The following is a 135,217-nucleotide window of genomic DNA, read 5'->3' as shown; positions in this document are numbered from 1 at the left end:
TCTCTGCTAGTCTAATGATTATCTATGTTAGTGCTCAAATATTAAGTAATGTAACTCTAGTTTTCCCCCAAGCCTGGAATATGGGTGGGAGTAGAAATTCTCCATTCTAGAATGCATAGTCAACTCTAGAGCACCATGTGGAAAACTCCAGATCCTTATATTAAATCCTCCACTTTCCATTAACTATGGATAATTACTCCCTATGCTGTTGTCCACAAGTTGAAAAAGAGATGGTTTTATACATGCAGTTGAATAAACGCAAATCCACTCCACTTATAAAATTGGGAACATTCAATTTTTTTCTCCTTTAAGATAGTAGTGCCTGATTTATTATAAGCTGCCCTTCCTTGTTTTCCTTTCTTCTTTTCATTAAGGTGATTCTTTGAAACACTTTATTGTTAGTTTTCTTAAGAGTACTCCCGTAAGTTAGTTGTTCTGTTCATACTCTCAGTTGAATTCAAGGAATCCTTTTCACTAAGAAAATTCAAAGTTAACTGATCAATGCCTGACTCTATTCAGTTCTGACTTCTAGTATTCAGGTAAAATGTACTTTTTTCCTCACATGTAAAACTTCAGCCCATCAGTGAGCAATAAAGCAGAGGTATGATAGATTGAGGAATGAAAACAATTTAGCTGGGCTACAAACACATCTGGCTAATCTCTAATACTAATATCCCTGGTGCTTTGCTGGAGGTTATAGCAGAAAGATTATTGATGAAGGAAAATTCTCCTCTGTGGCTCTCAAAATCAGAGCTTTAGAAGGCAAAGTGATTTACTAGAGCAAAGTATATATATATATATATATATATATATATATATAGAGAGAGAGAGAGAGAGAGAGAGAGAGAGAGAGAAAGGAAGAGAGAGATGTGTATATATGCACACTATATATATGTATATATATATATATAAACAAATATACTTCTACATTTTCTTCAGTATTTTCAAATTTTAATTTTTTAAATGTTATTTTACCATTTGCAAAATGAATACTCAAGTTTAAAAAGACTCGAATTGTGTTCTTTAGAGCAGATCAACATAAATCAGATGCATAGCCCAGTCAGCTAGCATTTAATATGGAGTGTAAACACAAGTGGAAAGACAGGGTTACTCATATTTGATCTAAAATAAATTAGTGTATAACATCTAATCAACATTTTTATGTTTAATCCTTAATTGATGTTATGGTTTGGATGTGAAGTATTCCCCGAAGTTCATGTGTGAGACAATGCAAGAAGATTTAAAGGAGAAATTATTGGGTTAGAGACTTAATCCAATCAGTGAATTGACTCCCCCTGATAGAATTAACTGAGGGGTAACTGAAGGCTGGTAGGGTGGGGTTGGAGGAGGTGGGTCATTGGGGATGTGCCTTTGGGGTATATATTTTGTATTTGGAGAGTGGAGTTTCTCTCTGCTTTCAGATCATCATGTGAGCTGCTTCCCTCTGCCATGATGTTCTGCATCACCTTGATCCCAAAGGAATGTAGCCAGCTGTCTATGAACTGAGACCTCTGAAACTGTAAACCCCCAAATAAACCTTTCCTCCTCTACAGTTGTTCTTGTAGGATCTATTAGTCACAGCAGTAAAAAACCTGACTAAAACCACTGATATCAGTCATTCCTGCATGGATTTAAACTCTTTCCAAGTCTTGTTATAATTTCATTGTATTACCTCTTAAATTGTTTCAATAATCTAATCCCTGGAATATAAAGATGTATTACACTTATTTATCCCAAAATTTATCTTTTTAAACTTGAAATTATAGTAATGATTAGTTCTTAAATAAGTCTGTCTCTCCTATTCTCCTGAAGTACATAAGGATTTTGTTTAGTTTCTGGGAACAAAGATTCAACCACAACAGCTTAAATACATAAAGTTTTCTTTCTCTGACAAAGGGCAGCCTAGAGTTAAGCATCTCAAGACTGACAGATGGGCTCCCAGTGTCTCTAACTTCCTTCAAAAACTCCTAGATAGACACATCCTAACCTGATGAGTCACTTGTGACTCATTTGTCAACCTAATACAGCACATGTTACTTTCAGGGGTATGACTAAGTTGTTTCCACCTAAAGACAACTTTGGACACTCTGTACCTGCATATATTGCAGAAAGATTTTTATCAGCACAATGCTTCCACCATGAATAATTAGAATAGCTAATGCAATTTCAAAAACATCAATGTGAAAACATCAATGAGGATGTGAAAAACCAAGATCCCAAAGAGAAACCAAGTGCAGAAATGAGCCCAGCATTTGACCCAGTTTTCAGTACAGGGGCATTTGTTGACTTATAAGCAATGGCCCAAAGGTCTCCCCAACATCAGTTCAAGAGGAGTGGAAGCCAGGAGAAGAGCAGCACCAAGCATCTGAGAGGCTCGGCAGACTTTTCAAGTCAGGTTGGGGAAAAGGCAAACTGGAATTCATGACTTGCCAAGGAAGGGAGCCCAGTCACCTTTGCTAAAGACTAATCATTCAAATCCTCTCTACCTTGCAAAAGATTAAGATTTATCCATACCATTAAAGTAGGGAAAGGGATAAGAGGAAAGAAGAAGAGAGTAAGGAGAGGTACTGAGGAATGCGATCAACTGAATTATGCTATGTTCACGTACAAATGTACCACAATGATCCGAACTTTAGTGTGTGTGTATGGCATTTTTTTGTTTGTTTGTTTGTTTTGCTCTTTTTGCATTTCTGGAGATTGAACCCAGGGGTGCTCTATCACCAAGCTACAACCCTTTTTATTTTTCATTTGAGAGAGTTTTGCTAAGTTGCTGAGACTGGCTTGAATTTGTGGTCCTCCTGCCTCAGCCTAGGATTATAGGTGGCACCCCCATGCCCATTTTTTACACATAATTGTAAGAACAAACTTCAAGAAAGAAAAACAAAAAGAAGACCAGCAAAGTAGAGGAAAGGGACAAGGAGGAGGTAAGAAGAAAGGAAAAGCAGAGGGTAGAGGGTACTGGGGAATGGAGATTGGTCAAATTATGTTATGTATATGTGGGAATATGTCAAAATGAATCCCATTAATGTATAATACACCAATAAAAAGAATTTAAAAAGTTTACCTCTACCTTAAGTACTTTTCAGAAGGGAAGTATACCCTCTTAAGAAAATTGTTTTTATCACTTGCTTGGGATTCCAATATAATCTTGATCTCCAAACTGAAATGGGTACTTTACAAAAACAAAAGAAAAAGAAGAAAGAAAAAAAAAAGAGGAAAATTATAGGCCAACTTTTTCATGAGTAAAAAATGCAAAACTCCTAAATAAAAATTCAAAACAAAATATCACCAAGAATCTGTCCTGGTTAAAAATGTTAACATTGATGTGGCTGCATTACTGTAGTATGCTGATTTTAAGTCCTTTGGGTATAAACCAAGGAGTGGGATAGCTGGGTCAAAAAGTGAGTCCATTCCAAGTTTTCTGAGGAATCTCCATACTGCTTTCCAGAGTGACTACACCAACTTGCAGATTGTTGAACCAAACTAGATGCCCTTCGACAGATTAATGGATAAAGGAACTATGGTACATATACACAATAGAATATTACTCAGCTATAAAGCAGAATAACATTATGGCATTTGCAGATAAATGGATGGAATTAGAGAATATCATGCTAAGCAAAATAAGCCAATCCCCAAAAACCAGAGGTCAAATGTTTTCCCTGATAAGTGGATGATAATATATAATGGGGTTGGGGTGGTTGGGGGGTGGTGAGAGAAGAATGGAGGAACTTTAGACTACATAGAGGGAAATGAGAGGGAAGTGGGGGTGGAATGAGACAGACATCATTACCTATGTACATGTATGATAACATGAATGGTATGAATCTGCATCATGCACAACCATAGAAATGAAAATTTGTCCCCCATTTGTGTACAGTGAATCAAAATGCAGTTTGTAAAAATAAAAAATAAATAAACAAATAAAAATAAATGAAATATACAGCTGAATTGGGTTTATTCAGGTTTTCATGTTTGATACAATGTTAAAAAACCAATCAAGGTCAATTACTACATGCACAGAATAAAGAAGGAAGATACATTATCGCAATTGGTGAAGAAAAGGCTTTTGATAGAATTCAATTAAAGATCATGTTTTTTTTAAAGTGTCTTTGCAAATGAAGCTATAAAATTGAACTTGTGGCTAAAAACATACTCAGAAAAAAACAAAAAAAAAAAAAAAAAAAAAAAAAACTCAAGGCCCAGATGACTGTACTGATGAAATTTATTAGATTTTTGAGGAATAAATAATGATACTATTATATGAATTTTTTCATAAAAGCAGGGAAGCAATCAATATTCCCCAGTTCATTTGATGAGGTTGACAGTTGTGTGATAACAACATGAGAAAAAGTGATACTATAAAATAAAGCCACAGATGCTAACAAAAATATATACAAAATAAATTTGTTACTTTGTAGATCAGGATTGGGCATTGACTGGGTTGTTCATTCATCTATTCAACAAGGAAACATCAGACACCTATTTTGTGCCCAACATGGATCCAGAGCCTAGACAGGCAAGCTGCAGTGTAGATACTGGTGCTTCTTTTACAAAGCGTGGAATTTTGCAAGAGGACAAGAGAAAAAAAGACACAATGTGTGTAGGCAGTAGACCACTGTGGTAAGAGAGCAAACTGGAATTATCAAATTTGAATTTGATACTGGAGTGGTTCAATTTTTTGAACTGTGTCATAATGGATGCCATAGTTTGACTGTGCTTCCCCACCCCCACCCCAAGCTGGAAGTTTGATTCCCTGCTTGGGTGTTGTTAAGGGATGGTGAGACCTTTCGGAGGTGGGGCTTAGTAGAAGGTTGTGAGACTGACTCTTGGCAATCCCACATCCTGCCTGAGGTGTGATCCCTTCTTGACACACTCCTGCCCTTGCGATGCCATCCACCATGAGGTGATGTGGTTGGGGGTGGGGGGTCTTGTTAGGACCAGAGCCATGCTACTTGTACTTCCAGTCTCCCAAACTGGGAACAAAATATGTCTCTTTTCTTTATATTTACCTAGCCTCAAGTATTTCATTATAGTAACAGAAAAGGAAGTAATACAGTGAGATTCATAACCTTATCAAATCTTAATTTCTTCATTTGCAAACATAGAATAAATTTAGTTATCCTGAGAATCTGATGTACCTCAGTTACATACCATAACTGTTTTCTTTGACTTCTTCTTGTCTTCCTGCTCCAGGAAGACATCTTAAATTTTTCAATTAATATTATTCACGGAAATGATTCAATCAACTCAAAATGTAACTGCCTTTCAAGTCAGTTTTTTTTTTTTTTTTTTCTGCAAAGGTGTTCTATTCTACCTTTCATTTTTAAGATGTATCCAAGTAACTATGCAGGTGTTAGGGAGGGGACATGGATCTGCAGACTCATTTAACACCGTGCTGGCTGCCTTGTGATGTGCTTTGTTCTACCTAGTTACTAAATATCTGAAACCAGTATTCATCTTAAACCAGTCTTGCCATCTGGTCCTTTAAGGTTTTATAGTAACACTCACTGTGAAACCTGTGTTCCCTGTCATAACATCTAGTCACAGCCTCTTCTGTTTTATCAGTTTTCTCAGCATTTTCTTGTCACCCCATCTGGTCACACAGAGCTTGTGGATACCATAAATAATTTTTTGTGTACTTAGGAAAACCACCCCAGATCCATCCACTTCCTCCAACATTACTGTTTTATGCTGCTTATAATTCCATTCTGAATTCAGGGTTTCCCTGCAAAGTCCATAATTTCATCAGTCTAAGGAATTGAGAGTTTAAGGTCCACTACTTTGGGACTCCTTCAAATTTATTTGTATGTGTTTTGTTTTCTCCCAGGAGTTAAACTCAGAGAGAGAGAATTCAAGATCCAGTGTTGTGCCCTAACCAGCTAATACTAGCTCGTAGAAGTAACCTGTTAAATTTTTAGGGATTTTGTCAACCTTTCTGTTAAACATACTCATTATTTTAAGATAACAATATGAACTTCTGTTTGAATTAATAATATTTTTTAAAACAAAGATAATCAAATACACTAATTTACCATATTCTAACAATTTTAATACATTCTCACCAAATTTGTTGGTACTTTAATAATAAAATAGATCTAACTATAATCTACATTGTTCAGGTGATTGAGTACACTATTTTTCCAGGTCCCCAGTCAATGGCATCAAATTGGTAGCTTGAAATTATCTGTGGTGTGGGAATTAACACTAAAAAACTATCAAGTGCTGTGATTGCTAAACATTTATCAGCACATCAATGCTCAAGTCTCACCTCTTACCCATTATTTCTTTGAATCCCTTGTCTCTTCTCCTTGTACACTTTCCAGTGGTCTTAGGGTTTTATTACTTCTACTTCACATGTGAAAACACCTTCCCCTGTATCCTCTTTCTCTGGGTCAACAAAGGGAGTAATAGAATTTATTACTTATCAATAAAGATAGACAGCAGAGGACCTAGAGTTTAAAAATTATTATCCTCATTGCTAGAAGACTGAATTGCTTTCCAAACTTCATCTTCATAATCAATAGAAGGACAATTCAATTCTCAGCCAACACTCCAAATCCATCCCAAATTTCAATTTAATAAATCCATTAGTGAGGATTTATTATAGCAACAAGTAGCAATAAATTGTCTATCTTGAGTTCTGAATAATTCACAGTTGCAAATGTGCCTCCATATGTTACTACCTTGGCATTCTTGGTTTCTCATAACTTTCTTAGTTTCCCATGATAATAAAGCTGATTTGATTTAATTAGTAATTAGTGAACATGAGTAATTGTGTTCCCTTAGCGTCTTTAGCAGCTGGAATCACCTTAGTATAGCAATTTCAAGACAGAGGATTTTCTGTTTTTCTCTTTCCGCAAATGGTACAGAGGAGGTAGGTGATTGCTTAATTAGTCACTAATAATCATTTATATAATTGGAGAAACCAAAAACTAATGAGTGATTCCACTTCTTCCAGCTCCTACACTCAGTCTTACTCCAATTAAGCTCTAGAAGAGATCTCTATTTTCTCACTCTGTTGATTCAATGGCCACTTTTCCAGATAAAATTTAAGAGGACAAACATGTGGGCAGTATATTTATTGTAAATTCTCTGACAAAATGATATCAGTTCAATTTTCTTCAAGCAAAAGAAACAGCGTAACAAAGTTTTCTTCCCTGGCCACTATAGGAGAGTAGAAATTCTATTGTTAAAACGAGGACTCTAGCACATCACAGAGTTGTAGTGATTTCTTGAAGTCACATCATACTTTCTAACTTCCTTCTTCAAAAGAAAAATGTGAAGCTCATTAGAAAAAAAAAAAAAGACTTCTGTAGGAAAACATTCTGTAGATAATGCTGTGCAACTAGTTTTGCAAATTCTGGCTGCCAAAGCCTTGACTGTAATGGTTAACAGAAATCCAACCATACCAGGTGTCCTGTAGAGCAATGTTTGAAGATTATAATTACAATCTCAGGAATTTATTGTGGAAACAGAAATATTGGTGGCAATTCTTGAAGAATATTTCAACTTGATAATGCTACCATATACTTATTATAACAGAAATAATAAAATAATTTAATATGTATGCACAAATGAATCTCTTATCACCTGACAAAGAATCCAGCACCAGAAAATAATAATAATTATCCAGGGCCCCCAAAACTGATCAGGTCTCATCTGAGTTTTTCTGTTTATCTCATAGTGCTTTCTTTTCAAATCTTCTAAGACAGGATAGCTTTTCCCCTACTTAGCCTTTATTAATAAATACAATTATTTTTTCTCATGCATTTACTTAGAAGCAATTATTTATTACATTTTTGCAGCTGTGTTTACCTTCTTTCAAAGTGTTTTAGAAAAGCCAGTTGAATACTTTGCTGTAATTAAATAGCTGCCTCTTGTTTTAACTCTGTATTGCATTTTCCTCCATCTATAGTGGGAAAGTAAACAGTTATACCTTCTTTAGAAATCTGAGGTAAACATGGATTTCACAACACATAACACGATTACACTTTTTGTTGACCATCCATGAAGCACCAATAGGAGCAACAGTTACAGGTATCATTAGCCTTTTGGAGTCCAATAACTCCATACCATAAATTATTTGTAGATCTGGGATCTCATTTACTTTTTAAAAATGATCCGAGCGAGTAGCTTAGGAGTTGTGCTTTCCTTACTTTACAGCTGAAGAAACTGTTGAAAAATGTTAATTGACATTTTCAAGGTCAAAAAATTGGTGGCTGAGCTAGTATATAAAGCAAAATTTCATACAGAAAAATGTCTGTATGTTTATAAAATGTTTATGTTTATAAATTTTAAACTATGGAAACAACAAAATTGCACATAAAATTATACATATAATAGAACTTTAATTGAAAATATATACATATAAATAATTGTGTTTGTTAATAAAGGCTAAAGAAAGAGTGTTAGTAAAACTCATTTTATGAAGTCACACATATACTATGCCCTAGACTGCAATAGATATTAGGTTGACAGAGATGAGCAGACATGATCCTTGTCATAGTGGATCTAATAATTTAATGAAAGAGAAAATTGCTTATCAAATGAAGGCAAAAATATATAGCAACACATTGTGAAAACGATTAACAAAAATGTTTCTTCATATGTTCTGACTCTGTAAATTTCCACAAAACATGTTACTTTGATAGTCAGAAATAAGGCATAGGAGTTATTTTGAACAACAACTATGTTTGACTTCAAATTCTGTCAGAGTACTTCCTATCAGACCAACCCTCTCAGCACAAGCAACTCGAAAAGCTAAGATTTAAAAAAAACCCAAGGAAAAAATACTTTAGGAACTAAGGAACTGAAAGAAGAAAATCCATTAAGATAAGACAAATTCTCTGCCATTTTTTTCTCTTTAAAGAATTTTCTAATCTATAAGTGAAATGGCCCAGAAGACTACAAACCAGCAGATGAAAGTTTTCCATGGTCTCTAGTAGGGAAATAAAAGCCAGGGAGGATTATTGAGATAATCAGAACTAGAGAAATAAGTACTAAAAAAGAAAACAAAGACATTATCCCATATTCGGTTCAACTTTTTCTCTTCAAGCTTTTTCTTCAACAAAATGTTCACAAACACTTAGGAGAAATCAAGTACAACACAGTACATATATCAAAAAGCTAGGAAGAATTTTTGAAAATTTCATAGTTTGGGGATAAAACAAGAACAATGAATTAATATTCCAACCAACAAAAGAGACTTTCAACTGAAACTCATAAAAGGGTTAAACCCTAGGAGAATAGGAAGCCCAATGTAGGCCATAGCCACAGACACTAAAATTCCACTCAAATCATTTCACTTAGTGGAGCATAGTGATCTTATAATACTGTAACTGTATGCCAGAAGAAAAGCATTTTCTGGAGGAAAAGTATTTCCCTTGGAATAATTTATCATGTACCTTATTCATCATTTGATTTTTAAAAATACTAGACAAGACAGGATGCAGAAACAAATGTCAAACAAGAGGGGGAAAGTTGAAATGGTCATTAGTGGTTCACATATTGTAATTATCAAACAAATGAGTCTTACGTGCCTAAAAAAGTAAATAGGCCTGTAATTCCAGTGACTTGAGAGGTACAGTCAAGAGGATCATATATTTGACACCAGCCTCAGTAACTTAGCAAAATCCTGTCTCAAAAGAAAAGAAAATGTAAATTTTTAAAATTTAAAAAAGAAAAAAAAAAAAAAGAGAGAAAGGGTGGGAGATATAACTCAGTGGTAAAGCACCCTTGAATTTGATCCCTAGTATAGCAAATAAATTAATAATAATAATAACAATAATAAATACAAATTTTAAATGACAGGGTTAGACTGGGATTCCATTCCTAGAACCACATTTAAAGAAACAAAATAAAATGTTAAGATAAAGTATTTTGACAAAACATCAGAATTTATTTAAATAAATACTCAAACTGAATAAAAATAGGGGTAGGAAAGGGGACATACTGGGGAATGAAATAGAGCAAATTTTCGTATAGGCTTGTAAGAATATGTTACAATGAAACCCACTATTAAGTATTATATGTAACTATGATGCACAAAAACATTAAGAACTGAGAAAATAGCACCACACTTAGAAGAACTAAAGAATAAAATAAAATGCAGGGGAAGATCTAGTGAAGTGGTTTTTAAATATGGCTGCACTTAAGCTGTTTTCAGTCCCAAATAGACTGATATAACCATAAACTGTTTTCTTCGAGTTTCATGGAAACCAGGAATCAAAACCTATAGTAGATACACAAAAGACAAAGAGTACTGGGTATGGGTCACATCTATAATCCCAGCTACTTTGGAGGCTGAGCCAGGAAGGTTGAAAGTCTAAGGCCATCCTGGGCACTTACTGCGACCCTATCTCAAAATAAAATAAAAATGGTTGAAAATGTAGCTCAGTAACAGAAACCTTGCCTAGAGAACATTTGACCCTGGGTTCAATTCTCACTACCACAAAATAAATAAATTAATAAGTGAAGAGAAAGGAATCAAAGCACACTTTCAAAAATCTCAAAGGAAGAAAGAAAGAATAAAACAATCTACAATCAGAAAATCGTGAAATATCAATAAAAACCCTTTTCTTTCAAAAATTAAATATGAATGGTTTAAACATTTTTATTAAAAACTATGGAGTGAGTGAATAGTTTAAAAAATAAGATTGCCCTGTGTGTCTACAAGAGCCTCATGTTAACTTTAAGGACACACAGAGATTGAAGGTGAAGAAACAAACAAAACATTCCACGCACATAGTATTGGAAAGAGTGACAAAATAGACTTTAAAACAGAATATGAAAAGAAAAAGGGAGGTCAATATACTATGATGTGGATCAATTCATCAAGAAGAACAGTAGTAAATGTACAAGACCACAACATTGAGACATTTAAATATATATAGGAAATATACCTCTACTTCATGTATAAACATAGAAACAAGATGTATCCCATTTGTTTACAATAAAAATAAATAAATAAATATATAGGAAATATAAATAGCTGAAGGGAGGGTAGAAAACAATACAATAATGAGAGGACTTTAGTATTCCACTTTCAATAATGGGGAGATCATTCAGATCAGAGAGAGAGTAAAAAGGAAACAGGGACTTTGAATACTGTAGGTGAAATGGAACTAACAGACATATACAGAATATGTAATAGTAACAGTATTATAACCATATATAACTATAACAAATTACGCATCCTTCTTAGGGGCACACATTTTTTTCTCCAGGATTGTTTAGTCACAAAACAAGTCTTAACAAATTCAAAAAGACTGGATCATATCAAGTATATTTTCAAGCATGACAGCATGAAACTAGAAATAAAATAGCAGAAGGAAAATTAGAAAATTCACATACACCATAACAATATGGTCCTGAACAATCAATGGGTCAAAGAAGAAGTCAAAAAGGAAATTAAAAAACAAAAATCTTGTGTATGACAAATGAAAATGAAAACACATGTCAAAACAGAATGCAGCAAAAACAGTTCCACGAGAGAGATTCAGAGTGATAAACACCTACATTAAGAAAAAATGAGAGTCCTCAAATATATAGCTTAAGCTTATCCCTAAGGAACTAGAAAAAGAAACCCAAAGTTAGCAGAAGGGAGGATATAACAAAGAACATAGCAGAAATAAATAAAACTGTAACTAGAAAAATAGTTTTAACAGAAAAAGAAAAAAATAAAGTTTGTTTTGTGAAAAGTTAACCAAAATTGGCAAATATTAAGCTACACGAAGAAGAAAGAGAGAAAACACAAAAAAATCGGAAATGAAAGGGGACATTTTAACAGATGCCACAGGAGTATAGAATTGTTAAGAGACTACTATGGACAATTGTATGCCAACAAATGGGATAACCTAGAAGAAATGGATAAATTCCTAGAAATATGCAATTTATCAAACTGGATCAAGAGGAAATACAAACTGCCAGTGATCTATAACTAGTAAGGTGGTTGAATCAGTAACCAGAAATTTTCCAGCAAAGAAAATCCCGGGACAGCCACTGCTACCGTCACCCGGAGCTCTTCTCTCTGGGTTTGACTGCTGCCTACACTGCTGCCCGGTACCTACCGTCACCTGGAGCTCTTCTCTTTGGATGCATGTACCACTGGTGCTGCCACCAACTGGTTCTCTGGGTGCCGTTGCCAATGACCCACTGCTTGCTGCTGCTGACCTGCTGCTGCTGCCACCCAGAGGCCCACTGCCAGAGTGCCTAGGGGTTTGGTTAACATGGTCACCTCCATCTTAGGGCACTGACCAGGGCCTGCGGAGCCTGGGTGACAGCTGGTTTGCCACCACAGTCATCTCAGGGTACAGCTGCCCCTGTTTGGGGACATTGGCCTACACTTAGAGATCCAGTGTAGGCGTGCCACAGGTTTAACTGTGCCTGAGTCCCCCTGTTGGGAGTGCTGGTGACTGCTATCTCGCAGCATTTTTTCAGGGTCGCTCCTTTATGTGGGTGCAAACCTGGCGATCCCTCTGCTAGTGGGAACAGCACTGAGATCTTGGGACTGCACTGTGTCCAAGCCTGGCGTATCTGAAACTCAGACCAGTGGGACAGTGAATGGGTCTGCATGGGACGGACTGGGCCTGGCAATTCCACAAAGAATCAGAGACAAGACTGAGAAAACTTTGAACTCTGAAGCAAACAGTTGTTCAGTTTTTCATGGAGTTTTATTGTTGTTGTTGATGTTTGTTTTAGTGTTGGTTTTGGTTTTAATTTTTTTTTTCTTCTTTAGCATCTCTATTATTTTCAGCCCTGGGTTTGTTTTATGCATCAGTTTGTTGCATAAAACATATGCAACATATGCATATGCATCATATACCAAGACTCTAGTATATGGATGGTATTTTGAAGTTTTGTTCTGTGTTCTTATATTTTTTATTGCATATATTTTCCCCTTTGCTTGTCTGTTTTCCTGGATTCTCTATCTTTTCTACTATTAATGGTCAGTTTCTGTCAATTCCTCTTCCATTCTTACTATAAATATTTACTTCTAGCTTCTCTCCTCCCTCATGAACATCATGTCCTCCACCACTTCTCTTTTCTCTTTGTCCAACATTTGGATTTATGAACCCTTGATATAAATATCAAATTTGTGTAGACAGTAATTGAACTTGTCATTTCTGTTTGTTGAGAGAAAACTGGAAGTTTTGATAGGATCTAGTGGTAGAGGCTGTATATTGTTGGCATGGGATGCTATTGATGTTGGTTTTCCCACCTTGAAGGTGAGGTGATGGAAAACTTCAGGGACATGTAGGTCTGCAGGGTAGAATTTGTGTTGCCTTACATCCATACCCCTTGTTGGGAAACAGAAGCAACATGAAAAAAAACAAGGGAATAAGGCACCAAAGACACACCAAGATGCTGCATCAACAGAATCCACTGACAACACAGTAGAAGAAATGTCAGCGAAGGAGTTTAGAATGAACCTAGTTCAGCTGATCTGTGAAATAAAGGATAGTATAAGAACTGAAATCAAAGAAAAAACATAGGAAGTGAAAGATCACTTTAATAAAGAGTTAGAGATTGTGGGAAAAAAACAGGCAGAAATTCTTGAAATGAAGTAATCAATAAATCAAAATAACAATTCAAAGATAAATATATTCAATGAATTATATTCAATGCATTTAAAATACCACTGTAATTGATGAGTGAATGTATAGATTCAAAACCTTGTGTAAGAGGCTTTTTCAAATGAAACATTTATTTTATTTCTAGAAAATTAAAAAAAAAATCAATGGAAAGCATGATCAACCGACTAGACCACATGGAAAATAGAACCTCAGGCAATGAAGACAAAATATATAATCTTGAAAATAAAGTTGAACATACAGAGAAGATGGTTAAAAAAAAAAACATGAATAGAACATCCAATAATATGGGATAACATGAAAAGACCAAATTTAAGAGCTATTAGGATAGACGAAGGAGCCGAGATACAAACCAATGGAATGCACAATCTTTTCAATGGTATAATATCAAAAAATTTCCCACACCTAAAGTATGAAATGGAAAATCAAATACAAGAGGCTAACAGAACACCAAATGTTCAAAATGACAGCAGACCCACACCAAGACACATTATAATGAGAATGACTAACACAGAGAATAAAGATAAATTTTTAAGGGTCTCGAGAGAAAATAATCAAATTAAATATAGGGGAAAGCAATCTGATCTCAAATGATTTCTCAACCCAGACGCTCAAATCTAGGAGATTCTGGAATAATATATTTTAAGCACTGACAGAAAGTGGATGCCAAACAAGAAATTTATATTGAGACAAATTAAGTTTCAGATTTGAAGATGAAATTAAAACCTTCCATGATAAACAAAAATTAAAAAAAAAATTAACAACTAGAAAACTTGAAATACAGAACATTCTGAACAAAATATTCCATGAGGATGAAATGAGAAAAAAAGTGAAAACCAGCAAAGAAAGAAACAATGCTAAAGGAATAGTCAAAGAAAAAACTAAGTCAAATTAAAAATGAGAAATAAATCAAATGACCAGGAACACAAATCATATCTCAATAATAACCTTGAATGTTAATGAACTAAACTCATCAATCAAAAGACACAGACTGGATTAAAAAACAAGACCCAACAATATGCTGTCTCCAAGAGACTCACCTCATAGGCAAAAGACACGAACAGACTGTAGGGGAAAGGATAGGAAAAACATATCACTCATATGGAGCCAAAGCTAATCAAAAGGGACAAAGAAACACATTTTATACTGCTTAAGGGAATTATACATCAACAAGACATAAAAATCATAAATATTTATGAACTGAACAATGGAGCATCTATGTACATCAAACAAACGTTTTTCAACTTCAAGAATCTAACAGACTACAACACAATAATGCTGGATGACTTTAACACACCTTTCACTACTGGATAGATCTTCCAAACAAAAATTAAATAAAGAAACTCTAAATCTAAGTAATGTAATCAATAATTTACACTTAACAGACATATGTAGAATATTTTATTCATCAATGAGTGAATATACTTTCTTCTCAGCTGCACATGGATCCCTCTCTAAATAGACCATATCTTATGCCAGAAAGATACCCTTAGCAAATACAAAAAACAGAGATAAAACCATGCATTCTATCAAATCATAATGGAATGAAATTAGAAATCAATGATAGAATAAAAATAGAAGCTACTGTAACACCTGGAGACTAAATAATACTCTATTGAATGATGAATGACTAACAGAAGAAATAAGAGATGAAATTTTTTAAAAAATGCTTACAGGTAAATGAGAATAGTGATAGAACATATCAAAATCTCTGGGACACCATGAAAGCAGCGCTAAGAGGAAAATTCATTGCAATGAGCTCATTCATTAAAAGAATAAAAAGTGAAAAAATATTACAACTCAAAGCCATAGAAAAAGAACAAATAAACACCAAAAACAGTAGAAGACAGGAAATAATTAAAATCAGAGTTGAAATCAATGAAATTGAAACAAAAGAAACAATTGAAAAAATTGACAAAACAAAAAGTTGATTCTTTGAAAAAATTGATAAAATTGATAAACCCCAAGCCATATTAATGAAGGGAAAAAGAGAGAAAACCCAAAATACTAAAATACATGAAGACAAAGGAATTATCATAATGGACAACACTGAAATACAGAAGATAATTAGAGACTATTTTGAAAATTTGTGCTCCAATAAAATAGAAAACCTGAAGATATCAGCAAATTTCTAGAGGCCCAGGAGGGCCTCAGGAGGGTATACATGAGTTAAACAGATCAATTATAAGTAATGAAATAGAAAATGCCATCAAAAGCCTAACCAATCAAGTAAAGCCCAGGACCAGATGGATTCTCAGCCGAGTTCTACAAGACCTTTAAAGAAGAATTAACACAAATACTCCTCAAAGTATTCCATGAGATAGAAGAGGAGGGAACCCTTCCAAACTCATTCTATGAGGTTAACTTCACCCTAATACCAAAATCAGACAAAGAACATCAAGGAAAGAAAACTTCAGACCAATATCCCTGATAAAAAATAGATGCAAAAAGTCTCAATAAAATTCTGGCAAATTGAAGAAAAATTATTTAAATGATAGTGCACCACAATCAAGTGGGGTTCATCCCAGGGATGCAAGGTTGGTTCAACATACAGAAATCAATAAATATAATTCATCACATCAGTAGACTTAAAAACAAGAATCACATGATTATCTCATTAGATGCAGAAGAAGCATTTCACAAAATACACCACCTCTTCATGTTCAAAACACTAGAAAAACTAGAGATAGTATGAACATACCTCAGCATTATAAAAGCTATATATGCTAAACCCAAGGCCAATATCATTCTAAATTGAGAAAAATTGAAAGCATTCCCTCTAAAAACTGGAACAAAAAAGGGATGCCTCTTTCACCATGTCCATTCAACATCATCCTTGAAACTCAGTCAGAGCAATCAGACAGACAAAAGAAACTAAAGGGATACAAATAGGAAAAGAAGAACTCAAACTATCACTATTTGCTGAAGACATGATTCTATATTTAGAAGAACCAGAAAATTCCACCAGAAAACTTTTAGAACTAATAAATGAATTCAGCAAAGTAGAAGGATATAAAATCAATACCCATAAATCAAATGAGTTTCTATACATAAGTGACAAATCCACTGCAAGAGAAAACTACCCCATTCATAGAACCTCACAAAAAATAAAATAATTGGGAATCAATCTAACAAAAGAGGTGAAAGATTTCTACAATGAAAACTATACAACACCAAAGAAAGAAATTGAAGAAGACCTTAGAAGATGGAAAGACCTCCATGCTCATGGATAGGCAGAATTAATACTGTTAAAATGGCCATCCTACCAAAGGTGTTATACCGATTTAGTGCAATACCTATTAAAATTCCAATGACATTCTTCATAGAAATAGAAAAAGCAATCATGAAATTCATTTGGAAAAACGAGACCCAGAATAGCCAAAGCAATCCTTAGCAAGAAAACTGAAGCAGGAAGCATCACAATATCAGACTTAAACTATACTACAGACCAGTAGTAACAAAAATGACATGATATTGGCACCAAAACAGACACAGAGACCAATGGTACAGAATAGAAGACACAGAGGCAAACCCACATAAACTCAGTTATCTCATACTAGACAAAGGCACCAAGAACATACATTGGAGAAAAGATAGCCTCTTCAACAAATGGTGCTGGAAAAGCTGGGAATCCATATATTGCAAAATGAAATTAAATCTCTCAAAAAGTCAACTCAAAGTGGATCAAGGACCCAAACAATAAAACAGAGACCCTGCACCTAATAGAAGAAAAATTAGGCCCAAACATTCATCATCTGGGCTTAGAATCTGACTTCCTTAATAAGACTCCTAAAGCACAAGAAGTAAAGTTATGAATCAATAAATGGGATGGATTCAAACTAAAATGTTTCTTCTCAGCAAAAGAACAATCAATAATGTGATGAGAAAGAGTCTACAGATTGGGAGAAAATCTTTACCACATGCACCTCAGATAAAATATCGATCTCCAGAATATACAAAATTCTCAAAAAACTTAACACCAAAAAAAAAAGAAAAGAAAAAAAAAACCAACAACAACAACAACAAAAAACCAACCAATAAATGGGCTAAAGATCTGAGCAGGTACTTCACAGAAAAAATACAATCGATTAACAAATATATGAAAAAATGTTCAACATCTCTAGCAATAAGAGAAATGCAAATCAAAATGACACTGAGATTTTATCTCACTCCAATCAGAATGATAATCATCAAGAATACAAGCAATAATTAAGGTTGGTGAGGACTCATTCCTTACTGGTGGGACTGCAAATTAGTATCACCACTCTGGAAAGTAGTATGGAGATTCCTCAGACAACTTGGAATGGAACCACTATTTGACCCAGTTATCCCACTTCTTGCTTTATACCCAAAGGACTTAAAATACATATATTGCTACAGTTATGCAGTCACATCAATGTGTATAGCAGCTCAATTTACAATAGGTAAACTATGGAACCAATCTAGTTGTCCTTTAAAGATGAATGGATAAAAAAATGTGAGATATGTATATATGTATATATATACATGTATACATATATATATATAATATATATATATATATATATATATATATGATGGAATATAACTCAGCCTTAAAGAAGAATTAACTTATGACATTTGCTGGTAAATGAATGGAGTTGGAGTATATCATGCTAAAGGAAATAAGCCAATGCCAAAAAACGAAAAGCCAAATGTTTTCTCACAATGGGGTCAGCTAGTGAAGACTAGAGTGACTTTAGATTAGGTAGAGAGAGTGAAGTGAAGGGAGGGCGTATGGGAATAGGAAAGATAGTAGAATTAATTAGACGTTATTACCATATATATATTTTTATATATATTTATATATATAGTTATATATATATATTTGTATATATATAGATATATCTATCTATATATATATCTATATATATATAAAACTATAGGACCAGTGGGATTCTATATCCTGTATAACCAGAAGAATGAGAAATTATACATCATTACATATGCTATATCAAAGTACATTCTACTGTCATATATAAATAATTAAAAAAAATAAAAAAGAATAAAAAGTGCCAGGACAATATGGCTTTATGGTGAATTCTACCAAAAAAAAAAAATTAAAGAATTATCTATCCTCAAACTCTTTCAAATAATTAAAGAAGAGGGAAGTTTTCTGTATTCATTCTATAAAACCAAAATGACCCCAGTGACAAAACCAGACCAGGAAGTTCCAAGGAAATAAAACTGTAGGTCAATACAGATACCTAATGAATAGAGATGCAAAAAAATCAACAAAATACAAGAAATTCAAATTCAACAATACATTAGAAAGGTCATATATCGTAATCAAATGATATTTATTCCAGAGAAGCAAGTAAGTTTAATATTTGCAAATTAATAAAAGAAGTACATTATTATCAGAATGAACAAAAACTACATGATCATACAATTCATGCAGAGAAAACATATGACAACATTCAACATCCTTTCACAACAGAAATATTGTAACAAATTTCACACAGAAGTGATGTACCTCACCACAATAAAAGCCACAAATGACAAGCCAACATTATGCCCTAAAGTGGGAAAATTGGAAAGTTTTCCTAGAATATCAAAACAAGAATGCTCACTCTTAGTATTTCTGTTCCACATAATACCAGAAATCTTAGTAAGAGCAATTAGGCATGAAGAAGAAATAAAAAAACATCCAAATTGTAAAGGAAGAAGTTAAATAGTTTGCGTATAACATGATCTTGTATATTAAAAAAATCCCTAAATATTTCACAAAAGCTATTATAATAAACTCAGTAAAGTTGCCAAACATAGAATCAACTTAGAAAAATCACTTGTATTTCTATATGCTAACAAAGAACTTTCAGAAAAAGAAACTAAGGAAACAATCTCATTTATAATAACATCAAAAAGAATAATTAGGAATAAATTTGACAGGAGGTGAAAGAGCTGTACACTAAAATTTTAAAACATTGATGAAAGCCATCGAAAGACAAAAGTAAATGGAAGATACCCAATGTTCATGAATTGGAGAAGTTAATAGTGTTAAAATATCCCTATTACCCAACGTGATCTAAATTTCAGGTAATTTCTATCAAAATTCCAATAATACTTTTAACTAAAATAGAAGAAACCCTGAAGTGTTACTTGTTCAATAGCCAAATCCATCTTGTGAAGGAAGAACAAAACTAAGACATCCCAAGATTTGATCTCTAAATATATTTCTAGAACACATAGAATTTAATAACTTCTAAGTACATTTACTACTAATTAATTAATACATATTATATTAAGTAAGCCTGGAGGGAATGTTGTGATTTCTGGGGTAACCATTAAAAGAATATCATATGATGAACCACAAAAAAGCTAACAGAGGGCAAACAATAAAATCATTCGATTTTTCAAAAGAAGTTGAAAAGTAGAAAATGGGGAAGAATAGATGGTACAAGCAGCAAAGAGTGAAATAGCAGATTTAAACCTGAATAATGTAAGTGGTTTATAATAGATTTAAATTAGATGTAAAGGTCAATTAAAATATAAGAACTGTCCAACTGAATAAGAAATGGACAACTTCATGCCTGTTTCAAGAGACACAACTTAAACATAAGATCTCATAAAGACATAAAGTAAATGGATGGAGACAGATGATGGATAAAGAAAGTGTTGTGTATATACACAGTAGAGTTTCACTCAGACATAAAGAATGGAATTATGGTACTGCTGGCAAATGGATGGAACTGGAGAATATCATGCTCAGTGAAATAAGCCAGACTCAGAAGGCCAAAGGTCCAATGTTTTCTCTTATGCATAGAAGCTAAAGGAAAATGAGGAGAAAAGTAGGGGGAGATATCATGAAAATAGAAGGGAGATCAGCAGAGTAGAGGGATGGAGGGGATCACGAGGAGGTACAGAAAAAGGGGGAAACTGTAGAATGAAATTGACCAAATTATACTATGTACATACATGAATATGCCACAGTGAATTTCAGTTTTATATCTATAAAGCCCCAATTTTTAAAAAATAAGAAATAAGTAGAAGGAAGACAAGTAAAGTAGTGGAAAGGGAACAGGTGGAGGGAAGAAGGGAGAGAAAGAAATACTGGGGACTGAAATGGAGCAAATTATATTCCATGCATGTATGATTATATTAAGATCAACCCCACTATTATGTATAACCAAAACACGCTAATAAATTCAGTCTGTAAAAAATTAAAAGCTAAATAAAAAAATAATAATAATGAAACTTTTTAAAAATAGATCTATGTGTAGATGATTTATTCTACAGAATATTTTATCAGCAAAAAAATGTGATTTATATAAGTAAAGTTTTTCTTTTTTGAAAAACAAAACAACAAAAAGATATTCTATAAAGGAGTTAAGGAATGATCAAGGAAACATTAAGATTTGCCATTTTATCATGATAAAAAAAGTTAATTAATCTAGAAGATATGCTTATTCTAACACAGCACCATCATAGGCTCTACATATGTCAAAGTAGTATGACCTCCCCAAATGACAAAAGATAAAGGAAAAAGACGAAATCCTCAATTATGTTGGAAGATTTTAATGCTCTTCTCACAGTAATTCATAGAGCCACCAATCAAAAATCAATAGAACGTATAAGATTTGAAGACTATTATGCCCAAATTTGACCTAATTGAAATACATAAGAAACTACAGTCAAAACGTTTATACACACACACACACACACACACACACACACACACATATATATATATATATATATTTTTTTTTTTTTTAGTTGTAGGTGGACACAATAAGTTTATTTTACTTTTATGTGGTTCTGAGGATCAAACCCAGGGCCTCGCTTGTGCTAGGCAAGCATGCTAGCAATGAACCACAACCCCAGCCTGCCACAACATTTTAATAAACACTTTTTCAAGTGCACATGAAACGTTTAACATATAGTAGTAAATAATCATTTTTTGGGTCATAATGTCAGTCTTAACAAATCAGAGATAGACATACATGTATTTTCAAACAACAGTGAACTTCTGCTGTATATGTGCATTCCAAAATACTTGGAAACTGAGTGATGTACTTCTAAATTATCTATGGAACAAAGAAGAAAATGGGAAATTAAAAATTTTTAGCTTGAGAAAGAAATGTGACATATCATATCTTAAAATGCAACTAAATCAAAGTTAAAACCTAAAATACATGCATTAGGGATAAAAGAGGTAAAAACAAATGATCCAAGTATATAGTATTATAAAAAATTATTGGTTAAATAAAAAGAAAATAAAAATAAGAGCAGAAATTAATAAAACAGAAAAAAATATGCTAAAGAGAAAAATCAAGAAAAACAAAAACTGGAGCTTAAAAAAAGGACTAATTAAATTGAGAAACTTTAAGACTAAAAAAGAATAATTATTAATAATATCAATTTTTAAGATCAAAAAATAGTCATAGAAACATAATTCGAACAACTTTGGTTCACAAAATGGGTGGGAGGGGTAAAAAATTATCAGGAAAACATTTCGTTTAAAAGCACTCCATCAAAGACGACACAGGAAAATAGATGATCTATATAGTCCTGTTTCTATTAAATGAAATCTACATTTCATTAAGTCTTACACTTTCCACCTTCTGAAAGATGAAGAAACACTTCCAACTTGAAAAACATAATCTTAATATTAAATGTTGATGAACTTTCTTCAAGAATGGAAAATTACAGGCTAATCTCTCATAAACATAGTCACGAAAACACTAAACATATTAGCAATTTAAACACAGATATTCCCAAACTGCATTTATTCTCCAAAGGTAATGGTTATTTGAAGAATATTCTAAAAATACCTGACCTTTCTACTTTAAAATTGTCAGTGCCTTGAATGACAATGAAAATTTAGAAAATTCCTTTCTATATTAAAAAGAGAGAAAGCAACATTATAACTAAATGAAAAATGTGATCCTGAGCTGATCCTGACTGGAGAAAAAAATCAATAAAGATATGATAAAACAACTAACTATTGAAATATGAATAATATCGACTGTATAGTAAATGAAATCACTATCAATTGTTAAAATTTCTGTAATGATAACTGTATTGGGATCCAGAATAGACTATGTATAAAATGTGAAATCTCTGCTATGTGATATTTGTTGTCTTGCATGTATCTATTAAAAGAAAAAATTGTTACAGATTTAGTTATAGATCTAGTTGGCTTTTATTTGTGATTCATGGAGAGTGTCAGCCTCCGTTCCATAAAATAGAAAGAGGATTCCTACTGTGCAATAAGCAGAATGACGGGTTTTTCAATAAGAAAACAGAACAATGGGGGGCGGGAAATGGTTAACATCAGGTTATTTGCTTAATCCTTTTTGTAAAGGATCAAGCAAAAGGGACTTTCTTATTATGCTGACTAAAGTAAACTAAATCTCACAGTTTTTAGGAAAAAAAACTTGTCTGTTTTGCTACCTGCTTACTTTAAGCTTCAGTTGGATTATGTGGTATTTAGCACATTTTGGTTTGGTCTGGTCTTTTGGGGCCCTTTGCTGGAGCTCAGTCCAAAACAATAACCTTCATAATTTTTGCTAAGCTAAGAGAACATTGTTTTTATAAATAAACTACTTTTATAAATAAACTACTTTCCATTCTACCTTCAACTTACCAATTGGAAAAACTGAAGAAGATATCCAGGTGATTAATAAATATTTGAAAAAGTGTTAACATCTCTAGTAATTAGAGAAATGAAAATTAAAACAACTCTAAGATTTCATCTTATTCCAATTAGAATGACTATTATCAGGAACACAAGCAATAATAGATGTTGGTATGGATGTAGGGAAAAAAGACACACTTTTACATTGCTGGTGGAGTTGCAGATTGGTGCAGCCACTCTGGAAAGCAGTGTGGAGAACCCTCAGAAACTTGGAATGGACCCATCATTTGACCCAGTTATTCCACTCCTCGGTTTATACCCAGAGGACTTAAAATCAGCTTACTATAGAGATGCAGCCACATCGGTGTTATAGCAGCTCAATTCACAATAGCTAGATTGTGGAATCAGCCTAGATGCCCTTCAACAGATGAGTGGATAAAGAAACTGTGGTATATATACACAATGGAATAATATTGAGCCATAATAAAGAATAATATTATGAACTTTGCAGATAAATGGAAGGAAATAGAGAGTGTCATGTTGAGTGAAATAAGCCAAGCCCAGAGAACCAAAGGCGGAATGTTTTCTCTGATAAGCAGATGACGATACATAATGTGGGTGGGGGGTGGATAAGAGAAGAATGGAGGAACTTTAGATTACATATATGGAAATGAGAGGGAGAAGGAGGCGGGGATATGAAAGATGGTGGAATGAGACAGACCTCATGACCCTATGTACATGTATGATTACACGAATGGTATGACTCTATAGAGTGCACAACAATAGAAACGAAAAGCTGTACCCCATTTGTGTACAATGAATCAAAATGCAGTCTGTAAAAATAAAGCACAAAAAAATAAATTTAAAAAAGGAAAAGAAAATTTGGAGACTGTAAGATCGCAGAAGACCAATTAGGCACATCTCATGACACCAAGGAAAGGCTTGTGAGACCCCCTTTCCCGTGCGACAGCATATGAAGGTGTCCCATTCAAGCCATCAATAGAGTTTTGCATGGTGAGCTGGCACAAGGCCTTTCACACCCACCCATTCTGCTGTATAATTGTTGTTCCTGTTGGTTTTCTTATGAATTACCCTGGAGAGAAAAACAGAAAAGGCATTTTTATTCAGGCATAGTTTCACTCAACCATCTAATCTTTGAAGAATAATAAAATCACAGTTTTGTGACTCAAATTCTCTGGTATTTTGCTGTTGTTGTTGTTGTTGTTTTACTGAGTTCTCTGACATATATATCTCTGGTCCCCAGGGACTAGAAGTAACAATACCCACTAATCCCTAAATGTCAGCTATAGGAGAAGCCATAGAAACCAAGCATTAATTTATTATATTAGTGCTTGAGGCAAGTTCAATTTCAGTCCGAATGCAAATCTTTTTCTCACAGTAACATAAATTGTATTCTTTACATCTGGGATCCAAACAAATTAGAAGGCTTACTTTACAATAGAAATTCAAAAGAATTTGAGCACGTTTAAAGTTTCTTAAGATGGCAGAGGAATATAGGGAAAGTATCTGGTTAAATACACATAGTTAAGGGATCAAATTTATTTCCATTGAAAAGGTTACATGAATTTCTAGTGAACATAATAATTGGGCATATGGCCTTATTTCATCCATCTCTCATTACAACAGTGCAGAATAAAACATTATGAGCCCAAGGTAAGCAGTGAAGAGATCTCAATAGATAGAACATTTCAACAATTTTGGGGAAATAGCGGCAGGAGAAATGGTACCTGACTTACAACAGCAGAGGAAGCTAAATGCTGAAAGGCACTCGGCAGCAAGTACTAAAAAGAGGAATTTTCACCTACAGAATCCTGTAGAGGCCAAGAACTTGGAGGACTAGGTGACTTCAACTCAGTTACATCCCCATCTTCCTCCAGTGGGAAACAGCCAGGATCATCAAAATCCTTCTCAAAGAATAAAGAGCATCAGAAATGGAAAATAGGGAGATAGTCATAGAAATTATTCCCCTTCATTTATTTTTTCTCCTCTTCATTTCTTGAAAATACATATGATAGTTTAAATTGTATTCTCAACCTTTAAGATTATGCCCAAGGAGACTTTTTTAAAATTTTATTTCTTTTCCACATTTGTATTGATGCACTATAATTGTACATAATGATAAGTTTTGTTATGTATTCATACGTGCATACAATAGAGCAATTTAAATTGGCCAGTATCACTCCCCGGCATGTCCCCCACCCCTCTCTCCCAGTCCTTTGTCCCTTCTCTCTACTGATCTCCCATTCCCTAGTAGACTTCTTAGATACTCTTTCCTCCTAACCACTCCACCTTCTCATGAAATTTATTACCTAAAAAATATTGTGCATTTGTCTACATGTTGTCTGTATATCTGTGCTTTATACATATAAATAAAAAAGGTATAGAGTTTACTTTTTTTTTTTTTTTTTTTGTACCAGGCAGGAGTTAGAATAACTTTTTCAAAGTCAAAAGTTAAATTTGAAAAACTAAAAAACTCTTATAACTTAATTTTGTAATGTAATTTTGTAACTTCACAATTATTTCTGAGCAAATTTTAATGTAACTTATTTACATACATATAGTAATGTATAAAATCAATATGTAAAGTGGTAACAAAAATACAGTGATAGCTTCTAAAACAATTTTTATAAAAGTATTATAATATAAAAATTAAATGTCTCAAGAACTATTTTTAGGGAACTTAATATTTGACTCTTGTTTCATAAGAGAGAATAACGTTTAACTTTATGAGCTGCTAGATACCCATTTGGTTATTGTTGACATTTTTATTTTAGAATTTGACATATTGATGAACCAAATAACTTCTATAGACTAATAACTATTCTAAATAACTGTGGGATAACTCCCAATAAAATTATTTTTGTTTGATTCTCTAAACTTAAGTCATACACAAAACACTAAGGATCAAACACAAATATCTCCAACAAATTCAGTGTCGACCAATAGACAGAAGTAGGTGAACTCTTGCAATATGCCTTCAAGATTAAAAAAAAAACAAAAAACAAAAAAAGCAATATGTTCACCATAGTTTTACAACATTGATCTCATATACATTTTGTGTATTTTCCAGGGACTCATGTCCCTTACGTAATATCTAAGAAACCTCAACAGGACAAATTAAATTTTCCAAAATGATATTATATAAGGTAGGGTTGAGTTTCACAGGGCCACAAACATTGTAATACCTAAGAATTTTTCAACACCACTGACAACAACGAATTTCTGTCCTTTTTAAAAAAAAAAAAATTTGTTTAGTTGTTGACGTACCTTTATTTTATTCATTTATTTATACGTAGTGCTGAGAATTGAACCCAATGCCTTACACATGTGAGGTAAGTGCTCTACCACTGAGCCACAACCCTAGCCCCCCAGTGTCTGTCCTCTTGAGGGAAATACCATTCTTAACAAATGCATAGCTTGAACCCCGAATATTGTGGAGTTTTTATGACATCTGTAGCATAAATATCTGAGAGCGAGATAAAAGCAAGTAGCAAGCACTAAGAAATGTGAAGATTTTTTAAAGAGAAAGAAAACCAGCTGTAATGTAAAACCAACTGGTAGGAAAGACTGAAATAGTAGCTTTGGTTTGTTGCTTTGAACCTTCTGTTCCTATTTTTTAAAACCTTCATAACAGATTAGCTTAATAAAATAAATATTGTAATAAAATGTTAAATTAAACTACAGAAGATGCATATTAGATTCCTGCATTTCTTTAATCTAGTTTATACAAAGGCTATATTTCTGATTTTACATAAAATTTTATCAGTCTATTGAAGAAAAACAAGCATACCAGGATGTCTTGAGGTGGCCTGTGGATACCAAAAGACAATAAAAAAGCAAAGTAAGCAAGTTCTGCCAAAAGTAGAAGACCTCTAATTCCTTTTCTACCAATTATTTATTGTATTACCTTAGTTAATAGCTTAAATGCCCGTGGCCTTAAATTCTATTTTATGAATAATACGTTACTTGCATAAAAATGGGGCCTAAACACTGAAGCTTTCAATGTCCTTTCTAGCTGAAAGAAAATAATTCTACAACTCTCAGTCTTATCTGTCTCCCACTACTTACTAACACCTTTTGATTCAACAGATCTCAGATCAAATGTTTGTCTTCCACCCTTTCCTAACCTCCAATTCTAATTCCACCCTTCACACTTTCTCATATCACCCTATTATTTTTATGGCACACATCTGGTTTATAATGTACTTTTTTGGTGTGTTTAATAAAAATCAGGTTTGCCTAGTATAGTGTAAGCATGCTCTTGAGATCAAGAATAACATTTATTTTATTCACAATTATATTCAGATTTTAAAATGCACCTAAAAAACAGACTTTTTAAATACTTCCAGTGTGAGGGTGTTTGGGAAATAGCTTGAGTTCACTTTCTAATTTAAGATCAAATTTTCAAAGATAGATAAGAGAACAGGGCTTTTATCAGGACATAAAAGAAATACTAAACACAGCTAAAAGACCAGTTCCATTTTTTAAAGCGTTGGAAAAACATATCATCTCATGTGAGACTAGAAAAACAACTTCTTTTAAAGAAAAAACTTTTAAAAGATGACATGAAAGTGGAAGAGAAACTACTAGGGAAGGAGAATAGAACCAGGGAAAGGAGAGTGTTAGAGGGGAGAGCGAGCACATTATATACAAATATGGAAATGTCACAATTAAACCCATTCAATTGTACAATTAAGATTCACAAATAATTATATTGAAGAAATCAGGAAACCTGATTCAACAGAAGTTGAATTTTTGTTACAAGATTGTTTCTTTCAGTATTTATAAAAAGTACAACTCTTCAGCGTTTAGTTATTTAAAAAACTGTCCTTCCCAAACACTTTAATGTGTTCCTTTTCTTTCGTTTTCCCCTCTTCTTTGGCCACAGTTCTCGTATTTGCAGAAGTATGATTTGTAAGAACTGCTGTCTTTCACTGCTGGATTAGATGTGCTAAACACAAGCTGTTAATGGGATTGTCAGACTTCCAAGCGTTTGACTGAGACAATCTTCCTCCTTGAAAAACTAGAAAAGAAAAATGCTATTTCTTTGTGTAATCCGCACCTCAAAGCAGTTTTTTCTCTCACTGACTTTCACCCTTAGGCTACTGCTAAAACTTGAAGTGGTTCTCATGCCCCAACACACACTTTCTCCTTGGCCTTGAAGCCACAAGCCTAGACAGGACTCCAGTAATCTCTGACCTGGGCTAATGTCTTCCTTCTTTCCATGCTTCAGGTATTGCCCTCTGCCTAGAAGATCACATTACTTGCTATCATCAGCTTTCAGTAGTTTTCCACAGCCTCAGAATTCAGAATAAAATTTTTCCCTCAAAGCACTTTGTCAGAGCTATTTCGAGGACTCTGCATCTCCCTTCAATTGCTTTTATTGCTTCATTTATTAGCTACTCACAACCCGGAGAATATACTGTTCAATACAGTTCTCTCCAAGCTCTCTCAGCAGTCAGACCTAAACTTAGAATGGCCTTTCTTTCTCAACCTCCTCTTGTTGGTAGATCCTAGTGTTCCTACACGAAGGAAGCTGACCTTCTTTGGAAGCATGATTTCTAGCTTCCTCTTTCCATACCACTCTAGGTAGGAGTTAAAACACTTTTAATGGATATTAATTTATTATGTTAACTTTTGCAATTGCTGGTGACAGCATGAAGCTCATAGAAAGGTCATGGGCACCCTTGATATAATTGTCTGCTGGGCTCAAGATGAACATCAGCCCAGATAAGTGGTCTAGATGAACTGAACAGTACCCTATCCTATTGAACAGTGCTATCATACAGTTTGTGAAAGTGTTGGAATGTGTTTCCCTCCCAAGATTTGCTTGCAAGGCAAGCACTCTATCAGCTGAGCAATCTCCCCAGCCCGATTTTCTTTTTTTTTTTAATTTTTTACTTTTACAGACTGCATTTTGATTCATTTGTAAACAAATAGGGTACAACTTTTAGTTTCTGTGGTTGTACACGATATAGAATCACACCATTCGTGTAATCATACATGTACATAGGGTAATGACATCTGTCTCATTCCACATCTTTCCTACCCCTGCTCCTCCCTCCCCCCACTTCCCTCTACACAATCCAAAGTTCCTCCATTCTTTTCTTACTCCCCTACCCCCATTATGTATCATCATCCACTTGTCAGAGAAAACATTCGGTCTTTGGTTTTTGGGGATTGGCTTATTTCACTTACTATGATATTCTCCAATTTCAGCCATTTACCTGCAAATGCCATAATTTTATTCTTCTCTGTGGCTGAATAATATTCTATTGTGTGTATATGCCACAGTTTCTTTATCCATTCATTTGTTGAAGGGCATCTAGGTTGGTTCCAATTATTTTTTGTTTTTTTAATCACAAAACTTATAGATTACTTGTTCGTAAAGTAGCACAAATATAATAAAAATATCATAAGCAAAAAAGATAATTTAACTCATGGAATTATGAGATACAAGGGAAATAACTGCAGGGCCTCAGGAGAAACATCTGCATTCTCTGGGGCCGCAGGGTCTCACATCCATACATCTTCAAGTTCCATCTCATTTTTCCCTGGGGAATGGGATTCTGCTTCTCTTTGTAGGTAGCTCAGTCAAGTTTTATGTTATGCTTATCTAGAGTCTGTGAGTCCCACTCATGAAATACAGTCCACTCACCCAGTCCAAACTTATCATCCTTGTCCAAAGGATGGACTCACGAGATCTGAAGCCAACTAAGCAGGTCCTGTAGGAACAGTTTTTCTTCAAGAAAGCATAGGGACAAGACAAACTAGAGGCAGAGAGAATAACCTAGATTTTTCAAGGTTATATATAAATACTAAAGAAATACTATAAATATTAAAGAAATACTTCTGAAACATAATTGGCTTTTTGTTTGTTTGTTTTCTGTCTTCTCATTCCAACAGATTGTAAATTTCATAAAAACAGGATTTCTTTTCCTACAGTATTGTTTACTCCCTCAGTACCTATAACAGTGCCTTGTAGTAAATTTTTGTGTAATGAGTGAATAACAACCTCTGAATGGTAGTAATTGTAATGAATATCACCTAAAAACAAGGGAATGAGTGACCAATTGTACAAGGTTGGTTTTAATTCTGTGATAGATTTTCTATCATTGTCAGAATCTCTTGCTTTATTTTTCTATTGAACTATCATTTTCAAATGAAGTTCTTGAAAAAACTGACCAACATTATTAACTCTGAATATTTAATGCTAGCATAAAGCATAGCACTTAATGGGTGAATGTTATGAAATGACTAAAATAGATGAATCAAGATACTCTTGCCCCTATGGCATTTCTAAAGCCACAAATTACTACCCAGATATTAGACTGTTCTTGTTGTCCTAGTGGAACTTTAGGAAAATTATCTTGGTAACAATATTCAAGATGCATAAGACAATAGGAGGTCAAGAGTAAAGTAGGAAGCTGACCCTTGAGTTTAGATAAGCCTCATCTGACCTCTGTAGGCTTTTTTCCTTGTTTCTACCCAAAGGTTCTATGTAAGAATTTCATCCAAGTTTCTCAGTAAGTCCTAGAGGGGGTAAAACTTGCACAAGTTTGTCTTGTTTTGATTCTCAAACTAGATTTGAATTACTGCCTATGCTATACTAGTTTTGAAATAGGAAACTACTATTGATTGGATCTTGCATGTCCCCTAAAGGCCTGTGGTTAAGATCATGTTCCCCAAGATAGCATTATTGGGAAATGATGGAGTGCTTAGAGGAGGGGTCCTTGGGAACTACTGGATCAGAAGGGTTATGCCCTTGAAGTTTATGCCTTTTCCTATTCTGCCTCCCCAACTTGTGATGTGATTGGTTTGCTTCACTACATGTTCTTTCCATGATATACTGCTTCACCACAGGACCAAGACAATGAAACTAATTGATCATGAACTAGGACATCCAAATCTCTCAGTCAAAATAAATCTCTCATTATAATTTACCTCAGGTATTTTATTATAGTAACAGAAAGCAGACTAACACAGAGCCTGCATAGCAGTTTATTTTCTTTTCAATCCAATGAATTATCAAAGGATTTATTACATCTAATATTATCATTTTGTTCAAAATTCAACAGATATACAAATAAAAATAATTCTTAAAATACTTTGTTGCCAAAAAGATTGTTGTCTTTTATGACAAATCTACAAGAACCACCATAGTAAAAGTTGGCTAAGGATACATATGTATAGACATACTATAAAATTCAGAAATTTTCCTACAAGTCATTATGTGTAGAAAAGTCAATTCAATAAATATTTGTATAATTTTATGTTAATCAAATATGAAAATTAATATTATTCTGGCCCTGTCTTTAAGGATCTTTGAATCTATTAGGTGGAGTAAATGATAATAGGAAATAATGAAGCATTATCTTCATACCTGCCAATATTAGATGAGTTCCTAAAAAGAACTATATAAGTTTCAAGAATGGAAAAATTGGGCTGGGGTTGTAGCTCAGTGGTAGAGTGTGTGCCTCACATGTGTGAGGCACTGGGTTTGATCCATCCTCAGAACCACATAAATGAATAAAATAAATAAAATAGTTATTTGTTCATCTACAACTAAATTAAAAAAAATAGAAGCATTTAGAATGGAACATGAAGAAGAGATATACAATACACTAATATTTCAAAAATTGGAATAAGGAAATAAAAAGATTTAAGGAAGAAATATAATGGCAGGAAAAACTGTAGCCAATTTTGAGGAACAACATGTTGTCTAATTTGCCCAGATAGTAGAGTATGCAAAAGAAAGGAGAAAAGTAAGTCTAAAGGAATTAACATAGGACCAGATTTCTAAGAGTTTCAAATAATTGATATTGAAATGTTGTTACTAATTTGGTATCTTCCTTAAAAGGACAATATTGAGATTTTATGTAGGGTTTAATAACTTAAAGGTGAGCTAAAAAGTGAATAAACTGGAAGAGTAGTTTAGGAAGGACTGTAGGAGTCTGAAGGCTCGGAGGGCAGTTAAAGTCTCTGGTATAACCTTCAAGGTGTGAGTTCATAGGACTGGAATGGAGCCACAGACATTATGGAAAGGTGGAAGAGATGGGGAATGCATAAACAAGAGATAACGCAGAAACAAACAAGACTTAACATCTGAAAGGAGGGGAGAAGTAGGGGAAGGATGATGATATAGTTTGAATATTATTAAATAAACATTACAAAACTGAGACCAGTGAACTAAGAAGCAATCCACCCAAAGGTGATTCATAAACCCATGGAAGTAGATGAAATCACTAACTAAAGAAAAGAGGCTAGAGTTAGAATCTCAGGTGGGTGTAAGGAAAGAATCAGGTGGAAGCCAAAGAGGAGTTTTCTCAGTGTCCAGAGAAATGCAGGTCTTGTATAGTGTCTAGGAAACCAGTAGTGGATTGAGAAGAGGTGGTTCCATTAAACCATTAGGGAGTCAGTGGTGATCATTCAAAGAATGATCATGTAGGTTGCTTGTATTTTTAGCTCAGATTGAGAAGAGTAAAGTGAATGAGGAGAAGATAGCAAGACATCAAATGCAGTTTACTTATTTTATTTAGAAAATATTTCTAACAATTTTAATAATAAAGAAAAAAGAGCATGTTAGCCTGAGGTCCAAAGAAGCTTCTATTTCCTCCATATTTGACAGTGTGCATCCATGATACCCCAAGTGAAATAGTTCAATTTCCCATTGCACTTTATCTATTCACATATTGTCTGACAAAGCACACTCTTTGGGTTTATGAAATAAATGGGGTCATTAGCCTTGGTTCTAATGAGAAATGATATTATTTTTTGCTGTAACAATCGGTTGATATACGTATACTTAGCATGTGAAAAGGCTTTCAGATAGTCAGAAGTTTCCACTGTTCATTATCTTATATTTAGTGTTATTTTCTTGGTAGAAAATATCATTTGGCTGTGAATCTATCATCATTAGAAGAGGAATAATGGTTTGTAACAGAGTACATATTCTCCTTCTGGAAAAATGATAATTGCTCCATCTTAACTTTCCATGTCCTGGCCCTAATATCCTTCTGCACTCTTCTATTCCTTTACAATTATAGCCTTTCTCTACTTGTTGGTCCCTAGCAACTTTCCATGTTATGAAAATACAGGGCATTTTTTGTGAAAAGTATTCCATGTCACCAGCCAACACTATAGAAGCCCTGCGGTTGCTGAAACAGCTCAGCTGGAAAACTTCAGAGCACGCTTGTTTCTCAGCAGCACATATCCAAACGTTGTTTAGAGAGCATCTATATTCTTTGCACACCCAGAGGCAGAATTCAGCACAGTTGCATACAAATATTTGATTCCTAGCCCTGAAGCCCACTCCTTAGTCCCAAATAAAACTACTCCTACTTCCCAAAGCCAACTGGACACTGGTTGTATTTATCAGGCCAGAAATCTCCCCCTCTGGAGTGCAACATTTTCTGTAACGGACCTGCTAGTAAATATTTTAGGCCTTGCAGGCTATATATAGTGTCTGTTGCAACTCTTTCACTCTGTTGTGGTACAAAAGCAGCCACAGGCTATTACTAATTGTGAGACTTAAATCCAATAAAAAAACATTATTTATGAAAACCAGCAGCAGGCTAGCTTTGCCTCACTGATTTGTAGTTTGCAAATCTGTGCTCCAGGAAAGGCCTCATGAGTGGGATATATCATTTAACTATTCTTGTGGACCCAAGATGGGGAAACCAACTACATCATTGAAAAGATGCTATATTCACAGTTGATTCATGGTCAGTTCTGGTATTTGGATCAGACGTTTGCATTCCATGTCAAGGACTTCCCCGTACTACCTTTCATTCTTTCTGCCTGTGCTTTTTCTGTGCAGTGCAAACCACCATCTCATTCTTAGTCCTTCCCATGGCTCATGTTAATCCATTCTACAGGCTTCTGATTTTATATCTCTCTAGGTGATGTCTTCTGGAATTTGCACTCAACGCCAAACACCTCAAACTCAGGAGAAAAGTATTTGATCTTAGGACTTCCAAGATCAACCAAACAAGTATACCTGCTTACATAAGATACTTTTTCTTTCCCTTTTATCTAATATTTCTTCTTTATATCCATTCTCTCAGGCACTTAAGGATGATGCTGGGACACCAGCCCTAAGCTGTCTTCAACTCTGGTGTACAGCAGTGCACTACTTTGCTTTTGTCCTTAGTCTCAAATTACAATCTTTAAAGTCCTAATACCTTAGAGGCGAAAGAAGACAGACCATTTGCTGATGATCTATATTTTGTCTCTGACTTACTTTCGCCTTGTAAAAGTTACTACCAAGCATGTTAATGTGCCTTTGAGTGGTAGTTTTCCGTTTGTGCATCAAAGAATCTTTACACCAGCTAAGATCATTATTTCTCACCACATGGTGGAAATTTAAGTAGTTTGAGAAATATTTGTTTTAGCTGTTTTCCATATTGGTGATATAATGAAAAGTTTGACAGTTCAGAGATCACATGGTTAATTAGCACAGGATCAACATAATATAAATCTCCACATTCTCAGTCTCTTCCCTATTTCTATTGCACTATTTTGTTCTGCTTTACCTTAATATAACAGCCATATTAGCCAATATCAAACTGTATTGTGACTGTTTCATAGAAGTATACTCATCATCAGTCATAAAGATCCCAATAGACCATTGTTAATTCAAATCTCTGCAAATTAAATTTTCTATTTGATTTTGCAGGTATATAGAAACATTTTTTTTCTAATGAACTTGTATCCAGTAACCTAAGTAAATTTATCTATTAAATCTAAGGCTTGTCTTTCAGTTCTTGTGAATTTTCTTCATAAACAATCATGTTGTTTGCAAATAATATATTTTAAATTTCCATAAGTATGCTATAATAAAAAAAATCAATACATGTGTTAATTAAATGGACACAGGTCTAAGGAGGAAAAATGAAAAGCAATTATTCTATAAGGTTTATAAATAGATTCAAACATTTATTTTATCTGTGATAGCAACAGTCTTTGCAATAACCTTGAATGTGAAAATTCAGGATCCTGTATGACATATCATGCTTAGTGTTTCAGGGTCACTGCTGATTGGAATACTCACTTGCAAAGTTCAAATTTCCACATAATGTTTATTTTGGCAATGCTCTGGTTCATTGTCAGGTCTCTGGGATACACAGTGCTACTTTGTGTTAGCTAGCAATGGGGAAAGAAGCCTTGCTTGGATTATCATAGACCCTCTTCAATGTGAATACCTATTGCTTTCTCAGTCATTTGTAGATTAAGACCCTGGACACCACAAAGTCTATTTAAAGGTGAGTGACCTAGTTATTTCACTTTTAATCTCAATATTTCAAAATTATAGATCATGATTCTAATGAACTCTTTTATGCATGAAAGTACATCACTCAAACTGTAACCTTTTTGTTGTCTTTCTTTCAAACCAAGAAATTACTTTGTGTAAATCTAAAACAAAAGAAAAAAAAAAAAAACACCAAAGTTTCATGTTTTTTAAAAAAAATGTCCTTTCAGAGGACATTTGAGATCAAGTTTCTCTGTGAGTTAAAACTACAGCTAAAACTGAAGCAAACACACTCTTTAACCAAGGTCAGTCATGTGCCTGGACTCCCCAGCTTATTCTACCAATGGTAAATATAATTTTTTGAGTCTCTGGGGCATGTACAAAAATAAGAAATAAGAGATTCAAAAAGTTTACACAGGAAGAACCTACAATTGGGACTAAACCAAAGCATCCTCTGAAATCTGTCTGGTCCACTGTGCTGAACTCCCTGTGGATATATGGTTCCTGAGAGTCACGTACACCAGAAGCTAACAGGCTAGAGTAAGGTGGACTTTCTTCTGAAGTACAATTCTCTACTGGTCACAAAGTCATTCTCAAATGGTTGATCACTGATTTTCAGAGAGTTCAAGAGGAGGGAGCAAACATGAGAAAATCGTAAAATTGTTGCTCTGAAGTGGAAGATCTTTCCTATGTCCCTCCAGTCACTTAACATTATTTGATTCCTGTTGTATGAAAATTGTACAGTAGTGGGTAAAATGCCTCATGTAACATTACCTCCAAAATACCTAGAGGTATTAGAAGCTAATAAATAAGGAAACGTGGTGAACTGTTTAAACAAAAAAAAATTTTTAATTGCTTTTATATTTGAATAAAATTTTTCCTTTTCATATAAAACCATTTTTATTCATAACCATAAGATATTTTAAAATGAGAATATCAGTTAGCTCTTCTTTTTGACCTCATCAAATAAGGTTTTTTTTTTGTTTGTTTTGTTTTGTTTTCTTACCTTTATCTTACTTATTTACATACGTGGTGCTGAGGAGCAGACCCAGTGCCTCACATGTGCTAGGCAAGTGGCTTACCACTGAGCTAGAGTCACTGCCCTACTCAAATAAGTTTTAATGTTACCATCTTCATTTACATTGTTTTCCAAATTACCTCAGAATGTTTATAGTTAAAGAAGAAATCAAAATATAAGAGTTCTATTCTTGTAGCTTTTGATTATAATTGGGATAAAATCCACCTATACCTTCAAGCTTTTGTAAATTAAAACAGATGGTACCTGCTAAGAACTGAGAACTGACAATATCTTACAATTCCACTCCTGCCACCACACATAAGCAACAGCAACAACAAACCTGAGTTTAGGTTTTCTTTCTTTGTTTTTTAATATAATCTTTTTTTTTATAATTGTTTAATTTGTTCTATTTAGTTATACAGGTCAGTAGAATGTGTTTTGATAAAGCATACATATATAAAGTATAATTTCTCATTCTTCTGGTTGTACATGATGTTAAGAGTTCCACAGGTCATGTAATCGCATATGCACATAGGGTAATAATGCCCTATTCATCCTACTATCCTTCCCCAAAAGGACTTAAAATCTACACACTACAGTGATGCAGCCACATCAATTTTTATAGCAGCACAATTCACAATAGCTAAATTATGACACCAACCTAGGTGCCCTTCAATAGATGAACGAATAAAGAAACTGTGGTATAAAAAATGGAATATTTTTTGAGTAATGGAATATTACTCAACCTTAAAAAAGAATGAAATGGTATTTGCCAGTAAGTGGATGGAGCTAGAGAATATCATGCTAAGCAAAATTAGCCAATATTAAAGAACTAAAATTGAATGTTTTCGCTGATATACAGATGCTAATCAACAATAAGCGGGGAAGCTAGGGAACAATAGCGGTACTTTGGATTAGAAAGAGCTCAATGCAATGAACTTTCCTCTTAGCACTACCTTCACAGTGTCCCAGAGATTTTGATATGCTGTATTGCTATTCTTATTTACCTCTAAGTACTTTTTTATTTCATCCCTGATTTATTCTATCCATTTGTCATTCAATGGCATATTACTTAGTCCTCAGATGTTAAAGTAGCTTCTATTTTTTATTTTTTCATTGATTTATAATTTTATTCCATTATGAGCTGATAGAATGCACATTATCTCTATTTTTTTTTTGTATTTGCTAGGAGTTGCTTTGTGACATAAGATATGGTCTATTTTAGAGAAGGATCTGTGTGCTACTGAGAAAAAAGTATATTCTCTCATTGATAGATGAAAAATTTTATATATGTTTATTAAGCCTAAATTATTGATTGTATTATTTAGTTCTTTAGTTTCTTTGTTTAATTTTTTTGCTTGGAGGATCTATCTGGTAGTGAGAAGGGTGTGTTAAAGTCACCAAATATTATTGTGTTGTGGTCTATTTGATTCTTGAAATTGAGAAGGGTTTGTTGGATGTACATAATTGCTCCATTTTGGGGGGCATAAATATTCATGTTTGTTATGGTCTTGTCATTGTATAGTTCCCTTAAGCAGTATGAAAGGTCCTTCTTTGTCCCTTCTGATTAAATTTGGCTTGAAGTCAACTTTATCTGATAAGAGGATAGAAACCCCTGCTTGTTTACATGATCCATGTGAGTGATATGTTTATTTGATCCTTTCACTTTCAGTCTGTGGATGTCTTTGCCCATGAGATGAGTCTCCTGGAGACAGGATATTTTTGGATCTTGTTTTAATCCAATCTGCCAGTCTATGTCTTTTGATTGATGAGCCTAGGCCATTAATATTTGAGGTTATTTTTGAGATAAGATTTGTATTCCCCGTCATTTTGGTTTATTTCTGATTTTTAATTTGAATTAGTTTCTCTTTTGGTTGATTATTCCTTTAGTGTCATTCCTCCTTTTGCTGGTTTTCTCTCTTTTTTTTCTTCATTTCATCTTCATGGAATATTTTATCGAGAGTATTCTGTAGTACAGTCTTTCTAGTTGTGAATTCTTTTAACTTTTGTTTGTCATGGAAGGTGTTTATTTCACCTTTCAAATCTGAAGCTTAATTTTGCTGGGTATATTATTTTTGGCTGGCATTCATTTTCTTTCAGAGTTTTGTATTTATTATTCCATGATCTCCTAGCTTTGAGGGTCTGGGTTGAGAGATCTGCTGACATCTAGATTGGTTTACCTCTAAATATTATATGTCATTTTTCTCTGGCAGTCTTTAAAATTCTATACTTAATCTGCATGTTAGGTAATTTCATTATAATGTTCCCTGGTGTAGGTCTGTTGTACTTTTGTACATTTGGGGTCTTGTAAGCCTCTTGTATTTGATTTTCCATATAATTCTTTAGGTCTGGGAAATTTTCTGATATTATTTCTTTGAAAACATTGTGCATTTCTTTGTTTTTTAGCTCTGTGCCTCCATCTATTTAAAAAAAAATTTAAATTTGACCTTTTCATATTGTCCCATACTTCTTGGAAATTCTGTTCATGGTTTCATAACATCTTCTCTGCGTGGTCAAATTTATTTTCAAGATTATATATTTTTTCTACATTGCCTGAGGTTCCATTTTTCAATTGGTTTTAGTCTGTTTGTGATGCTTTCCACTGAATTTTTAATTTTGTTTATTGATTCCTTCATTTCTAGTATTTCTGCTTGATTTCTTTTCAGAATCTCTATCTCTTCATTGAAGTGATCTTTTACCTCCTGAATTTTATATCTGGTTTCACTCCTTACATCATCCTTTACCTTATGGATCAGTTTAACTATGTATATTCTAAACTCCTTCTCTGACATTTCTTCCACTGTGGTGTCATTGGATTCTATTTTTGTACATCTTGGTTTGTTTGTGACAATTTGTTCCCCTGTTTTCTTCATGCTGTTTGTGTGGCTACTCATCTTGCAGTGTGGATCTGAGGCAGTACAGTTTCTACCCTGTAGACTTATAGTATCCCTGAAGTTTTCCAATACCTCATGTTTAAGGGGGAGACAAATAGCAACAGCAACCAATGCAAATAATATATAGCCTTAAACCACATAACCCCTAATAAGATATCTATAGTTTTGTCACAATAAACAGAAATGATGAGTTCAATTATTGTTTTTATACAATAAAAACAGTAAGTTTGCTAAAGAACTTACAATTTAAGATTGTGGACAAAGAGAGAACAGGGGTGTCATATGATGGGATTTTAAAGTTAAAAATTATAGGAAGAGTGAAAGAGAGAATAATTGAGGTTGATTGTTAGCTGGAGAAAAGAGAGTTTCAAGGGAAATAGATATGTGAGAGAAAAATAATATATATAAAATTTAAAAAGTTTAAAGTTTAAAAATAGAAAAAGGTATAAATAAAAGAATGCCAAACAAAACTGAAATATACAATTCAGACATCACAGTCCTCAATAAACTGAGGCATGAAAAATCGTTGCTTTCAAAAATGGTAGAAATGTGAGCAAAAAGAAAAGAGAGAAAAAAAAATCTCAGTGAAAAACAACTGTTTTCACTAGGGTTCAAAAGTTTCTCAGCTTCCCTTCCCAGCATTTAGGTGGAGTTGTCATCTGTTCTGCACAGGGCGGATCAAGGCTAGGCACTGTGACCTGTGGGCCATCCATGAAGGTGTGAGCTATGGGCCAGGTGGGAGGCCAGAGAGGAAGTGGGAGACTGGGAGCTGGGGAGCTGTCAGTTCCTATTGGGTGACAGATCTGGCAGGACTTGGGGACAGGTAGATGCCATATTGGGGAGGAAGGGAGTGAGTAGGGAACTGGCTGTTGCTGGGAATCAGCAAGTGCTGGCCCAGGGTGGGCCCTGGGAAACTGATAGGTCCTGGACTGGCTGGCTGGGTGAACTGAGGGCAAAATACCCTGATACTCTCTTGGAACATTCCAACTTTGACCCACTGTAACCAGTGCCAACAGTTCTCACGAACCTCTGGGCTCATGGAGCTGGGGAGAGCTAGCTGTCTCCTGCCTCTCTAACCTGTGTTTCCATGGCTAAATGCAAAATCATGGATCTGGGTTTCCAAATTCCTTAGGCTCCCCCAAGCTGCAGTTCCAAGATGGATTCTGGAATGCAGACTGGTGGAGACTTTTTTTTTTCTTTTATATATATATCCAATTAATGAGTTCAAATGGTCTCTGGTTAATCTAGGGCAGACTTCCCCTCCAGAATCAACAATTTCACTCAGACCTTGGGGAGACATTTCATTTCCACTGTTTGAGTTCTCAGTAACTGAGAAGCACTGCCTCACGTTAATCCACCATCTTGAGAACCCTGCACTCTCATTTGAGTTTAGATTTTCTTGCTGAAGTTTTTCCTGTATGAGAAGAAATTAATTTCAATAATGGGGAGTGATGAAGGGTTGATATCTCTAATGAGTCTAGTGGTTGACAGAGAAGCTGCACATTGTTTAGGAGCCTCAGTTCCCAAAGTCCCTGAGTGAAGCCAGTGAGAAAAAGAAAAGAAAAAAAAAAAAAAAAAAAAAAAACTCCATCTGGAACTCAGTTGCCATATTTAAGACTCACACCATTAAATCTGATCACAATCTAGAGTCTCTCTGGCTATTCTTGACCCAGAGGTTCTGGGATGCTGAGAAAAACCAGGAAATGTGAATTGTCTACTAGGAAACTACAATCAGCCGGTGAGCAGAGTGATCTTTGAAGGAGATTCTCATTTTTATTATTGGAAAGGCCTAAGAGTATAGCAGTTTATGAATTGGATGGAAAAGCTTGGGTAAAAAGCATGCATGGTATCTTCAAGTTCCCTCTACCTCCCCAGACAGTGATAATGGGTTCTATTTCTTTGTACTACACTCAATACCCAGCAGCACAGAATTGACACTTAAATATGTATTGATTCCATTTTAAATTGAAGGATATATTCAGTCATATGTCAACAGATTTGGTTACTTTTATTCCAGCGTTTTCTCTGAGCTTGTGGAAGAGTTCAAAAAGTACACTGATGTATTAATAAGAAATGCTCTCATTTCTGAGCATATTGGCAAAACACTTCTTATTTGCCCTTGATCTCTTGTTTTAAACAAAGATTTATGAAATGATTAACCCCATTTTATTTTTACTGAAGTATCCTTTCATCACAACTCAGAAACATAAACTAACCCCATTAAAATGCATTCAGAAGCTCAGCCTCTAAGACACTTAAGGGAGCTATATTTCAGTAGGGCAATTTGACAATATTAACAATTTTAAATTTATAATTCATTTGACTAAACCATTCTATTGCTAAGAATATACTTGCTGGTTCCATGAATATACAACAAAAATATGCCACGATATAATTACCAAGATACTGTAACAAGTGTACTGAATGTCCACAGAAAGGATAATGATTAAATTCAATATAGTTTATCCATGTGGTATAAAATTATGTAGCCATTAAACAAATGAGCAAATATGCATCTATTGATATGGAAAGATCTTCAAAGTTATTATGACTTGAGAAAAACTAAGTGCATAGAATTAAACTATCCTATTTTCTCCTTTGGTATATATATTTAATGAATATGCATATATATATTTTATATATATATAAAATACCTATAAAAAAGTGGAAACGGTGATTATATGTGGGCAGAACTGGTGCCTGGTGACAGGTACACAAGAACCCAGGTTTTATTTCCACAAGTACACATTTTCTCTCTCTCCTCTCTCTCTCTCTCTCTCTCTCTCTCTCTCTCTCACTCACACACACACACACACACACACACACTTTATTCTGTTTATAATTTTCAAATCTAGACATTGGTTTCTAGTTGGTTGCATTACAAGTTGTGTCAATTTTCTTCATATATTTCTATATTTTTTCAAACACAATAAGCAATACCAAACAAAAGTAGAATAAATAATGACTTTAAAAATAAATCTGAATCTTAAGAAACCTAATTTTTCATTTTAATCCACAATTACTATAAACTAGTGATGAACCAGTCTTTATGCACACTGTCACTCTTGCAGAAGCAACAGGTGATGACAGACAGACAAGTCCAACCCTAAGGATTATGAAATCTGTACAGTCTTCCAGAAATTCTAAGACCAGTATTACACTGAAGAGACAAGAAGAATGAATCCAAATTGCATAATTCAAACCTGTTTCTAAAATGTATCCTGGACTTACTGGATTCAGCAAATATTTTTATTCAATATATGCTATGTTTGCTCTCATTCTTCTCAATGCTGAAATGAACAAAACAGAGAAGACAGACCATCGTGGTGTTTACATTCTAGTGAGGAAAGATAAAAGGAAGAGGAGACATATCTTTAAACTTAACTAATGATGTATTAAATATAAATAATATTAAATATAGATAATGCATTATATTAGAAGTAGATGTATAATAGAAAAATGAAGCAGAGAAGGTTCATAGGAAACACTAGTAAAAGTCACTGTTTCAAATACCATGGTCAGAAATCGAATTTTATTTGTAAGAAGCAAAATAACTAAAATTGTGTTTCTAAATATTTTGCACATTAATAGCCTTATTTAATATCAAACCATATTTTCAATCTTTGCTTGCTGTAATTTGGGAAATCCTAATTTAAAAATGGATGATTTAACAGTTGCTATTAAATGTGTAATACTTTTTTTTTAAATAAATAACTTTCTATACTTTTTCTGTTATTTCACAAATTATATAGAATTGGTATGTACAGTTATATGCCACCTATTGTTTTGGTCACAAATTGCCTGTGTCCTAAAGTTGTACTGAAGGTGGTTCAGTAAGAATTTATCACCATTTGTGCTACAACTGATACCACTTGGTAGGCAGCTATATAATACAGTATCACTTAGTTTGGAGACTCACAAGGAATATCATCTGAAATTTTTTTATTTATAAATTAATGCATATTACCACACTGATAATGTTACCCTGTCCATACTTTGAGCATATATGCAAAGAATGAAAATTAATTTTCATGAGCAGAACATAATAGTGACACTGAATCTGTTGCAAATAATCACAATTTTTCAAAAAAAATAAAATTGACTTTAAAATCATCCCAACAGAACCCCCATAATTACAGAAGCTAAATATACATGCTCATGAATTTAATTGTATACGTTGCTCTTTTTGTTTGTTCCATATTTTATTGATGCAACATAATTATAAATAATAGTGGATTTGCTGTTGCATATTCATACATGCACAAAATATAATATAATTTGGTCCCTGTCACTTCCCAGTATTTCTGTATTCCCTCCCTGCCTCCCTATTCCTGGTCCCCTTCTTCTACTCTACTGATCTTTCTCCTATCTTCATTAGCTCTCCCCCCACACACACACCTTGATTTTCCTTTTTCCTCTCTAGCTTCCTCATGTGAGCGAAAACATATGACCCTTGACTTTCTGAGTTTGGTTTATTGCACTTAACATGATGCCTTCAAGGTCCTTCCATTTTCCTGAAAATTGCATAATGTTATTCTTCTTTATAGCCAAGTAAAATTCCATTGTGTATATACATACCACAATTTCTTTATTCTTCTGTGGATGGTGGTTCCATTCTTAGTATTATGAGGAAACTCCATACTGATTGCCATAGTTGTACTAATTTACAATCCCACCAACAGTGTAAAATTGTTTCTTTTACTTGGCATCCCCTCCAGCATAATTACTGTTTGTATTCTTTTTTCCATATTTTTATTCGTACCTTAGTTGTACACAATGGTGGGATTCATTGTTACATATTTATAATGCTCACAACATAACAATATAACTTGACCAATATCATTCCTCAGTATTTCCCCTTTCCTTCCTCTACTCCCATCCTCTGATCCCTTTCCTCTACTCTGTTTATTTTTCTTCAGTTTTCATGGGACACCTGCTCCAACACACACAGACTTTTATTTTCCTTTTCTTTCTCTAGCTTCCACATAAGACAGAAAAACATATGACCCTTGACATTCTGATTCTGGCTATTTCACTTAACCTAATAGTCTCAAATTCCAACCATTTTCTTATTTTTTTATTGTAAACAAATGGGGTACAACTTGTTTCTCTGTTTGTACATGAAGTAGAGGCATATCATTTGTGTAATCATACATTTACATAGGGCAATGATGTTTGACTCATTCCATTATTTTTCCTTCCCCCCATCCCTCCCACCCCTCTTTTTCCTCTATACAATCCATCCTTCCTCCATTCTTGCCTCCCTCCCACCCCCCATTATGTATCATCATCCACTTATCAGAGAGATCATTTGGCCTTTGGGTTTTGGATTGGCTTATCTCACTTAGCATGATATTCTCCAATTTTATCCATTTGCCTGCAAATGCCATAATTTTATTCTTCTTTATGGCTGAGTAATAGTCCATTCTGTATATATACCACAGTTTCTTTATCCATTCATCTCTTGAAGGGTATCTAGGTTGATTCCACAATCTGACTATTGTGAATTGAGCAACTATGAAAATTGATGTGGCTGCATCACTGTAGTATGCTGATTTTAAGTCCTTTGGGTATAGGTCAAGGACTGGGATAGCTGGGTCAAATGGTGGTTCCATTCCAAGTTTTCTAAGGAATCTCCACACTCCACTAATTTGCAGTCCCACCAGCAATGTATGAGTGTTCCTTTTTCCCCACATCCTCACCAACACCTATTGTTGTTAGTATTCTTGATAATCGCCATTCTAATTGGGGTGAGATGGAATCTTAGGGTGGTTTTGATTTGCATTTCTCTTATTACTAGAGATGTTGAACATTTTTTCATATGTCTGTTGATTGCTTGTAGATTTTCTCCTGTGAAGTGTCCTTTCATTTCCTTAGCCCATTTGTTGATTGGGTTATTTGTATTCTTGGTGTAGAGTTTTTTGAGTTCTTTATAGAGTCTGGAGATTAATGTTCTATCTGAGTATGCATGGCAAAGATTTTCTCCCACTCTGTAGGTTCTCTCTTCACATTGCTGATAGTTTCCTTTGCTGAGAAAAAAGCTTTTTAGTTTGAATCTATCCCAATTATTGATTCCTGCTTTTAACAGGAAAAGTGAAGCAGGGAGTACAGCAATACCAGAACTGCAACTATACTACAAAGCAATAGTAACAAAAACGGCATGGTATTGGCACCAAATTAGACAGGTAGATCAATGGTACAGAATAGAGGACATGGACACAAACCCAAATAAATACAATTTTCTCATACTAGACAAAGGGACCAAAAACATACAATGGAGAAAAGAGTCTGTTCAACAAATGGTGCTGGGAAAACTGGAAAACTGTATGCAACAGAATGAAATTAAATCCCTATCTCTCACCCTGCACAAAACTCAACTCAAAATGGATCAAGGACCTCAGAATCAGATCAGAGACCCTGCATCTTATAGAAGAAAAAGTTGGTGCAAATCTTCATCATGTGGGCCTAGGATCAGACTTCCTTAACATGATTCCCAACCATTCTCTTACAAGTGACATAATTTCATTTTTTTGTCTCTTTTTTTTTTCAATGAACATAAAATGACTTCCTTGTATTAATACTTGAATATAGCAACTGTAAAACAGTGAAGTTGTCACATACAAGGTCACATTAACCTTTACATGAAGTAGAAAATATTGCAATATATCATTAAAATAATACAAAACAAAAACTAGGTAAGATTTTATCTACTGTGATGAGTGCGTTTCTCTGTTCAAAAGCTCATTCCAATCAGGAGCACAGAAGATAACACAATCCACATGCCTGCTGCACCATTCAGCCCATTTCTTCTCTTTGATTTTAACTGGGTTAAAGTGAAAACCCCAGTTCACACTAACTAGTTCTTGTGAATGGTAGTAATAGCAGGATACTCCTTCTAGTTAGCAAATGAAAGTCTTCCAAAATGCTAATAAACTTAGGATCTCATAATCATCCTTCAATGTATATGAAGAACTAAGTTGTAGTAATTCATTCTCTTCTCCAGACACTAATTTTAAACCAATAATTGCTTCAGGGTTTTGAAAAGCAAATACATTTTTTACCCAACTATTTTCCCTCAGTGTCTCAAATTTCTGTACTGGAAAGAAATGGTTAAAAGTTTGAGATAAAGAGGTGAGAAACAATATCTGTCATTTCATTTCTTTCAAATTTCTTTCCTTAATATTCTCTTCAATATGTTGTAAAAACTTGGGAATGTATAGTAGCCTTTCATGCTATAACAACCTCTTTCAGAATGCTTGGATATGTTCAGCATGTTGGAATACATCACAGTTTTTCCCCCTGTAATTTTAAACTCAGCTCACTAAAAATGTCAAAAATATCATTTAAATATGTCAATTTTATTACCTAAATATCATCTTCAAACATATTTGCTAAATGAGATTTTTTTTGTGGGGGGCTACCAGGAATTGAGCCCAGGGGCACTTAACCACTGAGCCACATCCCTTTTTACATTTTATTTTGAAACAGGATCTCTGTAAGTTGCTGAGGGTGTGGTTAAATTGCTGAGGCCGCCATCCTCCTGTCTCAGCCTCCCAAGTTGCTGGGATTACAGGCAGTTCTGTATTCCATTCCTGGGTTCATAAACCCTTGGTTTCCCTTGAGAAAACCAACAAACTTTGGTATGATACAGTACATAGGTATGATTAGTTACAATTTCTGAACAAAATGTTTCAAGAAGCTGGCTATTCAGTGAGCTTCCTTTAATAACATTAACAACATTTACTGCATTTTTCCAATACTTGCATAAGACTCTGTGGAATTTATCTGGATGCTAAAGCCTCATGATGTATAAAACAAGGATTCCACACAGCATCATCATCAGTAACTCCCAGCAACTTTTTAATTATTCTGCTATGTTTTCCAGTTATACTTGCTGTTCTATCACTTGTAATAACTTTACAACTTTTCCAGTTGAATTTATATTGACCCCCAATGCGCTTTCCTAATTCTATAAAAGTATCTAATTCACTTGGATGTGAGCTTAAATTTAAAAGGCACAAAATCATCCTCCATAACATCTAACATAATCTAGAAGAGCTATGCGGCTTCCAATATCAGTGCTTTCATCCAACTGGATTGCAAAATTTATACCAGATTGTAACTGAGTAATAAGTGCTATTTCTAAATGTTCTGCAATTTCAAGGGGATATTCTGCAATTTCAAAGGGATATTGTGTTATCACTAAGCATAGATTGTTTTCATTTCCTGTACTTCCCCTTGCCTTCCCCTCCTCCATCCCCCTATTCCCTTTACTCCATTGATCGTTCTGCTATTTACTGACAGTTTTTTTTAAAATTAGCGTGTTATGGATATACATAATGGTGAGGTTCACTGTGGCATATTCATATGTGTACATAGGAAAGTTAGATCAGATTCATTCCCCTGTCATCCCCCTTCCTATTCCCCTTCCCTACCCTTGAATCCCCTCCCTCTACTCTACTGATCTTTCTTCTGTTTTGATGAAATCCCCCATCCCCACTTATTTTCTCTTTTTTTCCTTTAGACCATCTTCCCCCAAGGCAAAGTTTTTAATTTATCAGTTGAATTATCATCAAAAATTGAATATACCATACCCAAACATTCTGGAAGGATAATTTTTCCAGCAGCTGTGCGAACTTTTTCTTTGCCAACAAAATATGATGACAATAAGACTTTCTCACCAGTAGCAGTAGGTCAATGAAGAAATAGTGTTGATAACTTTGACTTTTTTCTTTCTTTTAAAATATTCAAGAGGTTTATCAATATGCTCAGAATGCTGAGTTTCAAAGTATCTTTTTAATTTTGAAGGCTTTAACCTTTCATTTGCAAGAACATTATTACAATATCATGCTAAGCTAAATAAGCCAAACCCAAAATACCAAAAGCATATGCATATGCTAATTCACCATAAGGGGGGTGACTAGAGAAGAAGAGAGTTACTTTATATTAGGTAGAGGGGAGTGAAGGAAGGGGAAGGGGTGTGGGGGTAGGAAGGATAGTAGAGTGAAACAGACATTATTACCTCATGTACATATATGACTGCATGACTGATATGATCCTACAATATGTACAATCAGAAAAATGAGAAATTATACTCCTTTTATGTATGACATATCAGAATGTATAAATGCATTCTACTGTCATGTACAACTAAGTAGAATAAATTTTTAAAATTAATTAAAAAGAATATGATTACTAAAACACCCTAAGGTCTATCACTTTCAAGAGGTCTTTCACATTTGATAAAATCATATTTTAAGTAACTTTTATTATAACATCTTATACTTTTTGTAGTGTGGTTCAAATGAAGTTGAAGTTGGAAGATTGCAGTCAATACTTTGCTCAGTATTGTCAATATTCACAATTCCAGATCCAGAACACATTTCTGTATATTTCATTTTATTATCCTCTTTCTTTTAATAAAGAAATGATCCATTTTAACAGTAATTTATTCTATTTTGAACAAAGTGTAATAATTGCTACTAACTCAAGAAAAGAAAAAAATATACATAACATCTTTCCAAAAAATGAACGCAAAGTTTGCAAATGAACCCTGTTGAATATCACAGATTTCACATCCAGCTGAGAGTCATGCACAATAGTATTCTTGCCATGAACACCAAGTGATAGCCCCAAGCAAAGAGGGCAAACCATTCCTTTGTCAATATATATTCTTCTCATCATATCCCATCCAACAAATACTTTTCTCATATATTGAAAAGGACCTCACTATTCCTTGCAATGTACACAAATTAGGCCAAGGGTCTACACAAAGTTTTCTGATATTTTATATTTTATTTTGCTTAAAAAATTGTTCACTGTGGCTCACAGAATTGATTTCATGACTCATTAATGAGCCACACATATGCTGCAGTACTATGCAGAATTTATTACAATAATTCTGTAGTACAATTTGAAACTGGGTATTGTGATGTATCCAGCATTGATCCCTGCCCGCTGCCCGCTTAGAATTGCTTTGGTTATTCTGGGTCTTTTATCCTTCCAAATGAATTTTAAGACTGTTTATTCTTTTCTAGTTCTGTAAAGAATTAATTCCATTGACATTTTCATGAAGAAGGCATTAAATCTGTATATTGCTTCTGGTAGTGTGGTCATTTTAACAATATTAATTCTACCTATTCATGAACATAAGAGGTGTTTTTCCATACTCTTGTGTATTTTTCAATTTCATTCTTCAGTATTCTATAATTTTCATTGTAGAGGTCTTTCACCTCTTTGGTTAAATAGATTCCTAGGTATTTTATTTTGTGGGTAGAAGGGTACTATTTTGAATGGGTTGCTTCCCTGATTTGATTTCAGAAAATTTATTATAGGTGTATAAGAAAGCTGCCGATATTTTTGTATGTTCATTTTGTATCCTGTATGTCTGTAATACTCCTAAAAGTCATTTCTTCTTTTTTTAATTTGTTCTAGTTAGTTATACATGACAGCAGAATGCATTTTAACACGTTGTACATAAATAGAGCACAAGTTCTCATTCCTGTGGCTGTACACAATGCAGAGTCACACCAGTTGTACGATCATACATATACATAGGGTAATAATGTCCATCTCATTCCACTATCCTTCCCACCACCAATCCCCTCCCCTCCCTTCACTCCCCTCTGCCTAATCCAAAGTTCCTCCATTCTTCCCTAGCCATGACCCCAATTATGGATCAGCATATGAATATCAGAGAGAACATCTGACCTTTGGTTTTTATTGGATTTCTAATTTGACAAGCTCGTACTGAGTGAAGAACCTATGCTAAGAATTGTTTTAAGCATTTTACAGGAACTCTCCTACTGAATCCTAACAAAAGCCTTATAAGGGAAGTAAAAGTACTGTTACAGGTAATGAAACTGAGAGAAAAATGTTAGGTGAATGGTATTATATTTTTTGAAGTATAAGTTACCATATTTATCACAGCAACATTGTGCACATGTGTATGTATAAACTTTTATATGTATATCTGCATATATACAATCCTCTTGCATTCTGTTAGAGATATGAAGATCAAATTGGTAATATTTGGGGGCAGACATGATTTTGCAAATAACTGACAAGTGCTCATGGCTCAAGAGCACAGAGCAGGGAACCACCAGTAAGAGATTTTCATTGGCATGTACGGATAAGATCCTCTTGTGGCCTGGATGGTGAAGTTCCAGGCCCCTTGATGCTCCAGTAATACAATAATTAGTGTTGCTAGAAATTCAGTGAAAGGATGCACCTCATCCAAGAACCAGGAGTCTTGAAGTCTTACTTGTCATTCTGTCTCAATCCTTTTCCTCCTCCTTGCACCTCATTTTCATCTCCATAATGTAAAGGGGTTTTACCTAGAGGTTTTGAAGATCCATTTCTGCGATATTTTCTATGACTCCATGCATCTTGGAGACAGTGAACTCTCTCTTTAGCAAGTTTTAAGGATGTCAAGGAAAAGGTTTATACAAAGTAGCCCAAGCTCCTTTTCCAGTCCCCAAAAAAGTATAAAACTGAAATGTAATTATTAGTACTGCCCACATAAAATGAGCGGTCACTTTGAGAAACATAAGATTACGTAAATGTCTAACATTTTATAGACTGAAATGACTTACAATACATACTACATACTTTGTTTTGTTTTCTATCTCTGTATTTCAAAGAACATTACTATAGTGCATTAGGTGTTATAGCCATGGTAATCTCCATCCCCCAAATCTTTAAAAATTGGACTCATAAGCATTTGAATTTGTTTGTTCACTTGCCTTAAGGAAGGTAGAAAATGCAAATGCTTCCTAAGATCACATTTGGGTCTGTGACTTAGAATGACTTGTAAAATGTTATCCCCAACAAATATTGGATATGTATTACATCATTCCTCCACAGGGCCTGGAGGTTCTCAAGGTATGGCCAGACACTTCATCTTCTATTTTATCCTGCTGACTGCTCTGATGGACAGAGGCCAATCCTGCTTCTGTGATCACTACCCATGGACTCAATGGTCCAGTTGCTCAAAAACCTGCAATACTGGAACGCAGAGCAGACAGAGGTAGGTGTGAGCTATGTAGCCTTCCTTTATGTCCTGGGTGACCTTGAGAATAGAGAGAAAAATATCAGAAGTTCCATTCTAAGATATAGAGAAAAATATATCTCAAGTGCTTATGAATTTGAATGAAATTTGAAATCTTTTGTACATGAAATTAAAGTGAAGTATACTTTTTTCTCTATATAAAAACACAATACCTCAAAGAATTTAATTAAGAATCTGTGCTATATCTTCAGTTGACTAACTTACTCAGAATTGCTACTCAAGCATTTTTGTCAATTGACATATAACTCTGCTTGCCTACAGTGAGTAAGTTAATTATAAAGAATTTTCCACTCATTAAACTGAGTTTAACAGGACCCTCAGTTGAGCAGCACCATAAGCCATCTTAGCTTGATTGTTGGCATACACAAGATGGCAAGAAAACTGTTTACTTGATAGGATTTAATAATTTAGTCTTTTCACCAATTTAGATTACCTAGCCCCCACAATTTCTATAAATCTGTTAAAAGTTTTTGTACCATGGAGATGCTCACATGACTTGAGAGAGAAGGGCATATGGCTATTCGCTATTAACTATTATAGCACATTTTACAGACTTTTTTAAAGAAAGCTATCTTTACATATGTAGTGAAAATTTCATTAAAAGTACCAATTGACTTCCAATAAACCATTAGCTAAGTGTGTGAAAACAGATTTGCTTATAAAACTCTTCTACTCAAGAGTCCTTCAGGAGCTCTCTTCCTACCAAATGAAGTACAATATATGTCAATTATACACTCCTTCCTGGAAGGTCACACAAGCGTCTCCGTGGATGGCTCACTCTCTCTTCTAGTTCTAATTTTGTCATTCCCTCTGAACACCTTATCTCTTCTATCTGGGGAATTCACATACATTTTTCAAGATGTCTCTCTCCTGTCACCTTGTGTTTAAATCTTCAGTCTCACATTACCCTGACCTAATCTGAATTATGGTACTTAACACATTCTATTTTCACCTTTTAAGCAACTTACAGGAATTTTCTTTCCTGTTTTCTTTCTTTTCTTTTCCTTCCAATCCTTTCCAGGAGACCTATTGGGCCAGCTTCATGAATGTGACCAGTACAGTCACAGGGACCAACAAGCTTAGAATGGCTCTATTTTTGGTTTCATGATTTGCAATCACTATCTTGAAATTCCTCACTTTGGAACAAGAGATCCCTCACTTTCATTTTGTACTGGGCCCCACAAATTCTAGAGCTGATCCTGAGTTCCAAGTATGTAAACCATAAATATTCCAACCTGCTTGAATTCCCATGAAAACTTGATCTCCTTTTATTCTCTGTAATGTTCAATGACATTTTTCTTAAAGAGAGCCAAAGCAAATAATTCGTTTTAAGCAATTTTTTTTCCTTATTGTTGCAGACAAATAGTAGTAGATAATTACTATTGGGATAACTCATGTGACCAGCTTTGCACTAAGCAGGAGACCAGGCAATGTAACTGGCAAACATGTCCTATCAACTGCCTCTTGGGAGATTATGGGCCATGGTCAGACTGTGACCCATGTGTTCAAAAACAGGTAAGTAGCATGTGGACACACCCAGGAAATGTAAATCACAACCCAGCAGTTCTCTGAAATCTGACAGGTTCAACAACATAGAAATGCTAAATTGCTTCAATTTCTGAAAATAAACTATTCTACTATCACTGGAAGAATTTTTCCTTTAGCAGTTTATTTTTGGAGGGGTTGGAGGAAGAGATTCACTTTATATGCCTTACTGTCATATGAATGCCAAAAGGAAATTCTACCTCCAGGATTGCTATTATCTTTATGCATATCTGAATTCCACTGCCTGTGCCTTCTGAGAATTTTGAAAGAGAAATCAGACTCCAGTCAAGTCCTTCAAACTAACCAGAAGTGAGAGGAATAAATCAAAAACCTGACTCTTTGCCCTGCCTCTAAATTACCTCCCCCCATGGGAAAGTCCCCCAGTATGTTTATTGTTCCCAGCTGCAATATTTACCCATGTCATGCTCATTTCTGTAAGGGTACTGACCCATGTGAACCCAATTAGAATCATGTGTGCTGACCATGCACACCTTAGAGAAGAAAAGGAAACTCATGTATGGAGCACCCATTCTCTGAGAAAAACTATTCTGGATCCCTTACATGTACCACTTTATTCAAACTTTACATCACATGGTATTTTTCTACCCATTTTATAGAAGAGTAAGTTATAGCTCATTAGGGGTTAAATAATTTGCCCAAGAATATACCACTAATTAGTGAAGTAGCTGCAGTTTGAACTTGAACTTTTCCTTTGTCAAAGTGAATACTTATAAGTCTTGTCATATTTCTATCCTTCCCTGACTCTCCATTTTACTACTCACCATTTAAAATCCTTTTAAAGTGTGGAGATTGTGACAACCTTAGTTTCCATGGTGACCTCCTTATGCAAAAGAACCTCAAAATCCTTTCACATTTATCACTTAACACAGCCTTTGAGATATGGAGGGACTATTGTTATTGCTGGGAAGAATTTAATGTACTCAGGAGACACTCAGTAAACAGTTATACATTTTGTGTTGATGCAATTTAGAACTACATGATTTCAGAGTTAGAGGAAGCCTTAGAAATTGTTCTGCTCCACTTCCACATTTTAGAGGTTGGGAAACTGAGGTCCAGGAAGGTAGTGGTTTCCCTAAATACGCCCAATAATGAAACAGAAGGAATTGTTAATAAAATTTAGGAAACATCACCACTGTGATTAGAAAGTCCAGTTTTCTTAGGTGCATTTTGACCTTCACCCAGCTTTGGAGTTACTCACATTTTTCTCCTTTCCTTTCAGACTAAGGTTAGATCTGTCTTGCGCCCTAGTCAATTTGAGGGACAACCATGTACCGAGCCCCTGGTGACCTTCCAACCATGCATTCCATCTAAGCTCTGCCAAATTGAAGAGACTGACTGCAAGAATAAATTCCGCTGTGACAGTGGTAATGTACTTTTGTAAAATGTTCAGCCTCCATGAAAAATGACTTGACTAAATCAAAGCTAGTACAACTGACTATTTTTTTTTTTCAAGTAGTGGTGATAAGGTCCCTGCAGAGAGGAGGAGGAGAAAAAAGTAAAGGCACACTTTTTAAAAATTGGTTATTAATAAGCACCATTATATATAAGGATAATTGAAAAGTAGTAACATATTAAAGTATTTTCAATATAGTTCATTAAGACAATCATATTGAGATATTATGTTGGGGGATGACTTAAAGTGATGTCGCAAATTTTCTAGATTGGCTCAAAAAAAATTCCAGAAGACAAGACAAAAACGATTTAAATGATGGCAACATGACCTTCAAGTCCAACACTTTTCCACATGCATGAAATCTGATATTTAAGTCTCGTATTATAATCAAATCTGGACTATTAATCTGACGTATTCTTTTGTTAATTAACAGCCCTTTAATGCTTACCATTTGAATATTCTACATCAGATTTCTGCAAACTTTTCAGTAAAGGTCCAGATGATAAATATTTTAGCTTTCGAAGGCCATATGATCTATCTGGCTACCACTCTACTCTGGCATTGTAATACCAAAGCTGTCCTTGACAGTATATAAACAAATGAGCATGGCTGTGTTCCATGACAATTTTATACAGAAACAGGTCAGTTTTAGCACATGAGCCCTTGTTCACTGACCTCTTATCTAAATAATCAATGTGAAATTACAACAAAATTATATTTCAGATGAATAAACTCTACATCATTTCTGTGTACCGTGGGAGCTACTGAAAATTAAAGTATTTATAAAAAGGTAGCAAATTTCAAATTCCTTAGAAAATTAACCCAAGACCTTGGAACTAAATTTCCCCCCTCTTTATACCGCCTGCCTCTTGTCTTCGGCTTTGCCAACATCTCTGGATGTCAAGCAGAAATTCTGGTGTCATGTTTTCCCTCTATGCTGCTCCAATCCTGGGAAATGAGAGTAGGTTTTGGGTAGGGAAATATACATCATATCTACATGAATAAGGTCATGTCACAAACTGACTTAAAGAAGAACATCAAACAAAATCTTAATGACAATGGCTGAGGGTGATACAGACTAGAGGATTACATCCAGAATATTAACCAGGTTTTCAAATTTGTAACTATATCAGTGAAATTGGCACAGTTGGATTAAAATAGGGTAGAAATCATAATCTGGTTTCTATATATATTATTAAATTAAATTATAGTTGTACTATGGTTATACAATAATTACAATATATCATATGCCATATTGATGTTCCCAGACCATCCCACATTTGGGATGATGGGACAAAAATGTGTTAAAATCAAGATTTAGAACTGAAGTGCAACTATTTGAAGATTGAAAGATGGCTTTTGTAACAAATAACAAGAAAAGTCTCCTTTATTCAGTACATGTTATGAAATCATTAGAAAGGAGTTTTGAATAGGCCAAATATATTCACAAGCTTGAGAAGGCTTTTGATTTATCCATGGATTACCAGTATATAATGAATGATTTGAGAAAAGTTAGCAAAGTACAACTAGTTTCCAATTTACCAGCAATAAGTCTGTAGCCATTGATGGGAAAAAAAAAACAAAAAACAAAAAAAAACCCTGCATTATCACATGTCTGTAGTGTTTGGTAAACATATACTACCCAGAGGTCCCTACTGCTCAGACCCATTTACTCAGGCCTTTGTAATGTCCCCATTGTCCAGTCACTGACTGGTAAGCTCCCAGCACAGGTATGGCTGACATCCATCTTTATTGGGGGATTCCAAGGCCTTTTGTTTTTAAACTATTCCATCAAAGGTGATATGCTATTACACAGTCCTTTTAAAACACCCACTAATCCCCCTGGGAATGAAAATGAGAATTTGGATGGATAATTGTTTGCCTGACTTATGATGATATTTGGCCCTCACTCAATAAAAATTAATTAAAACTAATAGTTTATCCTAAACAGACTCACCTTGTTTTATTTCCTCCCTCATAATTTTTATTCAGAGTATCCCAAGAGTCCCCAAAACTAAATATATTATTTTAATGTATAATGGATTTTTTAGAATTTGCCATAAGGCTAACTCCCATGCACTGTGACCACTTCTCTCTCAAAGTCCTAATGTTAAACATAAAAGACTAGAGAATTTACAACTGATTAAAAAAAAAAAACAGCAGTGCAAATATAGCTGTTTTCAATTCACCATGTCAACATGTCCATATTGATAAAACAGAACAAAATAAAACAACCCGGTATTTCAGTAACACCAATCAGTTCAAGTAGACAGGAAAAACCTGTGTGACATCTAAATGACTGTATGTTTCCAAGGGTCAATATATACAGTAATCTCCCCTCATCCACAGTTTCACTTTCCTGGGTTCAGTCGACCACAGTCCAAAAATATTAAATGAAAAATTAAAGAAATAAACAATTTATAAGTTTTGAATTGCATAATTACATGTCATTCTGAATAAAGTGATGAAATCTTGTGCCATTACATTTTGTCCTGCCCAGGACATGAATCTTTCCTCTGTCTAGTGTATTCACACTATATACACTACCCACCCATTAGTCTCAGTTATCAGATCAACTACCAACCTGTGGCAATGCTTGTGTTCGTTAAACCCTTAATAATGTACCCCAAAGCCCTAGAGTAGTGGAGGTAGAAATTCAGATATGCCAAAGAGAAGCCATAAAATACTTGCTTTAAGTGAAAAGGTAAAAGTTCTTGACTTAAAGAAATTTTTAAAATAGGATGCTGAGGTTGCTAAGATCTGGAATAAGAATGAATCTTCTATCCATGAAATTATGAAGCACAAAAAAGAAATTTTTGCTAATTTTGCCATCAGACCTCAAATTGCCAAAGTTATGGTCACAGTGTATGATAGGTGCTTAGTTAAGACGTAATAATCACTTAAAGTTAGAATATAGGGTTTGGCATTATCAGAAATTTCAGGCATTAACTGGGGGTCTTGAAACCTGATCCTCACAGATTCAGAAGGTGTGTGCATGTATGTGCATGTGCTAGCTAAAGCATACTGACTCTATGAATCCTGCAATATTCAAACTTCCCTTTGTCTTTCCCTTTCCCTTTGTCTCTCCCTGCCTTATAGGATGTATTTGAGACTTAGGATATTGCTTCCTTTTGTTTGGTAGTCTCCCGAATTTCTACAGCCTGTAACCATTCTCAGTTTTGTTCCACTAGGACTGTATTACTGCTGTCACATATTCCTAAATGTCACTCAAGAGGTATCCTCTTTCTTTCATCCCTACATTTGCTGATTGGCCCCTTTCAAAGTCTCAGGAGTATCAAATGAGTAGATCTGCTTGTGTTCTCATGTATCCCCATGCACTATGCACAAGGCTGGGCTAATAAAAACCATAACCTGCATGAGTATCCTCACTTCTTCTGAATGAAATATGATGCTCTTGTGAAGTGAAACTATGCCAAAAAATAGATTCTTCTCAAATTTGTAAGTGCCAGGTTCAAAAAATTTTTACATGTAATGTAGGTTCATTTTTCAAATGGAATCCTATTTCAAATTAAATCATCCATTCCATTCATTTCTGTAAAGCAAATTAAAGATACATTGTCTTTCTTTTAAAGAAGCTCTCTTCCAGGTTATATTTTAAGATTGACAGAAATTAAATTCCAGTACATTTTCATTTTTGTGTGATTATGGTTCCCACAGGTATAATTATAATAATTGTCTGGACACAATGTAAGATCTTGAATAATCAAAGGAAGATGATTATTTTCATTATGCTCTACTTTCTATGTGAAGATTATTAACCAAAAGACTTGCAACTAAGTGCTTTTGGGGGAACCCCAGCTATCCCACTCCTTAGTATTTACCCAAAATAACTAAAACCAGAATACTCTAGGGTATAGACATATCGGTGTTTATAGAAGCTCAGTTCACAATAGACAAGTTATGGAAGCAGCCCAGGTACCCATCAACAGATAAATGGATAAAGAAAATGTGGTATGTATTTGAAATGCAGATTTATTCAGCCATAAAGAATGAAATTATGGCATTTGCTTATAAATTGATAGAACTGGAGAATATCATGAGAAGTGAAGCAATCCAGACACCAAAAGCCAAGGGTCCAAATATTTTTCTCTCATATGTGGAAGCTAGACCAAAATAAGGGGAAAAAAGGGGGGAATCCCATTAAAATAGAAGAGAGATCAGAGGAGTAGAGGAAGAGGATTAAGGGGGAGGGAGGAACAGTGGGAAAAGGGAGGAACTGCAGAATGAAATTGAATAAATTATGCTCTGTACATATATGAATATAACAGTTAATTCCACCTTTATGTGTATCTATAAAGCACCAATTAAAAACACATAAATAGGAGACCAGTGGAGTAGAGGATGGGGAATAGGAAGCAGGAAGAAGGGAGGGAAAAGAAGAGGCGCTGGGAACTGAAATGAAACAAATTACATTCCATGCATATGTGATTACACCAGAATGAACCCCACTATCACGTAGAACTATACTCACTATAAAAATGTTTTTTAAAGAGACAGGAACATGTCCCAATTCAAAACACTCTGCCAAACAGAAGCATCTGCCAATTTTCTGTTCCAAGAAAATTGCAGAACAATATCTCTCTTGAAAGCAGATAAAAGAAATTCTCAACATAATACTAGAAAACTAGATCTAACAACATAGAAATAATTTATACCACAATAAAGTTTCAAAAACAATTACTGCAATATACTATACTAGTAAAACAAAGGAAAAACTTTCAAAACTTTGATTCAACAGAATACCCAATTTCCTTAAGCATTTTAGTCAAAAGAGTAATGCATAGCTATAGTGAGATTCCAATCACAATTTAAACTAGCCAACAAGATAATCATGAGTAAGACATTTAATTTTTGCCAGTGAGACCAGCATCCCTGAATACAAAAAAAGAGACCGAAGGACAGGAGCGGGTGGGTGTATCTGTTATTGGAGCCAAGGCATTCTAATTTCTGCATTGTATAGTTACTCACTGATTTCAGGAATCCTTATGAAATTTAACAAGAAAAAAGGGAAGGAAATTATCTGAGTTCATGGAGTTTATATTATTTGCCAAATTCCCTCAGTTAAGTTGCTGCCTCAGTACTTAAGTTTGTTACCATGGCCCTTAAATTGTCCAAAAATAGAATTTGAGATAATAAGTTATATGTAATAAAACAATTATATACAGTAATTATATCTAGGAAAATATATAGCAAGTCTATTTCACCAAATAAATACCAATTATTTACATAAAATACACAGATCCTAGGTGTGCCATTTGATTTTAACAAATGTATACAACTATATAAAGAAGACCCAATGAAGATTTTGAAAATTTCTATATACTCAAAAAATTTCCCTCTTCTTTCTAGTCAATGCCATGCCTTTTTCTTGTTCTTGAAAATCATAAAGGAATTATACAGCTTGACTCTTATCTGTCTGCCTTCTTTTTCTCAACATAAATCTTCAGAGATCCAGTCATGTTATTATTTTTTTTTTTAGCTTTTATTTTTTTTTTATTTTTTTTTTTATTATAAAATTGTAAACAAATGGGATACATGTTGTTTCTCTGTCTGTACATGGCGTAAAGGCATACCATTTGTGTAATCATAAATCTACATAGGGTAATGTTGTTTGATTCATTCTGCCATTTTTTCCCTTCGCCCCCTCCCCTCCCACCCTTCCCCTCCATCTATACAGTCCTTCCTTCCTCCATTCCTGCCCCCCTCCCTAAACCCAACTCCAACCCCAACACTAACCCTTCCCACCCCCCATTATGTGTCATCATCCACTTATTAGCGATATCATTCTTCCTTTGGTTTTTTGAGATTGGCTTATCTCACTTAGCATGATATTCTCCAGTTTCATCCATTTGCCTGCAAATGCCATAATTTTATCATTCTTTATGGCTGAGTAATATTCCATTGTATATATATACCACATTTTCTTTATCCATTCATCAATTGAAGGACATCTAGGTTGGTTCCACAATCTGGCTATTGTGAACTGAGCAGTTATGAACATTGATGTGGCTGTATCTCTGTAATATGCTGATTTTAAGTCCTTTGGGTATAGGCCAAGGAGTGGGATAGCTGGGTCAAATGGTGTTTCCATTCCAAGTTTTCTAAGGAATCTCCACACTGCTTTCCAGAGTGGCTGCACTAATTTGCAGCCCCACCATCAATGTAAGAGTGTACCTTTCTCCCCACATCCTCGCCAACACCTGTTGTTGCTTGTATTCTTGATAATTGCCATTCTAATTGGGGTGAGATGGAATCTTAGGGTGGTTTTGATTTGCATTTCTCTTATTACTAGAGATGTTGAACATTTTTCCATATGTTTGTTGATTGCTTGTATATCTTCTTCTGTGAAGTGTCTATTCATTTCGTTAGCCCATTTGTCGATTGGATTATTTACATTCTTGGTGTAGAGTTTTTTGAGTTCTTTATAGATTCTGGAGATTAGCGCTCTATCTGAAGTATGATTGGCAAAGATTTTCTCCCACTCTGTAGGCTCTTTCTTTGCATTGCTGATAGTTTCCTTTGCTGAGAGAAAGCTTTTTAGTTTGAATCTATCCCAGTTATTAATTCTTGCTTTTATTTCTTGTGCTATGGGAGTCCTGTTGAGGAAGTCTGGTCCTAAGCCGACATGTTGAAGCTCTGGACCTACTTTTTCTTCTATAAGATGCACTGTCTCGCGTCTGATTCCGAGATCCTTAATCCATTTTGAGTTTAGTTTCGTGCATGGTGAGAGATATGGGTTTAGTTTCATTCTGTTGCATATGGATTTCCAATTCTCCCAGCACCATTTGTTGAAGAGGCTATCTTTTCTCCATTGCATATTGTTGGAACCTTTGTCTAGTATGAGAAAATTGTATTTATTTGGGTTTGTGTCCGTGTCCTCTATTCTGTACCATTGATCCACCTTTCTATTTTGGTACCAATACCATGCCGTTTTTGTTACTATTGCTTTGTAGTAGAGTTGAAGATCTGGTATTGCGATACCCCCTGCTTCACTCTTTCTGCCAAGGATTGCTTTAGCTATTCTGGGTTTTTTATTCTTCCAGATGAATTTCATAATTGCTTGCTCTATTTCTGTAAGGTACATCATTGGGATTTTCATTGGAATTGCATTGAATCTGTATAGCACTTTTGGTAGTATGGCCATTTTGACAATATTAATTCTTCCTATCCAAGAACATGGGAGATCTTTCCATCTTCTAAGGTTTTCTTGAATTTCTTTCTTTAGTGTTCTGTAGTTCTCATTGTAGAGGTCTTTCACCTCTTTTGTGAGATTGATTCCCAAATACTTTATTTTTTTCGAAGCTATTGTGAATGGGGTAGTTTTCCTAATTTCTCTTTCTGAAGATTCATCGCTTATATATAAAAATGCCTTCGATTTATGTGCATTGATCTTATATCCCGCTACTTTACTGAATTCACTTATGAGATCTAAAAGTTTTCTGGTGGAATTTCCTGGTTCCTCTAAGTATACCATCATATCATCAGCAAATAGGGATAGTTTGAGTTCTTCTTTTCCTATTCGTATCCCTTTAATTTCTTTGGTCTGTCTAATTGCTCTGGCTAGAGTTTCAAGGACGATATTGAATAGAAGTGGTGAAAGAGGGCATCCCTGCCTTGTTCCAGTTTTTAGAGGGAATGCTTTCAGTTTTTCACCATTTAGAATGATATTAGCAATGGGTTTAGCGTAGATGGCCTTTACAATGTTAAGGAATGTTCCCACTATCCCTATTTTTTCTAGTGTTTTGAGCATGAAGGGGTGCTGTATTTTATCAAATGCTTTTTCTGCATCTATCGAAATAATCATGTGATTCTTGACTTTAAGTCTATTGATATGGTGAATTACATTTATTGATTTTCTGATGTTGAACCAACCTTGCATCCCTGGGATGAAACCCACTTGATCATGGTGCACTATCTTTTTAATATGTTTTTGTATGCGATTTGCTAAAATTTTGTTTAGAATTTTTGCGTCGATGTTCATTAGGGATATTGGTCTGAAATTTTCTTTCCTCGATGTGTCTCTGTCTGGTTTAGGAATCAGGGTAATATTGGCTTCATAGAATGAGTTTGGGAGAGTTCCCTCCTCTTCTATTTTCTGGAATACTTTGAGAAGTATTGGAATGAGTTCTTCTTTAAAAGTTTTGTAGAACTCAGCTGAGAACCCATCTGGTCCTGGACTTTTCTTTGTTGGTAGGCTTTTGATGACTTCTTCTATTTCATTACTTGAAATTGGTCTATTTAAATTGTGTATGTCCTCCTCGTTCAGTTTAGGCAATTCATATGTCTCTAGAAACCTGTTGATGTCTTCGAAATTTTCTATTTTGTTGGAGTATAGGTTTTCAAAATAGCTTCTAATTATGTTTTGTATTTCGGTCGTGTCTGTTGTGATATTTCCTTGTTCATTCCGAATTTTAGTGATTTGGGTTTTCTCTCGTCTTCTCTTTGTTAGTGTGGCTAAAGGTTTATCAATTTTGTTTATTTTGTCGAAGAACCAACTATTTATTTTGTCAATTTTTTGTATTGTTTCTTTCGTTTCAATTTCGTTGATTTCAGCTCTCAGTTTAACTATTTCCTGTCTTCTACTACTTTTGGTGTTGGTCTGTTCTTCTTTTTCTAGGGCTTTGAGCTGTAGTGTTAGGTCATTTATTTTTTGAGTTTTACTTCTTTTATCAAATGCGCTCCATGAAATAAATCTTCCTCTAAGTACCGCTTTCATAGTGTCCCAGAGATTTTGATATGTTGTTTCTTTGTTCTCGTTTACCTCTAAGAATTTTTTAATTTCCTTCCTAATATCTTCTGTTATCCATTCATCATATAGTAGCATATTGTTTAATCTCCAGGTGTTGGAGTAGTTTCTGTTTTTTACTCTTTCATTAATTTGTAACTTCAATCCATTATGATCTGATAGAATACAAGGTAGTGTCTCTATCTTCTTGTATTTGCTGACATTAGCTTTGTGGCATAATATATGGTCTATTTTAGAGAAGGATCCATGTGCTGCTGAGAAGAAAGTGTATTCGCTCTTGGTTGGATGGTATATTCTATAAATGTCTGTTAAGTCTAAATTATTGATTGTGTTATTGAGATCTATGGTTTCTTTGTTCAATTTTTGTTTGGAAGATCTGTCCAGTGGTGAAAGAGGCGTGTTAAAATCACCTAGTATTATTGTGTTATGGTCTATTTGGTTTCTAAAATTGAGAAGGATTTGTTTAACATACATGGATGAGCCACTGTTTGGGGCATAGATGTTTATGATTGTTATATCTTGCTGATTTATGGTTCCCTTAAGCAGTATGAAATGTCCTTCTTTATCCCTTCTAACTAACATTGGCTTGAAGTCCACATTATCTGAAATGAGGATGGATACTCCAGCTTTTTTGCTTAGTCCATGTGCATGGTATGTTTTTCCCCATCCTTTCACCTTTAGTCTATGGGTATCTCTTTCTATGAGGTGAGTCTCTTGCAGGCAACATATTGTTGGATCTTTCTTTTTAATCCAATCTGCCAGTCTATGTCTTTTGATTGATGAATTCAGGCCATTAACATTCAGGGTTATTATTGAGATATGATTTGTATTCCCAGTCATTTGGTTCATATTTAAAATTTTTGACACATCTTGGTTCCTCCTTTATTTGACAGTTCCTTTAGGATAATTCCTCCCTTTGCTGATTTGCTTCTTTGTTTTTTATCTCTTCCTCATGAAATATTTTGCTGAGAATGTTCTGTAATGCTGGCTTTCTTTTTGTAAATTCTTTTAGCTTTTGTTTATCGTGGAATGATCTTATTTCATCGTCAAATTTGAAGGTAAGTTTTGCTGGGTATAAGATTCTTGGTTGGCATCCATTTTCTTTCAGAGCTTGAAAAATGTTGTTCCAGGCCCTTCTAGCTTTTAGGGTCTGGATTGAAAAATCTGCTGATATCCGTATTGGCTTCCCCCTGAATGTAATTTGGTTCTTTTCTCTCACAGCCTTTAAAATTCTGTCTTTATTTTGTATGTTAGGTATTTTCATAATAATGTGCCTTGGTGTGGGTCTGTTGTAGTTTTGTGCATTTGGAGTCCTATAAGCCTCTTGGACTTGATTTTCCATTTCATTCTTCAGATTTGGGAAATTTTCTGATATTATTTCTTCAAATAGATTGTTCATTCCTTTGGTTTGTTTCTCTAAGCCTTCCTCAATCCCAATAATTCTCAAATTTGGCCTTTTCATGATATCCCATAGTTCTTGGAGATTCTGTTCATGATTTCTCACCATCTTCTCTGTTTGTTCAACTTTGTTTTCGAGGTTAAATATTTTGTCTTCAATATCTGAAGTTCTGTCTTCCAGCTGTTCTATCCTATTGGTTATGCTTTCTATGGAGTTCTTAATTTGGTTTATTGTTTCCTTCATTTCAAGAATTTCTGTTTGGTTTTTTTTCAATATCTCTAACTCTTTATTGAAATGATCTTTTGCTTCCTGAATTTGCTCTGTTAACTGTCGATTGGTGCGATCGTTCAATGCCTGCATTTGCTCTTTCATCTCATCGTTTGCTTCCCTAATCATTTTAATTATGTACATTCTGAACTCCCTTTCTGTCATTTCTTCTGCCATGCTGTCGTTGGATTTTATTGATGTAACATCTAGATTTGTTTGGGGCATTTTCTTCCCTTGTTTTCTCATATTGTTCAGGGATCAGTGGGTCATTAAGATATTGCAGATTTCCTCTATCAACTTATAATGTCCCTGAAGATTGTTAGTATATCCCCTCTTATCCTTCAGTAGCCTGAAGTCTTGGAGGAGGTTGATAATGCAGAGCTCCACGAAGAAGCTGCCTCTCTAGGTGTGGTAACCCTCAGGTGGCGTATATTCCCTGCTAGTGGGCGGAGGTGCCTCCACTTGTTGACCAATGGTCATCCAATGGGGAAGTAGACTGTGGGCTGAGGCAAGGCCTGTTTGTGCCTATGTCTCTGGCTTTACCGTCCCTGTGGGAAAACCTCCCCCGGCCGGGAAGAGTCACTCGGTGGGGACGTCTCGCTAGTCAGTTGCCCTCCTAGAGGTTCCCCTCAATCTACAACTACCTCCTGGGCTGGGCTGTCTTCTTCTGCAACGATCCCAGGGGCCCGGACCTACGTCCTGGGCCTGGGAGTCTCACCCTTCGCAGGCGAGTCTCCTTAGGCTGCCTCTCCCAGAGAATCTGCCCGCAGCCCTGGAAACTTCGCTCCGCCCCTAGGCGTGTCTCTGTGCGGCTCTTCCAGCAAGAAGCCACCTAGCTCCTGGGACCCTGCTCTGCACCAATCGCCTGGCTATGCAGCCCCTTCCCTGAGCCACCACCTGGAGCCCCGTACAATAGCTCCGAGACACAGAGACCCGCCACACACCTCCTCCTCCGGACAGCCGCCCGGTTTCCGACGCAGTCACTAGGAGTCCAAACAACTCACTTCGGGTCTCCTCCTCCCGCCAACCACCCGTAGCCCTAGGCAGTCACTCCAAGTCCAAGTGACCCGCCCTGTTCCTCCTCCTCCTCCTTGGGGTAGCCCCCCAGGTGTTCAGGAACGGTGGCTCCGAGACCAGGTGACTCACCACGCTCCTCCTCCAGGCAGGCCACCGGTGTTCAGGAGCGGTTGCTTTTAGTCCAATCAGCTCACCTCTCGCCTCCTCCTCTGGCAACCGCCTGTGGTTCTGATGCAGTCACTCCCAGGCTAAGCGTCCCACCGCTCTCCTCCTCCAGGCAGGCCACCAGTGTTCTGGAGCAGCTGCTCCGAGTTCAAACAGCTCGTCACGCAGCTCCTCCTTTGGCAACCGCCTGCAGCTCTGATGCAGCCACTCCCAGGTCAAGCAACACGCCGCGCTCCTCCTCCTCCTCCGGGCAACCTCCCGGCACTCAGGAGCGCTCGCTCTGGGTTCAAACAGTTTACCACGCAGCTCCTCTTCTGGCAACCGCCTGTGGTTCTGATGCAGTCACTCCCAGACCAAGCGTCCCGCCGCGCTCCTCCTCTTCCTCTGGGCAGTCCCCCGGCGCTCAGGAGCGCCCACTCTGAGTTCAAACAGCTCACCACGCAGCTCCTCCTCTGGCAACCGCCCGTGGCTCTGATGCAGTCACTCCTAGACCCAAGCGACCCGCCGGGCCTCTCCTCCTCCTCCGGGCAACCCCCCGGTGTTCGGAAGCGGTCACTCTGGGTCCAAACAGCTCGCCACGCAGCTCCTCCCCAGGCAGCCACCCGGAGCCCCAGCGGCTGCTCGAGTCCAAGCGCTATGCTGAGCCGCCTCCTCTATGATGATCCCAGTTGTCCGTGTTTACCGCTCCAGCGGGGGGAGGGGCGTCTCGCCGAGCAACTCCACTTCACAAATTCCCTGCGTTCCGGGGCTACCGCCCCATCCGGGATGCCTCCCCAACAGGAGAGACTCACCCGGCAGCTTTGAGTTGGTCCCAAGTCTCTCACTATCTCCTCTTTTGAATCTTGCATCCTGGAGCAACGTGAAATGCAGCTGCCCTCTAGTCCGCCATCTTGGCCCCCCCCATGTTATTATTGGTACCTGTAGAGTGAGTGAATAAGTGTGTGTCTGTGTGTGTAACATAATTCTTTCCAATAAAAGGGGACTCAAGTCCGGTGTGGAGGTGCACACCTGTAATTTCAGCAATTTGGGAGACTGAGGCAGGAAGATGGCAAGTTAGAGGCCAGCCTTGGAAAATTAGCAAGGCCCTAAGCAACTTGGTGAGACCCTTCTTAAAATTTAAAAAAAGGGCTGAGGATGTGACTCAGTGGTAAATTGTCCCTGGATAGCAAAACAAAACAAAAAGCCCAGGGACCCAGACCTTGCCATTTGAATGAAAAGAAAATTCTGAACCTACTGTAAATTCTTTTTCTATGGAATATGATCTGAGCAGCAAATCCATCGTGATGGGATTGCAAAATTACTCTTTAAAAACAATGAGCCCTGATGGCAACTAAACCGTTCTATGGTGACTCTCACAGTCTTAAAAACAAAGGTAAAAAAATCAGTTGCTCACTCCCTTTCCATATATACTAAACCTTTCTGCAAAGTGATGAAAACTTCTCTCACCCTTCCCTTGAAATGTAAAACGCTTGTGTTTTAACTTAATAAACACTTTCTTAAATGCGAATGTGTTGCCACACTGATGCGTGCTTTCCTTGACCAGGGCGCTGCATTGCCAGCAAGTTAGAATGCAATGGAGAAAATGACTGTGGAGACAACTCAGATGAAAGGGACTGTGGAATAACAAAGGCAGTGTGTCCGCGCAAGTATAATCCCATCCCCAGTGTACAGCTGATGGGCACTGGGTACGTGACATCTTTTTATCCTTTTGGGGAAAGGTATCTCAGAACTAGGGAGTTAGAGGCAGCAGTGCAGTGAGTCACACCATTGTCCACCTTCCTCATTAACTTCTTACCACTTCCACCTGTCCTGGTTAATACTGTGTCGTTCTGTTCAGGCAGCATGTGGCCATGATCCTCACTGCTAGGGAATACAAGGATTTAGTATGCTCATATTTAGTTTGTGCCAGGAAATGTATGGGTCCTTCATAAACATTTCTTGTTCTAATTCTCATACATTCCTCTGAAAGTCCTATTATGGATCAGGGCAGATTAGTTGAAGGTAAACCAATCTGGGAGTCACCAGTATGGAGTCCTGGGACTAGGTCTTGAATAAATAAGTAACCACCCAGAAACACCAGGAGCAAATTGAAACAGAGGATATCGTAAAAGTGTATGGGTGTGCTAAGGTCAAAACACTAGAGAAGTATAATCAGTCTTTTGGTATAAGAAGCAAGCCCAAGAGTCAATAATGGGAGACAAAGCCAGAAAAGACAGGAGTTGGGAAAACACAAAATGTGGAATAAAGAAAAAAGTAAGAGAGTAAAAGTTTCATGAATAAGGTTAAGGACCATGTGATGCCTGGATAGGCCAATATAGTCTAAAGGTAGAAGTTGAGACCATACAGTAATGGTCCAAATCTACCAAGTAGTGAATGCTGGAAACAGGATTCAAATCCACTTTGCAAAATTCAGGTTATTTCTATCATTTCATACTGATTCAGGAAAACATCTGGTAAAGATAGAAAAATACTGGGAAAATCCTCAAGAGACTATGCAGCCCTGTGTTTGAACAGAGCTGAGAAATTCTAATGTTGCTGTTTCACTAATATTCAGTTATGAGGGCACTGGGAGTTCAGCAAGGGTTTCTAAATTCACTAGGCTAAGCCAATATCTTGGGATAGTTTAGGAGATATAAGAGAAGTCAAGGGAAACAGAAGAATTGAACTTTAGTTTGAAGCATTAAAACAAAACCAGGGAGGCCAGTCTCAGTGCCCTCCATTCCCCTTTTCCATTTGGGTTGGAGGGCAGGCAGGCTGCTCTCAGCATCGATTGCTTCATATTGGACTTTAAAAATTCAAGTCTTCACTTATGTTGCCAGAGTTACACAATATGATATCTTGAGGCCTGAAAGACAAACAGCCACAATTGCAAAGACGACCTCATTTGATTTAGGATAAAAGCCAAAAGCCATTGATCAAACACAGAGGCACCAGTAAAACAGAAAAGACAATAGTCTGGAAGTAAGAGGAGCCAGGTTCTAGACCTGGTTCTCCGGTAATTCACTTCATCACAGCCAAGTTATTTAACATCTCTGGGCCTCAGTTTTCTCATCTGTATTCTGGAAGGCTACAAACTGATTTAAGACTCTGTTCTAAGTGTTTCTAGTTACTGCTGATTTCAATGAGAGTACTTCGACGTTCTTTTTCCTCTTTTTTAAAAACTCAATGTATAGAAATGGTTTCTTTCTTTTCCTTTCTCTGGAAGAAATCCTCAGCCAAAAACTCCCACTAATATCACATTTTCTAATGTTCTGATTGATGAAAGGCAACATTACAAACTCACCTCTTGTTCTGTGGGTCTAGACTCTACAGTTACAGATGGGGAGGACCACATGCAATGTGTACTTTGGCAGGAGGACTGTGTGGCCTTCTGCCAACCTGAGAAGTTGTCCCAAGGATTCTCAGAAATGAGCAAAAACTGCTGGCTCAGGGACAGCCAGTCCTCTCCTTGCTCTGCAGGGACTGAGAATTAAGAGTTGTTTACTGTAATTTCTAATCTGCTAGCCTTAGAATCCCTGCCTCCTCTCCCACCCTGCCCCCAGCACATTTATACCCACAAAAGAGAGTTTCCTAGGTAGCTGTTCCTTTCACAAAATGACAACACTCTAAGAAAAATTTTAACAAGATACACCAAAATCCTTACATTGCCAACCTCAGTTACCAGGTCCTATATCTGAATCAAGAATCAGCAATAATAGCATGCTGTTTGTTTTTTTTACCAGGCTCAGTCAAGGTGCAAATATAAATGCACACACATTCATGTTTGTATGTGTATAAATATGCATATTTATATATGTATAATTTTTAGTTTATATATTTTTAATTAGTGGTAGATGCCTTACCTAACATTTGCAAGGTCCTGCATTCAATCCTCGGCTCAGACAAAAATGAAAATTTAAAAAGTTACAAAGTATAACAGGCCAAGAGAATGAAATAATCGCACTTGAGAAAAGAAAGGTATTCCATGTCACTATGTATTTGAAACATGAAAATAGTTAAGGTCAATGTAAACATCTCAGAGGGGAGGGCAAAGATTGAGGCTAAAAACTGTTCCATAGTTAGCTTAGCTCTTGAAGGATTGCTGGGGCATGCCCTGATGGAGCCTCCTTTAGAAGAATCCTATCTTCAGACTCTCTGCAGGTGGCTGCTAGCTTCATAGATTCCTCCCCACCTGGGAAAGTGGTTTCCTCACATAACAAACAAAAGTACATAGCATAAGGCCTTACGAGACCAAGAGTTCTTTTTTCCACATCAATTCCTCTTAACTCAGAAAGTGCAAATAAATGAGTCTCAAGCACACTTGAGTCTGTCATGTGAATATAAGCAGTTTGGAAAGTTCTTCCCAGACCAGCTTCTCATACTTCCTCCTTTGAACACCCAGTGATACAAATTCAAATATGAATGAAAGCACATCTTACATTGGGTTTGCAGTTAGTTCCTGAAGTAGGATGTGCTCCTTGGGAAACACACAAGAATCATTCCTTTTTTAAAAACAACTTAATTGAGATATAATGCACATATTATACAATTCAGCCATTTAAAGTATACAATTCAATAGTGTTTAGTATAATCACAGACATGTAACTATCACCACAATATTATTTTAGAATATTTTCATCCCCTATTCCTCTAATCCCCCCCCCCAAAAAAAACCCCTCTGCACCCTTTTTCCAAAGAGGTTGAATCATTTTACTTTCACAGTAGATAAGTTTGATTGAAAATCTATTTCTCCACATCTTCGCCACCATTTGTTTTTATCCATCTTTTTGATTATGGCCATCTAGTAATCAAATGCTAGGTGTGAAATCTTATCTCACATTGTGGTTTTGATTTGTATTTCTCGAATAACTAATGACATTGAGCATCTTTTCATGTGCTGTTTGGCAATTTGCATGTCTTCTTTAAAGAAATACTTATTCAGTTTTCTGATCCCTTGCCCAATTTTTAACTGAATAATTTGATTTTTTTAATCATTGGTTTCTGAGTTCTTCATATATTCTGAATGTAAGATTCCCAGCAGATATCTGATTTAAAAATTCTTTCTCATTGTGAATTGTCTTTTCACTTTCTTAAAGGTGTCCTTGAAACACAAAAATGTTTAATCCTGATAAAGTTCAATATATTAATTTCTTCTTTTGTAGCATGCGCTTTTGGTGTCTTCTTCAACCTAAGATCACAAAGATTTAGTCCTGTGTTTTCTTCTAAGAATTCTGTAGTTTTAACTCTGAAATTCAAGTTTCTGATCTACTTTGAATGAATTTTCCATTATCAATGAGAAAGGGTGGCTAACCTCATTTATGACTTGATGTGACTATCAAGTTGTCCCACCGTTCTCTGTTAAAATTTCTTCTGCTCATTGAATTTTCTTGGCACCTTTGTTGAAATCAATTGACTAAAGGCATGCGAATTTATTTTTGGACTCCTAATTATGCCTCATTGATTAATATGTCTGTCCTATACCTAGTACCATACTCTCATGATTACTCTGGCTTTAAAGTAAGCGTTCTATCAGGAAGTGTGTTTCCTCCAAATGAGTCCTTCTTTCTCAAGATCGTTTTGGCTATTCTGGGTGTCCTATATTTCCAGATGAATTTGAGGATTAGACTGCCAACTTTTAGAAAATAAAGGCAACTTGGATTTTGATAGGTAATATTTTGAATCTGTAGGTCAATTTGGGAAGTACTTCCATTTTAACTATATAAAATCTTTTAATCCATAAAAATGGAATGTCTTTCTATTTATTGAAATCCTCTTTAATATCTTTCAACTGTACTGCATTTTAAAAATACATCCCTAGGATTTTATTTCTTTTAGATACTATCATAAATAGAATTTTCTCTTAATTTTTTTATTGGAATGTTCATCACTATTACATAGAAATATATTTGTTTTTTTAAATATTCAATATTTTGAATAGTAATTCTGTTTATTTATGTATATATTGTGGAATTTCAGTACACATACACACTGTGTGTCTATTAGATCAGAGTAATTGGCCTATCATCTCAGACATATAACATTTCTTTGGGTTGGGAACACTTGAAAACCTCTGTACTATTTTGAAATATTTAAATAATTATTGCCAACCATAGTTACACTACTGTGCTATAGAACATTAGAAGTTATTTCTTCTATACCACCAACTATACTCCTGGGCCCATTAACCATCCTCTCTCCATCCCTCTGTCCTCCACACCTTTCCTAGGCTCTGGTGACAGCTGTTCTAGACTCTACTTTGACATCAACTTTAGCATCCACATACAAATGAGAACATATGACATTTGCCTTTCTATGCCTGCTTATTTCACTTAACATAATATCCTCCAGTTCCACCCATGTTTCTGCAAATGACAGAATTTTACTTTTGTGACTGGATAATATTCCCTTGTGCATATGTACCATATTTTCTTTGTTCGTTCATCTGTCAGTAGACACATGAGTTGTCTATAACATCTTTGTTATTATGAATAGGACTCCAATAAACATGTGACTGCAGATATTTCTTTGGCACACTATTTCAATTCCTTTAAATATGTACTCCATTATGGGATTGCTTTTTTATGTGATAGTTCTATTTCTAGTTTTTTCAGGAACCACCCTACTGTTTTTTATAATAACTGTGCTAATGTACATTCACACCAACAATGTATATGAGTTCTCTTTTCTCTACAACCTTGCCAGCATTTGCTATTTTTGTCTTTTTTTTTATAATAGCCATTAGTACTGGGTTAAGATGCTATCTCACTGTGGTTTTTATTTTAGAAACTTAAAAACCCTTTGTGTGTGTTTGTATCAATATATTTATATTGGTAGAGAATTCACAAGCACTTTTATTAGTCAATAATTTATTTCTAACATTATTTTACAACTTTAAAAATTATCCCTGCATTTTTGGAGTAGAATGGTGCTGTTAGTTGGTTAGATTGAATAAGTATCTGAAAAATTGAATTTTGTACTTCAGCTCCAAATGCTTAATAAAAAATCACAAAAGTCTCACCTAGTGACATACTTCTTGATGTCCTCCCAATCAGTTGAGTCTGTCTTTTCTCACCTCTGTAAGGTAGTTATGGAAGGTAACATTGCAACCTCTGAAAGGGGTGAAATCCATTAGGTTCATTTCGTCTTTTGAGTTAATTCAACAGATGTACAAAAGAAATAGACATGTAGGTGGTAGGTGACCTTCTTGAAGATGCTTAGAGTCTTCTCAAGTGCCCCACCACCATCAGAACAGATAGGGGTACCTATGGATCATGAAGGAGGTGGACCAGAAACGCTATTCCTCTGCCACATAGAATTTCCCAAAGATATTCTCAGAACTGTGTTATATAATCTATGGAATACAAGGTGATCTGGTCAAATGTATTTGAAAACAGAAAATTAATATTTTTAAAGACTCTGGTATGGCCTATACAAGATCTATTTATCAACTACATAGTATAGCATTACTAAACTTTTTGATAAAAACTATTTATTTTACAGAATGCATATTACAATCTCTATGAATCTGAAAAAGTAGTAGCATATTGAAAGTTTTCATCTATAAAAATAACTTCTTAAATGCATGATTTCTGCTAATTAAACTCTTCATGCCTCAATTCTTCATTTGTAAAATGGTTATAATAATTGTATGTATATGTATATGTATATCATATGGTTACAAAAAATATTGAATGAGATATTTGCAAAGCACTTACCATAAGCATTTGTTAAATAATACATATTAAATATTATAATGAGCAATTAATAAGAATGATTTATTATAATTTTATTAACATATTGCTATTACTATTTCATTATTAGTTCTCTATAAGAATTTTTTTTACTGTATTATACTGGAGGGAGTGGACCCAGAAAGATATTTATCATTTTATAATCCTATCCCAAAGTTTGCACTGGATTTTTAAGGCATAAAAATTATAAATCCAATTCTTATTTCATGTTGAAAACCCAGAACAATTGAGTAAATGGAAATAGAGAATTTTATTGAGCCATGGGGCAGAGTTTGGGCTTTTATCCACCTTTCCATGCCTCACCATGAACTAGAAAAAAAATGGATTTTCCTTCAAGTCATTTGTCATGAGTCAGAATTGTCCAGGAAAAGAAATTTCTTTCATATAAGTAAGGTAAATTTTAAAGATTGCTTTACATCTATTGAATTTTTGAAAATTACTTTGTTTCTAGGTTTCATTTTCTGGCAGGAGAGCCCAGAGGAGAAGTCCTTGATAACTCTTTCACTGGAGGAATATGTAAAACTGTCAAAAGCAGTAGAGCCAGTAATCCATACCGTGTTCCAGCCAATCTGGAAAATGTCAACTTTGAGGTATAATAGTCTATCGTGTTGGCAGCTCCAATACCAGTGGTGATTATAAGCTAAAATTATAATGAAAAATTAGTGATAAATGAACAGAATGAAAAGGTAGTGAATGATTTTAAATTGCCTATTATGTGTTTGTATTTATCCTTCCATAATCCAAAGAGGTTAATGTTATGTAAATTTGCAGATGAAAAAAATATAAGATAACTAATTTTCCAGAAGTCAAAAAACTAGAAAGTTGTGGATTAGAGAGCCAAGTCCAGGTTTTCCTGATTAAAGTTCATCTTTTCTCCAGTAAACATACACTTCTAGCAAATTCCCACACAGATAAAGTGCTCGATTTATTCAGAATTTTCTCAAACCATAGCTAGTTTTCTTATATAATTATAAAATTTAGACATAAAAAAGTGTTGAGAACCCCAAAAAACCCAGGAGGAACCTAAGTATGATGAAGTAATTCTGTTTACCTTCCCTTCTATTGTGTTAGTTGGTTTGGTTGTTTTGGCTTGTTTTCCTAAGTAGGAATGAGTTACTGCCTGTAACTACTGCCTGTTCTCAGACTCTACCCCAGTGTCTCACATGTAAGTGCTCCATACTCATTATGCTAAGGTGAGCAAACTATTTATTTTAATTTGTGTTAAGAGAAACAGAAAATACACTGTCTTAATAGTGAAATCCATGCATATAAATGTGATACTGGAGAAAGTTCCAAAAGGTCCAAGTATAGTTTTTGAGAACCACTTTGTGAATAGTATGTGTCCACCTAGTAGTCATTCAACCCTTCCTTTAAAGAGACCTTCCTATATATGTAAATGCAGGCATTTTCAAATTTGATATGCTCAATTTAAAACCATCTAATATACACAAATGAGTTTTGGGAATGTCTTTGGGGCTCAATAGTCATATTTAAATACCTCTGGGAAGACTAATGATACCATTCAGATGCATTGTATTCAACAGGGTTTACAGACAAAGCTAAAATATAAGTATTTATGTATAATCTTACTCTATTGGAGGATGCCTTCTAGTTCCTAAATAACCAACTAATAAGTTTACTTTCAAAATACGATATATTTTTAAATGCACCTACCTGTCATTTCTTGCACCTCCTTTCAAAAGTTGCCCTGAATTTCTCTGTTCCCTTTACAGAGTAGTACTCCCATCATCTGCATTGTCTATTCCTTCTTCTCTTCCCCATATTTATTTGGTCAATAACTTCTATTGATTTTCTTCCTAAGTATCTTTGCAAGACATGAATATGATAGGCACTCTGAATATTTCATTCTTTTATTCATATTTATAAGAACTTATACAAATTTTTGCCTTTAGAATAAAATCAAATACTTCAGGAGGGCGTACAAAATCTGGCCCCAATTTCCCAGTCCAGTTTTCATTACCGCTCATGCATAGTCCCACCCCACCACACACTGTAAGATGTAGAGTCAGATTTTCTCTTGGCTTTTGTTCAAGATGCCTAATGTTCCCCCTTTACACACTAACATCTTTTCCTTTAATGTGACATATCCTTTCTTCTTTTTTATTAAAATTTTTGTTTTAATTAGTTATACATGACAGTAGAATGCACTTTGATACATCATGTATAATGGAATATAATTTCTCATTCTTCTGGTTATATGTAATGTAGAATCTCACCGGTTATATCATTCTATGTGTACATAGGGTAATAATGTCTGATTCACTCTACTATCCTTATTCCCGCCTTACTCCCTCCCCTCCCTTCACTCACCTCTACCTAATTTAAGTTGCTCTATTCTTCCCTAGCATCACCCCTGCCACATTCTGAATTAGCATCCATATATCAGAGAAAACATTTGACTTTTGGTTTTTTGGGATTGGCTTATTTCACTTAGCATGATATTCTCCAGCTCCATCCATTTACCAGCAAATACCATGATTTCATTCTTCTTTAAGACTGAGTAATATTCCATTGTGTATGTGTGTATATATATATATATATATATATTTATGTATGTGTGTGTATAAATATATGCATATATTTATATATACCACAATTTTTTATCCATTCATCTTTGAAGGGCACCTAGGTTGGTTCCATAGTTTAGCTATTGTGAATTGAGCTGCTATAAACATTGATGTGGTTGCATCACTGTAATATGCTGATTTTAAGTCCTTCGGGTGTAAACCAAGAAGTGGAATAGCTGGCTCAAATTGTGGTCCCATTCCAAGTTTTCTGGGTAATCTCCATATTGCTTTCCAGACTGACTGCACCAATCTGCAACTCCACCAGTAATGTATCAGTGTGCCTTTTTCTCCACGTCCTCACCAACACCTATTATTGCTTGTATTCTTAATAACAGTCATTCTGATTGAAGTGAGATGAAGTCTTAGGGTGATTTTGATTTACACTTCTCTAATTGCTAAAGATGTTGATCATTTTTTCATATATTTGTTGATTAATTGAATTTCTTCTGTGAAGTGTTTTGAAAGCTAATTTGTAAAACAAAATATTTGTAAGTTTTTAAAAGAGTAAGGAAATGTAAGCAATGACATTTTTATTTAAATAACATAATTTCATTCCTTTGTTATTAACTAAGAGCTTCACTTTGTGGACATTTTAAATGCTAACTCGTATTCACTACAATATCTAAAAGTAACACTGAACGTTTGACTATATTTTACCATTAACTATATTCTTTTGCAGCTGTGTTATTTTGTCTTCTTTTCTTAACTAATTTTGCGAGGTATTTATTGGTGACAAGTGGTTTATCTCTTGGTGCATCTTAATACTGAATGTTTTCAAACAAGATTTTTCCATTGCAAATCAGACAAGTATATTTAACATAACAAAGTACTTTTCAGTCAATTTTTAAATTTTAGAAATTCATCTATTATTCTCTTTATATCTGCACAACCATAATAGTTTGACTTCTTCTTAGAAAACATACTTCTCTACCCTCAGCTCAAGTGGGTCCCATCAGCTATTTTTTTCCTCTTCCTCCTACTTCAAGTCAAGTAAGACTATTAATCACCCACCAGACAGATCCAATTGATTGATGGTCTTTCATTCCAGAAACATGGCTAGTAAAGTCCTGAAGTTCAAGATCTCAGTAAGGCAAAGAGCACAGAAACAGAACTAAAGCAGGATCCACTCTCCTCCCCACTTTTTCTAGATATTAGTTTTCTGAAAGGTACCTTAAGTTACACTGAAAGTTGAATCAAAGGCACAAACTAAAACTAGCCTTCATTGCTGATCATCTCTTGAAGTCCCAGTTTAGACACTATATCTTCAAGGGAGACGGTCCTGATATTTCCCCTGTGGATTTTATGTTTATCTCTGGAATCTCATTGGCAGCACAACACTTACCACACTACATTGAGCGTTTGTGGTTATCGCTCTTCCTAACTAAATGATTACCTCCCTGAATGTGAGGACTAACATCATTCCTTGTCCTCTAGCTATGAGTCCTGAATGAATACACGTTGAGTACATAAATGAATGAGTGGTCACTGTATTAGATAGTCACAAGCAGCTCTAATATTTCCTAGGTTTCACTTTACTTCATATGGATTATCTCCCAGGTACAAACTGAAGAAGATGATTTGGAAACAGATTTCTACAGGGATCTAGTTGATCTTGGAAAAAAAGAAAATCAACAAGCCTCATTTTCGGGTGCAAAGAAGAATTCTTTTCATGTACCAATTTTTTATTCCTCACAAAAAAGTGAAAGCATCAAACATAACTCAGCTTTCAAACAAGCCATTCAAGCCTCCCACAAAAAGGTAATAAAAATAGTTTCTGATCTGTTTGTTTTCTTGAAAATTAACACCAATGAAAGCAATCAAGCACAAAAAGTTTATATCACTACAGTTCAATTCTAACACACACCTCAATTGATTTCCCTTTTTTTGTTGTTTTGCTTTGTAAATCCCAATTTAAATGTTACAGAAGTAATAATATAGACATAAGGATGCTTCCTTTTAGCATTTGACTGTGTTTTTGTTGCGCATTATCTATTTTCACTTTTCTTCATTATGTTGTTATGAATCGGTTTCTTACAAATCACTTGTAAGACAGCTTTGTCTTTTTGTAGAATGTGACAATCTCAGGACTTTGTTAGGGAAATTCAGCCAAGTTACATTAGTGTACTTGCTGTAACACTTGATCATATTCTTTCCACTTTTAATTTTTTTTCTTTCTCATCTCACTGTGTCTGAACATAGTATATGAATTTTCATTTTCTTACTTGTGCTGTTTTTGTCACATCTCTTTCTATTCCCATTTGTCTCTGGGGTCATTTTAGAAGTTCTTCTGTACTTTTAAGTTCTAGGGTAGTGACCTTACTCTTTTCTTGAGGATACATCTGCTCCCTGTTCATAGGTTTCCAATACCACAGCTTTCTTGAAGTAGTTAAAAATCTGTTCCTGGAGATGGTTTTGTACTTTTTTAATATTATGTGTGTTAGATTGTGTTCTATTCTTCTCTATTTGAAGATTTCTCATGTAATGCAAAACCACCACCAATGCTGTACGTTTTATGTTTGTGTTAATTATCATACATGTGTCTGTATGTACATGTCACTGTTTCCTTCATGCTCCTCTTCCCTCTCCTGAGATCCCTATTCTCATTCAGTTATCATTTTTTAGTGTTTTCCTCAAATAGTATGCATTCAAGGTATATCTCCTAAATCCTTATATATCTAGAATTGTTTGCTTTTTCCCTGAGCAATGAAGATAAAGAATATCCTGGTTATATCATAGCCTTCTTCTCTTGATGGTAGATATTATCCCACAGTCTTCTGATTTCCATTGCTGCATAGGAAAAAATAATAAGAAAAGTTGATTTTTTTTGTTGTTATTTTCTCTGTCTGGAAATTTATGAGAATTTGTTTTTTAGAATTTAGAGTATGTCTAAGTATTAGGTTTTTCCCATTTTTCTTGCCAGAAGCTTTTTATAAAATACTTTCAATGTATAAAGAAACATCTTCATTGATCTTTCTTCATCTATTCCACTTTCTCCATTACGGCATATTAAATCTCTGTAGTATATCCTACAACTCTCAAATTCTATAGGGAAGAGATTTCTGTTAGAAATTTTTAGACATTTGCAAAGGTCTTTTAAAATAGTGTCTATTCTTCACTACAGCCACCATTATAAGTAACATTTGTTCTTTCCCAAGAGATGAGTTTGGAGTGTGAGCTCTGAATTGTGGAACCTGTTGGGGAGGGGGGAACGGAGATGACAGGTACCAACACTGGAGTCTATGGGACCAGCAATTGAAGGGAACCGTCTGTGGCTCCTGCTGCCCTTACCACAGGGTCCCTCATACTTTATCATTCACACATTCATCTACTATATTAAAATGAGACCTTACATCACTTCACAGATAATTTTCCTCAGCATTTCATTTTTCCTCAAAGAGGCTATCCTCTTAAGATATCCCTAAGAGGTAATCAGAGTAGATATCGTATTACATTTTTGTAGAAGAATAAATTGAAGTTCATGTGTTCATTTTTAATTCAACAAGCATTTATTAAATACCAATTTGTGGCAGACAGTACACTGAAGTGAAGACACTGTGTTGCTAGGTGGGTAGCTCAGTGGTAGAGTGTATGCTTAGCATGTGTGAAGCCCTGGGTTTAATCCCCAGCAATAGCACCACCACCAAAAAGAAGCTAAGGGACTTTCAGTGATCCTAACAGACACTAAATACCAGAGTTGGAAACTGAACTCAGTTTGTCTGACTTTTGTCCATTGTTCTTATGCATTATATTATACTTGAATATATTTGATAATCATTCATTCATTCATAATTTTAGAAACTGTGGAAAGAATACAGTTCTAGTGTTAGACATGATTCAGAGCATCTACTAATTTGGAATATCTGGGGCTGCATGTGAATCTGGTTCTTTGTTTTTTTTTTTTTTTTTTTCCTTTTTCTTTTTCTTAATCCCCAACTCACAGTAACTACCTAAAAATAGATCCAAAAATTGGAGGGAAATGGAAATGTTAAAGAGACATAGATGTAGATAATCAGTTCTGAAATTAAGACATGTTTCACCAAGATGGTTTTTAGCTGTTTTTAAACATTCTAGAGAACAGGTGCAAAACCCTCATTTGTAGGTAAACAGGCATTTTTTGACCCCTGAGAATCTGCTCCAAAGCAGAAACATGTAGGGCTATTCAGAGAATCAAGTTGGAACACATGAAACAACTATGACTCAACCATTTTGACTTACATAATTGTCAGCCTCATATGATTCCACCCAAAAGCATGACTGCTATCTTTGATTAGGTCTGAGCAGAATAAGGAAATCTCAGTCTAGATGAAAATGCTACTACGACCCCTCTCCATCTTCAAGCAGTGAAATCAATGTACCACACACTTGAAATTCAGTCCAAGTCCTTCGGTTGGTCTTAATGCCTTATTTTGTCAGTACCAGAACTGATGTCCTTTTTTAGGGCAAAGAATCTGTTCAAAACACAATAACAATCAGCTCTTTAAGATTCAGTGCTTTTCTAATTTACAAAATTGAAACCACATAAATATGATTAAAATACACCAAGATCTCACAAATGATGAAATACATTACATATGGTTTAATAACCAACTGTACTACAATTCTTTACTCTAAAATAGGCAGTTCCAGCTATCACATATTAGTGAGTAGAATACATACCTGTGCCTGTGCTAGACTGAGCTACTAAAATTCAATTTGTATTTTCCATCATTTCATTTTTATAAGAAAAATTGGAAATATTGAACCTCCCATAACAGGCATTTCAGACACCCAGGGAAGAGTATATGCTTTTCAATAACAGCAAAAAGTCCTTCTAACTGTCGAAAGCTATGGTTCTATGACAAAATTCAAGTATTAAAGTTAAAAATAGAATTAATGGGCACTTACAAAAATGTGAGTTCCACAAGGACATAATTTTAGTCCATCTTGTTCCTTTTATATTCATGGTATGGGATGGTTGAGAAATAAATGAATTGAAGGCAAAAAGGTAGGAAAGAAAGAAGGAAAAGGAAAGAAAATGAACCATGAGTCTTTTGATCTTTATGATTTTCTTTCTTTTGCTTTAGCAGTCATTTGGTACCATAATTATATACAATTACCCATTATAGTACAGTTCTTTTGCTAAAATATGGTCATTCATTCTGACTTTTATTCAAACACTACAATGTGTTAAAATTGAGAGACCAGATAAAGTATCTAAATTTTTTTAATAAGCCAGTATACATGAATAGTCTCATAAGCCTCAGTGACCATTTAGGACAATATAAAGAAATGAGATTTTATTTAATTAATTTATTTTTTAGTACCTGAAAATAAACCTGGGGTTCTTAACCACTGAGCTGCATCCCCAGCCTTTTTATAGTTTTACTTAGAGACAGGGTCTCACTAAGTTGCTTTGGGGTCTTGCTAAGTTGCCAGGCTAGTTTATAACTTGCAGTCCTCCTGCTTCAGCCTCCCAAGTTGCTGGGATTACAGGTATACATCACTGCACCAGGCAAGAAATGAGATTTTAAACATAATATCAACTATCTAATACTAATTTACCTGACATAAAAAAGAAATGATTAAACAAACAAAAAGCAGCATATATTTTTGCATATGGGTGGAGGAGAGAGAATACAAATAATTTTGTTTAACTTCACCCCTAAATAATTTAGAAACAGCATTTTGTCATCGAAAGGGAGTATAAAGTGTTACTTGGTACACTGCCCTCATCTTATGACTGGACAACTAAAGTTTAGAAATTTTAAATGCTTTTTCCAGTTAGAGACAAAGCTAAAACTTCAATCTCAGTTGCCAAACTCCAGTTGAATATTTACACAACCGTTTTTTCCATTGTTTGCATTAGTAAGGCATTCTAAATAAAACTCAGTAGGGATGCAGCCATGGTTGGTAAACAAGAGAGAAAGATTGGCATTTTTGATCATTTCTTCTTTGGTATAGAACATAGGCCTCAGTCACACAGTTCACATTATTGAGATAATCTCATCTGTTTAGCACTCTGAACACCTCAGGAAAAGATACTGGAACATAAAATGAAAATTACAATTTTGTATGAAAGAATATGAAATAGAGAGTTAAAATTGTTTTCATACTGTGGTAGGAAAGAAGCTTAATGATAAATCTGTGACATTTAAAAGCTTTCATTACCTTTAATTTTCCTTTTTATTTTTAACTTTTTAATTTCATTTAGGATTCTAGTTTTATTAGGATCCATAAAGCAATAAAGGTCTTAAATTTCACAATGAAATCTGAGGATCTGCAGCTTTCTGATGTTTTTTTGAAAGCACTTAACCATCTGCCTTTAGAATACAACTCCGCTTTATACAGTCGAATATTTGAGGACTTTGGGACACATTACTTCACCTCCGGCTCCCTGGGGGGTGTGTATGACCTTCTCTACCAGTTTAGCCGTGAGGAGCTAAAGAACTCAGGTATGTTTTGTCCAGTCTCACCCCCTTTATTAAAGTGGTATGATAACATGAAACACATTTTTTCTACTCTATTATTTTAATAATTTTTCTTTGACTTCATTCAGATCTGCTTTATTTCCAAAATGATATGAAGAACAATAAAAAATTCACACTCAGATAAATAAAGTAAAAATAGAGAGTTAGCACCAAAAAATAAAAATAAATAAATAAGTATGCCTGCCTAGTCTCTGTGATTGGGCATTGTATTTGTCTCTGAATTTCCTGACATCTCAGAGCATCATAAGCTACACAGCAGTAGTTACCTAAAAGGGAGAAGTTTGCCAATAACCACAAGGAAAACAAAGGTTGTCCTGGAACTAAATTACAACGTTTTTATTGTAGATAATTATATAGAGCAACATTTATAGCAAATTCAATAGCAATCATTTTCTTTTAATGCTTTTAAGTAAAAACCAAGGGCATGAAGTGGAAGAACGATAAGGAACTGAAAAGGGTCTAAGTTATTGCAGGCCGGTACACACTATTGGTGATAGAACTTGAAACCAAATTTGAAGTTATTTTATTTGAGTAAAGGTACAACTTCATGTCTTGAGGTTTGGAGTAGTCATTTTTGTGCTTGCATATAAAATAACAACATAAACCACACATCTTAGTTTCTTAAATATTATCTGAAATTGCCAATATTAATTTTCAATATAGTTTAAGCTCCTTTGGATTAGTTTGTTCTCAGGCTCCTGTGTGAAATGACCAAGGGTCCTCATGATGACTATCATGTGTCTCTTAAGAACAAAACTGAGAAACTAGGGTAGCCAGAACTGAACTCATCAATTCCCCTACATAAATCAAAATTATTCATCATTAAACTTTTATACAAAAAGTTTATACAAAAATACAGTAACAGGGGTCAGGAGAGTTACAGTCCCTCTGTTCTTATGTCTCATTGTGGCAACTACTAATGTTTAACATGGCTGCCCTATGTCCCTCCGAATCGTAAGGTACTTCATAATCTGCTTCCTAAGAAAAGACTGGGAAGAATACCTTTCAGAAGGATTTTTAGTAAAAAGGTTTTAATCAATTTTTACCTGACCTGTTCACTAAAAGCCAAAATATTTATGCTAAGACAGACTTTATATACTGCCTGCCCCTCACGTTTCATTTCTATATTCATTCCACTATAGCCAAGGTTAGATGATGAACTTGATATCTTCTGCCACTGCACAGAGTAGCAATGCTAATGCTCAGCAAAAAAAGCTGAGGAAAATCCTTGGCCCTTGATTGGATCTCATCTCCCCTTTCAGATGAAATTAGTTTGGTCATTGCTGCCGTAGCCCAGACAATATTTTCCCATCCGATGAGCATACTCATATATTCAAAGCAAAGCCTTCAAATGCTTAGGTCAGTGAAAGAACTGTGTAGATCTTTAATCAACCACCTAATATTTCAATAGGTGAAGTCCTATGACCAAATGAGGAGTGATGAGATAAACTTTACTACTAAAACATCTTCACCTTCCATCTCTTTCTCTATCCATAGAGATTGACAATTAGACATACATGATAAAGGAAAGAGAGAGTTTGACATGCATTGAGTCATTGGAAATTAATGCCCATACATATCCATATGTTCATATGTACACCATATATACATAGATACATGCTATACATAAATACACATTATATATAGTACTTACAGTGTACATATGTATGGAATATTTATGTGTGTATATATTTAATGTATTTAACATTATATTCAATATTCTTATATTCTGAATATTCTCATGTTCAATAAATATACATATGTATATACATTTACATACATGCATACATATGTATTTCTGAATCACAATAATAATATGGCTGTGCAATTTTAATTGTAGTTAGAATGAAGCACAGAAACAAAGCTGAACAAAATGGAATTCTCCAATGGATGGGCTTGCCTGCTTATGCAACATATATTCTTATCTCCTCTCTTTTCTCTCATTCTGTTTCTTCTCCCTTTCCTTGACATAAGATGAAACTGGAGTATAGAATTAGTTTTTGTTGTACTATATTCAATAAGAATTATAGCCTTTGTTATTATCTCTGAAAAAAATGACTTGAATAAAATAAAATTAAATTGCTTTTTGTTTTCATTCCTTGATTTATTCCCCTATTGTTCAGTGTCCCATAGTCATGTTAAAACTTTGAATAAAAGTTGACACTTCTTCAGTGTGCAAGGTGAAAAGAATTTCAGAAATACAGTGAAAACATTAGACAATTAAAGTATCATACAAAATATTAATTTAAACTTTTGTTGGGAAGTCATCTTCTACTCTGAATTTGAGGTGAAAAAATATTCACCCTACTACTTATAAGTATGATATTTTGACTAACACTATTGACTTAGAGAATCTGAGGACCTTATAGAAGTATTAATCCCTATACTACAGCAGAGGGACATTTAAGTGTGAGAAGTTTGGTACCGGAGGCTCCTTAGTTAATTAATGGAGGCCAGCCAGCAAAGGCAGGACATAGGATGGGGAAGAAAAAGCTTGTGCAGAAATGTGTTGATGAATCCCTAATATCTTAATCATTCTGTCTTCAATGCCATAAGAGAGACTCAGCCTTCAGCTTCTTCAGGATTCACAGATAACCCTCAGAAAATGAAACTGAGTTTACAGTTAATTCATTGGGTCATAATTAATTAACTGGACATATAAAATTTAATTTTCACTTATAAATAATAAAAACCTAAAGAAAGAATAAGGAAAGGAGTTGTGTACTATAGATGCATTAAATTCCTAGCATGGCCTTAAAGTTTTTCTGATCCACTTATAAACAGTGCTACCAGAAGAAAAATGAACTGTATTTATTTAACCAGCTTCAAATAGCCATCTTTATTGCTAGAGTTGAAGAGGCCAGGTAAACGTGAGGGCTCCAAGCTAATAATTTTTTACTCCCAACTAGTAACATATCTCCTCAAATATGTCAAACTGTCAAAAAAGAAAAGCCCTGTGTAGAAAGCAGACCTAATTCTCACTGCCTAGCTATATTTCTCAGAGATCTATGCCTTCAGGTCTCTACTTCGTTAACAGGCCCAACAGGTACCTCAATCTCTGGAAGTACTCTTCACTGTCTATTGTGACCTACAATCCTAAATATCAGTATTTGAAAAAATATGTTGCTTTAAGTTGTTCAAGTGCTAATAGTAACAGCTATAACTTTCGTGTATTTGTATTTTGCAAGGCAACTTTCAACTAACTCTCAAACAACCTGGATTCTAATTTTGGTATTTCCAGCAGAGAGTCAGGTAGACTGGAGAGCTGTTAAGAAAAAGCGAACATGGATTCCCCCCAGATTACCCCAGATAGGTAGGACCCACCTGGCCTACAAATGTGCTCAATCTCTTCCCTTGCATTATATTCTACTCACATGTGGTATTGAGGTCACTGGGAATGACCACAAGCATTGCAGTGGGAGTGATTCAGATGTTAAAATATTCCACAGATGAGGACTGGGAGTTTGGAAAAGGACAAAAGTAATGAGAATTAAAGGTATGGTAATCGTATGCCCCAAGCCTTAGAGCATCAGGGATTTTCCAAGACTTATAAGACTGTAGAAAGTCATAGAGTGAAAGCAACTTTGAGAAATGAGGAGATGTCAATCCCAGATCCCACAACTTAAGGGACAGTATCAACCTCCCCCAGAGATAACTGGGAAACAGGATTGCATACAGGCTAGAATTCAGACGAAAAGTCAGGTAAGCCAGGGAAAAGATGAAGAGTTCATAGTTCAAGGAGTCAGAATATTGAGATTAAAATAAGAAATGTTTGGAGGTAGGAAAGCGTGAAGAGCTGAGTCCAGGAGAGGAAGCATAGAAGATGAAAATGAGTGTTCAGGGAAGGAGAGATATCCGGCATTTACCTGTTAGGTCATGCACAGGCGAAGTACACTTAGGTCTCACAGAATCAGCTGTGATCCAGAAAGCAGGCCTTCTAGTGGGGATCAGAACAGAGCCTGTCTTAACCTCTTATCAGAGCTCTACATTGACCCTGCACGAACAAAGAACACTAGGTCCTGGGCTACAGTGAGTACAAACAGGGAGAGGCTAACACGACCTTATGGGACGAGCCACACTGTCCTCATAGATGCTTCCTAGGTCAGCGCTGAAGCAGGAGATGGCCGGGACTCAAAGATACCCCTTCTATTCAGGATCATCTCAGGGTCTATGCAGGACTGAATCTGTGATAATGCTGTCTACTGAGACTGAGGATAGAGGCTGAGAGTATCTAGCACCAAAAGAGACCAGTTTCAAGTTTCTCATCTCTGAATCCTCAATGGCACAGTCTCAGTGGGGTTTGTTTGCATTCCATTTCCTAGGTTTAACAGAGGATGAAAGCCGAAACTGTGTCAGGATTGAAAAGAAGAAACGGATTGCTTTTTTTAAGAAAACAAAAGTAGAAAATCGGTGTACCACTAACAAGTTGTCAGAAAAATATGAAGGTAATGGTGCTCTCTCTTAGCCACTTGTCTGGTGTGTCCTTGGACTACCTGTGATTTAAGTACCATATTGCACATGACTGTGCTATTTTTCACTTTTCATTTACCTACCTCACAGGCCTGTGTGTGATTGGGGAAAGGTGCAAATAAAATATGATTGGCACTACTTAAAATACTTTTAAGTAGTGGCTAAAGTTTTCTTTATCTAATTCTCAAGCTGTTTAATTAAATGAACAATTCCCTAAATATTTCCATGGGCAGTGTTGCCTTTATTCACAGCCTACAGGGATTGCTGTGAAGGCTGGTCTAAACAATGTGACTCGCACAGGAACCAACACCCTGTAGCTACTTCTGCCTCTTTTCTTCTCTCCTTCAGCAGTCCCAACCTTGATCGACGACAATGCCATCAACTAGTCAACCAAAACAGGAACCTGGGTATCGTCTTTGATTTTTCCTTCCTTCTATCCTCCATATCCAATAAGTAACCATGTATAATCCATGCTATCTTCTGAATACCTCTCAAAGTTGTCTCCTCGCTTTACTTCCATGTACACAACTCCATTCATTATATCCAACCTGGACTACCACAGAGACCTCCTAACTTCTTTCCTTGCTCTTAGTCCTCCCTTCCTTCAGTCTATTCTACACGTTTTTCTGAGAGGAATTTTCTCCAAGACAAATCTTATTCATGAAATCCTCAGGCTTTAAATATGTCATGGTTCCAACAACCTCAAAGATAATCCCCCACATCTCTCTGCCCAGCTCAACTCTATACCATCTCCTAAACTCGTCATGCTCTTGGCTTCTTGCCACTATAAATAATTCTTTGCTCTGTGCAAAATTGTTTTATTCCCTTACTTTGTCTAACTGCCATTCATTCACTCAGAACAAAGGGAAACAGGGTCACAGAAACTCACAGGCTTAAAGTTTACACTCTCATAGGAATATAAATGGGGAACAAAGAAAAATGTAATATTTACCATAATAATAAATGTTTTATTTTAAATATTCAGAAGTTTGTGTTCGATATAAGCAAAACAAGAAGAACTGTCTTAACTACATTCACATTCTGGCAAAACAAAAGAAGAAAGAAAATGATGGAAAAAAGAAACAACATGCAAAACAGACAAGTTATTTAGTAATATAAATCAAAGAATGAATACAGATTCTATACTAGCTTATCATGCAATAGAATGGCTAATAAGAATATGAATTCAATAAGTCAAATGCTCAAAGATTAAAAATTTAAATGTGAGAATTAAAGGAAAAGGAAGATTTCAAAGTAAAGGTGTAAAAGCATTGAGCAACATTACCTTTATAATTATAAATAAATTAGACACTGAATGAACAAAACATAATTATCTGAAAATAAAATTAATGAAGTTAATCATATGTAAGACCTAAAGAAATCACAATAAGTACAAAAAAATCAGTTTTTATTAAAGAAAATCTAATGAAAGCAGAATGACAAACTATGTAAGTTCTTATAAAAATACGTAATAAATCCCACCATTACGCATAATTATTAGATGCCAATAAATTTTTTTAATTTAAAAAAATAATTAAAAGTAAGGCACACACACAACAACAACATTTTGTAAAAACACATCCCTCGGTGGCACACATCTATAATCCCAGCTACTTGGGAGGCTAAGGCAGGAGGATCTCAAGTTGATACCAGCCTCAGCAATGTAAAAATAGCCTGTCTCAAAATTTAAAAAATGAAGAAAAGCACTGGAATATAACTCTACAGTAGAGCACCCTGAATTCAATCACAAGTACCACAAAAGAAGACTTTAAAATAAATGAAGAAATTTTGTACTTATAATTATGTCAAAGTTAACCCCAATATTACATATGACTATAAAACACTAATAAAAACATTGGAAGAGACATACTGCTCAAGTATGCAACTTCAAGAAAAATTCTGGTTTATTTGCTAAATCCAAAGATTTAAAAAGTGAATCCTACAAGTATCTTGGTTGAAAAACACAAGTCTAATATAAAACAACAACAACAAAATCTGGTTGTCCTCAGACTACTTCGAAACATTCTGTGTACCAAGGTATTAGAGAAATGTCCACAGATCTCTGAAAGAGGGAAAGAAATATCTTCATATGAAAAAATAACAGGAAGACATTCTCAAAACATGAAAGAAGTCGTGATATACATTTTTGAGTACTTACTGAAAATATTCAACTATAAAATCATGTCACAAAGAGAAGAATGCAAAAGAACAATTGGAATAATTCACATGTTCAGCTAGGATTTGTTTTGTAAAATGGAACTCAATCTCTCTCTCAAAAGCCCATTTCTTCTTTCTAAGTAATAAAAAAATATAAAAATGCCAGTGTCATGTAACCCAGTTATTCTGGGTTTCAATTTTCAATATTCTAGCAACTGTAGGATTCCCTCACCTTTCTCCTTTGCTGTTTCTCAGGGATATTCTGTGTGTGTGTGTGTGTGTGTGTGTGTGTGTGTGTGTGTACATTTGTACACACATTGGGGGAAGGGAATCCTAGAATCAGAGGAAAAATGGAACCTTTGTTAACAGGTGACCCTTTGCCTTTGCTGACTTCAGCTGATCTGCCATTTGCCTGCCTTGCTTCTCATCATTAGGCCCTGGCACCCACTACCAATGCTGATGGTCCTTGCCAAACCCTTTGAATCTTCTTCACATCAACCAACATTAGGCCACCTTGTGTTTATAACCCTTTCTCAAGACTTCCTCACCTTCTTTAAGATTTAGGAAACTCCTGAACATGTAACAGCAAACTGTGAGGGCCTTTAAAGCAACCCAGGGAACCCCTTGCTTGGGTGCCATGTTGGATATAAAATATTCTCTACAAGTCTCACCATTCTCATTCTACTAGTAGAGAAGATTTAGACACAAATGAATTTGTATTGCTATCAGACTTCTCTTGTATTACCAACCCTCCCAAGACTGCTCAGAGCAATAGAATCCTAGGTCTGCACTAAGGAATTCACCAATTCTAAATCTTCATTATAACATGTCCAGTATTCTCCATTCTCCCTGTCACTCAAAAATCTTATTTTTTTTTTCCCTTTTGAGAAGGAAAGGCGTTCTTACATCATTGTTCATTTTTTCATTCTATGATTGGTATTATAAATTCTATAGTCTGAGTCCTAGCAGGTTTGGCTCTTTATATTTAAATTAAAGCATTAAGAACTACAAGAATTATTTTCTCTTTTAAGAGCCTGACCCTTGACATTGAAAACCATGCCCTTCAAATCTATAATTTCTGCTAGATTCAAAAGTATACTTGAGAGTTCAGAAGAAAGTTTTTTTTTCTGTCAATCTTCTTCTTTGAGATTGTACAAATGAAAAATCCATGATACAACTTTATTTATGAGAGGATGATAGAGATAGAGCTTAAAAACACATAGAAAGCTTATCAACAAGAAGAGTGGGATCGGCCTGGGATTGTAGCTTAGTGGTAGAGTGCTTGCCTAGCAGTGGGTTCGATCCTCAGCACCACATAAAAATAAATAAAGGTATTGTGTTCATCTACAACTAAAAAAAAATTTTTTAAACTGGATCCTAATTAGAATAAGACGTACTCCATGTTTGTATAAATATGTCAAATTACACTCTACTGTCATGTGTAACTAAAAAGAATAAAAAGAAAACAAATTAATTGCTAAAGGCCAAAAAATTAAGGAAACTTATAGACAAAAGTTAATATCAAGACTTTAATCCAATAGATAAAAAAAAAAGAACTCAGGAATGAATAAACAGTGGGTAAACATGAATCAAGGAAGACAGAACCATTTAATATATAAAACTAATATCAAATAAGGGAAATAAGGATTTTGTTTTTCTGAATTGTTAAATATTTAATATGCTAAAAGTGCAGTATTTATTTTAAAGTAACCAAGTCTTGAAATCGTTAATTTATCAGGCAGTCCAAGAAGTCACTCCTGATCACCGCCTGTTATCATTCATAATTAGAGTAGCCTCACTCCTATTTAATCTCACTGCAGCCTCTATTCACAGTATCAAAGCACTCATCACAGTTTGCTTCTTATTTCCATCACTAAGTTACTGTGAGCAAATTTAGGACAAAGGTATAGTCCTTATGTCCACCAGGCTTAGCACATTATAAATGCTTAATCAATGTATTTATTTTCATTGTTGCATAATTCTACAGAATAGTGGAATTCATTATGCAAATTCATGTGCACATAACAATTTGATCAATCTCATTTTCCATTAATCAATGTATTACTAAAAACATATGAAAAATTGAAAGGAAGGATGAATGAATAATGAACATTTATTAAGTTTCTATTATGTTCCAAGCACTACTCTAAGTGCTTTACGTGTATGAACTTTTCATCTTCATCGCGACTCCATGAGACTGGTTCATTTATTACCTCCATTTTATAGATGAGGAAACAGAAGCACAGAGAGGCAAAGAATGAAGACATAAATGAATAAATGAATATTTTAATTTGGCTTGAGCATAAATTCATGAAATAAATTCAGGAAAGTAAGTTTGGTCTGTATTAAACAGGACTGTATGCCTTACTTAAATATTTGGATTTAATGCTATTAAAGATTCTCACTATGACACTTAGGCTCCTCAAGGTGATAAAAGGTGTTAAGTGTGAAAAGGGAGTTGCATCTTTAGATTTGAAAACTTTGAATGCAAAAAGTTAAAGAGAACTCCTCTAAGTTTTCAAATCATGAAGAACACTATGATTTTCTTTTTTCAATAAGTCTATATGGTATGCAGTTTCCACCCCTCACCCGCCCCTGAAAGGCCTTTCCAAGAAATTCATAGATTTTATTAGGACACACACTCTGCTGGATTCAGTGGAAAAACAGTAAAAATTACTAAGTATGAAAATTAACTCTCCTCTGGAGATTATTTTTACTTGATGGATTAAACACATTGTATTTCTACTAAATTTACAAGATAGACTGTATAAAATCAAATTTTGACTCCACTATTGGTTAACAGCATCACTAACATCAAGATCTATCTTTGCTTTGCTTTGGGCTTTTTACATATCAAATGAAAATAATAGTACTATTTATTTAATGTATGTTTCATGAGAACTAAACAATCCATATAAAATGATAAGAATAAAACCTGACTTATACTAAATAGTGAGCTCCTATCAGTTATTATTTTGTAGTTGCCAGGTAACATATAGTAAAATCATACAATGTAAGGAAATAGCAGTCGATATTTAAAAATAGTCAAACATTTTGAATAAGCCTGTCATGAAAGAAGATACTCAAAGAGCAAACAAACATGAAAAGATCACATTATCAGGAACTGAAATAAATTTAAATCCTTAAGATACTACCTCATACAAATGGTGAAACTTCTAACATTTGTTTTGGATTTTGCTTTAAGTTTTCCTAATTTTTTTCATGTTTTTATTGGTGCATTACAATTATTCATTATAGTGGGATTCCACATGCCATATTTATACATGCTCATAAGTTAAATTTATCAATCTCACTCATCAGTCCCTTCCCTTTCCCTCCTGTTCTCCTTCCTCCTGATCCTCTTGCTCTACTCTACTGATCTCCCTTCTATTGTTATTATTAATTATATATTATAATGAGATTATATATTTATATATATGATTCAGTGTGGTATATTTTTACATGGACATAGCATAATTTAGTAGATTTCATTCCCCAGTACTTCCTCATGCCCTCCCTTTTAGGTAAAAATTGTAAAGTGACAAATTTTGGCAGAGTGTGGAACCACTCGAACTACTGATAGCACTATAAATTGGTAAAACTATTTGCAAACTGGCAGTGCTTACTGAAGCGAAATACATATTATTTCATATATATTGATAGCTATACTTATTTCTACACATTAATATATATATATATGTATTAATATATAATGTATTAATAATCTAGCAACTATAGTGCTACTAGCACTGACTTTTTTTTCCCATCTGAAATATGCACAAATACGCTAAAAAAGTAATGTATAAAAATATGCAAAGTAGCATTATGCAAATGTAACTTTGAGTATATATATGACTAGATACAATTCAGCTGTCTAATCAAAAACTGGATATGATCCAAGGGCCTATCGAGAGTAAAATGGATAATAGTGATATGGTTTAATGGATGCTACACATAAGGTAGACAAATCCCAGAAACATAAGGCTGAGTGAAAGAAACCATCACAAAAAAGTACACATTTTTATGTCTTTTCATTTAAAATTCAGAAATAGGCAAAACCAATTGTATAAGAATAGTAAAGTTGGTGGTTGCATTTGGGGGTGAGAAAACAGCTGAATAAAAGCATTAAGGAAGCTTCTAGGGCTCTGCTGGTTCTCTGTTGCTTCATGTGGGCAGTGACTGTGAGGGCGTGTTCACTTTTAAAACATTAATCGAACTGCATAGTTATGGTGAGGTGCTTTTATGTGCGAAAATTAAGTTCAGTAGAAAAGCTTACTTAAAAATATGAGAGGCAATACTAGATTGGAATCAGGACTACTTTGGGAACTGAATTGGTATAGAGGTACAGACCACGGTTATGACTTGTTGGAATGAGAGGACACAGCAAAATCAGCCACAGACTTAACAGTCTTCAAACTGGTGTTTCAATCTCCCAGGGCTACCCAGCGGACACCGTACTGCTCCTGATACACCTGAATCCTATCCAATCCCTATCACAAAACCTTTTATTTCTTCTAGAGAATGCAGTGATCTTGAAACCTAGAGAATAAACCCAGTTTTCTTGGCTTCACATTCTTCTTGCTCCTGTCATTCTTCCCCTTCAAATTTGACTCAAACGGATGCCCATCTACCTTCTCTTCAGAACAGAGCACGTCTGCCAGATTTGGGTTTTTGCCTGTGGTGTCCCAGACTTTGAAGACCACCATCTCCATAGTGAGTCTTCCCTGTTACACCTCAGTCCTCCTTCCAGAGCACCAGCCGCCCTAACAGGCCAGAGTCTGGCCTTCTTTCACCTTCTTTCCTCTGGAACCATGAATTGCTTATACCACTTGGTAATACTTGGCAAAACCTATTTACTTTCTTTGTGGGATTTTTTTGTTGTTGTTGTTATTCACATTTTTTGGTTTTTTGTTTTGTTTTCTATCTTTTCTTTTCATTTTTCTCTCCCTCCCCTTCCTGTGTACCTCTCTAAACTGAGGACGATGAGTCTGTACTGGACATTTTCTCTTCCAGTTTCTCTAGGTTCCATCCAGTTTCCTAGTAGCCTGATTCCAGGAATAGTATTATCTCATATTTTCCTTCCTTCTCCCTTTTCCTTCCTTCTTCATCCTTCATTTTAAAATTTTGTATCGTTTTGCTACTATATTTATGTACCTATCCTGACTCTTCATCGAGGGTCAATATTTTATATTTCTCTCAGTCTTCTAGCATATGGTAACTTCTCAGCAATTTCTTGTTAATGTCAATCACCCCAAAGCAAAAACATATTGAAGGAAAAGCATACATGGGAGCACAGATTTGTCCATTTCTAACTCTGAATTTTTTTCAATTAAGCAACTGAACTCCAAATGTTTCAAATCCAAAATAACATTATTGAAAGTTATTTTGAGATTATATACCTAATACATGTATAGATGTATACTTACTAACAAGTTGTATATATTTATTATTCTAAAAATATAGTATGCAAAAAAATATGCAAATGTAGAAACAAAAACAAAATTGTAGAAGAGAGTCTGGATGAAATAAACAGAATTTTTTGTTGTCTTCCCCACAGTGGTGGCTATTTATGCTTAGACCAAGGTTTCCTGTTAATGAGAAACCCCTATTTCATGTAATTAGTTGAAATTTTGACATTAACAGCAAAATTTTCATTGGATCTTAGTTCTCACTCTAATTGCCTACTACTCAGATCCTATTTGTTAAAATTGTCATAAGTTAGTAGGAACTGATTTGAAATTTGTATTAAAGATCTGTGCTGTGTAGTTCCTCTAATGTGTCAACACTTGAGTTTTACTTATTTTTTTCCTTTTACATAAATATTTTTTACCTGCCCTTAAGTTTAAAGGCTTTCTATCATTTTTTACCTGCAATTGGATGTTCCCAATGTGGCAGGCAGTTGATCAAATACCAGAGCTCATTGTTATGTTATTGCAGGGCTGCAAGTAAAAAGTTAGAGGGTTGGCATCAAACAGTAAAGGGCAAAGTAGTCAAGAACTTGGTCGTATTTGCATACCAGTGATGTCTCTCACTAAACATGTGTTCTGGGACAAATTACTTTCAATTTCAATATCTACATTTAAACTAACAGCTGCTAATGTCTCCTGCTCAGGGTCGTTGTGGGAATTATATACCACAATGTATGCGAAGTCCCTGGCAGATGCCATATACTCAATAAGTGGTAGTACTGGCACTATTATCATGTCTATGTTGAACTCCCTATGGGGATAAGTGTTCCCTTGTTTTTCCACTTAACTTTTCTTATCTGAGATACTTGACTGTACCATCTACTTCTCTGTCCTGTGCAAATTGATATTTTTTGAAGAGTACACTTTCCATACAATTAAATGGATAATTTTCTTGAACACCTTGCAGGTTCCTTTTTGCAGGGAGCAGAAAAGTCCATATCCCTGGTCCGAGGTGGGAGGAGTGAGTATGCAGCAGCTTTGGCATGGGAGAAAGGGTCCTCTAGTCCAGAGGAGAAAGTATTCTCCGAGTGGTTAGAATCAGTGAAGGAAAATCCTGCTGTGATTAACTTTGAGGTAAGATTTGAATGCTCTGAGAGTAAAAGAGCTGAAGTGGTTCTCTAGCAGTCAAATTGTACATCGAGCAATTCCTTTTCCATTTTCTTTTCACATGCTAAAGGAAATGTATTTCTTTAATATGCATACACAATGTGCTTTTTAAAAAAAATGCTCAATTGCTCATCTAGTGCTTTTGCTATTCAAACAAGCATTCCGGTACAGTATTTAGACTTCCTACCATGCATAAAATACTGGAAAAGGAAATTTTGTGAATAAAATTGTTCAAACTCACCATGAGTAGTACTCTTCATCTCCCCCATGCAACAATAAAGGAAGTTTCTGTGGCTTTCTGGAAACTCTATATTTGATGAGCACTCATAAATCTTCGCTTATAATGCTGTGGGATAAATGGGATTTTAGATCCATTTGACTTCCTGTTTCTATCACCATTGATTCAATTTACCAGTTTTGTATTTGCTGTAATTACATTAAAAGTTGATTTTTGTTATTTATGGAATGCTTTGCCCACATACCAGTCAAATTCCATTTAGAATCAGTTTTGCATATAACAACCACATTTTAAAAGGCTTCCAAAGAGGCCATTATGCTTACTTCATTTAAATGAAGATAAAGGAGTTCAATCATCATGAAAATGAAGTCATTTACATGCAGCATGAAAACATATTGAACTCCACAGGTTATGGTGGAAAAATGAGGCACGGCTATCCATCCGGGCACTTTTAAGTCACATCGTACCTGAAATAGTCATTTCTTTGGGATTTTAAAAAGCTAGTAAAATTAGCACTGCCTTTCTTTTGTTGTCGTTACCTTCATTATTTGTTACTGTAAGTTTTCCATCCATCCCACTGGTAAGTTCATCTCTCCATTTTCTCCCACTCCACATTTTCTCTTTTGGCTTCACCAAAAGCCAGTATTGCCCCTACCAATACAGAGAACAAGGAAAGCAGTCTTCATCCTCTCTAGATTTTTTTGCAAGAATCAATTTTGAAGAGATTTCAGCAGAGCAATAATGAGTTACCTAACCCTTGGTCAACTACCTCAGCACTTTTATCCTTAATGAATCACATGATGCAAGTCCAAGTAAGTAACGCCTCGCAGATAAGATGCCTTCCTCCACAGTAGAAGTGAGTTTCAGGTCGGTCACACCTGCCCTCAGGTAGAGGACCTTTCTCTAATGGCTCAACAGGCAGCTATAGTTGATTTTACAGCAATACCTTGAAGTAGGGATTTTTCCAGGTTTTGCCTCTCATTCCATGAGAACTGGACAGTAATGGCAGTGTATTGTCAGAGGGCATGACTAGACCTCCTCTCTGTTGGCTCTTCCTAGCTTGCTCCCATCGTGGACTTGGTAAGAAACATTCCCTGTGCAGTAACTAAACGGAACAACCTCAGGAAAGCTTTTCAAGAATATGCAGCCAAATTTGACCCTTGCCAGTGTGCTCCTTGCCCCAATAATGGCCGTCCCATGCTCTCAGGAACTGAATGTCTCTGTGTATGTCAGAGCGGCACCTATGGCAAGAACTGTGAGAGACGGTCTCCAGATTATAAATCTAGTAAGTATCAGTAATTGATTGTGAGGTCGGCACCTTTTCTCCCCCAAAAGATCCTCTAGGTTGGACAATCAAGACAATACTCTTTCACAAACTCCACCTTGTATAAGTGCACAAAGAAAATAAAACTTCAAAAAATTAGACTCTAAAGTCAAATGACCTTGATGTTAGTTCTCAGCTGCAACCTACCAGTTATGTGATGCTGGAAAATCTCTGTGCCACAATCTGTTCTTCCAGATTATCAAATGAAGATAATCCTAGTATGTACCCAAGCTTTAAAATTAATTTGTGTTTTATAATGCATAGCATAATGCCTATAACATTAAATAAATGAAAAAATAAAACATTATAAAATAAAATATATGCTACTGTTATTATAAGCCTCTAATGTATCATAATATAAGAGGATGGCATTGAAATAAGGGATAAGTTAAGTCGCAACCAAAGTTTTCATGCAGGGCTAAGTTATGTTCAAAATTACCTCAAATTCTCCTTAGACAGAAAATGATGCATGGAGTTGAGAACATATCCTACAACCTTTAAAAAACAATTTGATATCTATTCTATTCAGAAAATGTTCATATTTATATATATATATATATGTATAAATATGTGGGCAAACATGCATGTATATTTATTCATAGTGAAAATAATCCATAATTGTTGTCATTTTATTAAGTCCTGTGGGAACAGGAATAGGAAATCAGGCCAAGTATCAGATCCCTGCTACCAGCAATTTCTTTTAATCCTCATTATGATCCTGTAGTATTCCACAAAGCAGGTCACACAGCTTAAAGAGAGGAAACCAGGTTGGACTTTCTTCAAAGTTCAAATTCTCTCAGATGCGCCAAGATGTTGAGTGGGCCTTCCTTTCCTCCAGGTGCAGTGGATGGGAACTGGGGCTGCTGGTCTACCTGGAGCATGTGCGATCCCACTTACAAGAGATCAAGAACCCGAGAGTGCAATAACCCTGCCCCTCAGCAGGGAGGAAGAGGCTGTGAGGGAGAGAAGCATCAAGAGGAGGACTGCACATTTTCTATAATGGAAAATAAGTAAGGTTGGGTAAGAGGAAAGAGTGGGTCATTTCCTTCACTGATACAGTTTGGATATTCATTATTCTGCTGCTGAGTAAAGAAATAATTAGAAATTTATTTATGTCAACACAGCTTATTAATGAGGCACTGTATCTGCTCTACCCTTGTCTCTGAGTAATAGTTTCCATTTAATCTATATACATGTATGTAATATGTGTGTACGCATGCACACAGTTTATGCATATACATACACAGGTAAATATGTGTGAACATGTGTACACATTGTTTTCCCCTTTTAGTGGGCAGCCATGTATCAGTGATAATGAAGAAATTAAAGAGGTAGATCTTCCTGAGCTGGAGGTAGATTCAGGATGTCTTCCACCAGTTCTTCCAGAAAATGGATTTATCTGGGTAAGCATCTGGACCTTCACTTTTATTTTGAAGTACCAAAAAAAAAAAAAAAAAAAAAAAAAAAAACTTGTTTTCTTTTAATTGGAGTTTTTTAATTTTGATAACCTCCTGTTGACTTAAAATATACAAAGTAATATTTAGAAATGCTTGACCATTCTTTCATCTTCAATTCACTGGAGATGTCTTCATACCTACTTATTTGATCAAAGGACAGTAGGTTGCTGTGTTCCTTGGTACCACTTGGTTCAAATGATAATGATATATTTGTGTGGGTAGAGAATGGAACTTCAGCATGATATAGGTTTGGATGACTTGTAAGAATCTTCAACTAAGTGTAACTGTTTGTTTCTGAGTTTGAGCAAACTAATGCCTTCATTTAAGACATGTCATCAAAAAGATAAACTAGAGTTAGCCATAATCTATCATAGAAGTCACTGAGTCTGTATTGTCTGATGAGGCGAGGAATCTGTAGAGCTCTTACGCAGCCAATGCCATTGTAATGCACCTTTTAATTTCTTGTGTTTTTATTAAGCCACAATATGTTTCTATGCTTTTTATAAAAATCAGATACAGTCTGTAAGATAGGCCTGTGGCTTTAGATGTAAATCTTTTAGGAGATACATAATACTTAAAATTGATCACAGAAGGCATGGTCCCTATTTATTTTACATTTCTTAAACCTTTAAATTAGTGTTTTTCCAACTATATCACATTTATAATCAAAGATCAATAACACTTGATTCTCCAAGGTTAGCACCTAAATATCTATGTGCTATAGTCTAAGGTAATGTGTCTTTCCTATTCACCTATGTTCTACCCATGTGCAAAGTACCATGCCTGAAGATTTTAAGAGGAGGAAAATTTTGGGAGGGAAGTAATTTTAGTTAATCTTTACTCTAGAGCAGAGGTTCTCAACCTCACCAAAGTGCTGAAGGGCTTATTAGGTCCCTGTCCTATTCCTACAATTTCCGATTCAGTAGATCTTGGGTGAAGCCCAGAAGTATCCATACCTAACACAGTACTGATGCTGCTAGGTCAGGAAGTCTCACCTTGAGAATTAATACATTAGAACAAGGGCCACCAAACTATGCTCTAAAGACCTAATCTGCCTACTACTTTTTTAAAATAAAGTTTATTTACTTATTATCTATGGCTACTTTCATGCAATAATAGCAGAGGTGAGTACTTGTGGCAGACACCTTTTGACTTGCAACTGACTATTCCAGTTCTTTGTAGAAAAGGTTTGCTGGTCCCTGCCCTAGGACAGTATTCTCAAAATTTCATAATCGTCAGATCCAACTACCCAAATAACTTTTAATCTACTTATGCCAGTTCCAGAGAAAAAAATATTAAAACTATTAACACCTTAATTTTAAAATCATACAAGGTCACTAAACAGTGTTTCATTATTCTTATGACTCCATTTATAAAATTAAATGCTATTTGTCTTAGTTTATTTTCTGTTGCTATAGCAGAATGCTAGGAATTGGGTAATTTATAAAGAAAAGAGATTTATCTAGCTCACAATTCTGAAAGTTGGCAAGTCCAAAATGATGGCATCATCCCTAACTAGGGCCTTTGTGCTATATCATAAGGTCATAAAAAAGCTGAAGGGCAAGTGAGCATTTTTAAGGCATAGAGAAAGGGCAGAGCAGAACTTATCTTTTCATCAGGATGGTGGCATTAATCTATTCATGAAGGTGACCAGCCCTCATGACCTGATTGCCTCATAATACTGTCACAATGGCATTTAAATTTTAACATGAGGTTAGGAGAAGATACTCAATTTTTAGAACCCTAAGTTTTCCTAATGAGCACTTTTTGGAATTCCTAGTAGGAGAATGCTCCTGTATGGATTCAGAGGCAGACACACTTAACTTCAGGCTACAGTAATCATGTTAATACACCTGGGGACATCTGTTCAGTGACCAAAATAAGACCTAGCCCTATAGGCAAATACAGTGACTTTAGCTAAGGTTTCCTTGTTTAGTCAGTCTAGCAGATGTATTGGTCTAAATTTGATGGTTACAACATACACATGTAGGTAATGGCTTTGTAAGAGAAATGGAAACAACAAATGTTCAAGGCAATAATTTATTTCAGGAGAAATTCACATAAAAATAGTGTGCCACCTTTGCATAAGACATGGAAATCATTAATCCTATTGATCATTCCATTTTGCTTGGAAATAAAGACACACCAGCAATAATCAACAGTAGGACAGTCTTTCTGTATCCAGGAAATTAGGAATCTTCCAGGAGACAAGTTTAATTATGTGGCCAAGTAATAGCAAAAGTTGATGATTGCGCTTTTACCTCCCTTAAGAATTCCAACTTCAGTTCTCAGAGAATAACTGACCAGGCAGTTCTTGCATTATGAGTCCCGACCCCCGACAGAGGGATAATGTTTGCATAGTTTCAAAGTTTTTAAGGCCAATGTAAGTTTTGGGGAGACAGAGATCCAACTGTGGAGTTGCCACCAAGTATCAACGTGAGGCTGATAAATGTGATAAACCTTATAAAATAAAGTTCTATAAGTTGCCCCCCAGCACTGAAAGGATGATATACCACGTGCCGTGGAAACCACAGCAGTTTTCACAAAGGACATTCTAAGTAGTTGGTTCTTTCAAGAAAGGAAAAAAGGTGTTGGGTAGAAAAATAGGGCCAACTGAACAAACAGAGGCACAAAGAGAATATTATGTTTGAAGACTGGTAGGTGATTTTGTCTCACTAGAACATAGGTTTTATGGAAAGAAATGGCAGGAAGTGGGGATGATAAAATAGTTGAAAGCTAATATTCCAAACTAAGAAATATAAAATCCATTTCCATGTTGAAAATTTTCTTCTTCTTCTTCCTCTTCCTCCTTCTGCTACTCCCCCCCTCCTCCTCCTTCTTCTGTGATGCAGATTAAAAATTTTAGCAAGCCCTACCTCTACATGACAGTAGTTGTACTTTATCTATTAGAAAAGTATGTAATAACCAATGGGTTACTGCAAAATGAATAACATTTTTAAATTATTTGTAATCAGTTACAGAAACAAGTGTGTGTTTGCTGTATATGTAGGATACATTATTCAGTTTATAGTCAGAACACAGTGTGTATATAGTTTTTCTAGTCTAGCTATAGTGGGTCATCCCATATATAGTAAAGAGCAAGTTTTTAAGTAAAAGAAATATATATAATATTATATTATTTTATGTTATTTTACCAATTTAGAATTGCCATATAGAAAAAATGGATTCAGTTCAAAGAATAAGCAGAAAGTTTTCCTGGTAAGAGATTAATAAATGCCATGAGAAAGACTGATGATGAAAAAGGAAAGAAGAACTTTGGGAAGTGTTTAGGAGAAGAATTTGAGAAAACTTTTGAGTGGATACAAAGGCGATGGAATAGACAGAATTCAGGATAACCTGAGATGTTTACATATGATAATTCACTGAATTAATAATTTTCTGGGTTCTATTTTAATTCTAGAATGAAAAGAAACTGTACTCGGTTGGGGAAGAAGTTGAGATTTCGTGCCTTACTGGATTTAGAGCTGCTGGATACCAGTACTTCAGATGCTTGCCAGATGGGACCTGGAGACGAGGCGATGTGGACTGCCAACGTGAGACCTGGGCAAACATTTTGTGTGACTACTCTGCAGCATGAATGTGCCCAATATAAATAGAGAAAAATCACACCCTCAGATCAGTACACTTTGCTATTTTTTTAGTAACTATGGTGAAAAGATTTAGCGAAGAAGTAAATGGGGCGGCTCATTTGCTAAAATTAGATTTCAAAACGTCTCCATATTTCAGTTCTCCTGCCCCTGGATATTAGCCTCAGACACACAAAACTGTGAAGCATGCACTTAAAAAGAAATCCAGGAAGTCTGCAAACGCTATCTAACTACAGACATCTGCCTGGCCTGATGTAAAAATGGATGCAAGTTGATGAGTCCCAAGAAGATAATACTTAGACTCTTAGTGTATCAGAAATGGGATTTCGTGTGAGATGCAATTTTCTCTGGGGCATAATTCCTGGAGCACACTGACTACTCTGCTGAGAAAGTGAATGAGCTCGTAGGTCCTGTGCACAGCCATGCTACGTAAATTCTGAAATTCAAAAATGCCCACATTGGGACCCCTTATTATGGGATACCTTTAAGCAGAGTTGAGACAGGTATCAATTAGAATGTCCTACTTCTGTGCCACCCAAAATGTGGTAACTCACTTTGGGGAAAACCCAAAAGGTAGAAAAGGACAGAAAATTGTTCCTTGAAAGTAAAAGGTCCCAGGGGTGTACTAGTGAAAGTTGGATGTGTCTGGAGACATTTCCTTAGAAATCAGTCACAGATACCAGGACTTGAGGAAGTTGTTCAGAGGAGAAATGTTTTAGGGGAAACCAGGGATCCTTCACCTCGAGGTTTTGTGATCCAAAGCTAAACGAATGGAGTAAATCTCATTAACATCACTTCTTGAATCACAAACAATCTACCTACAGTTGTTGAGTACTCTGCATCACTAACCATGTCTGAAATGTTGCTCTCCCTTCAGCGGCAGAGTGTCTCAAGCCGGTTGTCCAGGAAGGCCTGATGCTTATGCCATTCCAGAGAACATATAAAATTGGGGAATCCATTGAGCTGGCCTGCCCCAAAGGCTTTGTAGTGGCTGGGCCATCACGGTACACATGCAAGGGGGATTCCTGGACACCACCCATCTCAAACTCACTCACCTGTGAAGAAGGTGAGTAGCTCAGGATTCAGGATTCTGATAAGGCCAAGCTCCCTGAGAGTATATCTACATCAGTGCTATTTCTTTATTGTGTTTGGGATCAGAAAACAGAAGATTCCACTGGAAGGCTAGGTCATAGTCCACCTCACGTAGATGATTTCAGGCAGTAAATAATAAGTAATTCCTTGAGTAGAGGTCTTCAAATTTCACAGGGTGTGTTCAATTTTCTTTCAACATAAAGCTTTTAATATTTAGAAGGAGTTGAAGATCTCTCATCAAACAACATAAAAATTGGAGGCTAACTGAAATTTTTGTTTCAAGTGGAGAGCCATAAAGAAGTAAGAAACATACTAATTAGGTAGGCATGTTACTATTAACCCTAAACAGAAATTTTCTAATGCTCTTTGAACAAAATGAGCTCCATTTGTCAGTTTCAGTCAGCTTTTTTGCTGCTGTGACCAAGAAGACCTGACAAAAACAATTAGAGGAGGAAAAATGTATTTGTGGGTTCATAGTTTTGGAGGTCTCAGTCCAAAGAATGGCTGACCCCATTCCTCAGAGCATGAGATGAGGCAGAACATCATGACAGAAGGGTATGGCAGAGGACAGCAGCTAGGAACGTAGCACCAGGAAGCAGAGTGAGATTCTCCCCTCACAATGAACAAAATACATACTCCAAAGTTATGCCCCCAATGTCCCACCTCCTTCAGCCACACACTACCTGCCTACAGTCACCAGTCAGTTAATCCTTATCGAGATTAATACACTGATTAGGGTAAGACTCTCATAATCCAATCATTTCACCTCTAAACATGCTTGCCTTATCTCACACATGGACTTTTAGAGGATATGTAATATCTAAACCATAACAATCATCTATATTTTCTTGTATTAACTTCTCTAAAACAAAGTTTTTTGCCTCCAAGTGGTGAACTTCTAAAAATCTGCTCCAGATCTGTTCCTCTAACTATGGTCATTGAGCTAGGATGGGATCAACATTTGGCACTTGTTTAAAAATACATCTAGTTAGAATGGGTTTAAAATATTTTCACCAAAAAGAAATGATAACTGTTTGATGAGATAGATTTATATTCACTCTGACTTAAACATTACCCAGCGTATACTGTATCCAAACATCAGAGGAGATTGCATAAATATGTACAACTTTTGTGTGTCAACTAATAAAAATTCCAGTCGAAATAAGCAAAATAAATAAAAACACTCCTAGCTAATCCGAATGTTCCCCTGGAGTTGAGAACCATTGTTTTGAAGAGATGAGGAAATTCAAAAACATTTTAAGAGCAAATATGATTAGAGAATGCATTTGAATTTTTGTAGACTCTTTTCAGTGGTTTCATCTACAACTAACTCAAAAATTACTTTTGCAAATCTCTTATTTAATTGACCAAAATCTTAACCTGGGTTTTTATTTTAAAAACCATTTCTCCTCCTTTAAAAATGTATACAATGAGAACTGGTATAAGTAGATTGGAAACAAGCAAAGCTGACTCTCAGTAAACACATAGCTCTACTACAGATGGGATCAAATAATGTGAAGCTTTAAAAGAGAATGGCTCTCAATTCATGCAAGTTCTGTGTAAGACAGTCAGCTGGCATGGAGCCCAGGAGCACCTGTTCATGTTCTGTATCTGTATAAAGGAATTAAATATCCCATCTCACACTATATTGACAGAAAGACTAATGAAATCAGTCAAAGAAAGAAAAAGACAATAATCTGGACTCAACAAGGTAAAGAGACTTTTAAACTGCCACATAGCCAGGAAAGATCCTTAATTCTTTGTGTGAAAATGTTTTTAATTCATGAAGAAGTGAGATGCTGCAGTTACTTCTTCTTCCTTCTGAGAACTCAACACCCCCAGCAGCACCTCAGAAGATCCTCTTGCCCTCAGCACTTCAAAGATGAAAGAATGTTCTAGTTTCCCTGTGCTGGGCATGATGGGTAGCTCAGAGCCAGCAGAAGCTTCAACCTGAGGCTATGGGGAAGACCAAAGAACCCAGCATATGGTCACTGACTATTTAAAAGCAGCAGTGACAGAGTACACTCTGGGCCACTTGATAGCTGATTCTCTTTGGGGCCTGTGTGTGGATTTATTTAAAAAGGGCAAAGAAGTAAGACTTTATAAGAAACTAAAGAGCAATCCCATGTCAATGTAAATCCTAGTAGCTGCAGCATTTCCAGAGCTACAGGCCTCCATGATTATAAAGGTTCTGGGCCAGATTTCACCAGAGGGAATGAAGGACCTAACAGAGGATAATAGTGGGGATTGGAAATCACAACAAAGAAGAAAATCCTATGGATCTTTCCAATCTTTATTTTTGCCTAAACCTCCTTCCTTCCCTTTTCAGACCTTCCACCTAATAGGCTAAGAGGAGAGACAGAGCTGAGCCCACTGTTCTGCCCTGCAACCTGTGACAATTTCTTCATACCACTGGTTTTCCTCCCTTGACAATTAACAAAGGTCATTCTGGTCCTGTGGGGGTGGGTGTCTGATTCATCAGATCCAGATCAAAGAAGGTAGTTTCATTCAACATGCTCAGGGGGTCAGTTCCAGGCCAAATGGAATCAGCCCACAGGTTCTCTGGGTGGACCTCACTATAAACAAAGATAACCAAGGTTTCCCCCTGGGTTTTTCCTTAAAGAGACCATAAATTCAACAAGTGTAGAGAAGGACAGTTTATCTCCCTTCTCTCCCTAAAACTAAGCATCTTCTAATATTTTTTCATTCAGATAAGATAACAGTGCCTAGTTTCTTATGCAAATCAGAAATCTAAGGATCACACCTAAAAGCTCTCATAACTAACCACAATACGTAATATCATTGGTTTTAACCTGTTGTGTATATCTCAAGTGTATCCATTTCTCTCCACTTCACCTGGGCACCTTGGTCCAAGTTACCATCCCCCCTCACCTGAATTACTATAATAGCCTCAAGGATTGTCTGACATGTCTCTCTGGAACCCCCATGCCTCTCCAAATCTATTTTCTGCCCAGAAGCCAGAATTCATTGCTTTTTCAAAACCCATACCTGATTTTTTCACACCATCCCCTGTTTAAAACCCATCAGAGACCTTCCAGGGCTTAGAAAATGAAGAGAAAAAAAGGCCTTATTAGACTGTGCACAGCTGACCACATTTCTGCTTCTCGGGCCATTCCGTGTTACGTGCTTCAGCTTTTTTGCACTTCAACTGCACCGACCTGGCCGCCTTTCAGTTCCAGGAAAGTCACATGCTGACTCCCTAGGGAGCCCTTTCATACCTGATGCTTCATCCGCTTCAAACAGTATCCCTCCCTAGTTTGCCATTCCTAACCTTTCTACTGCATCAATTTGCTTGATTATATGCCTTTTCTTTAATAGTGCTAATGATGGCCGCAATTCTATATGTATTATTGTGTTTGATCAATAGTCCGCCTGCCCCACAAGACTGCAAACTGTGGGCACAGAATCCAGGTCAGGTTTTGCCCAACCCACTATCCCCAGAACCTAGCAGAGTGCTGGGAACATCAGAAATGTTCAATGAGCATTTGAAAAACAAGTGAACAAAAAATTCCACCAATTTATTTTCTTTAGTTCTCTGAACATAAGAGCATTTTTGGATGGGAAATGACAGTGTAGGTGAGCTGGAAAGGACATTTCAGGTGGAATATTTCAGGACAACCTATTTGGAAAAGCTGAAATGAATGATTGAAATTCACGAGATAACTGAGAACACTTTGCCCCTGCTTTTTCACCTAAATTCATGCTGATCACCGGGTATCCACACTATGCACTGTTCTTTTCCTTCTTTTCTTTTGTTTCAGATATTCTGACAAAATTAAAGGGACATTGTCAGCCAGGTCAAAAACAGTCAGGATCTGAATGCATTTGTATGTCTCCCGAGGAAGACTGTGGGTAAGAGCGACTCTGAGGACTGTTTGCAAATTGGAAAAACCAGTCTTACATAACCAGCTGGATGGAAAAGCTGAGTTTCTTGAAGCACAAACATGAGACATATTAATTTTCACATAACTGATAGCCCTGTGCTCTGTGGAATTCCTCCTTCCCCACTGGGCAGCAAACTTTTAAAATTATCTCTCAACCTATATCCCTAAGTTTGCATAGCTCTTTTTTTATTATTATTATTTAAACAGTCTCATTTTGATTGTAAAGACTTACTCTTCTCCATTTAAACACGTCAGGCTCACCTATGCTAAAGCCTTCTTGTACAAGGAAAGATCGGAACTCCAATAGTTTGAAATAAAGGAAGTGGTGTGAGCAAGGACCTTCCCTGCCCCCCACCACACACGCCACTTGATTATTTTTTCTTCAGGCTGAGAAGCATAAAGAAGAAAACTGACAAGTCCTTATGTGACTTCCATGGCTATCTCCTCTTGGTTGTCATAACTGCCTTTTCCTTATTAAACAAACTAGGGGTGTCAACACTGCTCATTAGTTTAAGGAGTAGTTTGGGCTGAATTTAAAAGCAATCAAAGTAGTATTCACTGAAGATAAAATATTGCTTGTTTATGTCACAAAATAAATGTAGAGATGGGTGGTCCACAGCTAGCATGGTGATTCCTTCAATTCACATAAGGTGGAGCTTCTTTTCTGCTCTCAGTTTTGCCATCCTTGAAGTTATTTCAAGGTCTAAGATTGCTAGAGCAGGAAGGAAGGGAGACCAATATCAGGGTGCATTCTTTCTTTTTAAGTTTTCTCAGAAGACCTACCATTTGCTTCTATCCTGTTAACTTTTTCTTATTCCCAGAGCCTCATGCACCAGCAAGTAAGGCTTTGTGGAATGTGGTTCTTTAATGGGACACATAACCATTCTGAATTAGAGTTCGGTTACTGAGCAGGAGAAAGAATGAATGTTGGGGTAGAAAGTCAAAAGACTGCACAGTTGTGAATATTTCACACTTCACTTTGATTGGCTGTCATATTTGTTGGGGGCTGTGCCAGACAGAACGGCGCCTGATCACATTGGTGGTGAGGAGGTTAATTGACATAAGCACACTCAGGTGATTTATCACTGACCGTATTCAGTTAAGTCCACATGCAGAATGCGTGCACAGGTGTTCCGAGCGTGCCTGCTTGGGCCTGCTTGTTTTGGCCCTTGCCGTGATAGGGCAGCTGACTCCTCGCCTGATCGCAACTGGCGTGGCCCCGCCCTCCGCCTCCTGGAGGGAATATAAGCGGGCAGTGGGCGGGGGCGCGACAGTAAGGAGCAGCAGTAAGAGCAGCAGCTAGCAGAAAGAAGTGGAGTAGAAGCCATTAGCAGAAAGGAAGAAGAAGCAGCGGCAAGCAGATAGAAAGCACCTATGAAAAGAAGGACTTCAGATAGATGCACCTTTAAGAAGAAGCAGCAGAACTAAGAAGAAATAGATGTCTGATAAGCATAGAAGCCTCTTTCTCTAAAACTTTCTCTCTAAGCAAAGTTTCTCTTCCTCTAAGCAAAGTCTCTCTTCCTGATAAGCAAAGTTTCTCTTCCTATAAGCAAAGCCTATCTTTCTCTCAAAGTCTCTCTTCCACTATGAATTAGTGAATATAGGAAAAATAGTTTATTTCCAGGCCCCTCTGATAAATACCTGCGCAATTGTTGCCGCAGGCGGCGACAATATTCCTTTGGGCTAAAGATGCACAAATATTCATAGGGATGCAGTTTTGTCTTTTTTGGAGAGTGCAACAGGATGCTTTTCTGTGTAACTCCATGACATAATTCAGCCCAAAGGTGACTGTCTACCCTCGTCCATGTGGCTTCTTGCTACTACAGTCCCCTCACCAGCAGATGGACATCTGGAGGCTACATAGGACATTCACATCGTCCATTTAATCAGAGGAAGCTTTTTTCTTTTTCGTACAATGTATCTTGAGAATACAAGCTGTCCCCTGGAAATCCTGTTCCATCTCTGCTTTTCCTCTCCACCCTCTTCCTATATCCTTCATGTCTTTTTTATGAGGAGTTTAAGGTGTTACAGGAGCCACAGTTTTTGCTGCCAGTTTTAGGTTCTAGTTCCTGGAAATGGTCTATCACACGGGAGCATTGATTACTGGCTCTAAGGTCGACATTGGAGAAGAAACTCAAAGTTGGACTAATCAAGGAGATCTTGATTTCTCAACAAGAGAAAAACTGGTCACTTGTCTCTTCTCCAGGCCCCATCCATCCACTCAGGGAGATGAACAAGTCACCTGGAGAATGGTTTAAATGTCCATCCTCTAAATCACAGTACAACACACACTTGAAAAGCAATATAATGTTATAGAATCTATATTTCATGTTCTAAGCTGATGTTTCAATTTATAAGTATTTTAGAATTCAGAGAAGATACAGAAGGTCATGGACTGGGCTGATCTGGGTAAACTTGAAAACATCACCAGAAACTGAGTTGGACATACATAGGTAGAGAATGCTCACTGAGCAGGGCTGAATGACAGCAAAGGAAGAATTGCCTTAACAGTCTAGAAGACATCAAAGCAACTGTCAGGGGATTAAGAGGTATTTAGAAGAATGGGAAAATAATACTAGAAAAGAAAGTTGATTGGAATCAAATTATGGAAGACCTTGACTACTGCATTCTTCAGGCTTTAGCTTGAATTCAATTTGGAAGAATATCGAGACTAAAAATAATGACTCCCAGGCAGCATGCAAGATGAAATGAGGGACTGAAAGGGGAGAAATAGGGCAAAAAAAAAAAAAAAAAAAATGAGGGAAGAAAACTGGGTGGAAAGTTTACATATTAAATTAGCTGTGTGCCATCTGTATTTTATGGACTTCATATATAAACGCTTGCTTTCCTTCCTTGGGCAGTCATTCCTCAGAAGATATCTGTGTATTTGATATGGATTCCAGCCATTACTTTACTTCATCTGCTTGTAAGTTTTTGGCGGAGAAATGTTTAAATAACCAGAAATTCCATTTTCTACATATTGGTTCCTGCCAAGATGGACCACAGTTAAAATGGAGACTTGAAAGGACAAAACTCGCATCCAATAGCACAAAGAAGGAATCCTGTGGCTACAACACGTGCTATGACTGGGAAAATTGTTTAGGTAAGCCGTGGCCCCGCCTCTCCATAGAAAGGCTCTCACGCGGGATTCATCTCAGCTGGTATGGAGCATCCTAGCATTTATACCTCATCAACTAAAAAGTAACCTTTCCTTAATTAAAAAAAAATAATGATTTCTTTTTATTGGGAAAAAATATTTTTCAACCTATTTTTATTTCTAATTTGTTATACATGACAGTATATTTAGAATACATTTTGACATATCATACATAAATGGAGCATAAATGGAGCATTCTTCTGGTTGTACATGATGTACAGTCATGTAATCATATGTGCCCATAGGTAATAATGTCTGATTCATTTTACTGTTTTTGCTACCCCCAGACTGCCTCCCCTCCCTTTACTCCCCTCTGTCTAATCCAAAGTACCTCTCTTTTTCGCTAGTCACCCCACATTGTGAATTAGCATCCACATATCAGAGAAAATATTTGACCTTTGGTTCTTTGGGATTGGCTTCTTTTACTAAGGATAATATTCTCCAGTTCTATCCATTTACCAGCAAATGCCATAATTTCATTCTTCTTTAAGGCTGAGTAATATTCCATTGTGTACATATACCACAATTTCTTTATCCATTCATCTTTTGAAGTGGTAAAAAAAAAATTTAAGTCAGGTGCAGTGGTACATGCCTGTTATACCAATGACTCAAGAGGCCAAGATAAGAGGATCACAAGTTTGAGGCCAGTCTCAGAAACTTAGCAAGATTCTCAGCCTCTTAGAGAGACCCTGTCTCAGAATAAAAACTAAAAAGGACTAGGGATGTAACGCAGTGTTAAAGTGCCCTGGGTTCAATTCCAAATACAAAAAGAAAAAAAAAATTTAATGATTTAAACAGAAAGCGCAAAACATAACCACCCATGATTAGAAATAGCTCCATTAATGTGGATGTATATCTTTCCAGTTTTTTTTTCTATTCAAGTGAAATCATAAAACCCTTCGACCCCAGTGTGAAGAGCATTTCTCCTGATCTCATCAGGGCATCTGGAGGTGCCCCTCCCCACACCCAGAATTGTCTGATTTTCCCTCTGGGTGTTGAGATCTGCAAGGGGCCAACCGTGCAGTCCAGGCCGGACTAGGTTTCATGTAGATAACAACTGCCAGAAATATCTTCCATAATTTTCTTTAAGTCCTCCTCCAGCACCTCCAGTGCCCAGGCTGGCAGTGTTATTCAAGTAGACACCCTCAGCCAACAGTATTAGGACTTGGTTTCTCTCCCAAAGAAACTCTCCAACCCTCTGCTGTCTCTCTTTCCTACCACACATGCAAATCAACCAAATGCCCCCCCAAGCTGAGTGACTCATGCCTGTGACGCCACTTCCAGCCCAGATCTTCACTCCCAGAGAGCAACCCAGATTGCTCCCCTAGCTGGTAGGATATTCTTGCTCAAGACTGCTTAGTGTTGGATTACTGGTGTGGTGCTGACACACTAATTTGGGTGACTGATTATTTATGTAGACAGATGCCCCCAGAAAAATTATCCCTGGGGCCTTGCACATCTCAGGGGTGACCCTGAATACAGTGTAAATTTTAAAAGATAAAATGGGATCACTTTCTATGTGATATTTTATAAATTGCTCTTTTTCACTTAATATATCATAAAACCATTTCCTCCTCCTCATCTGTTATTCTGCCACATAATTTTCAATGTCTGCAAAAGTCTGTATGGGCATTCTATGATTTATTTAACCAATATTTGTTTAGATATTTGAGCTTCCTCCTGTATTTTGCCATCATAAACAGTGCTAAGATAGATAAATCTATCACAGATAGATTTATAGTTTAAGATTATTTCCTTAGGATAAAACTTAGAAAATGGGATTTCTAGGTAAATATTATTTTTAAGAATAAAGTTTTGACTGATTCAATGCATCAACTTGCTTTCCAGAAATGATTTTACCATATTGTATTCCAATCTGAAACACATAATAAAGACTGCCCTCCCACACCTTCACCAAGTCTCCAAGTTATCACTCCTATCTCTGCCAATTGAATACTTAAGAAGTGGCATTAAGTCTCCATTTTCCATAAGTATATTGTTATTAGCATTACATTTGTGAATTTCTTGGAAGGAGAAATTTCACAGCAGCACATTTGATCTAAGATAAAGTCTGACCCTGAAATAGCCCAAACTAAGCTTCCTATAAAACACAAAGATGGTCAGAGATTAGGAACTATTTGAAATTCAAATAGGCAGCTAGATTTGCCTTGCAATACATTTCAAAACTGTATCTTAAATCTGCATGGAGTATCCGGTGGGAACTTGTGGAATTGTTACATCTAACTTTTGCTGAAACCTTCCTACATTTACAAGAAGAAATGCAAAAACCATGTGGTCCCCCTTGCCCCCTCTTTCATTTTCTGGCCAAATAGGCTCAGGCCCAGAAAAAAGAGGTATTATTCAAACCCAGGTCTTCCTGATCCATGTAAAGTTGATATTAAGATTCAACTTCTTTATCAGGCCTCAAGATTGGCCCATGAGGGAGAGTACACACAGTGGCACAGTGAACAGGCCATTGAGTGGCCACAGCTCAGGAGGTGAATACCTGGGGCTGCTGACCTTCATGCCACATCTGAACCAAACAATTCCACACAAAAGACAGAAAAACAGAGTCCTCCATGTACATTGCCCAATTCTAAACACTATTGATTCATCTCATAGATTAAAAAACTCCATTTTTCATTTTTTGGGTGCTCGGTTAACACCATTACCCAAATGCCATCTCTCTCAAAAACAATCATTTGTGGTAGAAAACAGCTGAAAGCATTATGCAACACCTGTACTTACGTATAAGTTTTTTCTCTGAAAAATGTAATATTAGAATATTATTAAAAATATATATGCAGAAAATAAAAGGAATTTGGATATCAGGAAGGATAAAATAATGGTCTGTGATCATAATATGGTAGGTGGGTCAGGTATTTGGAAATGTGTTTAGAGTTAGTGTCTGTTCTTTATTTGTTATGAAGAAAAGTCTTCATGGAACTCTTTTATTAAAAAAAATTCCATTTTCTTTTCTCTCTCTCTCTTTTTTTTTTTTTTTTGCTATTTTTCCAAAAATTGTTCTTTTCAAATCTCTTTGCAAAACTTAATTAGCAAATACCTGCTTTACTATAACCCCTCTGCTGTACCTGTACTAAGTGCCCAGAGACTTCAGCAATCTAAGTTTGAAAAAAATCGGGTTGCTAAAAAGTTGAATACTTAGCCAGTATTGCTCAAACTTGCAGAACCTTTGGGGACAATCAAACCAACATATGTGCATTTCTTAATAAGAGATTTAAGTAATTTAAAATACAGTTTGATCCCACACATAATCATAAAACTCAAAGCGTTTTTTCCCCCTAAAGATAAGGTCTGTCTCTGCCTGCCTTCTTAAACTGGTGAGCAAAAGTTGGTGTCACAGAGAATCTGTTTGGAGTAGCACTATAGAATTGCATCAAGGTGCTGAGGATATAGCTCACTTTGTAGAGTGCTTGCCTAGCATGCACAGGGGCCAGGGTTTGAATCCCCAGCACCACCAAAAAAAAAAAGGAAAAAAATAGAATTGCATCAATGTAAGAGTTAATGCATTTACAAAGGAAGAGGAAGCTAGAATTATATTTTATACTCCACCTACTCATGACAAGTTGGGATACTAGTAATTTTTAGTTGAATTGAATGTCACCTTGATTAAACGGTGTTCTTGATTACATTGTGCTCTTTGCTACTCTTTTCCTTCTCTATCTAAAATGAAATAAGGAACACTTTAGAATCGAACTTCAAAGTAACATAAAGTTCACTTTTCAAAAGTTAGAAGGAATGGCTTCCCCAGGGAGCTTATTTTTTATGAATATTAAATGTTCTGTCTGAATTTCAAAAATATCCACCAACAACCAACAGGAAAGGGAAATTCATTCATCAAAAAAATCCATTTAGCATCCAATATGTGGAAGTCACTGCACAAGGCATAGTGAGTGGGCTGAAGATAAAGGACCCTTTGTACCCCTCAAATTGCTCACAGTAGTTGGAGGAGTAACATTGCACAGTAATTGCATGAATCACTTTAATGCACAGCAGCATGTGATAAGAGCTGTAGGAGAGAGAAATCTTCTGACCTGGGAGGGTTTCATAAGTATGGGAATGTGAAAACTGAATGTGGAAGGGTTCATTAGTGGAAGTGGTGGAAGGGCCCTTTGGTATTGGTAGTCTGAAAAAAAAAAGAAAACAGAATAAGAGCATTTAAACTATGAACATACTAAAATAACAGTGACCATGGCCTGTCCAAAAGGTGAGAAAACCAATTTCTTTACCAGAGGTGGAATAATCCCTTGGACTTCTCCAAATTCCATGCCTTCCAATGATGGATGAGACTTTTCACAGCTAGAATCTTCTCTAGCTGGTTGACAGAGAACATAGAAAGGAAATGCATTCTTTTGCACAAAATGCTTCCTACCAAGGGCAAAATGCCAGTGCATCTGGTGCATATGAGTAATTCTTCACTTCCTTTCCCTATTTCATCCTATAGGTTCAGATACATGGGTAAGAACTGTCTTCTGCTTAATAGAAGCACAGTAACATTGCTGGTACTCAGGCTGACTCCCTTAATCTGTTAACATTAGTTATTCCAGACCCATCAAATATAATTCTTCTTATATACTTATACCTGCACCCAAAATCCAGAATTTAAGGATCAAGTGTTCCAACAAAATTATTTGAGCCTCTTGTTAATTGCTGAATAGGACATACAGGTAGATGAGTGACCAACTGAATTTCTCAAAGTACTTAAAATTGTCTTGGAGAAAAGGACATATGAAAAACTAACCAGAAAATGTCAAATATGGTACTGAAAAATGTGTACTCTTAATATTAGTAGAAGAAAAGATGGGGTTAAGTGTTTATGAAATGCTTCGTAGAGGAGGCGAGACTTAGAAAATGTGCACGTGGGGGAAAGCAGGAAAAAACATCTCAGACTGGTAAAAGAAGGTGATGGCGTGGAGGAAAGGACGAACACTAGAACACTTTGGACACTGGTTTCTGTTGATTCTGTTTGCTACCTTCATTTCAGCTTTCTTGGTCATTGCCACTAGAGAGTTCCCCACGTGGACAAGTTAAATGAAACCAAGCCCTTTGTGTTAGTTAGGATTTCTGTGCTGTGCTTGAGATATCTGATAAGAACAACTTAGAAGTTTATTTGAGGCCCGTGATATCAGAGGTTCAGTCCATGGTCGGCTGACTCCTTGCCTTGTTGAGGCAGAACGTCCTGGCAGAGGGGCAGAGCGGAGGAAAACTGCTCAGCTCATGGCAGAGAGAGAAAAGGAGGAGCCAGGGACAAAATAAAGACTCCAAAGCCACACCCGCTTCCTCCAGCCACACCCTACCTGCCTACAGTTACTGTATAGTACAGTAGTATTTCCAAATTATTTATTCATCACATGATTGATCCACTGATTCGGCTACAGCTCTCATAATCTGGTTATTTTGTCTCTGAACGTTCCTCTATTTTGTCTCACATGAGCTCTCAGGGGATGCCTCATATCCGAACCATAACAGCCTTGAAGTTCTGTGATAAGTCACACTGTGTCTCTCTTTTTGTAGCTTCCAGTTCCACTTGTGTCTGCCTGTTGCCCCCCAAGTGTCCCAAGGGTGGGAACCAACTCTACTGTATCAAAATTGGATCCTTGTTACGTGAGAAAACAGCAAACATCTGTGAAGTGGGAGCCTTGAGGTGTGCGGACAGGAAGGTGGAAATCCTGCACCCTGGGAGGTGTCCGGCCTAACACAACTACTGAAAAACAGATTTGTATCCAAAAATAATCCCTACAGAAAGACCTGCTGGCACGGCCAGAAGTTACTGACAGATTATTTTGTGTTGGTTTCATATCATAATTCTCCCCCCAAGTCTCCAGTTTTAGCCTCCCCTATCCGGTCCACCCATGTCACCCTATAGCATTATACTTCCACATCTGTCTAATAAATTCTCTTGTTCACATTGCATGAAATTGATTGATTTTCTGAGGACCCTATGAAATGAAGCACGCTAAAAATTAAAATGAGAACAAAAAACCATGATTTTCATTTTGATGAATTAATAAACATTGAAATCTACAGACCCTATAAAACCCACTCTGGAAAGCTATTGTCCATGTATTCATTCAGCAAGTAACTCCTGAGTGACTGCAATGCCAAATACTGGTCAAGGTTGTAGGCAAAAGCCCTTCCCTACATAAAACTCATCTTCATACGATTTTAGAAATACCAAAACCAAAAAGCATGTAAAATGTGTAGTAAGTTTGATATTGAACATTTCTGTGAAGGAAACAAAGGAGGGAAGGGTGAGTCCCACCCTTCAGCCTCATCTTATTCAAGGAATATTCCACGGCAGTAAACATCACTTTAAACATGATTGGACTCAAGTGAAAATCACCCTGCTTAAAGTAGTTAAAATCAAACTTCTGGAATTTCATTCTTGAGGAAGGAGAAAAGAGATTCTCTTTGACCCAGTTGAAGTGCATCACCAGGCTTTTAAGCCAAAGTATCTGATGCAAAGAAAATTGTCAGAGAATTTAAAAGGAATAATTTTTTAAAGTAAGTCAAATCATTCTATTCAGCCATACAAAGTAACACCTGTTTCTTAGAAAAGTCAGGGTGTCATTTTGAATTGGGAAAGAGGAGCATTATTAGAACAGCAGTTCTCAAATATTAGGGTGCTTCAGAATCACCTAGAGGGTGTGTTAACACAGACGCTGTGGGCTTGCCTCCAGTTTCTGATCAGTGAGTCTGAAGTGGGGCATGAGAATTGGTACTTCCAACAACCTTGCAGGTGGTACTGCTCATGGCCATCAGGGGCTCACACTTTGTGAAGCTCTGGTTTAGAGATGAGCCATCAGACAGCTGACCCTGAGTTAATAACAAATCTCAAAACCTCAGTCAGCCAACCTCCAACCAGGGTGAGTGGAAGCCGCCTTCCTCCTTGTCCCACTGCCTGGAATTCCCACTCTGTGGAAGGCAGCTGAGCCACAGCACCTGGCAGTGCTCTCACTGACCTTGCACATGAAATGTAGCTCATCCTCTATATCATTTAAAATACTGACAACCTTCCAGAAACTTCTCCAGGAACCTCCGCACCTGTAGCAACTCTAAGATTCCACTCATCCAGCCAGACAGAGCAGCACATGTTTTATTGGAGGTAGCCCTAGACCCCACAAATGATCCCCTTGGGACTTTGGTTACCTGGCTTCGGGGGATACTTTCGGCATTCTCACCAAGAAGAGGAGAAGGACTTAGGGCAGGAATAGGATACCCGCCATGAACACTGCTTGTGAGTGAAGGAAGATGAGATGACAATCAGATACGAGATTGCAGATTTAAACTAGGCCAACTTTCAAGAACAGAAATGGACCAGAAATCTCTGTGATGTGTCCCAGACTTAATTAAGGGGAGAGGAGAATGAATTTGGCAGAACACAGTGAAAGCTGGGGCTGTCATAACAAAGTACCACAAAACTGGTTGACTCGAAGCAACAGAAATCTATTGTCTCTAATTTTTGGAAGCCGAGAATATGAAATGCAAAGGTCCTTGGACCACACTCCTCTGAACCTGTGGACAGAATCCTTCCTTGCCTCCCCCAGCTCCTGGCGGTTTCCAGCAGTCCTTAGCATTCTTTTGCTTGTAGATGCACCACTTCAGTTTCTGCCTCCAGCATCGCACAGCCTCTGCGCCATCTTTCTTCTGTGTATGTCTGCCCAAATTCTATTGCCATGTAAGTACATTAATCATGTTGGGTTAGACCCACTCTGATGACCTCATCTTAACTTTATTGCATCTGCAAAGACCCTATTTTTAAATAAGGTCACAGGTACCAGGTGTAATGACTTCAGCACACTTTGGCAGGGAATGTGATTCGACTCACATCACTGGTACTGGGAACAAAAACCTGTTTACAGCCCAAAGTGTAATCCAAGGGTTATACCAGCCATTACATTCATATTGTTTGATTAAAATAGTCACACTTGCTTTGAAGCATTTTATTCTTTTACTTGTGGCAATCTTTCCTTTTAATGTTGATTAGTTGGTCTTTTTACAATTCCAGTTACCTTTGTCTCAAAGAAATTTTTGAGTGCACTAATCCATTAAAGTTTGCATTAGGCTAATTTGCATACCACTTACCAGCTGAATTTTTCACACCCTGATATTAATATTAATACAGCAATTTAGTACAATAGGTGTTGAGAGCTAGTGATAAAATTATCATCATGAAACAGAGCAAAACTGGAGCATATTAAATACATGGAATTTGGACCTAGAATCTCCAACTCTGTCCTAGAAGATTAAATAAATTCTAGATCAAAGGTAAAAAGCTTTTTCCTCTTAGGCTGTTAGAGATGAATACTAAGCATTCATGCTCGTAGCTTAACTGAAAATCAATTCAGGTCTCTTTCTAAATACAGATTTTAATGTTTGTTGGTTCTGCAACATACTGACAAAATAATTGAACCCCTCCATTTAAACTACTTTATGAATAGGCAGGTTATATATTTCAGGTGTCCTGGAAGCAAAGACACAAGTTTGATTCTAAGACTACTATCTTAAAATTCCAATGCTCAGATGAGATGACATTCGAGCTTAACTAAGATTTCCTCTATATGGCAATCTTCAGTAAAACTCACTAAATTTGAGGATACATTCTTGGTTTTTTTATACAAACACATTCAACTACTACAATCAACACTGCCTAGTTTTGATGATTGAGCTCTTCTGTTGTCTCCAGAAGAGTATCTACAAGCTACCCCTAATCCACATCTCTTCCTTAACTCTAGTTCTGAGTAACAAGAATCTGACAGATCATGATATTTTGGGTTTCTGTTGGATGCCAAACTTCCCTGAAGCTTGATTAATTGGATTCTAAGTGGCTGGCTCTCTCTAAGGTCACCTTCATTCTTTCAGAATACATCATGAGTGGAATCAATGAGGTAAATAGCTTCTAACCAAACAAATGGTCTGCAAAATTATAGTTGTATCCAGTCTGCTTTATGAAAGTGAGACAGGCCACTGCTACCTTATTTGTCTTCTTGACAAGCTCTGGTTGCACGACTCCAGTTTCACATGCCCAATGTCAGTTAGTGGAGGTGCATGTCACTAATCAAGGGACTCCAGGGCACAGATGGTGCACTGAAAGTCGTACTCACAGAGATTTATATAGAAAGATGTTCATCACAACATTATTTATAATACCAAACACTGGCAGACCCTAACTGTTCAATAATGAATTAAGACCCTTCATACAATGGGAAAGGATGAGGCAATTAGCATCGTTTGAAAGCATTTTAAGGATCATAATAAGAAATTAAAAACCAGGATACAAAACTAGATATGATTACAGATGTGCAAATTGTGCGTGTAAATGCCTTTAAAAACAGTAACTGGGAAAACAACAACTATTGCTGAAATTTGCAGTAAATTTTATTCTCTTATATTTTTCTGTACTAGATTTTCTCCAGTCATCTGGTAATTATTTTTAATTGGGATGATGTTTAAAATGTTTAAGCTTTTTAACATTTTCTCTTCCACGTAGGTAAGAATGAAGTAGGACAGAAGAGGCTAGACACCCGAGGAATTTTCAGGAAGCAGGTTTATTAACTGCAGGGTTCAGAGGTGGCTCTCACCTAAGAATTCTTCCTCTGAACAAAGATTTTGGAAATTCCATGAGCTTTATGCTCAGTGTGTGTGTTGGGGGGGGTGGGACGCAGGGGGGCTTGGAGGTTTCATATGACAAGTGCTTTCTGTTCCATCCTCTAGACCAGACACAAGTATTGCAAGTTTTTACCAAGAAAACAGACATAATGTCTTTTTTGTATAATAAGCTTGCAGTATGCAGATCTGGCATTTGCAAGAAAGAGGAGACTATCAACCACAAGAACCTCTGCAGACATCCTGCTGATCTAACTAGAGGAGAAGCTCCATTATGGCAAGGGTCTTTGGATGGGGGTCTCTGGTCTCTTCAAGAACAGTCAGTTCTACCTGTGTATAGACACTGGTGGTGTGGGTAGTGCACACCTTCCAGTCTGCCTATGCTACATGGGGAGTTTCCAGCCAAACTTGAGCCTCACAGGGTCATTCATTCATTCACAAGCACTTTCTGAATATCCACTGAGGAGTTAGGTCTCTAATTATGCGAAGATTGGGGAGCCGTTTGAAGTATAAAGGAAAGAACTTAAAGGTATAGTTAAGCCAGTATTATACCAAGTAAAAGGCAGTGAGAAACTACTTAAAAACTACAGGTACAGATAATGTCTTAAGGGAATAAGTCTTAAAAACTAGACAGTTAATACAATAAAATCGAACCTAAATCCTCAAAGTCTGGTAACAGATGAAGAGACTGAGTAGCTGTTTAAACTTAGACAAACCTCTCCTGGACTCATTTTTCTCAGGGTAAAATACCAGCTCATTCTATTTGTTTTGAAGTTTGGATAGAGTGAAAGGGAGAAAAAAAAAAAAACTATTACTAGAGAGCCTAAAGTTAAATATACTGCACATATTTCACTGAAATACACTGGATATATTTCCATTGGTGCTAATAATGATAGCTAAGTAATTGAATGTCATTACTTGGGTATCATTATTAGTACCAATGGAAAGGAGCAGCTGGACTTTACATTTTCTGTAACATAATACTTGCACTATTGCCAATCTTGCCATAGAAGCCTGATGTGTTAAGGAGCCCATGGGCTTACTTAGAACATTTAGGTGAGAGACATGGCTAGAATATTCAGAATTTATATCAAACTAATGTGGTAAGATATGCTTGTTTACTGTGCTAATGAACACTTTCCTGGGGGACAGATGGTCACTGAAAATCATGCTCACAAAGATCAATACAGAAAGATGTTCATCACACATTATTTATAGTATCAAATGATGACAAACCCTAAATATCCAATAATGAATTATGAACCCTTCATATGGTGTTCTTGAACAAAAGCAGGAACAGCAACTTGTACAAATCATAAAAAGGAGAAATTGTACCCCATTTATTTATGATATATCAAAGTGGATAAATGCATTCTACTGTCAAGTATAACTAATTAGAAAAAAACAAAATTTTAAAAAGAACAACAACAACAACCACCCAGTAATAAGGGGCTGGAGTTGTAGCTCAGTGGCAGAGTTCTTGCCTAGCATGTGTGAGGCACTGGGTTCAATCCTTAGCACCACATAAAAATAAATAAAATAAAGGCATTCTGTCCATCTACGACTACAAAAAAAATTTTTTTTAAAGCAGCAATAAATCTTTTAAATTCTCTCTTGAGTAGGACATCATTCATAACGAATAAACAGAGATGACCCAATGTTTGAAACTGAAGAAAAAAATTTCTTAAAAACATAACCATCTATGATCCCAAAGCTATGTGGACAGAACATTCATGAATTTAAAAGGTAGGTAAAATGAGAGTGGATTGTTAGAAACACACCCTCATGAATTACTTGTTTATTATCCCCATCACTCCTTCCACAGTAGGTAGGGACACAGTAGATTTAGAAAAGCCTCCATTTTACCACAATATGACCCTTCACATGAGAGTAAAATCACATCATGGTTCAAAACCATAAGATAAGCAACTGTTGTTACCCCTCATAAACCCAAGAGCAACACCCTAGGTGAAACGTTTCCATTTTATTTATCACAAATGAAGACTGTTTGTTTCTCTGAAACGTGTCTCTCCTTGAGTTTAAATGTAGTAATGTACACTGGCACACCCTTCAGCCATCAAAAATACCGAGCACTGGTGCATCTCCCAGGGGAACTGGTAGGACCACACTTCCCAGGTCTCCCAAGGGTTGGGGAGTTGGAATTAGTGCAATTAATGTGGATCAATAAAAAGGGAGCAGAAATACATGTGTTGCTTCTTTTTTTTCAATTTTTATTTTTACAGACTGAATTTTGATTTATTTTACACAAATGGGGTACAACTTTTCATTTCTATTGTTGTGCACAATGTAGATTCATACCATTTGTGTAATCATACATGTACATAGGGTAATGCTGTCTGTCTCATTCTACTCTTTCCTTCCCCCACCCTCTCCTGCCCCATTTTCCTCTACATCATCCAAAGTTCCTCCATTCTTCTCTCTGTCCCACCCCACTGCCACCCCACTTCATTATGTATCATCATCTGCTTATCACAGAAAACATTTGGCCTTTGGTTTTTTGGGCTTGGCCTATTTCACTTAGCACAGTATTTTCCAACTTCATCCATTTACCAGCAGCAAATGCCATAATTTTATTCTTTATGGCTGAGTAATATCCCATTGTGTATATATGCCACAGTTTCTTTATCCATTTATCAATTGAAGGGCATCTAGTTTGGTTCCACAATCTAGCTATTGTGAATTGAGGAGCTATGAACATTGATGTGGCTGCATCACTGTAGTATGCTGATTTTAAGTCCTTTGGGTATAGGCCAAGGAGTGGGATAGCTGGTCAAATGGTGGGTTCATTCCAAGTTTTCAGAGGAATCTCCATACTGCTTTCAGGAGTGGCTGCACCAATTTGCAACTCCACCAGCAATGTATGAGTGCGCCTTTTTCCCCACATCCACACCAAGACTTCTTATTGCTTCTTTTCTTGATAATAGTCATTCTAATTGGAGTTAGATAAAATTTTAGTGTGGTTTTAATTTGCATTTATTTAATTACTAGAGATGATGAACACTTTTTCATATATTTGTTGATCACCTGTATATCTTCTGTGAAGAGTCTGCCCATTTCCTTAGCCCATTTATTGATTGGGTTCTTCGTATTTTTTGTGTGAAGTTTTTTAAGTTCTTCATAAATTTTGGAGATTAGTGCTCTGTCTGAAGTGTGTGGAAAAATTTCCTCCCACTCTGTAGGCTCTCTTTTCACATTGTTGATTGTTTCCTTTGCTGAGAAAAAGCTTTTTAGTTTGAACCCATCCCATTTATTGATTCTTACTTTTATTTCTTGAGCTCTGGGGGTCTTGTTAAGGAAGTTTGGTCCTAACCCAACATGATGGAGATTCAGGTTTCCTTTTTCCTTTATTCCTTTATTTGGTGAAGGGTCTCAGGTCTAATTCCTAGATCCTTGATCCATTTTGAGTTGAGTTTTGTACAGGGTGAGAGATAGGGGTTTAATTTCATTTTACTGCTTCTCCATCAAACATGTGACTGACAACATGAAGATTCGCCCAAAGCACCCCATCCCTGTGGCACGTTTGACATGGAGGCTGCTCCATCAGTCTGAGCCCCTGAGTTGCTAACATGAGCAGAGCTCCCAAGAGTCTTTTGAACTTTTGTGGGTATGCAGAATGAGCAAAAAATAAACCTCTCTTGTTTTAAGCCACTGAAGTTTGGGGATTCATTTATTTGTTACATCATTTCCTAATCTACCTGTCGGATGTTACCTGTGAGTGTAACAAATAACGTGACACCATTAGAAGCTAATCTCTTTAGCTTCCCCAAATTGCATTCCCGGACGCTTTTGCTTTTCTCTGGGTGTTACTGAGTAAATGGGAGTTGCTCTTTCTTTGAACATGGACTACTATCACTAGTGCATTTGGGGGGAAAATCAACAAATTAAAGTTAGAAGAAAGAAGTTATTATGCTTAGGTTTTAGAGGCATTCTAAATTGCATCCATCACTTCAAAGAGAAATTGGTTAGAAAAAATCAAAGTTCCAATTATAATATAAATTCTTACAGATGAAATTTACCTGCTAGTAATGAAAAATAAACATAAATACAGAAAGAGTGAGCACTCTAAGAAACTCTATTATATTTGAATAATTTGTGGATTCTTGGAAATGTTACCTTAAAAGCATTTCAAATTTAACTGAACCTGCTTTATATTTCTTGATTACCAAATCATTCCCAATATATTTCACACCAACACTGTATTCTAAAGAACTCCAGGAACTTACTAACGATACAGATATACAAAAAATGGAGACTTACTTCCAGTTTCTAATGCTGTGATATCACTCAAAATCTAATTAGTATATATTATAACATACGATGTATCATTCCATTTTCTCAAAAATCTATTCATCTCCCTCTCAAACGTCAGAATTTCAGGAGAGACTAGTCCTATTCTCAACACTGGAGACCAGAAGTGAATCCCAGCTGGCCTAAGTCAGTAAAGAGGGTCCCAGGTCCTTCTCTGTATAATCTGTCACATGCACATGAGGCAAGTTGGCAGGAGGTCATGAGGGGCACCTTCCAGAGGACTTCTGAGGACTTTCTCATTCTTCAAGAGTTTCCACAAAGAAATGATCTCTTCTCCTGAATGTTGCCACACCTGACAATGATGATTGACACAGTTGCAAGCCTCTTGCCATTGTGAAATGTCCCTGGTCAAGTCAACACAGGGAGGAGACTCCAGCCGATCATAGAAAAAATTGGACCTTTGATGCACCACTGAGCTACTGAATTGACCAACTCTGGACTTTCTAGGCTTCTGGTCTTATTACCAAAAATAAATTCTCTATTGTTTAAATTATTTTTGAGTTGGATTTTCTGCTACTTGTAGCCAAAATTATTGATGCAGAAATAACTGTGTTAACTTTTGTTTTCATAATTGTGATAGCACAAGTTTTGCTCTTAAAATAACTATAATTTATATAAAACTAAGGATTATTCTCCAACTGAGTTGAAGATACTTATCTTGTATCTAAAAAATGGGAAATGAATCTTAGGAAATTTGAACTTTACAGGTCAAAAATATAAACTTGTAATAAATTACTTCATTATTTCTTAGAAATAATCTCTAAAGCTTCCCAAATAAGCAATAATTAATGATAGGAACATTGAGCACTCAACACCATGTTTAATTCTATGAGGCAGGAGATCTAAAGGTTAGCAAGTCACTACTTGGTGCAAGACTCATCATATAATTATTTTATTTAACCCTGACAGCATCTTTAAGAGGCTCAGTGTTATAGGACTAAATTAGAGATGAGGAAACTGAAGATCAGAGACTGGCTACTTGCTCCATGCCATTCATTTTATAAAAGGCAAAGACAGAATCCACACACGGCGGGGTGTCTAACGCAAGGATTCCAGCTGACTGTACTGTATTGTTGCATTGATGGATCTTAGAATTGTACTGTGCTTATTGTAGTGTTTACAAAGGTCACTGCAAATTATTTGGCCCTTTTACCATTGAGATATGGTTCTAATTTCCCTCCCCCTTGGACCTTGGCAGATTTGTGAGTATTTTGACAAGTGGAATCTGGCAAAAATGAGACTGTGACTTCAGAGCTTATTTTAAAAAAAATCTTTGAAGTTTTCACCTTGCTCATAGAAATACTTGCTGTTGGTGTCCTGAGAAAGTAGAAGCCTATGGTAGAAGCCTTGCAGAAACCCAATGACCATGAGGCCATCACACTGTGAAGAAACCAAAGACATGTAAGAAGCCACATGTAGAGACCCTGGCCAACAGTCGTCACTTAGCCCAGATTTTGAGAAATCCCACCCAAGACATGTGAATGAAGGAATCTTCAGATGTTTTCAGAATCAGGTGTTTGAAATCTTCTGAGCTTTGAGTCCTGCCAGTGGAAGCTCCTGACACCATGAGAAGATAAGCCATTTCAACTGTTCTCACTCCTAATTCCTGAGCCACCCAATCCCATAAGTGATGGAAAGTAACAGTTGTTTCACCTGAAGTGTGGATTTGTTTGTTACGTTGTGATGATTAAGCAAAATAATTGTGCAAGAGAATGTCTCTGTTCTAAGGATATATACAACAAAATATCGAAGAATAAAAGGATATAATGTCCAACTCTTATTCTCAAGTGACTCAGGGAAAACATATATTTATAATATATAGAGAGAGCATTGCAAGAGAATATAACGAGAAATTATATATATACATATACATACACATCCACAAACACGTGTGTGTGTGTGTGTGTGTGTGTGTGTGTGTATGTGAGAGAGAGAGAGAGAGAGAGAGAGAGGGTGAAACAACTATGGGAGTTCCTCATATTATTTTTGAGATTTTCTATAAATTAAAGTATTTAAAAATAAGCTTTCTACCATAACATGGATGAAATGTCATACCTAGATAAAACCATAGCTAACAACCCAAAGCAGTATCCAATTTTATGTTAAGCCACATGGTACAGACCACATAATTCCATTTCTATACATCATTATTCATCTGCAAGGGAGCTATTCAGAAGTAAAATTAGAATTTCCATCTCAGTGAGGAACAAGAATCACAAGCACATTGTTACTTTACCCAGAATACAGAACATATTCTGACATGTACTCATTTTCTCTGAAAAATGGCTACAAGACAAAACCACAACTTGTTTCCCAAAACACTTGTTTGTATAATTATTTAAAAGGTAATAAATAGGCACCCAGGAAATTGGGTGATAAAATGTCTACCTTCTACTCTCCAAGTGGCTCAGGGAAAACATAAAAAATACATATGTATACATATATCTATTTGTATCTATATATAGAGAGAATATAGATAGAAACTATGTATATATAGGTATGTGTATGTGTGCATACATATGGTGTGTGTGTGTGGGAGAGAGAGAGAGAGAGAGAGTTGGTGAATTGGTAACACTTCAAAGACAGACATCCATTGGACAAGTTGTTTGCTGTTATAAATTTAAAAACAGATGAGAACAGACTGAGAAAAAAATACAAAAACCCCAAAACAAAAGTTCTTTACAAACAGAATTGCATTAAACTATGAGCAGAATTATTCTGTGTGCCTTGCCTGGTTGCATGGCTGGGCTGAACACAGCTGAGCAAGCAACACTGAGCATTGACCATCACAGCATCCAGTTATGAAAACCGAGCAGACAGAGGTTAAGAAGGGAGTTGTAGAATGAATTTCCTTTATGGGCTGCCATTTTCTTCTTCTGATTCATATGCCCATTTAACTCACAACTAGAAATTGCATTTTCCATATTATTGGGACATTTTGCTCTTGTAAAAAATAGCTTTAGTCTTTGCAGGACTGGGTTGGAACAAAGAGGGAAAGCTGAATTGGAGCCTGAGGCCCCATGTCACTGAAAGGGCCACTAAAATCAATAGCCATAGAATGTTTTTACAAAACTATGGGCAACCAGTGGAGGGTAACTAAGGCTGGTGTTTTCTGGGTCAATTACAGAAACCGTGCTTTGGCACTATAAAACTGACCACAATATTTCTAATCATGCCTTTGTTTTCAGCTGTTTCACTAGTTTTCTATTGTTCTTGTAACAAACTAGCACAAACTTAATGGCTCAAACCAACACACCTTTATTTTTGGTTCGGAGGATAGAGGTCAGAAGCTAAAAATGGATCTCACTGGCTAAAAGCAGGATGCCAACACTGCAGAGTTCTTTCTGGAGGTTGTGGACAGCCCCTTACCTTGCCATTTCCAGCTTCTAGAGGCCACCTGTATTCCTCAAGAAGGGCCCATTTCTTCATTTCAAAGCCAGCAAGCCATTATTCCAACCTCTGCTTCTGTCACATCTCCCTCCCTTTATGTTCTTTTTATTCTCACTTTCCATTATAAAGACCTGTGTGGTTCCAGATAATTCAGGATAAACTTCCTAGTTCAAAATCTTAACCTAATCAATCTGTAGAGTCTCCTCAGCAATATAAGGAATAAACTCACAGGTTATGGAGCTCAGCACAGGAATATCTTTGGGGAATCCTGATTCGGTCTACCACATCTGCTGTTCTTCAGATATCATTAGGCTTGATATATTTAGGATGCCCCAGAATTTGGAAGTTTTTCAGATTAAGTACAAATTATTTTACAAAGCAGAACAGCAAGATCATTCCTACTAATACTAAATGTGTCTTAACCTGTTTGTTCCTGATCTCAGTAGACCAAAGCTGTCAGGACCCTTTAAAATACAGTACCAGAACTATCTTCCTGACTCATATGTAAGTTTCCTTATGTACTCCTCTTTATTTTGTATTTCATAGTAGAAAACATGACAAGCAGGATTTTAAAATATATAAGGGGAGAAGTCTCAGGGGAAGATTCTCATTAGTCCTGGTTCAGTGAGGTGTTGACCGCCTAGACCGTCAGCTGCGACAAAGGGTAAGGTCATGCGATGGCAAAGCAGCTCTAGCACTAACCTTCTGGAAGCATGTGTGTGGCGGGCGTGAGGTGGGGTGGGGTGGGGTTTCATTCCCTTGAGACTGGTTACCATAACTCATATGGCAGTGCAATGCCACAAGCCAAGTACGAACTTCCCGTTGGCCAGACGATGAGGGGTCTTGAACTGAGATAATAATACCTCTTTTAGAAAAAGGAGACAGTGTTCCAGTAAGAGATCCGGTAATGGTTCTTGAGTTATTCCACTTTCCGTCACTATAACAAATACTTGAGATAATCAATTTATAAAGAGAAAAAAATTGCTTTGGCTTATTTGGAGGTTTCAGTCCATTACTTATTTGGTTTGTTGCTTTTGAGCCTGCAGTGAGGCAGCACCTTATGGCAGTAGTACGTGATGAAGCAAAACCTGCTCACCTCTTGGTTAGGAACGGAAAGAGACAAAGGAAGGAACCAGAGTCCCATGGAGACACACCCCTGTGACCTAATGACCTCCCACTTTAGGCCCACCCCTTAAAGGTTCCACCACCTCCCAATAGTACCACAGGCTGGGGAGGAGGACCAAACCTCTAACACATGGACCTTTGGGGGAGACTTATCCAAACCATGCAGTTCATCAAACATGGTGGTCATGAAAATCACCAGGAGTGCTGCTTAAATGCATTGTTTCCCTAGTTCTACTCAAGACCAACTAAAACAAAATCTCTAGAACATGAATAATGCACACACTCAATAAAAACCCAGTCAGGAAAACTGTTTAAGGTCCGGGCTGAAGCAGACCATCTGTATCAGGAATTAAACTGTCTGCTTGCTCTAAAACCTTAAACACTGTCCCTAGTCCAAACTCTATCCTCATCTGTTTTCTTACACCCACTTTAAAGTCTCCACTGCTTTCCCAGGGAGGTGCCAATATAACTAGATCACAAGGCTGCCAGTAGTTTTTTCCAAAAATTTATTCCTTAATCATCATGCCCAAATCTCTAAGCTGGGTCAACTGCATAGGTCAATTCTAACTTGAAATTATGGAACAGAGAAATCCACACCTGCTTATTAAGTGAGATCTTTCATTCTTGCTCATAACGTCCACACAGTTTATTACTTTAAAATACTGAAGAATGAAGAAAAAATAAGAAAATGATAGACAGTAAACAGGATCCCAATGACAGGTGGAAGTGTAATGTTAAGGGGTGTGTGATTGGTAATGTAAGTTAGTACTCACAAAAAAATGGTGCCAAAGATCATCTGTACCAAAATCACCTCAAGTACTTAAAGTGAGAAATCTGTTATTATGGTCTCCAACAACATAATGACCCAACCCCAGAATGTAAATCAACAAACCTCAATTACAACAATAAAAATCTGGCTACACCATGCTGTGTAGTTAGTGATACTGTTAAAATGTATTCTTCCACAGCCTTCTTGTCACATGAAAATCAACAAAAACCTTTTCTCCGACACACACTGAAAGTATACTTGACCTAGTACTGATTTATGCAGCAATAGTAATGATAACATAGTTAAATTTCCTACCTGATAGGCACAGTTCAAAGCACTTTTTTTTTTATTGTAAACAAATGGAATACATGTTGTTTCTGTTTGTACATGGCGTAAAGGCATACCATTTGTGTAATCATAAATTTACATAGAGTAATGTTGTTTGATTCATTTAGTTCTTTTTTTCCCTTCCCCCCACCCCTCCCACCCCTCTTTTCCCTCTATATAGTCCTTCCTTCCTCCATTCTTGCCCCCCTCCCTAACCCTAACTCTAACACTAACCCCTCGACCCTCCATTATGTGTCATCATCCCCTTATTAGTGATATCATTCATCCTTTGTTTTTTTGAGATTGGCTTATCTCACTTAGCATGATATTCTCCAATTTCATCCATTTGCCTGCAAATACCATAATTTTATCATTCTTTATGGCTGAGTAATATTCCATTGTATATATATACCACAGTTTCTTTATCCATTCATCAATTGAAGGACATCTAGGTTGGTTACACAATCTGGCTATTGTGAACTGAGCAGCTATGAACATTGATGTGGCTGTATCTCGGTAATATGCTGATTTTAAGTCCTTTGGGTATAGGCCAAGGAGTGGGATAGCTGGGTCAAATGGTGGTTCCATTCCAAGTTTTCTAAGGAGTCTCCACACTGCTTTCCAGAGTGGCTGCACTAATTTGCAACCCCACCAGCAATGTATGAGTGTACCTTTCTCCCCACATCCTCGCCAACACCTGTTGTTGCTTGTATTCTTGATAATCGCCATTCTAATTAGGGTGAGATGGAATCTTAGGGTAATTTTGATTTGCATTTCTCTTATTACTAGAGATGTTGAACATTTTTCCATATGTTTGTTGATCGCTTGTAGATCTTCTTCTGTGAAGTGTCTATTCATTTCCTTAGCCCATTTCTCGATTGGATTATTTGCATTCTTGGTGTAGAGTTTTTGAGTTCTTTATAGATTCTGGAGATTAGTGCTCTATCTGAAGTATGAGTGGCAAAGATTTTATCCCACTCTGTAGGCTCTTTCTTGGCATTGCTGATAGTTTCCTTTGCTGAGAGAAAGCTTTTTAGTTTGAATCTATCCCAGTTATTGATTCTTGCTTTTATTTCTTGTGCTATGGGAGTCCTGTTGAGGAAGTCTGATCCTAAGCTGACATGTTGAAGTTCTGGACCTACTTTTTCTTTTATAAGATGCAAGGTCTCTGGTCTGATTCCGAGGTCCTTAATCCATTTTGAGTTTAGTTTCGTGCGTGGTGAGAGATATGGGTTTAGTTTCATTCTGTTGCATATGGATTTACAATTTTCCCAGCACCATTTGTTGAAGAGGCTATCTTTTCTCCATTGCATATTTTTGGCCCCTTTGTCTAGTATGAGAAAATTGTATTTATTTGGGTTTGTGTCCGTGTCCTCTATTCTGTACCATTGATCCACCTTTCTATCATGGTACCAATACCATGCCGTTTTTGTTACTATTGCTTTGTAGTAGAGTTGAAGATCTGGTATTGCGATACCCCCTGCTTTGCTCTTTCTACTGAGGATTGCTTTAGATATTCTGGGTCTTTTATTCTTCCAAATGAATTTCATGATTGCTTGCTCTATTTCTGTGAGGTACATCATTGAGATTTTAATTGGAATTGCATTGAATCTGTATAGCACTTTTGGTAGTATGGCCATTTAGACAATATTAATTCTTCCTATCCAAGAACATGGGAGATCTTTCCATCTTCTAAGGTTTTCTTTAATTTCTTTCTTTAGTGTTCTGTAGTTCTCACTGTAGAGGTCTTTCACCTCTTTTGTGAGATTGATTCCCAAGTATTTTATTTTTTTGATGCTATTGTGAATGGGGTAGTTTTCCTAATTTCTCTTAAGATTCATCACTTAAGTATAAAAATGCCTTAGATTTATGTGCATTGATCTTATATCCCGCTACTTTACTGAATTCACTTATGAGTTCTAAAAGTTTTCTGGTGGAATTTCCTGGTTCCTCTAAGTATATAATCATATCATCAGCAAATAGGGATAGTTTGAGTTCTTCTTTTCCTATTCATATCCCTTTAATTTCTTTGGTCTGTCTAATTGCTCTGGCTAGACTTTCAAGGACGATATTGAAAAGAAGTGGTGAAAGAGGGCATCCCTGCCTTGTTCCAGTTTTAAGGGGGAATACTTTCAGTTTTTCACCATTAAGAATGATATTAGCCATGGGCTTAGCATCGATGGCCTTTACAATGTTAAGGAATGTTCCCACTATCCCTATTTTTTCTAGTGTTTTGAGCATGAAGGGGTGCTGTGTTTTATCAAATGCTTTTTCTGCATCTATCGAAATAATCATGTGATTCTTGACTTTAAGTCTATTGATATGGTGAATTACATTTATTGATTTCCTGATGTTGAACCAACCTTGCATCCCTGGGATGAAACCCACTTGATCATGGTGCACTATCTTTTTAATATGTTTTTGTATGCGATTTGCTAAAATTTTATTGAGAATTTTTGCGTCAATGTTCATTAAGGATATTGGTCAGAAATTTTCTTTCCTCTATGTGTCTGTCTGGTTTAGGTATCAGGGTGATATTGGCTTCATAGAACGAGTTTGGAAGGGTTCCCTCCTCTTCTATTTTATGGAATACTTTGAGAAGTATTGGAATGAGCTCTTCTTTAAAGGTTTTGTAGAACTCGGCTGAGAACCCATCTGGTCCTGAACTTTTCTTTGTTGGTAGGCTTTTGATGACTTCTTCTATTTGATTACTTGAAATTGGTCTATTTAAATTGTGTATGTCCTCCTCGTTCAGTTTAGGCAATTCATATGTCTCTAAAACCTGTTGTTGTCTTCGAAATTTTCTATTTTGTTGGAGTATAGATTTTCAAAATAGCTTCTAATTATGTTTTGTTTTTCAGTCGTGTCTGTTGTGATATTTCCTTGTTCATTCTGAATTTTAGTGATTTGGGTTTTCTCTCATCTTCTCTTTGTTAGTGTGGCTAAAGGTTTATCAATTTTGTTTATTTTTTCAAAGAACCATCTATTTATTTTGTCAATTTTTTGTATTGTTTCTTTTGTTTCAATTTCGTTGATTTCAGCTCTGAGTTTAACTATTTCCTGTCTTCTACTACTTTTGGTGTTGGTCTGTTCTTCTTTTTCTAGGGCTTTGAGCTGTAGTGTTAGGTCATTTATTTGTTGAGTTTTACTTCTTTTATTAAATGCGCTCCATGAAATAAATTTTCCTCTAAGTACTGCTTTCATAGTGTCCCAGAGATTTTGATAGGATGTTTCTTTGTTCTCATTTACCTCTAAGAATTTTTAATTTCCTTCCTAATATCTTCTGTTATCCATTCATCATATAATAGCATATTGTTTAATCTCCAGGTGTTGGAGTAGTTTCTGTTTTTTACTCTTTCATTTATTTCTAACTTCAATCCATTATGATCTGATAGAATACAAGATAGTGTCTCTATCTTCTTGTATTTGCTAACATTAGCTTTGTGGCATAATATATGGTCTATTTTAGAGAAGGATCCATGTGCTGCTGAGAAGAAAGTGTATTCGCTCTTGGTTGGATGGTATATTCTATAAATGTCTGTTAAGTCTAAATTATTGATTGTGTTATTGAGATCTATGGTTTCTTTGTTCAATTTTTGTTTGGAAGATCTGTCCAGTGGTGAGAGAGGCGTGTTAAAATCACCTACTATTATTGTGTTACGGTCTATTTGGTTTCTAAAATTGAGAAGGATTTGTTTGACATACATGGATGAGCCACTGTTTCGGGCATTTATGTTTATGATTGTTATATCTTGCTGATTTATGCTTCCCTTAAGCAGTATGAAATGTCCTTCTTTATCCCTTCTGACTAACTTTGACTTGAAGTCCACATTATCTGAAATGAGGGTGGATACTCCAGCTCTTTTGCTGTGTCCATGTGCATGGTATGTTTTTCCCCATCCTTTCACCTTTAGTCTATGGGTATCTCTTTCTATGAGATGAGTCTCTTGCAGGCAGCATATTGTTGGATCTTTCTTTTTAATCCAATCTGCCAGTCTATGTCTTTTGATTGATGAATTCAGGCCATTAACATTCAGGGTTATTATTGAGATATGATTTGTATTCCCGGTCATTTGGTTCATTTTTTAAATTTTATTTATTTATTTATTTATTTTTGACACAACTTGGTTCCTCCTTTATTTGACAGTTCCTTTAGGATACTTCCTCCCTTTGCTGATTTGCTTCTTTGTTTTTTATCTCTTCCTCATGGAATATTTTGCTGAGCATGTTCTGTAATGCTGGCTTTCTTTTTGTAAATTCTTTTAGCTTTTGTTTATCATGGAATGATTTTATTTCATCATCAAATTTGAAGGTAAGTTTTGCTGGGTATAAGATTCTTGGTTGGCATCCATTTTCTTTCAGAGCTTGAAAAATGTTGTTCCAGGCCCTTCTAGCTTTTAGGGTCTGGATTGAAAAATCTGCTGATATCTGTATTGGTTTCCCCCTGAATGTAATTTGGTTCTTTTCTCTCACAGCCTTTAAAATTCTGTCTTTATTTTGTATGTTAGTTATTTTCATTATAATGTGCCTTGGTGTGGGTCTGTTGTAATTTTGTGTATTTGGAGTCCTATAAGCCTCTTGAACTTGATTTTCCATTTCATTCTTCAGATTTGGGAAATTTTCTGATATTATTTCATTGAATAGATTGTTCATTCCTTTGGTTTGTTTCTCTAAGCCTTCCTCAATCCCAATAATTCTCAAATTTGGCCTTTTCATGATATTCCATAGCTCTTGGAGATTCTGGTCATGATTTCTTACCATCTTCTCTGTTTGTTCAACTTTGTTTTCAAGGTTAAATATTTTGTCTTCAATATCTGAGGTTCTGTCTTCCAGGTGTTCTATCCTATTGGTTGTGCTTTCTA

The 135,217-nt window shown here is 36.0% G+C and overlaps 1 protein-coding gene across 2 annotated transcripts; it reads left to right on the top strand.

Annotated features, from left to right (window-relative positions):
* Positions 1-35,348: 35,348 nt before the first annotated feature.
* On the top strand, positions 35,349-117,111 carry C6 (complement C6). 2 transcript variants are annotated; one of them, XM_047555971.1, is made up of 18 exons: positions 35,349-35,477; positions 51,242-51,404; positions 52,805-52,961; positions 54,232-54,376; positions 67,564-67,705; positions 74,202-74,340; positions 77,896-78,096; positions 82,529-82,769; positions 87,128-87,250; positions 95,808-95,974; positions 97,305-97,530; positions 98,408-98,579; positions 98,861-98,972; positions 102,448-102,580; positions 103,512-103,700; positions 107,509-107,599; positions 110,493-110,734; positions 116,324-117,108. In XM_047555971.1, exons 2-18 carry the CDS (start codon positions 51,262-51,264, stop codon positions 116,503-116,505), a joined length of 2,805 nt encoding a protein of 934 aa, XP_047411927.1. In that variant the 5' UTR covers positions 35,349-35,477; positions 51,242-51,261; the 3' UTR covers positions 116,506-117,108. The 2 variants fall into 2 exon arrangements, with proteins under 2 accessions (XP_047411927.1, XP_047411929.1); XM_047555973.1 differs by lacking the exons at positions 95,808-95,974; positions 97,305-97,530 and having other exon boundaries at positions 116,324-117,111.
* The last annotated feature ends 18,106 nt before the right edge of the window (positions 117,112-135,217 follow it).

The sequence above is a fragment of the Sciurus carolinensis genome, chromosome 6, assembly GCF_902686445.1.
Source record: "Sciurus carolinensis chromosome 6, mSciCar1.2, whole genome shotgun sequence".
Classification (NCBI taxonomy): Eukaryota; Metazoa; Chordata; class Mammalia; order Rodentia; family Sciuridae; genus Sciurus; species Sciurus carolinensis.
The sequence above is the reverse complement of the archived record's forward strand: the minus strand, read 5'-3'. Positions and strand labels throughout refer to the sequence as shown.

Bases quoted from the DNA above. Each gene is read 5' to 3' on its own strand.
- C6 (XM_047555971.1), top strand. From the start codon at position 51,262: ATGGCCAGACACTTCATCTTCTATTTTATCCTGCTGACTGCTCTGATG. The intron at 87,251-95,807 runs GTAATGGTGCTC...AACACCTTGCAG, and splicing joins GTTGTCAGAAAAATATGAAG to GTTCCTTTTTGCAGGGAGCA. The intron at 107,600-110,492 runs GTAAGAGCGACT...TTCCTTGGGCAG, and splicing joins TCTCCCGAGGAAGACTGTGG to TCATTCCTCAGAAGATATCT.